Source organism: Lycium ferocissimum, chromosome 10 (assembly GCF_029784015.1).
Source record: "Lycium ferocissimum isolate CSIRO_LF1 chromosome 10, AGI_CSIRO_Lferr_CH_V1, whole genome shotgun sequence".
NCBI lineage: Eukaryota > Viridiplantae > Streptophyta > Magnoliopsida > Solanales > Solanaceae > Lycium > Lycium ferocissimum.
This window is the reverse complement of record NC_081351.1, coordinates 40474672-40612948: the sequence shown is the minus strand read 5'-3', so window position 1 is coordinate 40612948 and position 138277 is coordinate 40474672. Positions and strand designations below refer to the sequence as shown.

The 138277-nt window shown below is 34.6% G+C and overlaps 4 protein-coding genes and 1 long non-coding RNA gene across 11 annotated transcripts in view; 2 read left to right on the top strand and 3 right to left on the bottom strand.

Annotated features, from left to right (window-relative positions):
- Positions 1 to 23953: 23953 nt before the first annotated feature.
- Positions 23954 to 30655, bottom strand: LOC132033859 (uncharacterized). The gene is made up of 3 exons (XM_059423985.1): positions 30224 to 30655; positions 27131 to 27211; positions 23954 to 24400 (listed from the first exon to the last, which is right to left on the bottom strand). The coding sequence occupies exons 1-3, from the start codon at positions 30380 to 30382 to the stop codon at positions 24005 to 24007; spliced, it is 636 nt and encodes a 211-aa protein (XP_059279968.1). The 5' UTR covers positions 30383 to 30655; the 3' UTR covers positions 23954 to 24004.
- A 14313-nt stretch (positions 30656 to 44968) lies between these two features.
- LOC132033856 (UDP-rhamnose/UDP-galactose transporter 6-like) lies at positions 44969 to 75131 on the top strand. 3 transcript variants are annotated; one of them, XM_059423982.1, is made up of 6 exons: positions 44969 to 45048; positions 46235 to 46474; positions 47554 to 47738; positions 47824 to 48024; positions 48427 to 48603; positions 74715 to 75131. In XM_059423982.1, the coding sequence occupies exons 2-6, from the start codon at positions 46345 to 46347 to the stop codon at positions 75018 to 75020; spliced, it is 999 nt and encodes a 332-aa protein (XP_059279965.1). In that variant the 5' UTR covers positions 44969 to 45048; positions 46235 to 46344; the 3' UTR covers positions 75021 to 75131. The 3 variants fall into 3 exon arrangements, with proteins under 3 accessions (XP_059279965.1, XP_059279967.1, XP_059279966.1); XM_059423984.1 differs by having other exon boundaries at positions 74783 to 75107; XM_059423983.1 differs by lacking the exon at positions 44969 to 45048 and adding an exon at positions 46572 to 46687 and having other exon boundaries at positions 46336 to 46474.
- Positions 73823 to 74080, bottom strand: LOC132033858 (uncharacterized). The gene is made up of 2 exons (XR_009408886.1): positions 73922 to 74080; positions 73823 to 73865 (listed from the first exon to the last, which is right to left on the bottom strand). It is a non-coding gene; the product is annotated as an uncharacterized LOC132033858 (long non-coding RNA).
- Positions 75132 to 76253: 1122 nt separating the features above from the next.
- Positions 76254 to 110296, bottom strand: LOC132033855 (protein GIGANTEA-like). Of its 4 annotated transcripts, none has more exons than XM_059423978.1 (15): positions 110141 to 110296; positions 108346 to 108686; positions 97600 to 97671; positions 97427 to 97481; positions 97160 to 97302; positions 96780 to 97033; positions 92669 to 92724; positions 86109 to 86349; positions 85883 to 86033; positions 84132 to 84308; positions 82474 to 84006; positions 77871 to 77939; positions 77247 to 77465; positions 76960 to 77052; positions 76254 to 76855 (listed from the first exon to the last, which is right to left on the bottom strand). In XM_059423978.1, exons 2-15 carry the CDS (start codon positions 108430 to 108432, stop codon positions 76556 to 76558), a joined length of 3450 nt encoding a protein of 1149 aa, XP_059279961.1. In that variant the 5' UTR covers positions 108433 to 108686; positions 110141 to 110296; the 3' UTR covers positions 76254 to 76555. The 4 variants fall into 4 exon arrangements, with proteins under 4 accessions (XP_059279961.1, XP_059279962.1, XP_059279963.1 ...); XM_059423979.1 differs by having other exon boundaries at positions 108346 to 108601; positions 110141 to 110232; XM_059423980.1 differs by having other exon boundaries at positions 108346 to 108436; positions 110141 to 110182.
- Positions 110297 to 136237: 25941 nt separating this feature from the next.
- The window catches only part of LOC132033854 (carboxypeptidase SOL1), an 11189-nt gene continuing 9149 nt past the window's right edge, over positions 136238 to 138277 (top strand). The window contains exons 1-3 of one of the 2 annotated variants that reach the window (XM_059423977.1): positions 136238 to 136490; positions 137017 to 137107; positions 137475 to 137570. In XM_059423977.1, coding sequence (XP_059279960.1) covers positions 136391 to 136490; positions 137017 to 137107; positions 137475 to 137570 — 287 coding nt within the window. In that variant the 5' untranslated portion in view covers positions 136238 to 136390. The remainder of the gene's footprint in view (positions 136491 to 137016; positions 137108 to 137474; positions 137571 to 138277) is intronic. The other variant, XM_059423976.1, reaches the window with a different exon arrangement.

The window sequence follows — 138277 nt, the reverse complement described above, 5'->3', positions numbered from 1 at the left end:
TATAACTGTCTTCAATAATATTAACGCATTGCGGCTGATCGTTGCCCTTGTCAGAAGCGGGACAACTGGGCAAGACTTCTGGCTGTCGGGTAGGGCCGACTTTAAGGGGAGATGCGTTCTCAAGTCCAGCGCCGGCACGACCAAAGCATACAAAGGAGCCGCACCCGCGGACAAGCCTGTTCTTCCCGGAAGCCAGCTGGAGATGAGAATCAGTTTCTTGGTCCACCAACTGGTATTGGTTCCACGGTGCAACTCTCATGGGCTTCTCTTCGTTCTTCTGACCCAAGAGTAGAAGGGTCAGGCCCTTACTATATCCAGAAGCTGAAGACGAGAAGAAACCTCCTCCTTCTACTGCAAATAACATCAGTTCTGCTCATCTGGTCAACATGCAAATGATTGTGTCTAGAGCTACTTCCACCTTTAAAAAAAGCTGCAGCCCCTGCCTCACACTGCCCATAACCGCTTGTCAGATGGACAGCATATGGAATTTCACAAATATAGAAAAAAAGGAACACGAAGAACACAATTCATTTATACAAAAATAATTTCTGTAACACGTATAAGAGTCTAATACTCCTTGCTTTTCAATTTAAGTGGCACTAGTCCCGTTTTTGGGATATTTTAAAATGTTTGACGTCATTTCACTTCTATACAACTTCCATAGCCATAATGAATTCTTTTTTTTTTTTTTTTATGACCGAGAAATCCGTCTAGGGCCAACCCTTAAGACCAACTGCAACCTTCAAAACTCGGGGACAATGGACCTACCCCCCTACCCTTCTCTACTTAAAATACCAGCCTTAGATCGCATGGGGCGACGCTCGAACCTGCCCCTTGCGCTAAGCTTGGAGTAAGACTTCATATTCATTTAACTATTTTAAACTTTGAGGTGAAATTTTGACTTTTTAACCATTACTCTAATTTTTTCTTCCAGATTCACTTACACAATAGATAAGTCAAATTAACTTCTTAAGCTCCGTACTCAGTCAAATACAGTCATGTAAAATGAAACAAGGCAGTTATTATTAAATCGCCTAAGAAATTGTATGCACAAAAGACTCAAAAGACTAATATGAGTGCTCCTGGTGGCTGGTTGTACTACTATTTATTTTTATTTTTTAAGACTAATTTACTTAAATAATTGTTGCAGCCACAACTCCACACAGTAAGAATGCACAATACTAGATAACTGTCAAAAAGGATTATAGTTAAAATATTTTCAATCAAATTAATTTAATATACAATTCTTCAACATATGCTACAAAGCAGTTCAAGATATGTCAAATCGAAGTCAAACAAAGTGAACACTAAAGTCAACACTTGCATTGACACTACAGATCAAAGGCAAATAACACTCAAAAAAAAGATCAAACTAAAAAAACTAAAATTATTAACAAAAAACACGAAACTAATCTGTGCTTCAACATAAAATAAAAAAATAAAAAACTTCTAGCCGCACTTTAACAAAAAATCTCGAATGCAAAACAAATCTACACAAAATTAACAATAAAACAAGCAAAACAAACCAATCAGTCACATATTCAAAGATCTAAAAAAGCAAAGCAAACTCAACATTAACACTAGAAAATCAACTAAACAACAATTTAGAGAGACAAAAAAAAAAAAAAAAAAATCATGTAGTCGTACTTTAATAAATATCTTCAATGCAAACAATAAACTGAGCACTATTAAGAGTATAAAACTCTCAGTCACGTATAGTGAAAAGATCTAGAAACTTCTAAATCACACACAGAACAAAGCAAAGCAAAATAAACATTTAAGACTAGAAAATCAAGTAAACAAAATCCAAATCACAGATATAAATACTCACAGATCTGAGAGAAAATTCTAGGCAAAAAAACGTGTGGTTGAACAAAAAAGTCGCCGAGGAAATGAAGAGCTGAAAGAGGAAGAAATTGCCTTATGTTATGGGGATATATATATATTATTGGAGTATGCTTATTGAAGTTACTGAATAGTAGTAGTACTGGATGTATATTAGGAAATTGCACTAAAAATAAAATATACTAAAATAAAATTGTTAGTATTAGTTTTAAGTGAATAAATTAATTGGTAAAATAATAAAAATGGAGAGTTTGGGATAGTGACTCTGTGGCGCATGATAGCGATGGGCCCCTTTTTGATTGCCTCTATTTTTTTCAATTAAACAAAAAAGTTAGTATATAACAAACAATGCCTGTGGATTTATGTCTACTTACCTTCTTCATTTTTAGCTTTTAGGAAAGCGAGTGGATGAAGTGTAAACTAAAGTGGAAAGCTTTTTCAATTTTAGAACTGTTTTTGTTTTCAATATACTTCCTTATTCTTGGTGTTTAAATCACTACTTAGAAGGCGTTTGGTCATGAAAATCAAATATTGTTCACTTTATTTGGAATTTTGAAGTTAGAGTTAGAGTTAGAGTTAGAGTTGAAGATGGAGTTGTGTTTGGTTATAATTTTTACAAAGAATATTTAGTTGTTTGAATGTATTGAAAGTAAAAAAAAAAATGAAAATAAGATTTTAGGTGTTTTTCAAATTCCAAATAAAATTTCAAGTTGTATTTAAAATTTTCATGGCCAATGCTGATTTTCAAATAATGTGCAAAAAAAATAAAAAATTATCATGGCCAAACAGGCTCTTAAATTAACTCCTGTTATTTTTGTTATTGGGGTCAAATAAGCACACCAAAAAGGAGAAAAATCTTCCAGCCAAAAGGTGGTTATTGTAACTATTTGATGAGTTGCTTGTTCTAATATTTTAGTTTGTTTTAATACATTGACAACCACTTAAATTGGTCATAAATTTTATTTAGATACTCGAACTATAGATTATTCCAATTGAGCACCTGAACATATATGAAATGTGTTTCTATTAGACATTTTCGGTTTAAATTATGATAAAACTTTTGTGTGTATTCTCAAGTGTTTATTAGGTAATTAAGTTAACCACATGAAATATGTCATTTCCTTTAGTTAAACACATCAATCTCAATTAGAAATGTTTGCGGTTTTACGGCTTATTGAGCTCATTTTGGCATTAATTTAGAAAAGGGAAACGAAACTCCACTTTGGGATACAATTACTATTTTCTTTTTGAATGGAAGAGGATTTGAGAGCTCAACTGAAAATCTGGAATACGTCAAATAGGGAGTGCCAACTCTCATTAATGAGGAATTAATTTTCACATTGACCTAACTCTCAATTGAGACTGAACCTGTCCATGTTTTGGTCAAATGTAACATACCCTAAAACAATTGGTGTTCACAAAATGTATGACAAAAAATGGCATGCTTATATATTCATTCACAGAGAAACACAAACAAATAATAAATATATAAAAGTCAATTTGTTAATGCAAGTTGACGAATTTGACTAGTCCAAGATTTTGTTTTACTGCCATGAGCTCAATGCTGAAGATGTATCTAAACAAAAATCCAATTATTCTTTGTCTGAACCGTTAGTTAAGTTGACATCACTATGACTCCAAAAAAAAAAAATACTAATAATACGTAATAAAGGAATTGACGGTCGGTAAAACAAGAAAAATAGAGTGTAGGTAATCAACTAATTTATTAGTATATATATGAGATCAGCTATTAAAGTGGTATTTTATTTAAGGGTAGGGAGATAAAGAAGTATCTGATACTCATATCAATGGTTGATCAAAATTATTTAACTACGTAATTTTTAAAGCAAAGTTTAAAGGGAGAAATGAGTTTCGCCTATTAATTTACACAATTAAGGATGATGGGAAGGATCGATTCTCCAAAGTAATGAACTTAAGTTATAAATTAGTAAGAACATGTAATCAAAACAGATTACTTGTTGACTCTGAATATATAATTGTGTTTGTATATAAGCAACTTCTACTTTTCTTGAAAAATATTTAAAAACAAAGCAAAGTTTATATGCTATTTGTTTCTTACTCTTTAAATTAGTAACTTAAAACCATAGACTTTGATAAGTATTCGTATCGCATATTAGGATATCTAGAAAGTCAGCTCACTGAGAATTGACAAGGACGAAGGTTAATGGGGTGGAGTGGAAAAGTTGCCATTTCAAAGAAATTAATTTATCTGCGGATAGTATAAAATAAAAAATTAGTATTTTCATTCAAAGAGATAATCTAGTACTCAATGAAATATGTTAAGAATCATAAGGTCTCATAATCAAATTTCTATTATAGATAAAGGTATTAGGTAAATTTTTTTCACCTATCCAAGCTTTGATGGTAAAATTACCTGATATTTGTACTTGTTGAAGGTAATATATATTATTAACTTTATTTTTCTGTTATCAAATTTCACCTACAATTGATATTGTAATTCCATGTCACCTTGACATGAATCATAATGATGTAAAACTATTTCATATTGTAAGTACATATATAACAGTTAAAACTCATTTCTTTTCCTTTTATTATGAAAGGATCTTCTAAATTCTAATAATGAATCATATCTTTTCTAAACCTGTCTGGAACAACATCTTTTGCCTCTTCTTTTGTGGTTTTGCCTTTGTCAAAGTCAACTTTGTGATGCTACTGCCCCTTCTGTTAAACTGTGGCCCATTTTTCTCCTTTTCTTTTTTCCTTATAATAATAATGTGAAAAGGCTTAATACATATCCAGCTATCTAAATTTATCTTTTTTTATTTATTTTAATACCTTAACTAAATGTTATTTTTATTAAATTTCTGAACTCATTTTTAAGTGTGTCTATTAAATTCTCTAAATCTGATTTTTATTAGAAGCAAAATCAAATTATGGTAACGAAGATCAAGTAATATTTTAGACGTGTAGTAAGCTATCTTTAGGTCATGGATGTGTCGGTTTCTGTTGGTTCTACTCTTACACTACCAACTTAATTAAGAGCTTATTCTTTTTTTCCCTCACAATTGCTGCTAATCTTGCTAAAAGATGGCATAATTAAATTAGAATATATCTTAGTATGTTCTTCATTGAAAGATAGAATAGTATTAAAAGTCGGATTATTCTTTGATAAACCTTTGACTTGAGGATGAGTTCGGGGGTTGATAGGATAAAGCTTAGTTGAGTCTTGAAATGAAGGGAAAAAAAAAAGACAAGTTTAAGAGGCTGCATATGCATTAAGCCGTGAGAAAATCATCTATAGTATCATCTGATAAATTATTTTAGTAGTAAAGTGCTTAACCTAATTAATTAAAATATATAAAGTAGCAACATAGTCTGTGGTTGCCTCTCGTTTATTCTTTACTTCTCTTTTTTCATTTTCTTATTGAGTCATCTTTAATTAAAGTCCCTTTATTCCGGGCTATGACGTAATTTGTGGAGAGGTTATAAATTTCCCTTAGAATATTTTAAATTTATTTCTTACATGTAAACTAATATTTGACTTATATATAGAATTTTTTTTTTACCTTTCGCTAGTTATAGCTCTGTCCCTAGCTAGTTATTTCTCTCGACAGTTCATTCTCATATGTACAGGACCTCTTTTGTGTTTTTTAATGCGAAAAATCTTTTATAGAATCGTATCTGTTGTATTACTTTATTCTAAACAAAAGAAACAGTATGTGGCTCCAATTCCTTCTTTTCCTTTTCCATTTTTTTTTTCTTCGCTTCCATTATCAAATCTTGAAGAAAGAATAAAATTTTGTTGGAGTTCTCTTTTGTATTCATTTCCCATACATTATCACGCTAAATAATATTTGTATATATTATCATAGTTTTCGAGCATCGTGTGTTTGTCAAGCCATTCTGTAATAAAGAAACAATTTATAAAGATCGACTAAAATTGAAGAAATAAGATTTAATGTAACAGAACCATATATAGTCTTGTATGTGATAACGAAATCGATCGATTTTATAATGTCTAAAGCAACAAAAGACTGAAGGAGGAATTCTTTATGGAGTAAAAAAACTATGTCATGACTCACGAGGCTAAATTAAAAGTAACCAAAAAAAAAAAGGCTAAATTAAAAGTGATTTTTTTAAGTGAAATGTTTGCGCAGTTGTCCTTTTTAAGATAGCTATTTAGTAATTTCATTTTTTATTTAGCTTATGAATCTTTTAGACTATGATTTGAAGATCTCTTTAGGAAAAACTAAAATTTTATGAAAAACATTAGATGACGATCTAAGGTGGTAGTTCAATATTTTATTTTTAAGATTGAGTTATACATGAACAAATATTAGATCGAATCTAGATATATACTTTATCATATTTGCATGACTTTAATACATATGGACAAAATCTAAATAATGCTTAAAAAGAGACAGTTTTGTAAATAAGCTTTTTTTTTTTTTAATTACTAAAACTTAATCTTTGTGCAAGTCTATTATTTCTTCTTTGTTATTTGTGCCCGTTCTAATTTGGTCTCACTGAATGTCCTAAAAAGACATTACATATCCTTTCTTGCAGATTGCAGTACTCCAAGGGCTCTCTACTTTTTCTCTTCGTATAAAAAAGATACTGTGTATACAATTACTTTACTATTGTTAGTTCATTGAGTCGTGCTTGTATCATTGCATGCAGCCCCAAAGTAGGTCAAATTTATATATCATAATATAAAAGGATTAAGCACAAACATAAAGTTAATCCAAAACTGCACTTTGATGGAACTACCTAATTAATTAACGTCTCCATTTAGAATTGTCCCTACACTACTTGAGTCTACTGCCTATCAAAGAGTACCTCTTTATTTTTATGAGACACGATAGTATTTTTTATTTTTATTTTTATTTTCTCCGTTATTTTTAAATTTATTATTGATAGGATTGGGTGGACGAAAACTAAAGTATTTGGGGTGAAAGTCAATCTGGAAAAAATGGGGTTATTATCGTTATTAGGTCCTTTCACGTTAGAAAACTTTGTAATTAGACCCCAAGAGGAGTCTAATACACTATTGATAGTCTATATTTTTATGTTCTTACATTGGAGATCTAACTAAATAATATCTTAAATGCTTTCACTAAGTCACACAGCTCAAATTTGTCGGGAGAAGAAACATTATTTCCTTTGGCGTATTCTTTTGATTATCAAATTCTTGTTGTTTACTTCCAGCAAATACTTACAATCTTCAATTATAGCTCTAAGAGGGTGATATTACATGTGTCCTCTTATTTGATAAGTTTGACAACGAGCAGGTTTTTATTTTGTTGCAAATTTTAGCTTTTGTAATTTGATGCTGCATAATTCTATCGCATTACGTGATGGGAATAGATTTATTTAAATGTGTATCCTAACATTTATTTTTCTTGATCATCTCTTTTTTTTTTTAAATTGTTTTTTATTACATAGGGGGTAGGGGAAGGGGAAATGGAGGAAGGGGATTACGATGTGGGATTGAACCTCACCAATTGAGGTGAGAGTTCGGAGTAGGCAACAACAATGTGAAATTTCTTAGATTATCTCTAAGATCGCTTGTAAAGCACTATTAAATATATCTTATACATGCAAGACATTTGCTACTTTCATCCTAAGTCACAAAAATGCCTGTCTTACCTTGAAACTTAATTTGTAAAGGTTGATTATTGATCCAGAGTTTGGGTGACTTTTTTATTTCTATAAACACAAAAAAATCAAGTATATAGCTAGAGAATAAATTGTTATCCTTACATTACATCAACTGCTAAAACAACGAAAAACACATGAATGATCGACGAACATAGCCAATTGTTAAATTTGAAAACGTTATCTCCGAACTAACACCTCTGAAATTAAAATTAGAGAAGAAACCATGAACACTCACAAAGGTGATATAGAACTTGACGCTCATAAATGATAATACTAATATATTTGTTTGTCCAATAATTGTTATACTAGTCGATTAAATTACTTAAATTGTTGTTTATATTAAAAGAAATCGAGATTGATGGGGAGTTGTTTAATGATTCTCGAACAAATACTTGTTTTGAGTGTCCTCTGGCTAGACGGAAGAAAAGAAATTGTGCAGCCAAAAAATAAATAAGAAAAAAATTATTTATATAAAAAAAATAAAAACCCTGGATCCTAATAAGCTTGTTGGCCCACCCTATTAACAGGCACGTGTAAGACACTGCTGAATTCAGATAGTTTGGATTATAGTATCTCTAGACTGGGTTTCTTTAGATAGGTTTTATTCTTAGTTTGTGGACATCATTAATTATACTAGTTTATAGTACCTCGTAATAATTGTCGGTTGATATGTTAGATTATCTCTCTTATGTATACTCATTCCTAGTCCCAAGCAAAAATATGGAGCAAGTAAAATCTGAAAATCAATTGTATTTGTAACCAATTTTAGTAAATGTCCTAAAATCATCTCTCGTACGCTTTATGACTTAAGTGTCCACTCTACAATCTTAAAAGAAATTCTTTTAAATCCTATGACACGATTTTTGCCAGTATTAGCTAAGATGCCAGTATTTCCTATCAATTCGTTCACTGTTGTAGTTTCTAGTGTATAACAATTGATAATGCAACCACTGAAACTATTTTACTCGCTAAGTCCTAAATAATTTTAAATAGGGCTGGATGAAACTAATTTTGAAGTAGCAGAAGAGGCCTGATCAGTGTCAATGATATAACGGGTGATAACTTTTTGATTCCAAAGATATTAGTCCCATCTCAATTGTGATTGTAGATCTGGAGATCTCCATGGAGACGGATTCGGAAACCTTCCATAGACAGGTGAAAAATATAAGAGGACCTTTATCTGCTAAAGTCAATCATCAAGGAATATCGGGGGGTTGGAGGGGAGGGGGAGGAGTTGCTGAGAAAACTTGCTCACGTTGCGCTTACACCAATTGAATAAACACATGACACATGTGATTTATGTAAACAATTCTTATTATTTAACTTTAATTAATCAATGTATACTCTTCGACTTTATCATTGATCATGGTAAACTTATATAGTTTTGTGCAAACACAAAGCGTGGTGCCCGTTTGGATAATATTCAGGTGAAGTTTAAAAAAAATGATCTTTAGAAGTTAAAGTTGAAAAATAGTAGCTAGAAGTCAAAATTATGTTTGGACGTTAATTTCTCAAAAAGTTGAATTTTTTTTATTTTTTTTAGTTAAAAGGCACCCTTTTATTGATCATGAAACTGGGTACAGAGCTGAGGGAGGATCTCCCTAATCTACTTTGAGAGACTGGTATAGCAGCCGCTATCAAATTTGTATTCACAAGTGTGAAGAATTATGAAAAAGGAAAAAAAAAAAAACTATTCTAAGTCGTAAATTCTATACTTCATGGAGGATCAAACTCAATCTCAGCAGCCTTTAGGTGTTTGATTCTGAAGGATGCTAACCCCATTCTATCCAGTTGCAGTAGCCCCTTTGTTGCTCTTGGCAGGCTCCCAAAATCTGAATATACAAAATTCCCTTTGTGATTGTGACTGAATGAGGCTAATTTGTCTGCCACCTTATTTGCTTCTCTATAGCAATGTTGCACTTTGACTCTTTTTCTCAGAACCTCTTTCCTGATAGCTTCCACTTCTGTTAGCATGCTCCAAGGTGGTTTTGTTTCTCCTGATATCTTTGGTCTAAAATCATTGAGTCCAAACACGCTATTATGTTTTGTAAGTTTTCCACTTCTGCTAAGTCAAGACCATATTGGAGTGCTTTACTCTCTGCCCAGTTGTTGGTGCCCAGACCAAGGAAAATCGAGAAGGCTACAACAATTTTACCTTCATCAAGTTTCTGATGATGCCACTTGCTCCACAGTTTCCTTCCTTACAACTCCCATCTGTATTGATCTTGTAGAACTGTTGTGGTGGCTTGATCCAAGTCACTAATTTCGCAGTCTTGTGAACTATTTGTCTATCAATCACTTTGTGTAGGAACTCCCATGATGTTTGTAGTCTAATTCTGCCAAACTTTTGCTCTGTCTGTCCAACTAGCTCTTGCAAAATTGTTCTTTCTAATTGACATCTGGATGGGGTTTCTGAGCCATACTTAGCAGCACATCTGGACCGCCAGAGTTCCCATATAATCAGAATGGGAATCATTTGCACCATGAAGGAAACAACTACATTCCAAGTTTTGTGTGACCACTATTGAATTATCATTTGTTTGAGCTGCATACCATTTATCTGTACACCAAAGAGTCCAGCAAATCTACTCCATAAGGCTTTAGCAAAGTTTCCTGAGCAAAAGAGGTGTTCATTATTCTCCAGTTCTAGCATAGGAGGGGAGAAACAATGGCATTTAGCTTCAAGGTTTTTGCCAAACTTTGAGATTTTGGTATCAGTAGGCAGCCTGTCATTCAAAGCTCTCCACACCACAAATGCCTTCTTGAAAGGAACCATTTTTAAGCCATATCTTGGTCCCTAAAGTAGAGACTTCTCTTTTCTGTCTCAATTGTTGCCAGGCAGATGCTACGGAGAAGACTCCACTATTAGTAGCTGTCCATACTACCTTATCTGGTACACCTTGGCTCAAGTAAATTTGTTGTTGATTTATAATGTTCATTACCTCTCTTGGAGTTCCCTCCGCCTCGGTATTTAATAGATGTTCCCGTTCTAAATCATTTCTTGCGAGTAAGATTCGTTAATGTACGTCTTTATCCATGCCGGAGAGAGGTCCTTCGTTGTGTCAAACCAAAAGGATAACTTCCCCTCTCCTGGACTCCACATTATATGCATCTCCACTTCTTCTCTAATCTTGCAGAGTTACTTCCATCCTACTGAGTTACCTGGTTTCCATTTTGCTACAACTGGATGACAATTGTTAAAATATTTTGCCTCCATAAACTCTCTCCAGAGTGAATTTCCAGTTCTCAAATTCCACCATGTCTTTTTTGTAAAAGCTTCTTTACAAACATCTTCGAGACACGAGATTGAACCCTCGTCCTTTTATATGGGTAGCACAATGAATCCCATACACTTCGCACGTAATACTGTCATTTCCATCTGAACCTCTCCAGAAGAAAGCTTGGAAAATCTTGTCTAAATGAGTGAGTACCCCTTTTGATGGATGAATAGCTGATAAGAGATGTATAGGCATGGACTGCAACACATGCCTTATCAGTATGACCTTTCCCCCTGGTGACAAAAATTTATTCTGCCATCCTTTGGTCCTATTTGTGACCTTGTTGATAATGTCCACATAATAAGATAACCTCTTATCTCCCTATTAAGGGGCCTTTCAAATACTTTCCGGGAAACTTTTATGTTCAATTCTGCCATCTCAAGCTATCTTGTGTTTTGATCCCATCTTGGTACTCTGTTGCTAAACCATGAACAACTTTTATCTTTATTTATTTTACGCACGTGTTCATACGCTGCTGTGCTCAAAGTCTTCATAACCTTGACGATACTTTTCTTTTTCTCCACTGAAGAGATTCCATCATATCATCGGCAAAGGCCAAATGGTTGATTTGTGGTCTTGGATTGTTCATGTAAAATCCCTTGTATCCCCTTCTATTCTGTAAATTATTTAGCATTATGGATGGCAACTCTGCACTGAGGACAAATAATGATGGAGAAATTGGATCACCCTGTCTGAGTCCATTTTCTGCTTTAAAGAAACCATATCTTTGTCCATTCATAACTAGAGAATACCAATTGTTGGATATGTGTCTCTGTATTAGTCCTATCCATGCTTCTGCAAAACCCAATCTTCTCATCAATTCATATAAATAAGGCCATGCCACTCTGTCATATGCCTTGGCCATATCTAACTTCAACACCACATTATCACCTTTCTTGGGCTTGTGAATATCTCTAATAATTTCTTGAGTTAACAAGATATTTTCTGATATCATTCTTCCTTTCACAAACCCAGACTGATTTGTGGAGATGATCTTTAGCGACAATGCGGCAAGTCTAAGATTGATACCTTTGACGAATTTCTTGGACACGTTGCATAAGCCGATTGATGCGAGGTCACTCAACATTGCTATGAATTCCACCTTTGGTAGCATCACCAAGTTGGTGTGAGTGAAGAATTTTGGAATATTTGCACCTCTGAAAAAAGCTGCGGCTGCTTCATACACATCTTCACCCACTATTTCCCAGTATACTTGATAAAAAAGAGAGTTTAGTCCATCTGGACCTGGAGCACTTTCAGGATTAATTTCAAATACACTGTCTTTAATCTCCTCCATGGTAGGTAAACTTGTCAGCATGGTATTGTCTTCAGCAGTTATCTTTGGACTGATACAATTCAGAGGGGAAAGATCATCTGAAGCCTCTTTATGTCTAAAGATTTTTTGGAAATATTGGATGGCAGCTTCTGCAATATCTGTGTTTCCTTCTCTCCATACACCCTGCCATCTTGAATTCGCTGAATATTGAGTTTTTTCCTTCTTCCTTTTATCACACCATGAAAATAAGCAGTGTTTTTATCCCCATCCTCAGTAGCCGCTCGTTTTTTTTTGTCTCAAAGACAAATATCTGGCATTGAGGAATCGATTATTCGGCCCTTCTTCTTATCGACCTCAGCTTCTTTCCGGGCTATCGTTTTTCATTGCATCTTCTGTCCGCTATCTCCCGGTTTCACTTTCTTAGGCTCTTTCGGATATCCCAAAACGGCCGGACCATTCACTTAATCTTCGGGCAGTTAAGCTTTTCGCTTTTAATGCACTCACGGGTTTCTTCTACTTCTATTTCTCAAGCTTCCTTCACTATAGATATGAAATCCTTGTGTTCAACCCAAAAGTCAAGAAATTTGAAATATTTTGGCCCCATGTTGACATTTTTCTTCATAGTGATCAATAATGGAGTATGATTCGAACCGGTTCGGCTAACAAATGCCGCACTTGTAATATCTCCTATCAAATGCCGCCCATTCACCATTTATCAGCAACATGTCCAGTCTCTTCCATATTGTCTTAGGGAAACCTCTGTTATCACTCCATGTATATTTATTTCCATAGAATCCTACATCATTCAACCCACAGTCATCTATACAGGTTTGAAAGTCAAAACTTTTCTCAATCCTGTATGTTTTGCCTCCTAGTTTCTCTTCAGCTTCTAGGATCACATTAAAGTCTCCAACCACCCTCCAAGGGCCATTGATTACAGTTGCCCATCTTCTTAAATCATCCCATAACAACCTCTTAGTCTTGTAGAGCACTTGGCATACACCACTGTGAAGTGTATAGGCTTCGTACTTAACTGAATAGAGGCTCTACAAGTCACCTGTTGTTATATATCTTCAAGAATGTCAATATCCAAATCCTCTGTCCAAAACAACCAAATCTTGTTATTGCAATTGCAATAACAGTTCTGGATGCCAAGTTTTAATCTGTATCTTTGAATTTTTGTTGCTCTGACCATTAGTTCTTGTATTGCTATAAAGGGAATTTTGAACTGAGTTTGTAGTGATTTTAGTCTTACTGATGCCTTCTGGGAGCTCATGCCCCTAATGTTCCATGATAGAGTATTAATCATTGGAAACATTATGGCCTTGCTCTTTTATTCCCTTCTTGTTCTTCTTTGTAGTACTTGGTGGTGTTCCTTTCTGAGCAGCACCTGAACTAGATGTACCCCTTGGTGAGAGGTTGTTGTATTGAGCCACCTTAGATTGTACAACAGGGTACCTCTTCGTGTTCAAAATCTAAGGCTCTTTGTGCTCTCCTCACATTTTCATCATCAGACTTGAAGTCATCCTCCTCTTCATGTATCACTCCCATTTCCGTGTCTTGAGTTTCTAGGACTACCTCAGCATTCCAGTTGTGATCTTCACTATTAGTGTTGACTCTAATCCTGGGAAGAACTAGCTGCCGAGTAGGTGATTTCCCAGGTATAACTTCATGTACTTCAATAGCCATTGAAGAACTCAAACCTTTCTTGCTCTTATCTCCCTTTACTTCAACATTGCTAAGATTTAATGTAGGGAAGAATTTTGCTCTTTCCATGTCATTGCCCTCAGCCAAATCAGGTAATAGTTGCTCTGGAATCTTAGATTTAAACCTCCTCCTTTTGCCACTGGAGATTTTCTTGATCTGCTCCTCAGGGACATTGATTAATCTTTCTTCAGCATTGAAAACTTGTCCTTCTAGATATTCCGGGACATCAGTTTTCCCCTTTTTAGTTTTCTTCCCTCTCTTCTACTTTATTACCTTGTCCTTAGTCTTTTTTGATTTCTTCTTTCTCTTTCTCTTCACCTCTTTGTCCTTGGAGACTGCTTTAGCCTCCTGTTGGAACACTTCTACCCCTTCATTCCTCTGTTCTGGTTCTTGGTTTGTGGTAATTTCCATAAGAGCCTCCTCTATATTTAGGTCCTGCTCCATTGTGGCATTTTGTCGAGTAGTTGGTGGGTTGATAGACACAGCAGTTTCTTTAGCCTTGATCCCTTCCATCTCCTTTCTCCTATTGTTCTTTGTATTTTTCACCTCGACCCAGCCCTCAGCATCTCCTTCTAGTTTCTTCTCGTTTTTGCCATTCGTCAACCCTCCAACCATCTAGAAGCATCTGCTTTAGGCTGTTGTATTCTACAAATTGCGTCAGAGTGGCCTTGCATCTTGTAATAGAAGCAGTAGTCTGGTACATTTTCATATTCAATCAGTTGATTGAATACATCTAGTTCGCCAGTAGCATCGACCAGAGCTATTTCCATTTCGTTCACCCTAGGCCTTGTCAAATCAATCTCTACTCTAGCTTTAGCCGTTGTAGGTCTGGTTCTGGACAGAGTTGCCTTGTCCAGAGCAAGCAACGGCCCAAGTGGATCCAAAATCCTTTCTATTGCTGCCAAGTCGTGATAGTGCCATGGTAACTCCGGGAGGGTTACCCACACTGGGACTAGTGTTGATTCCATATCTACCTTGAATTTTCTTGTCCATCTCTGCATTCTCATTAGCTTCCCACAAATCATCATAGATCGACGATTGTAGCATCTGTTGAAATCATCCTCATCTGTGAAGTCCATAAACACATGCCTCCAATCATAAGCCCCGATTGTAACTGTGCCTCGCATCGGGCGGTTTCTTTTGTATTCATCACGGAGTTTGTCAATTTGAGGACGAGTGCGAGAGAATTTCGCTACTACAGTCATCCTACACTTTTTTGCAAGTAAAGCGTCCTCCTCTGTGGAAAAATTAACCTTTGCCTTTCCATCAACTAATTCATAAGGTTTGTGTTTCAATCTGACATGCTTCTTTCCTCCTTCTACTGCCGCTGCGAAATTGAGTTGAGACTGAGTCCCATTAATGTTCGTGAGTGGTGGGGCTAGATGCCCCGTTGGTTGATTGCCGGTGGTCGGTTGACCTGAGTGAAAAAGCGTCGTCATTGAGGAAGACTAGGTCAAAGAATGGAGGGGCGGTGTTTTTGTCGCGCGCGTGAGGCGTGTTCCATTTTTTTTTTTTTTTTTTTTTTTTGTAACGCCTTTATCATTAAAAAAAAAAATTGAATTGATTTTGTGACAGAAAAAAAATCATTATTTCACGCGAAGTAATATTCAACCAAATTTTCAACTTCATCCGTTTCAAATTAAAATTAAATAATAAACAAAATTATAAAACAAACATTGATTTATCGAATCGCATTTCATTATCTACAAATAATGTCTATTAGGACGAAATAGTATTCTAAGGAAAATAGAAAGGATAAGGGGAGTTTGAATGAGAGGTACAAATGAGATTGAGTAGGGAGTACGTTTTGAATGAGAGGTACAAATGAGATTGAGTAGGGAGTACGTATTAGAAGAATAACTGTTGGATGAAACAAATAGTGTGTGAGATTTCCCACACACAACCTCTTGTGCTTCCTTATAACTACAGTAAGTATAACCCAATAAGAGGTTGTGTGTGAGAAATATCAACAGTTAGGTTCAGAACATTTTAAATATTCAGTTGGAGGAAACTTGTACAGAGCCAAAAAGGAAGAAAGAAACAATTTTAGTTTTGCAGTCATTTTCAGGACAATTGGATTTAACCAAACAGAAAAAAGGAATAATTGTGGGAAAGACTAACACAAGCAAACTGTACCAACCGTTGAATACCAATGCTTCTTTTTTTGTTTAATATTCGATGTTTGATACCTGTTTTAAATTCGATTATTTCAAATTCACATTTAAATATTTCATTTTTTTGGGGGGTTAAAACACTCGCTAGGCGATTTCATCATCAAGAGCCAGGATTCAAACTTAAACCCGCTCAAGATGGATGACAAGTTATTAACACTCCATCATAATTTGTAATCATAGCATTTAATGTTTGATTAATCTGCAAACTTGGTAAACTGAGATAAGTAGCTCGTTATGTGATTGGATAATTTATAGGACATGGTACCTATTTATTCCTTAGCTGGCACTAGATGTAACATGTAACTAGCTAATGTGACTGGATGTACTAGGGTTTTGATGAGATTGGCGTGTAAAGTTTTCTCAGTTGCAGTATACATATTAAACTATATTTTCATAAATTTAACTTATATATGCTAATAGTATAGAATATTTTTACCACATGAGTGTAATTTACCTATTAAAACGTGTTGCCTTATTGTCTTAGTCACAAGTCCTCATTTGCTGTGGTTGCCTATTGAGTGACTTGATAATACTTTTTTTTTTCTTTCTAAAACGGTTAGTGTATGGAGTAGAAGTTCGTTAAACTATCTTTATGGATTGAGCTTATTTATGCTGAAGGATGAATAAATCTTTCCTTCCGTTCACTTTTACTTATCTATTATACTAAAAATAAATTTTCACTTTTACTTGTCTACTTTAACATATCAAGGAAAGATAAAAAAAAAATTCTTATTTTACCCTTAACATTAATTATTGATTGTCAAATAATTCTCCAAGTTCAACAAGACTACACACCAATTAATATGGGTATTATAGTAAAATACATACTTCATTTATTAATTCTTAAGGGGCGTATAAAGTTAAAAGTGGACAAATAAAAGTGAACGGAGGAGTAGTAATTAAGTGCCAAAATATACTCTTAGTTACATCGAAATACGCCAATAGCGTATGATGTTCTCTAAATGCACCTTAATGTTAGAGATCCTATGGGAAATTGAAGTCAAATATCACTTGTGCCCTCTCGAGAACTAAGCTTTTACCGAGGCTGACTTCTTGACAAGATCAATTCTCTAGCTTATAAAATGCATAATCCAAGAACCTCAATTTTTTTGAATCAATTACTCCCTCTATCTCAAATTAGTTGTCATATTTTGCTTCTCGAGAGTCAATTTAACTAATTTTTGAAGCTAATTAAACTGAATTAGATCAATGTAATATTTTACAATTAAAATTTAGATATTCAAAAAACTATATTAAAAGTACTACAAGTTATAACTTTTTTCATGTCAAGTTGATGAAAAGATATATTTTAAAATATTGGTCAAAGTTCACATAATTTGGCTCTTGAAAAGCGAAACATGACAATTAGATGGAGGAAGTAGTTTTAAGGATAAAAAGTCTTTATTTTATTTAAATAAAAAACATATAACCATCGTCCAACAACTATATGAAAAAAATTACTCCCTCGAATCTATTTTAAATATCTTTCTAGGGTGTGACACATCATTAAAAAAAATTACATTAATTGAAGTGGCTATTTAACTATATAATCCTTTCATCTTTGCTTTGGAAAAACACTCCCTCTTTAATTTAATATACTACTCTATATTCCCAAAAAATGTAAAGTAGTTGAAAGACTTTTTAGAAAGCTGTTCACACAATTTATTATGGCAAAAGTAAGTCGAAAAGAAAAAGAAAAAAAATTCTCTAAAAATTTTAAATGACACTTATTTTGAACTATTTCTAAAAGACTAAAAATGATCATTTAAAAGGACCAGAGGGAGCAATATATTTTAATTATTTTAGTTGATAAGGATGGAAGAAGTTGAAAAGAATTTTGGATCAATCAAATCATTAGTATGATTGGTGCTCCTCATTCACCCTTGGTAGGTACGTAGAATTTATCAATCACGTAGCACTTCTAGATCTCTTGTCTCTTTATCTTTTTCTTCACTTTAATTTGATAATTAAGCTAACCATCAATATCAAATTATCTATTGTGATTATTAAAAATAATTATCTCAAATTATTTTTATTTTAGAAGTTTAAAATATAATTAATTATTTTCTATCTATTTTACTTTTAATATATTATCATTAATGAAGATGACACATAAATATAGTAAACGCTTAATGGAGAAAATATATAATTTAGATATATATAAGGGTAAAACACAAAAAAAAAAAAAACGAGAGTTAATTTGAACGGAGGGAGTACCACTATTAATTTATGAATAACATGAAGTACATGGTACTGTTAACTTTTAGGAGACAATGGATATCAATTGGTCAAAAGCTACACAATGCCCTACTCTTCGTTTTGACAGCTAAATGGGGACATGTGAATTCCACCCTTTCATTATCTATACTAAAGTTGTTTTTTAAATAGAGAGTTGCTAAATTGCCACATCAATTTGATTCAAATTTGATCACATTTATATAAAAATTACTATAACCTCTATTATACAATTTTAAATTAAGATAAACATTGAGACGAAAAGATAGAAATGACATTAATTAAGAATAAATTATTAAATTTAACCTAAATAATCATATAAATTTATCCCATTTGGACTATTGTGGCCAAAATAGTGTGGCCAAAGAACCTTTTTCAAACAAGATTTTGTAAAAATAGGAAAAGCATATATATATTTCCGCGACATTAAGTTGATTTTTGTTGTTGCAAAATATACTATTTTCAAATGGCCCATCTTCAAAACCTGAAATTCATAGAAAAACTCTTTAACATGTTCTATAAAGTTTCTTGGTTGTTAATTGCGATAGATAAGACCGATCTGTTTGACTAACCAAAATTCAGCACGCATGTTAGTCAAAATCCATTTCACATAATCATCACCAATTTTGAAATGACATTTGTTTAAACTTTTATAAATAGTTGATTGAGTCCTATATCGGTGAAGTGGGTATCTTCGTCTCCTTATATGGTTTTGGACACTTCTTATTGCATGAGCTACTACCTTTTGCAATTGAGTTAGACTCAACCATTCAAGGTTCATTTCTTTATTATGGTATCAGAGTCAAGACCACCTCAATTCATTTTTCACCCGATGTTGGAGCCCCATGCATCTTATATTGTTCACGCTCCAAATGTCAGTCCTAAGCGTATGGGTGAAGTTGAGTCCCACGTCGTGAGAGTAAGTGTCTCCATCGTCCTTATATGGTTAGCCACTTTTCACCGCATGAGCTAACTTTTGGGTTGTGTTATTGAAACAAGTTCATAGTTATCGCAAAGATAATCTAAATATATCAAGTTTGTGGATAATAGAACTAAGTAGAGACGATTAATACAAGATTCATATAGTCGATCTCGCCTAACTCGGGATGGACGCATCACTGACTAAACGATCAACATTAGTTTGATTTAGCATAAGACATCTTCGAAAAAAATCATTGAGAAAATCAATTTTTTCATTATGCGTCTCATATATATACTATGAAATGTTTTAAGAAAGAAGTTAATTTACACCAACTTGTTAAAATAAGCAACATGTTGATGGGCATATATCACTTTGCACTACAGCTATCTTAGGCTCATGCTTCATGTCGCATGTCTTAGCCTATGTGTGAACACTATTGCCAACCATTAATTCTTAAAATTATCATTAGAACACCAACTCCATCCACATCCCCATCCATCAAATTCTATTATTAGTATAAGTTACATGTCTTAATATTCAACCAAATACTAAAGAATTATCTCGAACAAAAAAATCCAAAGTAAAACACTTTGTACAGAAATATATTTTCCATCCAAAGAAAGAATAAAGAGTACTGAAATCGAGATAACCTATTTGAAAATACATCCAGAAAAGAAACAAAAATACATACACATGATGCTACATATAGAGAAGCAAGAAGCGGCAAAGAGAAGTATATTCTCAAGAAGTTTTACAATATTTTTAGTTGTAAATTGTAATTATAAAAGAGGCTTCAATTACCTTTAGCAATGGAAAAACAATTGTTTGTTTGAAGTCTAAAAAGTTGGTCAAAAAAATTAAAGGTTTAGCAATTAAAAAGCCATATCTCTTTCAGCTTGTCTCCACCTACACTTTTCAAGATTGAGAATTTTGATCTTTATAAGCTACTCCCTCCGTCCAATTTTACTTGTCCATTATACTAAAAATCATTGTCCAATTTTACTTGTCCACTTTAGAAAACCAAGAGATAGCTTACCACTTTTTTTCTATTTTACCTTAGTATTAATAAGTCAAAATTTTCAATTCCTTTTTCCAATACTTTGGAATGATACTAGTCAAACTTGGCTTAATATGAAAATTTTGCTCCAAAACTAACTTTTATGGGGCATATGTCAATTGTTGAAACCCATTACTTAATAAGTTGGCAGCACATTTTTTTTATTGTAAGCTTTAATTGATTTCAATCATTGGGTAATTAGCAAAAATTAGGGGTAATATGATAAACTTTTCATTCTATTTTTGGCTCCTTAATAGGCGTGTCAAAACTGGACAGAAGGTGTAAATAGTAGCAGTGGGGCAATACAGCATGTGACAAATGTTATTCTATACTATTAAATAATTTAGGGGTCCTAGAAAATTCCACATCAAGAAGACCAAATTGGCCTAAGTCAATCAATTTTTATAGACTCATAAAAGTTCAAACAAGTTGCATGGGATTCCACCTTGTAGCACCAACTTGATTATGTGTAGGTGAATTGAATTTTTTGGTTTCCTATAAGACCCTACTTGTTTATGCAAATGCCCTAAAATAGCACCTATATAATTTGGACTGCTGGACCCCCTCTTTAATTTGCCTTTTTCTTCCTTTCTAGCTTTAGCTTTGTACCATTGTGCCGACATGTCCGTGTCAAGCCTCTTTCCTCTTAGTGATGAGAGGAAATTGAAATTTTATTGTGAATAAGAGCAACTTCACCTGAATTTGGCATGGGATAATCCTCCTCTTTCAAAAACTTGGATTATTAGTATTACAAAAAGATCATTTAAAATAAACTTCTAGGTCTAAATCGTTTGTGTTCTTTTTTATTTTTTCTGTTTTACCTTTTGATAAGTGAGGAAGAAATTTGGGTAACAACCACCGTTAGCCTTCATGTATCACTCGTTCAATTTAATCTTTAACAAGTGTTTGGTTGATGAGAGACAAGAAGGGGGTCGTACATATAACAAACGAGAAGACCATGAATTGATTGAACAGAGAATTTCAATACATTTCTTAAAACTTCTATTATACATAGAGTAAGGATAAACGAGGAGGGGACTACAAAGTGGGAAGTAAATTCCTTAAAAGTTCAAATAACCAACCAACCGAACTATTAGAATTTAGCTCGAAAATTGTAATTGTATGTTCCGCCATTGACGATCTACTAATGCTTAATTTACTAAATCGGGTAAACGAACTTGTAAACTAAAATATTTAAGTTTCAAGTTGATAGGGGGCTAACATTCAAATGTGCAAGAGGTGTTAACAGAGTTTGACAATTATAATTTCATTACATATCATAGTAGCTGATGTTGCCAACATTGTTAGACGTCGGAAAATTCTAACATATTATATTGCCTACTGTGTTGTTTGGCCAAAGAAATTTTTCTATACTAAAGCTCTAAAGTCGATACATCATAGAAGCATATAGTATACAACTTGTGTACAGTTTCCTGATTGGAGAAAATGTATTGCACTCGGTGTTCACACCGAACAAATGAATGCAACACAACATATACGAGTAAATATTTTCCTCACAGGGACTTGCTCTTCGAAAGGGCGGAGGGAGGCAGGGGAGAAAACTTGGAGACTAAGGGTGTGTTCGGTATGGAGGAAAATGTTTTCCTGTTCCTAAAAAATAAGTGAATTTCCACTTATTTTCTCCTATTCGTTTGGATAGTGAAAAATAAGTGAATTTCTTACTTATTTTTTCATGTTCGTTTGGTTGATAGAAAACGTTTTCCGAAAAATCTTTCATCCAAGCCTCACCAACTCCAACCCAACTCCATACCCCCACCCACACCCCACTCCCACCCACCCACCCCTGCCCTCTCCAAAAAAAAATTTCTTTTGATTTTTTTGTTTTGTTTTTTGCACCCCAACCCCCAACCCTCACCAACTCCAACCCAACCCCACCCCCACACCCCCTACGCCCCCACCCCCCTCAATTTTTTATTTTTTTATTTTTTGCACCCCCACCCCCAACCACTCCCATAAACCATACACTACCTCCTCCCCTCCACCGGCCCACCCCCCCCCCAAAACATTTTTTTTGAAGTTTTTAATTTTTTTTCTAAATTTTCTACACGACTACATCCCCCATCACCCCCCTCCCCCCTTGCGTGGAACCCAAACCACACCAACACCCCCCCCCCCCTCTCCCAACCCCAACATTTTTTTTGAAGTTTTTTATTGTCTTTTGCGGGTTTCTACACCCCCAGACACCCCCCAACCCCCCAAAAAAATCTTTTCACCACCCACCCCCACGCCCACTCCCCAATACCCTATCACCCCCTCCAAAAGTTTTAATTTTTAACCACGCAAACATTCAATTTTTATTTGTCAACTTTTTTTCAATTTTTTTTTTGAGGCAGGAGGGGGGTGGGGTGCAAAAAAACAAAACAAATGTCAAAAAAAAAAAATTCAAAAAAATATTTTGCGGGGGGCGAGGGTGTAGGGGGCAGTGGGGGTGGTAGGGTGGGGGTTGGGTTGGGGTGCAAAAAATCTCAACTTTTTTTTTCAAAAATTTTAATTTTTTTTGCCGCCGGAGGGGGGGGGGGGTGGGGTGCAAAAAACCAAAACGTCAAAACTTTTTTTCAAAAAAAATATTTTGGGGGGGGGGGGGGGGGGGCGGGGTAGGATGCGGGGTGGGGGGGGGGGGTTGGGGTGCAAAACAAAAAAAAAATGTCAACTTTTTTTTCAAAAGTTTTTTTTTTTCGGGGGGCGTAGGGGTGCGGGGTGGCATGGGGTGGGCGTAGGATTGGGGTGGCATGGGGGTAGGGTGCAGGGTGTCGTGGGGTTTGGGGGTGCAAAAAACCAAAAAAAATGTCAAAATTTTTTTTTCAAAAATATTAATTTTTTTTTTTTTGCCGGGGGGGTGGTTAGGGCGCATTAGTGGGGGAAGGGTAGGGTGCGGCGTGAGGTGGGGGTCCAAAAAAAAATTCAAAACTTTTTTTTTCAAAAAAATATTTTTTTTTGGGGGGGGGCGGGGGGTGGGGGGCTGGTGTGCAAGATGCAAAAAATCAAACATAATGTCAAAACTTTTTTTTTCAAAAACAAATTATTTTTGGGCGGGGGTGGGGAGGGATGGGGTGGTACGTGGGGGTGGGGTGGGTGGAGGATTGGGAGTGGTTGGGGTTTGATGGTTTGTGGAATGAACTTGTGAACTTTTTTTCCCTACTTTTATTAGGGAAGTCATTTTCCCCAATTTTGAGGAAAATGTTTTCCAAAAGAAAATATTTTCTAAAATTTTTGACCAAACGAACATGAGAAAATTGAAAAACATTTTCTTCATACCGAACACCCCCTAAATGAACCTCCAAGCGTGGAAAAGAGCGTAAGGGTCTGAGCTGATAAACTGGTTCAGAAGCTCAAAGTTTTCTGGTAATGCTCAATTTTTACTTTCGTACTAAGGGAGTTCATTTCTATTCACATTCTGACGACTTGATCAGTCGGAAAAAAGGGTCTAGGCAAAGATGACATACTATGCCAGTATGTCAATTTGACAAAATCCATATGCAGTCGAAGGTCAGGACAAATGAGCGCAATCATATATATATATATATATTTTATACCTACTAAAGAAACACTCCACAAATATCAGAAGACCGAAAAGAACTAACTAGTTCAACAGAAACAACAGTGTATTTGGCAATGTGCCCATCACATTGCATTTTACCTAAGAGCACATGTGCATGTCTACATAGTGACGATTTACGAGCCAACCCGAACGCACCTTTCAATCTCTGAATCAAACAGCCAATTCAACAATGCATTTGCTCCTTGACAGCGGCTGCAACACACGATAATCAATCAACCTGAACTTGCTGCTTGAATACCATGGCATGACAAGAAGCAGCTGCTGAAACATTCTATTTACAGACTACTTCAGTAAGTAAAATCATGACCTGGGCTATCAGAATGCATATCCATAGATGCATCAGCAGAATTACAGCTATTGGACTCCCTATTTTGGTGGTGGAGGTTCGTTTCGTTGTTTCTTGCCCCATTTGAAGGCTGAACGTTGTTTAAAAAGTAACCTCCTTGAGCAGCTTGATAATTCTGCAGGCTTTGCCTAACAGGGCTTGAAAGAGCATTTGAGAAAACATAATTCTTCGATTGCGGATCATGATCCGATCGTACGCCATGTACTGGAGCTGCTACACCAACTGAGCCTGAAGAGACTGGGAAGCCTGAATTTGCAAAATGTATTGGTTGAGAATGCTGGTTCTGCGGTGGTCTAGGCGACATTGAATGGTCCTCTCCACTATAGTCCAGTTCCGACTGATAAGATCATTAAATGCACTTTCAGAAAAGATCAGTAAATGCACTTCCAGACAAACAAAACACAGATCAAATATAAAAAGAGAAGTGGAGGATGTCTCAGATTATTATGACCAATCATTTACTGAAGATACCAACCAGAAATGGATGAAAATAGGAAACCAAAGGAAAAATGTTTTGCAGCCTCCACATAATTTTCAATCCAGTATCCGCACAATATGAAATCAGCTTCTCAGGCACAGAATACAGGAAAACTATCATCAACTGGGGTACTATTTTTCCATTATAACAAGGATCCAGAGATGCATGATCTCACGAATTACATGCAAAAAGATCATAGTAATATTATAGAAATACCATTTTTTTCAGTACCTGATAAATTTTGTTCTACATTTAAATAAGACATGCACATGCACTCTTCAAGTAAAAGTAGGCAAATAGAGAGAATTAGAAAGAAGTGTCTCAAAGTGCACGAGAAGCACGGAACACCATCACAATAAAGCTGAGAAGCCGTTTGTTCCTCTTAGAAACCAAATGATCAAAATGAACACATATTGCAGAAGAAATTAAATGAAAAGCTAAAAAAGACACTTTCAAATCTATAATCAGCAATCATCTTACCTCATAAAGCATTTCTTTGAAGTCAGTTAGTTCAATAGACTGTAACATGAAAACCACACACAGAACACATTCAAGATCATTCACAATTTTACAAAGTTCTTGATAACCCAAGTATACAAATAATTTCTTTTTATAAATAACACAAGTATACAAATAATTTCGTCTTATAAATAATACAAGTATATAAATCATAACTGAAGAAAATCAGATTTTAGGCATAAGAAGCTTAAATTATTGCTGTCGCAAATCTTCTTCAGGTCCAATTCATGCCATATCAAACACGACATGATTGTCCAGAAATCAGGAGGCTTTATCTACTACAAACTTATCAGTAGCATTGACACCATATATCCGTTCCTTGAGAAATATCAAGAAAGCTAGGATCACGTCATCCAGAAAGGACGGTATCATCCATTAATGTAAAACAATACAAACTTTTCACGTAACCACAGCGAAAGTGAAATATTCTTCATCAAGCCATCCACAGGTCATTAACCAATTTGGAGAACTGGCCTTTACGCAAACTCTATGGAGAAAGTCCGTATAAAAATAAAATAAAGTGCAAATATGCTCAGCCTGTCAAAAGGCAGGTCTGGAGTCGGTCAAACCATCTGAAGTCCTAATCCTAGATCTTAAATCTCATGTCTCCCTGAATTTCTCCAACCGGGATAGATACTACAACCTTAAACCATATTGGAAGAAGTGAGGCTGCTCTGAATAAATGTTAAGCATGAGTTTCTTCTTTTTCTTTTTCTTCTTTGTGGTGGTTGTGGTGGTGGGTGGGTGGGGGGGTGGCGGGGGAGGATGTCAAATTTGCAAGGCCTTAATTAGTTTTTGCACTAAGGTGGTGCCAAAATGAGCAGAAGAGCAGCAATTAGATAAACAAATCTACAGAGAAAGACAACTTCTAAACAAGCAAAGTAAATAAAATTATCTTGAGTCTCCTTCCATGGACTCCCCGTTGGCTCCACGTCCCTCTATCGAATCATCTCACTCCTTTCCTCCTACTCAGATTATTCTCTTCTTTTTCTACTGGGAGAGGGGGGAGGGGGCTTTGATGTATTGCATAACACCTGATGCGTGGATTGGGCCCGCACGATACAGGTACAAATGCCTAGTATTTAAGTGACGAATAGTAGAAGGGCGGGCCCATTTACCTCCAAACTGTGTCCTCGGGATTTCTCAATTATCAAGAAAAGTGTAATTTCCTTGATATAGGAAAGCACCATAATAGAAGAGGTCTTCTCAATTGAGAATGCACACTAGTACCAAACATAGTGTTGATTATCATTTTGTGGGATTTCATGACTAGGAATGTTGAATAAGATTCAGGAAAACTACATTCCTCATCAGAAAAGATCTAAAAGAGAAGAGCACAATGGGACGCTAAGCATATTATACATGCCCTACTAGCTGGTCGATAAAGGTCACAGAATTGTGCATAAAAGGGTAAGTTGGGAGGAGCTTTCCATGTGAATTGACGAATTTAGTGTTTTTACTGGAGGAATAGAAATCACTGAGATAAGGTGGGAGCACAAAACTGATGCATTTCAAGCATACGATCTCTGAAAAAGGAGGAGATAGCTTAGCAGCAACACCACAGTGAGCAATAGTTAATTAGGGTGCTTACTGATGGTGGGCAGTGAGTCACCAGATCGGTAGAAACAACACAGTGAGCAATAGTGAATTAGGGTGCTTACTGATGGTGGGCAGTGAGTCACCAGATCGGTAGAAACACCACAGTGAGCAATAGTGAATTAGGGTGCTTACTGATGTTGGGCAGTGAGTCACCAGATCTGCAGATTCTATGAACTGCGCGGTCTGTGCACCAAATGAAAGTTCAGATCATTTCTATCTCTTCTCTAAGTCATCAAGAATTTTTCTCTTATTCCCTTTGGGGCACGGCCCTTACAGAACCCTGTGTGAACATGGGATGCTTCGAGCACCCGGCAGCCTTTCTTATCCTAATAATCAGTCGCTTCATGGATCATAATGCTCCTAAACAAAGAACAAATCTTACGAGCTATTGTCTTAGCAGATAAAGAACTCCATAGCATAGACATGAACTGTAAATCAAAGAGATCAACTTAAAAGTTAAGCCAAACGTACCTGCAGGTAGTTCATCATGTCAGCAGTTGTTACTCTGGATCCTCCCTCTTGTTGCCTCAAGATCCATTGATACATTTTCTCCTATAAAGACATGTCGTATAAAGTCAAAAATAAATCTCTCAATTCGTTGGAAACTAAACCCCCACAACCTAACTAGATCATTCACTTTAAAACATAACAAAGCAAAAATGTCTAACAGCAAAAACATCGAAAAACCTTAATAAGCACAAGGCATATAAAAGTTTAGAAACAAGATGTATTTGCATGTTCCTAGCTAGATTAAAGGCACAACTACATAGTTCAGTTTGGGAAATGATTATCAGTTATCACCAAGTCCAATCGAAAATCCAAAATAAAACAGAGCTATTAATACTTTGAATCCTCATTTTCTTGATGCATACATTTGAGAACAGAGAAGACCAGAAAATGACAAAGGAAAACCTAGTACCATTTAGAGTAAGGAACAAAACAATGAATTACTTTTCCATGATCTATTATTACAGACCAAGTACATTGTTATGTGACACAAAGCTTTTGCCTACAACAACATATATCATTCTTCCACCACTGCAATTCAATTTTGTTTATCTGCTCTCTTAGTAGGCCAACTAGGGGGCAAAGATATTATATTCAACCCAAACAAATTTTCAAACTGAATTTGTTATGATTATATTTCTTTGGTTACAATCAAGTTCAGTCTCTTAAACGAACAAAAGCACAGTGCAGAGGATGGGATTGAAGAAAAATGTACTGGCTAGCACAGAGATTAGCGTTCAGGAGCTACAAGCATCGTTATTTGGAGCTTTCCCCTTTCTTCTTTCTTCTCCTAACCCTCTTTACTCTGTACCATATTTCTTTCCACACTACCCTTTCCAGGGAGCTAAAGCTTCCTTAAGCATTTTGGGGTCTTTTGGTTGGAAGTATTAAGAAAATAATCTCAAAATAAAATTTTGCACTAATATGACCGTGTTTGATTTGAGTGATTAGAACTAATGCAGTGTTTACTTGATCGCATAAGAAAAAAATAATGCCCGCACATTTGGTTGACGGTACTAAAAAAATACTTGCACTAAATTGGGCTGGAATTACATCCTCCCTCCATTCCATTTATGCGAGGTAGTTTGACTCGACACGGAATTTAAGAAAGAAAGGGAGACTTTTGAACTTTGATCAACGTACCATAACATTTGTAAGGCTATAAAAGACTTTTGAAACACGTCACAACATTTGTGTGGCTATAACAGCTTCTCATAAAGAGTAAAATGACAGTTTGAAGTTAAGTCATTTTCAAATATAAAAATGTGTCATTCTATTAAAACATACTAATAATGAAATTGTCACACAAACTGGATCAGACAGAGTTATTTATGCGAGATAATGTGAAATAAGAAAACACGTAACAAATTGAAGATTAAAATTAAAGACAAAATGCCCTTAAAGTAGGTAATCTCTACATACTAATTCATACATTATTATCCACTGCATAACAATCTCTACAACAATCCCTTCATTACTATTTCACCGCATAAACAACCCACATAACTAGCACGTGACCCAAACGACCCCTCAAGGATTTTCCAACTTTCTTCTATCATTTCCCATCACCCATTACTTAGTGCCTTCAACAAAACAGCCATTCTACCGTTGTCTTTTACCTTTCTTCTTTTCCGAAGTATCTTCTACTCTCTGCCCTTGGAAGATCTTCCAGTTTCTTCCTTTTAGAGCCCTCTCTCTTCCCGAGAATATCCCAGCTAAGGGTATCCCATGAATGTTTTTCCCTACCATACTCCTCCTCCAACCTCTCTAAGCCTCGGCTTCTTTCGGCACAACACATACCTCTATATCACCATCTACGGCTTATCAACTGTCTATCTAAAAGCTATTAATGACAATGAATACTCTCTTATGTCATGCTACCGACGAGAAAAATGACGTATAACCTTAGCATTTAGGACTTTCCCACTTCCATGCTCCTCCCCCACGTTCTTTAAAGCCTCTGCTTGTTTCTGCACAAACATACCTCTTTATGTATGTCAATCACCCACTGCTTCTTTCCTTCAAAATGTGACTAAAGGGCATTAGCTATCATCAAGAAATGAGGCTATTGGTGCAAGATTTTTACATGATAGTTGTCTATCGAGCTTATCCAGTCGACCATTCTGATACAACAATTGCAGACATCAATAAAATTCCTATAGACAACAGCGGGACGCACCGAAAACAACTAAAAAAAGAACTTAGCTCCATGATTCATACCATACACAAGCTCTCCAAGTCTTCGCAATCGTTCAACACATTTAGATCTGAATCATCCAGATACAAACCATTTCACTTCTTTTAAACACCAGAATGAAAAGAAACTGAGTCCCACTTAGGCTATTATTCCACTTGTTAATGGCATATTCAATCAACATTACTAAACTTAAATTGAAATGTACATTTCTCAACAAGTGAGGTGCCCTCGGATCTATAGTACATGGTTAAGGATGAAATGCGCGATATGCAATGGGACATATGTCCGCACTAAAACCTCAAGTCTCAAAAACACACATAAACGACAATTCCATAATATCAGCTTTTATCAAACAAGTATTTCTAAGTTTTCCTTTTGCTTAATTAATCAAATGTAAAGTAAAGGGCTACAAAAACAAACAATTAACAGAATTTAAACAAAAAAAATTCTCCACACTAAAACCTCAAGTCTCAAAAATACACAGAAAAGAAACAACAATTCCATAATATCAGCATTTATCAAACAAGTCTTCGTTACTTTTTCTTTTGCTTAATTAATCAAATGTAAACGTAAAGAGTTACAAAAACAAACAACTACTAACATATATTTAAGAATAATCAATCAATTAATCAAACAAAAATAAATAAATATAAGAAAAAAAAATCGATATATACATGTATATATAATTCTCCACACTAAAACCTCAAGTGTCAAAAATACACAGAAACATCAATCAATTCCATAACACGAATCCTTGTTAGTTCTACCTTTGCTTAACTAATCAAATATAAACATAAAGCGCTACAAAACAAACAATCAACACATATGTAAAATCAAAAAAAAAGTAAATAAATATATACCAAGCCGTGGCGTTCACCAGCCTGGAATGAAAGTTTCTGTTGATTCAATGCTTGACTATAAAGCTGTGATAGCGAATTCGCTGCGCTACAAAACGTCGAATACATGGTTCGATCCACCTCATCTAGACTCGATGCTAACGACTTCCGTTTCTTCCCCATCTAAACCCTAACAAACCGACACCGTTTCAACCTCACTCTACGTTTCCTTTTTTTTTTCTCTTCTATAACTTAACCGCTCTCGTTTCGGTCCGTTCTGATGATCGGACGGCGAGAATCGGACGGTGAGAATCGGACGGCGGAGATAGGTTAATGGAGGTGGAGGCGTGAAGGGTTGAAATTGAAAGAAACTGTAAATGGAAGCTAATGTTAATGTATAGCTTTTTTTCTTATAACAGCTTGTAAAATGTTATATGTTTGTTTGTTTGTTTGTTCCATTCTTCCACTTGTGAAAGAGAGAGGGTGCATGCTAAGTTATCTTGTTCTAGCACCTACTTTTGAAATATCCACGTGGAGGGTTATATGTATTTTCGTGCCAATTGGGCTGTCGGTGAGATGGACTTACTGCTGTTACTAAAAGCCCAATAATCAAGATACGGGATTGATTCTCTTTGGATAACGTGGTAAACATTTAGGCCGTATTTACGAAATATGGTTATAATTTTAAAATATTACGAAACATAATTATTGTATTTACGAAATATAACTATCAGCACTGATATAATGTGTGTTGATACAACTTTTTCGTAGATTTCAACTGATACAACATGCGCTGACACAACTAACCCGTTTGATACATCTGAGCGGGTATAGCTCTTCCGCCGGATACAATAATTGTTAATACGTTTCGTAATTACGCTCTGAACTATAGCTATTTATGAAATTTTCTCTTTTTATTTAAGTTGATTTGAAAGAGAAATAAATTTTCTACGTAATGAATACGTGAAACAGAGAATATTTAAGGGATGGTATTGAATGCAAAGTATATAGGCTAATTTATTGTTAGGAAGATTCTTGAAGTTTATGAAGTGTTAAACATCCTACTACCGGTATGCTTGATTTTAGATTTCGAAGTCGTACGAAATAAAGTCCAAATTTTCAGAAATTATGAGAATTTTCAACTTTCCACCTCACGGACTCATTTCATTGGGAAATCATCAAGTAGATGCCTAAAGTTTTTTATCCTTGGGCTTAATTGAATAACTGATAAACATCAAATGTTAAAAAGTAATTTCAAGTGTTAAATTGATTTTATAAATAAATAGCTATGTATTTCGATAGAAGTGCTGAAAATAATAATAAGTAATTGAAATGTATGATAAAAAACTAATCAGCTAATCTGTTTAAATGACATAAATGCTCTTAACGCTATTTGCAAAAGTTTTAACAAAAAGATGATTGAATCACCAAAATATAATTGATGTGACAGTGATGTGGAGGATTATTCACATATTATTAGGGTTTGTCCAAAGTCTAAATCAATTTAAATATGGCAAAATTTCTTCTCACAAAATGAGCTTGATGTTATGATTGCTAAACCAATGCTTTAATAGATTGATGATATTATCAATTTTGGCTGACAATCGTTGTGGCAGGTCACGCTTATATTTTCAATAATGTGCATGCATGGAAAGAGCGTAAAAGAAATTTGATTGAAAAATAACTATCTACCTGCTGAAATTATATACAATCATATTACACCTTTTGCTCAAGAAATTATTAATGTATTTCCTAGTCCAAGTACTACAGCTAAACATGTTAAACTAATAGCGCGATCCCTTCCTTGTACAGGAAAGATAAAATTGAACACTAATGATAGTGTTAATATGTAATCTTGTGATGTTGATTTTGGAGGACTCTTTAGAGATGCTCGAGTAGTGGGTGGGATACTCGAGGTAAAATGAAACCTACTTGGCCAAGGAAGCAAGGGCCATGTGTCACAAACCAAATGGATTATGAAGTTGTAGAAGTGGAACATATTGCTTACTGGTTCTCAAGCTTATCATGAAAAAGGACATACAACATCCTCCACTTAGACATATTATTGAAGATTGTATATATTTGTTGTGGGCTGACAAGGCCACGATTAGACATGTCTGGAGGGAGGCAAACCAGTGTGCTGATTTTCTAGCAAATGAAAGTCATAATCAAGAAGAGGCTTTGATACTCCGAAGTCATGCATTTAAAGACATAGAGTTTGTTCTCCTAGCGATAAACCGGGTTGTTTATGAACGTTTTTAATATTTAAATTAAGTTTGTCTTTCCATTGTACCAAAATAAAAATAAAGGGAAGCAATATTTTTCTTAACTGTTAAAGCAAATCTGGAAAACCTTGCTTGTCCATACATGACAATGTATTGAAGAATAAACACAAAATTTTGTTATTCAGCATAGAATTTATTTCGTTTACACTCATTTTTTTCTTTGATGTATTTATCAAAATAATACAGTATGAAAAATGTATTTCTAATCTCTTAAATTAATTACTCACTCGTTATTGTATTACCAAACAACAAATTCCTCAAGTAAAAAATTAGGCAAACAAAAACGAAATATAGGCATTGTATGACTACTCGAATCAGTAAATGGCATAAAGCAGTCCAACATCTTCTTGTTGGCACTCAATAGCTCATATTACCTATGAGAATCAACATCCTATCTCCACTCTTTTTTTTTTTTTTTTTTCTCATCTGATGTCCGGCATCCGTATTTGGGGTCCGATTAAATTTGGATTTCTGCTGGGTAGTTCCACATTTGGGGGCAAAGTACTCCCTAACAATGGTGACTCCATACCCAAGGGGCTCGAACTCGAAACCTCTTAGTTAAGGATGGAGTAGTACCAATCACTACACCACAACCTCTCGGGGGTCGTTTGATACACGGTATTAACTGGGATATCCCAGCACTAGCTGCAGGATTAATTTTGTATCATATTTTTTAGATGGTATAAATGTATACCTTGTACCAAATAAAGTAGGGAAAAGACATGTTTTAACCCCTGAACTTGGCACGAAAACTCACTTTAGCAACTAAACTTAACTTCTATTTATTTACCCCCTTTAACAACTTACGTTTCAATTGTTTTCCACCCCAAATGCTGACGTGGCAAAAAAAAATTAAAAAAATAATAAAGAGAGTGAAAAACAAAAAAGTAGCCCGCTCATATATATATATATATATATATATATATATATATAAATAAAATAAACATTATACAATTAAAAAAATAAAATAAAAATAAAACCATCACCATCTTCTTCACAATCCCCCTCCCACTCCACAACTCCACCCAACATCTTCTTCCCACTCCCGGCCCTCCCCCACCACAGCCCCCGCCCCCCCAGCTGTTTTCTTCCCACTCCAGCCCCGCCCCCGCCACAGCCCCAGTGTTGCTTTTTCTCTTTTTTAAACCCCCCCCCCGGTCCTCTTCCCATCACCACCCACCACCACCACGAAATTTTTTTCTTTAGTGAAGGGGTCAGGTGCAATTTCTTTAGTGAAGTTGTTATTCCAAGCTTACTTAGAAGTACATAAAAGATAATAATAATTCATTGAATGGAAATTATAAAAATTTCATGAACTGCTCTGACTCTTAGAATTAAGCACATCATTAGCTAATTCCAACAGAAGAGGAATATTAGCCGCCATGTTGTGCTTCTCCTTCCGATTATGTTTTAGTTATCTTTTAGCTTGTGAGTAGAATATGTTTCACCATTTTTTGGTTTTTGATTTTGATTTTCTTTCAAAAAATAAAGTTACGGAAGAAATGGGTTTGCTAATAATGGTGGTGGAAGAAATGGTTTGCTAGAAATAGTGATGGTTGTGGATGTGGGTATTTTGATTTTCTTTCAAAATAAAGCTATGGTAGAAATGGGTTTATTAATAATGGTGGTGGAAGAAATGGGTTTGCTAGAATAATGGTGGTTGTGGATGGGTTAAAGATGGTGGTGGTGATTTTTTTTCTTTAAGGAATTTGATGAAATTGGTGGTGAGATGATGGTGATGATTTTTTTTTTTAAAGACGGAGTTCGTCCCGATTTTTGCGGCGGCGGCGTCGGCCCCGGCGGCGGAGAGGCGGCCGGCGGCATGGTGGCTGATAAAAGTTGGGTGAGGATGAGGAGAAAGAAGAAAGAGAAAGAAAAAAATAATAAAAGAAAAACAAAAAATGATGTGTTGGTAATTTTGACATGGTAATGATGTATGACGTGGCAATGATGTGGCATTGACGTGACAAAGCGTTATTGATGGCTGTGTAATACACCTCCCATTGTGAGAGTGGTATTTTTTTAGGGTGGAAAACAATTGAAACGTAAGTTGTTAAGGGGGTAAATAAATAGAAGTTAAGTTTAGTTGCTAAAGTGAGTTTTCGTGCCAAGTTCAGGGGTTAAAACATGTCTTTTCTCAATAAAGTATGAAGTGCATTCCAAACTTAAAGATGGAATATTCCATCTTATCCCACCTTAATACTCCATCATCCAATATCCATCGTATGACATCGTCTTCTTTCTCTATTTATTTAAAAATGTGTCTCCCACCTCTCATATCTTTTGTTGTTGGAAGACCACATACAAATCACACAAAACCAGTCCTTCCAACTAGGTAAAAAACGATTGAAAATTAGTCTGAATTTTTCGATCCTGTGCAATTTTGATTGAGTAATGTTGGGTTTTGTCGAAAATATCTAAAGGGGCGTGGATGCCAATTTTTGAGGTGTTTTGAGATGATTTGAGGCAAGTTAGAGATTATTTTTTAGATTGAAAATCGAGGTTGAAAAAAACTTCATCTTCGTATATCTATATATATATATATATATATATATATATTCTATGCATATTCTTGTATATCATTTATCTCAATATATATCCATGAAAATACGCGTTTGGTATTACTTTGATGCACATAATACACACACGTGATATGCAAGGGGATATGATGTTTTTCAAGCTGGTTTCCAATTTTGGGTTTTCAATTTTAAAACTTTACTGATCTCTTTTTTATGTTATATATATATATATATATATTTAAAGTGCTGTCATGTAAATATAAAATTATGTTTCCGTAATTAAGTTATTTTAATCCGTCTTCCACTTTCAAATTTTACACGAAATTTGATGTGTAATGTATTGCTATAATTTGTTGGAGTGAACAATAAAAGTTTTGGGTACTAAATACTAATCAACTAATGCCTCGAGCCTAACGTCCCGCCTTTTAAAGCATTGCGCCCACTGCTCATACCTAGAGTCTAGAGGTTTCTATGATATGATTGACTCGATTTTGTGTAAAAGGAAATTAAATTAATTAGTGATTTCTAAATATTTTTAAAAAATTATTATTAATTTAGTAGTATAATTTTATTGGTTTAAGTTGATTTCGTTTTCTTGGGTTTATTTATTTTTGTGTTTATTACATAACTAGAAATATCAAGAAATAAGAATAAATTAGCATCGGAATAGTTTAGTAGGCCTCAGTACTTGTCCATTTTGTCATCCTAGTGTTTGTATTCACTATTTGCCAACTGAACCCTTATATCCTTTGAAATACAATTGGGGGCATCAGTGAGATGGACTTACTGGTGTTACTAAAAGCCCAATAATCAAGATACGGGATTCTCTTTGGATAACGTGACAAACATTTAGACCGTATTTACGAAATATAATTATAATTTTAAAATATTACTAAACATAATTATCGTATTTACGAAATACATTCTCATTGATTAGTTGATTGTCTTCCGATACAACGGATTTCAACCGATAAATCGCCGACACAACTAACCCGTTTGATTACTCTTTGATACAATAATTGTTAATACGTTTCGTAATTACAACTATTTATGAAATTTTCTCTTTTTATTTAAGTTGATTTGAAAGAGAAACAAATTTTCTACGTAATGAATACGTGAAATAGAGAATATTTAAGGGATGGTATTGAATGGAAAGTATATAGACTAATTTATTGTTAGGAAGATTCTTGAAGTTTATGAAGTGTTAAACATCCTACTACTGGTATGCTTGATTTTAGATTTCGAAGTCGTACGAAATAAAGTCCAAATTTTCAGAAATTATGAGAATTTTCAACTTTCACTAGCCTCATGGACTCATGGTGGCTGGGGAAATCATCAAGTAGATGCCTAAAGTTTTTTATCCTTGGGCTTAATTGAATAACTGATAAACATCAAATGTTAAAGAGTAATTTCAAGTGTTAAACTGATTTTATAAACAAATAACTCTGTGTTTGGATAGAAATGTTGAAAATAATAGTGATCAACAAATCTGTTTAAATGACAGAAATGCTCTTAACGCTATTTACAAAAGTTTTAACAAAAAGATGATTGAATCACCAAAATATAATCGATGTGATAGTGATGTGGAGGATTATTCACATATTATTAGGGTTTGTCCAAAGTCTAAATCAATGACTGCTAAACCAATGCTTTAATAGATTGATGATATTATCAATTTTGGCTGACAATCGTTGTGGCAGGTCACATCTATATTTTCAATAATGTGCATGCATGGAAAGGGTGTAAAAGAAATTTGATTGAAAATAACTATCTACCTGCTAAAACTATATACAATCATATTACACCTTTTGCTCGAGAAATTATTAATGTATTTCCTAGTCCAAGGACTACATCTAAACATTTTAAACTAATAGCGCGATCCCTTTCTTGTACAGGAAAGATAAAATTGAACACTGATGAAAGTGTCAATCTGTAATCTTGTGATGTTGATTTTGGATGACTCTTTAGAGATGCTCAAGGGAAGTGACTGCTGGGATACTCGAGTAAAATGAAACCTACTTCAAGCGTCAAGCAAGGGCCACGTGTCACAAACCAAATGGATTATGAAGTTGTAGAAGTGGAAACATATTGCTTACCGGTTCTCAAGCTTATCATGAAAAATTTAAGGACGTACAACATCCTCCACTTAGACATATTATTGAAGATTGTAGATATTTGTTGCGGGCTGACAAGGTCAATATTAGACATGTCTGGAGGGAGGCAAACCAGCGTGCTGATTTTCTAGCAAATGAAAGTCATAATCAAGAAGAGGCTTTGATACTCCGAAGTCATGCATTTAAAGACATGGAGTTTGTTCTCCTAGTGGATATAAACCGTGTTGTTTATGAACGTTTTTAATATTTAAATTAAGTTTGTCTTTCCATTGTACCAAAAGAAAAATAAAGGGAAGCACTATTTTTCTTAACTGTTAAAGCAAATCTTGAAAACTCTGCTTGTCCATAATTAAGTTATTTTAATCCGTCTTCCACTTTCAAATTTTACACTCCGTCTTCCACTTTCAAATTTTACACGAAATTTGATGTGTAATTTATTTCTATAATTTGTTGGAGTGAAAAATAAAAGTTTTGGGTACTAATCAACTAATTCCTCGAGCCTAACACCCTGCCTTTTAAAGCATTGTGCCCACTGCTCATACCTGGAGTCTTAGAGGTTTCTATGATATGATTGACTCGATTTTGTGTAAAAGGAAATTAAATTAATTAGTGATTTCTAAATATTTTTAAAAAATTATTATTAATTTAGTCTAATTTTGTTGGTTTAAGCTGTTTTCGTTTTCTTGGGTTTATTTATTTTTGTGTTTATTACATAACTAGAATTATCGAGAAATAAGAATAAATTAGCATCGGAATAGTTTAGTAGGCCTCAGTACTTGTCCATTTTGTCATCCTAGTGTTTGTATTTTTGCCCTCGATTTCTAGCAGCCGCCATCTTACTCCCTCACGGCCTGAAACACCATTGCAGCAGCCATGAAAAGCAGCCTTTCTTCGTCGTCCTTTTCGCAGTTTTGATAGTTCTTGAAGCAATTTTCCATTGAGATCATGATGATCCTCCCTCTGTTTCATAATAAGTTATTTTTTTTAGCTCAAACACACTTTAAGAAATTGCTCACTTTTAAAAAATTAGGAGTGTTTTTATTAACTTACTTAATCAAATTATCAAATTATGATAACATAAATAAATGCCTAAAAAAAGAAAAAATATTTAATGAAAATTAATTATTTAAATAAGCACAATTTTAAAAGAAAGTATTCTTAAAATCTTAAAGCACCATTTATTTAAAAAAAAAATTACAAAACCTAAAAAATAACTTATTATTTATGTCACGCCATTTCATGGATAACTCTAATGCAAATTTGTTACAACCAAATTAAATGAGACCCATCATGAATCTTAACCAATTTGAAGAAAACCTACGGATCGAAGACCAAAAATACATCGTCGCAAAAACTCATTTGTTCTATGGGAACCCATTTCAACCAATCTCCTGAGTATAAGTATATAGTCTGTGTGACCACCGAAAATGCCATGTTGTTTCTTTACCACTTTCTTTTAATTTTAGTCTAAATATGTGTGTATAAACAATAGGCTGTGATTATTTATTTACTAGGGAATTCGAGTTACATAAAAGGAGTTTTATGTATTTTCCAAAATCTGTTCAATAAGATTGTAATTAGCAACGATATGTCGATATGTTTAAAGGAAAGAATGGAAGGAGAAGAAAAAATTGGAGGGGAAGAAGCAGGCAAATGGGGGACGACGGTGAAATGGAGGTGGAAGAAGGCTCTTTTAGCCCTTTTTTATTTTCTTTTTCTAACTTTATATTTGGTCTTTACTTTTTATTCTTATTTTTATTTTTAATCAAAATTATTGTGCTCACTCTCTTTATGCGCATGTATTATTAGGGGTGGGTGTTCGGTTCATCGGTTCAGTTTTATCAAATTTCGGTTTGGTTATTTTGATTTCGATTTTTTGAAGGTGGACACTGAACATGGAGCTAAACTGGTTCGGTTCGGTTCTTTCGATTTTGGTTTATTGAAGTTCGATTCGGTTAGGTTTCGATTTTTTCAATTCGATTTTTTTGATATAATGTTAGAAGCGATTCCATTTATACTAATTCATATTCTCAAAAGCAATTAAATATAAAACTGATAAATTGAAATCAAAATCAAACAAACAGGATACTAGGGGTGCGTATCGGCTGGTTTGGTTCGGGTTTGAAAGTTATCGGTTAAACTTATCGATTATCGGTTTGTAGACATATTAAACCGTTAAAGAATCATTAGGATATCGATTCTTGGGTTATTGGTTAATCGGTTTTGATCGTTATCGGTTATATTGGTTTAACCGTAAGATATCACACGGAATTTTTTTTCTCCAAAGCAATCAAAAACGAAAAGAGACAAAATCATCTCAAAAGAAAGTGTACGTTAATTAGCTATAAAAATGTACCATTCAAAGAAATCGTAGCTTTGCTCCATCAAATCGATAAAGCCTACTGGTAAGCAAGTGTTAACAACGCGGGGATGGATTTTGATCAATTGGAGCCGTACCAAAAAGATTACTTCTATTCCTTTTCTAGAGTGTTTATGACTAGAACTTCGAGACTAAATCTTAGTCCTTAGACCATTGCAAGCAAAGCACCTACATGCAACTTCAATTGTAATTATACAATATCCAAGTTCTCTTTTAGGTAACATAAATCATCCACAAAGTTAAATGCAAAATAGAATAGCGCAAAACACTTTTTAGACTACCGGTAAGCTTGTTCCAATTTGATATCTAGGCCACTTCAAATTTGTACCTATTGAATACTTTTTTGACAATCATCCAAAAGTATAGAATGTGTGTGCTACACTCGTGGATTCCGAATTAAAAGCATTTGGCTCAAAATATTATTAAAAAATTAATTAAGAAGAAAAAGAAAAACTATTTAGAATATATTGAATTAATTAAAAAATATAATTTAACAATAACAAAAAATAAAAAACATATTCTTGAAGAAAGCCCCTACCCACCCACGTTCAACCTTCTTCAACCTTCAACCTACATTCCCCGCCGTCCCATTAGCCACCCCTACGTTCAATCTTCTTCTCCTCCCATTAGCCACCACCCACTCCACCTTCTTTCCCTCCACCTGTCATTAGCTTTAGATTCACCTGAAATATTAACAAATCCATATGAACGTCGCCGGAAAAATTGAAATATTGCCGAAAATTTTCTAGAAATTCATATCTGATTTCTTCTCTTGAAGAACTTCTGTTCTTTTGTTTTGATCCTTTCAACTTTGATGATCTATTATTATTAGATTACATAGATATATTAACATATTCGGACAGAACCAACGTGGGCATAAAAATGGAGTTTCATCGGAAATATTTTTGACACCCAAATTCAAAGTTTCTTATTCAATTTTAGTGGGAGACATCAACGGCATTAGACTGAGTTAAAAAGTGTGATTGGTGTGTTTTACAGCAACTAAATGGCAGCCATTGGTGGTGGATGATGGCTTGAAAAAATGGAGAAGATGAGCCAAAAAAAAAAGCCATTGGTGGTGAATGATGGCTGGTGGCTGGGTGAAAAAATGGAGAAGATGAGCCAAAAAAAAAAAGCCATTGGTGGTGAATGATGGCTGGTGGCTGGGTGAAAAAATGGAGAAGATGAGCCAAAAAAAAAAGCCATTGGTGGTGGATGATGGCTGGGCGAAAAAATGGAGAAGATGAGCCAAAAAAAAAAAAGCCCATTGGTGGTGGATGATGGCTGGGTGAAAAAATGGAGAAGATGAGCCAAAAAAAAAAAGCCACTGGTGGTGGATGACGGCTGGGTGAAAAAATGGAGAAGCTGAGCCAAAAAAAATATTTATTAAAAATAATAATCTTCACGCGCCTATTTTTGTGTATATTACACACACATTGCCACATCAGCAAAAAGTATTTAATAGGTACAAATTTGAAGTGGCTTAGGTATCAAATTGGAACAAGATTAGGTTTAGGTAGCCATGAGAAAAATGTGGTAAAGTTTGGGGGACTATCTATGATTTTGCCAAGTTAAATCGAAAAGCATATCTAGCTATAATAGGCATAGTAATTATATATGGAAGGGTTATATGGAACGCTGGACAGTGGACTCCACAAATTATATACAAATTATATATGAAAGGTTATATATGGAAGGGTATAATTGTAATTAAATAAATGGTTATCGGGTTATCGGTTCACCCGTTAACAAAAGTGGTGAACTGACCGATACTCCGATAACTAGAGAACCCCTACCCACCCAACCATTAATCCGGATTCTAATAATCGGTTCGGGTTATTGGTTTAAATTTTTGACTTATAGGATACACAAAATATAACCATTATAGGATTACTATGTGTTATATACATATAGTAAGAATAACTAAAAAAATACATAAAGGACATACATTAATCCTAAAGACACATCCTAATCACCTTCCTTTGTTAAGGATATTTGATTGTGAAAAATTAATTAAAAAAGAGATTGTTACAATTGAGTTTTTTTGGGCTTAAATTTAATGGGCCTGGACTATTTTAATTTTTTTAGGTAATGCATTAAATTTCGGTGGGCATTCGATTTTATTCGATTTTATCAAAAAAATATTTCGGTTTCGATTTTTTGAAGGTGGACACCGAAAACCGAACCAAACTAGTTCGGTTTGGTTCGGTTCTTTCGGTTTTAGTTTCTTGAAGTTCGGTTTGATTTTTTGATTTTCGGTATTTACGTCCAGCCCTATGTATTATACGCATTTTGTCCAACTCAACCCTTAGGAGCCGTTTGGGCATGGTTTGAAACTATGAGATGAAATCATGATTTGAAATCATCTTTGGACATGCAATTTAGATTACTTAAGTTATATTTTTTCTTACAGACATAAAAATCCCACAAGTTGTGAAAACTATTAAAATATTCTCAATTATTATACAATCTGACCAAATGAGCAAGTCATAGTTCATAACAAAATTAATATATTTCCTTTCTAAAAATGAAACATCAATTGATTTTAGTTAAAAGAAAATTTAATATGAATAGTAATGTAACTACTCTTTAATATAATCCTCACACATGATAGACATAAATAGAGGTTAGTAAATGGTTGGTGTGAGTAATTTTTAAAAAATATCTACCAATTTATGGGTCTTTTTTACAAAATTTAAACTTAACTTATAAGTTTTTTTTTTTACAAAATTTAAACTTATGGATCAAGTTTTATATTTAAAAAATTTGAAACTATAGTTTGAAATTCCAAATTATGCCTGTTTAGATGATTTTAAATTTTAAATTATGAGATGAAGTGTATATCCAAATGCTAATTTCATCTAATGATTTCAAATCGCATGTGCAAACGGCTACTTAATTTGCCACATTTGCTCAGTCAACAACGGTCAAAAGGGTTTAAAATATTTAATTTATGGTCAAATAGAAGTGTCCGGATGAAACTTGCAAATATCGGGATGATAAAAATGATTAAGTATAGAAGCCTACTAAGCTATCCCACCTAAATTAAAACTATTCATATACGTCAGTCATCATGAAACATGTACAGACTAATTAATTTAGCTTTTGACTTTCTAGTGTCACAGGGTGTATAGTAAATACTTATAGTTTTAATTTAGTCCGACATTTAAAAAAAGTGAAAGCTTTTAAAACCTTGTGGTTCAAAATAAGTTTTGAATATTTATGTGGCTTATAAATCATTTCATAAAGTGAATTTGTTTATAAATTAGGAAAAAGATCATTTATTTTGATACGGTTTAAAAAGAAATAGGTTCACATAAATTGAAATAGAGGTAGTACCTATAAGATTTAACGAAAAAATTAGTATTTAATAAAATTGGACGAGTAACGTGGAAAAATTCAATCACTTACTATACTTGATTGAGGTGAGCACGCGATATAAAAAGTGAAATAAAAAGAATTCTGAGCTATCTTGGTTGATGGTAAAGAAGTTGTTCTTCCAATTAAGTTAAGATAAAAACTAGAAAAAGGAAACTAAATCCCAATTTATATATCATCAATTCTGCTCTCTACTCGCCGCTCAATTTTATTCCAATACAAAAAGTTTATCGAGATTTCTTCAAAGATGCAAGTACAAATATTCTTAACTTACGCCAAGAGCGAATATAATAATGTATAGCAATGATAGATTTGATGAATTTAAAACAAACCTAAAATGTATTTGAATTTCTTAAAAATATCACACACATGTATCTGTGATATATTCCAATACTTAAATATCGTTTGTTTAACTGAAGACGGTCAGGTGCAGGGTGATCAGCGTACGGGCTCGAATTCCGACAACTTTCTACTTCTGGTAAGTCCATCTTTGCACTTGTGGGACTACTCTATTTCAGTTCCATAAAGACTTTGTATTATTTTGGCAATGGGTATGGCATCATAACGACATTTTTACTTATGTCTAGTTTATGTTTAATGTACTTTGATCGTCAGGGGTTACTTTATTTCTCTCATATTGTTATTAGGTTAATGAATTGAGTTACGTGAATATGATTTAGGGTATTTATTATGTTATAATGCTCGGTGCAAGTTGATAGGTGTTGTGTGCCGGCCACATCGTAATCTATTCTGGGGCTTGACAAACTTAGTATGTGTATGTGATTGTGATTTAGTTTGGATTTTCTCTAGCTAATATCAAACTCAAAATTATTTAAAGGACTATTTTATTTTAATCAAAATTACCCAAATTTACAGTTGAATCTCTAACCTGAATAATTTATTTATTTATTAGTAGTAAAAAATAAAAAAAAATATTTTGTAAGTCATATAACCAACACTACTTATGTGAGAATACTTTATTACTTGACAAGTGGACACTTGCTTGTTTTAAGCATAAACAAAAAAGGCAATATTAATTTTTTCCTTTTTTTCCTTAATTAAAATGCTTAGCTAGAAAAGAAAAAGAAAACTTAAAATATCTTCAAAATTGACAATTAGAGAATAGTAACAATATATATTGATCATTTTATATTATTTTATGTTATTATTATATAATATGTAATAATCCAATTTCTGTTATATTAATGGAGGAATGAACTTCTCTAAATAATTAGTGTTAAAATTCCAAAACTTTGTCTTAAGTGCTATTGGTCTTCCTCCTTTTTGCTAAAAGAAAACTGAATAGAGTTATAATTAAGGACACATGATCATGAACCAGCTGCACTTATGTATAAACATATAAATAGATTTGACTGTACAATGATTTTTAATGGGGAAAAGGTGATATAATCTCGTTATGCGATCAAAAATACCCTGACATTAGTATAGTTGTTAAAAATACCTCCTAATTTTAACAGAGGTACATCGTGGCCGGGCGAAGGAAATTTTTGGGTTCAAACTATACACGTGCTATTTTCTAATTGGATGATATTTTTGATTAATTATATTTAATTATTATTTCTTAATATACCTTTTTCATTTCAGATTCTTATTCTTTTTTCCTTCTCTCTTTCTTGCTTCTCTTCTTCCCAGGTCAAGCTCCCCTATTTTCCCCCTCCTTTTAAAATTCTTTATAAAGAGATTTGTTGATTGACTTGATATTAAAAGGAATGAAGAAAGAATGGAGTACGTTAAGGTCGAATTTTGGGTGGTTGGAAAATGTTCTCCGACACCATTTTTTCCAGCTACTGTAGAACAGATTTTTTCAGCTCATAAAAGGAACAAGTCCAACTAAAAAAGAACCAATAGATCTGAAGTATCCAACAACAATCATTAAAACCCAAGTGAAATGTCTAGCAAACTACATCAACATTTCCAATCAATTACCAAAGCTTCACTGTGTAGCAACTGCCGATAAAATTCAAGCCCAAAATTTCAATTTCAAGAATCACCAATCTCTTCTTTTTCTCTTTTGTTGCCTTTTACGATGGTTTGTTGGTTATGATTTATGAAAGAGGAAGAAATGGGTTGTTTCAGTATAGCAATTCTTGATTCTTTTTTACTGCAAAGAAGGACACACAAGATTGTTCCTTTACTCGTTACTTGTCAACTGGTACGTTGTCAATTATCCTAATCGTCTATTTTTGTTTCATGTTAACAACAATTGGAGTACGTTTGTTATTGGAAATAATCTTCTTGGTCGGTTGATTCCATTAGTATAATTTGTTTGATTTGTTACAATTTTGATTGATTGATTGTGATCTGAATGCGGGGGTGCTTTTATTTAGATCTAAAAATGGAATGGTGTAGTTGGTTTAATTTGAGGGTAATTCTCTTGTTGTCTGCACTGTGATCTAGTGAACTACTAGTGAAAAGTGTTGGATTTTCACTATGGTATGGTGTTAGGAGAATCGTAGGAATCTGAGTGTGATTCGTACAATTCAAGGCCAAAACAGGAGCTTAACAGAGAAAGCTCGAGCTACTTAGCTATGGTGTGTGGTTGAGAGAAAAAGATGAGATAGAAACTGTAAAGTGTATATTTCAATAGATGATCTTTGTAGAAATGATTACAATGTATATATGCACTACAATTCAATCAAGATGCATAACTGTTGCCACTAATTGACAGCTAACCTTCCTAACTAACTTTCTAATCAACTGATGATGTGGCCTTTTCCTAACTAACTAACTAACTTTGTGAATGAAAGGTTAATCAACTAACTGTGTGACTTAAGTGCTAACTTTTTATATCATATGGATGAAGATTTTGAGTTAAAATAGCAAGTTTGGAATTTTACTACTAGTGGTAGTCCCGTTTTAATGGTTGCTTTAGCTTTTTTTTTCATGCTTATTAAGAAAACAATAAGCATAAGGTATAGTTTACTAAGTTACTCCTGTATAATATGGTATGGTAGACTGATTTTTTCTTCTTAAATGTTGTGCATGCTTCTTTAATGTTAAGGGTGTAGTTGGAAATAATTTTCAACTTCCGTTTTTAATTCCTGAAGTGACAATTATCTTGGGACAATTTTTTGAGGTAAAACGACATTTAAAATGGGACGGAGTGAGTAGTTGATACTGCTTTTGGACTGCTAAAAAGTGAATCTTGATTTGTGGAAAGTAGTCTTTGTGTTGGGGTTTTATTGAATACTTGCTCTTTTAAAAATTAAAATTAGACTGTCCAGCACTAAATTGGTATCAAGAACTTCTCTTCCTACCTGCATATTTTGGCCAGAGTTTGAAATTCTTATGTTTGCCTGATTTATTCTGATTTTTAATGTCATTTCTATGTATTTTAGGTGGAAAAGCCAAAAAAAGTCCAAGTTTTGATGTGGGAGCGTAAACGCCCCTTTATGCTGCTCGGGGGATAAAAACTTGTTCCTCATAGTATAGAAATAAAAAAAGGGAGATGGCTCCTGCAAGCAAGGCTGAAAAGAAGGCTGCAGTTGATGCAGCTGCGTGGATGTTCAATGTGGTTACTTCAGTTGGAATTATTATTGTCAACAAGGCCTTAATGGCCAACTACGGCTTTAGCTTTGGTAAGTTTCTCTATGGAATTCTGTTACTTTGTCGGGTAGCATTCTCATCGTGTTAAAGTTAAATACACATCTATCTTGTGTTTTCGTTTTTTGACAGAAGAATCTGATACGACGGAATATATCATGTATAAACAACTCTGACCTTCAGAGATTTATGGCAGATGCCATTTGGAATGCACAGCTATCTGTCCTTATCATCAGCAGTTTTTAGTTGTTGACACCTAGACTTTCACTTTTATGATTACTCATAGTTATTTATTTATTTTCTTGTTGCAACTGTATAATCATGAGAATCAGCGCATTAACCCGAATGAAACAATAGCATTTCCGGGAAAACAATGGATTCTACAAGCCTTAGTATTAAGAGGGAAGCAAACGCGAAAATATAATTATTTGGATGTTGGTAATATCGTGATTCCTTGATCAGCAAAAATGAACGGTTAGGGGAAGGAAACTATAGAACTCAGAATTTGCGCAAAGTGGCAACCACATCTTTTTTCTTTTGAAGGGTCAAGATTAAAAAAGACAAGTAGAGGTGTGTATTATCTCATTAAAAAGATCTCTCCTCTTCATCAGTCTGTACTCTTCTATTTTTTGTTCATTTTTGGTGCAAACAAAGATGTTCTTTTTGCTTTTGTTTTTTCACCCATAAAAAAAATTGTTCTTTTGCACCCACAAGGATGTAGAAACGGGACAGACTGATTGAGCCTGATGGCCTCTGAAGAATCTATCCAAGCTTCATCCAGATTTTTGAATTGCTTCTTTACAACAAATTGTCCCCCACGCACCCCCCCCCCCCCTCCCCAAACCACCTCAGACACACACAAAAAAAATAAAATATAATAATAATAAAGAGGAAGGTACAGACTGCCAAGAGGGGAAAAGGCTAGATTAAGTTGAGTTTATATATGAGAGAGAAGAGATCCTAACACAAATCTGAAAAGGAAGTTGCTAGTTGCTACATAACGCACATGTAAAAAGCTCTAAACTGTTTTTGCTGTTTCTGTTATTTTCCTTTTTCTTATCTGTAGTTTTGGTATGTGGTTGTTCTAACCTTTGATTATAAACTATCCTTGCAGCGACTACATTAACTGGGTTGCATTTCGCCACAACTACTTTGATGGCGGTTGTACTAAAGTGGCTCGGGTACATCCAAGCTTCTCATCTACCCCTTGCAGATCTTCTAAAATTTATACTGTTTGCAAATTTTTCTATTGTTGGGATGAATGTCAGTTTAATGTGGAATTCAGTGGGATTCTACCAGGTAATTCTATGCTCACCAACTTGATGTTGCACTTATTATTATTCAATTGATGACTTCAGATATTAACCTCCTTTGTGACTATCAGATTGCAAAATTGACTATGATCCCTGTGTCCTGCTTACTTGAAGTCTTTTTCGACAAGATTCGTTATTCAAGGAACACAAAGCTCAGCATTGCTGTGGTTCTCTTAGGTGTTGCTGTCTGCACAGTTACCGATGTGAGTGTTAATGCCAAAGGGTTCATTGCTGCCTTTATAGCTGTTTGGAGCACTGCTTTGCAACAGTACGTAAGTTGCCTTCGCAATGAAATTTATATGCCATATTGAGAAGCTTGATTGAATCGTCTGTATACATTCACCGAATAAATGCACCATTCTCACTTCTGTACGAGCAAGCGCGAGCAACTTTCTACTAAGTAGCTTTGTTCTTTATAGAGATAATTACAGTCCAATGCCTTTCGATGATCTAATTTACAAAATAGCCAACAAGTGTATAGGTTTTGTATATTTAAGTATAAACATACATGTAATATACATATTGTATCCATAAATATACATAATCAAAGTATATGTTTTGTATATTTTGGCTAGCGCCCGTAATTAATTTAGGCCGATGGGCCAAAAATGAAAAAAATCCTTCTTTATATTACTCAACATCTGTCTCTTATAAGGTAATCATTAAGACTATAGTTTTCTTTGTGTGCAGTATGTCATTACCTTCAAAGGAAATACTCGCTAACTTCTTTCAATCTGCTGGGACATACTGCACCAGCCCAGGCTGCAACTCTGCTGTTATTAGGCCCGTTTTTGGATTATTGGTTGACGAACAAGAGGATCGACCAGTTTAGCTACAATCTCCCATCTTTGGTTGGTACTCTATTATCTCTTACCAAGTTAGTGGTTCTTGAAAGTTGTCAGTGAAAATTGGTTGTTTCTTTCTTTTAGCCAATAATGTGTTGGAAAGCTTGATAAGTTCTTAGTCATTTATTATATCTATAGACTATACATGGATATAAGATTATACACCTATAAAGTTTGATGAATAATGATTAGGGCCTCATTTGTTTTCATTAAGATTAAGACGTCTGAATATAAAGATGTGCATTAAGATTTAGATGTCTGAATCAGAATACACATCCGAATATTAAGATGTTGGATTAAGATTTGAATACTAATTAATTAAAACTGTTTATTTTTTAAACACATGAATGTATAAAATTTGTCTTTATTTAGAAATTAATACTCCCTCCGTCCCAATTTATGTGGTATAGTTTGACTAGGCACAAAGTTTAAGAAAGAACGGAAGACTTTTGAAACTTTTGATCTAAAACAAGCCATAGATATTTGTGTGGCTGTAAGTCATTTCATTAAGGGTAAAAAAAGAAAGTTTTAAGTTAAAGTATTTCTAAATATAGAAATGTATCATTCTTTTTGGGACAGAGGGGGTAAATATAAATTTCAATAAAATACTAAGTTAATCTAAATACTATATATCAAAATATTTTTAAAAAATTATATGGTGGTTAATAGCTAGTGGCGGTGGTTGTGGATGTCGATTGTGATGATTTTGGCTAATGGTGGGGTGTGGGTAGTAGCTAGTGGTGATGGTGGTTGGCAGTAGAGGTTGACGGTGGTAGTTGGTGGTGGCGGTTGATAATTATGGTGGATGATAGTGATAGCTAATGGTGGTGGTGAATAATGTGGTTGTTGGCGATATGTAACGTGGTGACTGCCGATGGTGACTGTCTGTGGTGATTGGTGGTTGTTGTGGTAATGGTGGAGGGTGGTGGTACGTAGTTGATAATGGTGGGCGTCAATGACGATAGTTGTTAATGGTGGGCGATGGAGGTAGTGGTGAATAGATGGAATTGGTGAACAACCATTTTCGTAGAAATCTTTTAATAGACATCTTAATGATATTAAGACTTTGTTACAAATCTTAATCATTCATATCTATTCAGACTCATTAAGTGGTTGAAACATAAAAAAAACACTTAATGATTAAGATCTGAATGATTAAGATTCAGACCTAAAAAACAAACAAACTTAATGACTGAGATCTAAATTATTAAGATTAAAACCTCATTTGTTTGCACTTATGAAGACCTTGACCTTAATCATTATTCATTCAGAACTCAGTCATTAAGTCTTGTTTGTTTTTAGGTCTCAATGTTAGTCATTAAGTGCATTCATTTTATAATTTTAAAGCCACTTAATGGGTCGGAAATAGATCTAAATGCTTAAGATATATAACAAAGTCTTAATATCATTAAGATGTCTATTCAAATGTTTCTACAAAGATCACTTGCAGTTCATCACTACTCCATCAATTTTCACCGCTACAGCCGGCACCGCCCACCATTAGCAACTCCCACCACCACCATCAGCCATAACTATCACCACCGCCAACCACGTAAGTCAGCTGTCACCATTTACGATCATCACTAATGACATTTGCCACAACCTCATCCACCACTATATGTCACCGTCATCATTCACTACCACCATTAGCTATCACTATAGTCCACCACAATTATTAATTTTCACTACTAACTATCACTGTCAACAATCACCGTTAATTACTACTGTCAGTCACCATCACCACTAGCTCCTACCCAAAACCACCAATATCACCCAACACAATACTCAATCGACACCCAAGCCACAACCACCATTGCTAGCTATCATCACCTCCAACTGTCCTATAATTTTTTAAAAATATTTCATTGATATAGTATCAATTTAGTATTTTATTTAAATTATATATATATATATATTTTCCCAGGTGTAGGCCTTTAAAATGTCCAAAGATTATACAAGACGAAATGTTGGCCATGTCCGGGGTGGGGTTAAAGAAGAGAGTTATTAAGAACAAAGGTTAAGAGAAAGAGATGAACACAGTAACAAGAATCCTGACTGGACTGAGTCCAGATTAAAAAAAAAGAAAAAAAAGGGAGATAAAACAGAAACTTAGATATCTATTTTTATAATTTCTCTCTGTCCTATATTTTCTAACATGTCTATTTCTATCTAAATAAGGCTTTCTTGCTGATGATTTTCTAAGATAATATTTCTTTTTATTATAACTTCTATTGTATTGTGGTCAATACCTACTATATTTTTTCTTTTTATAATTGTCCTTATCGTAGCTTTGAGTTGTGTATACTATATATCTACGCACACCTGATATAGTATCAATGGGTTTTGCTAACTTACAACATGAAGGTTGTAGGATAGCAATGCACTCATTTTTTGTTTCACAAAGATACCCTTACCACCTCATTAGAATATGGACTTTTAGGGGAGTTTTGGTCTTTCACCTAAATCCTTCCCTTGTGTCATTTCTCCATTTTTTTTTTTGCTGATAATTCTCCTCTTCTTCCCCTTCTTTCTTGTTCACGTAAAATCAAGGGGAAAACAGTTCGAATTGATAAAATTGAATCAACTGATTCGATTGAAAAATATTCTAGCCAAATTTTGATCGAAATCGATTATAACGTGAGACAAATTCTGATCAGATTCAAAACTAAACTGGGTTTGGGAATTTTTGTAATTGCTCCTTGTTAAAAAAGTGCAAGTGAAAAGCTTAACTTTAAGCCACGGGAGTTTAGAAGATTTAAATCTCTTTATCTCGAATTGAACAGGTAATCTCAAATCTCAATTTCCACCAGCTAACTATTTCTTCTATATTCCACTCAATTTGACTACTAGGAAGACATTATATTTTTGGGTTGTTCTAGTTTAAAGCATTCGAGATGAAGAGATCTAAATTCCCATGAACGAGGAAGAAGTGGAGAAGAGGAGCAAAGGGAGAAGAAGGAGAATCACATGGAGTGAAATTAGAGGATTTGGATGAAAGACCAAAACACCCCTAAAAGTCCATATTTTAATGAGGTGGCAAGGTATTTTTGTGATAAAAAAATGGGTACATTGCTATCTTATAAACTTCACGTTATAGGTTAGCAAAACCCTATATATATAAAAATAAAACTAAAAAATAAAAAATTATATATAGAAAAGGGAGAAAACATAAAAACTTAGTAATGTAAATATTATGCATGATAAAGGGTATTTAAGGAGTGAGGGAGTACTGAGTAGGATTGCTAAACATTCTGATTAACACAAAAATTATTTAAATGTTTTCTCATTGTCATATTATTAGTATCAGAGCCTAAGGATCTTTGGACCACACTTTTTATGAAACAACATAGTTTTATCAAATATATAAGTTTTCATTATCTTATTGCACATCTTACCTTAGAAAAAAATCAAAAGTACTAGAATTCTCAGAGCAATACTTGTAAAATATTTAAATAATTTAGAGACAAACCATCAGTTAGAACTAGCGACTGATATAGAAGCTCTAGACTTTAAAAACTATCTTGTTTGGGAGATACAAGGTTCAACAGACGAGATAAAGAGAGGAGAAGATTATATAAAACTCATAAAGAAAAAGTCAAATATATTCCATTAGGATAATACATGCCAGCAAAAAATTCCTATCAAAAGTAACAGACGAAATAAATAGGTTATATCCAGAATAAGTTAGACTAAATAACACTAAAAACAATCCACAAAGGCTAGAAGAACTGATAAATACAATATCAAGACTTGAATATATACTATTAGGATACATAAAATCTAGAAAATTCTCAAATAAACAGATAACAACTCGTTTTAAACCATACTAAAGTAAACATCTATTTATGAAAAACACCCAGTGACTAAACAAATAGCTATTAATTATTACTATTTAAATAGAGATGTAGAAAGAAGAAGAGAATTAAAGAAAATAGAAAAAGCTCTAAAAGCAATTTTAGAAATAATTACACAAGAATCATTATCAATAGAGTTTTACAAAGTAATATATACGAAGATACAATATCTGCCATAAATTGGGAATTGAAAGGAATAAAGGACGATATAGAAAGAATAGAACATAGAATAAAATTTGAAAGAGAAATAAAGTGGGGATATCATTAGGATAGTATATAAATCAGGCATAATTGATAAATTAAAAAGTATAGAATATTTAGACTTAAGAATATATCCAGAAAAGAAATATGTAATATTAAAAGAAAATACAGTTATAAAGTGTAACTTTAGTAGGGGAGAACATATACTACACAGTGAAGATAAACAGTACAACACTTTAATAAGTTTAATAATAAATTTTAGTGAAATATCTCAGGAAAATACTAAGAATATAATAAGAACATTAGACATAATAGAATCTTCGCAAAAAAAGCAAAGAAAATATTTGGAAAAATTAGAACAAAATTTTGACTTTCTAAAGTCACAAGAACTAGAAATAACACGGAACGAAAAAGAAAAAGAATTAAAGTGAAAAATTCTCTCTCTAAAACTTCTTTCGTTCTCTCTCTCAGCCATGACCTAGGCTTACGTTAGGCTAACGTGCGCCCCTGTGGAATCCATGGCCAAGGGGGGCAAAAGAGGACGAGGAAGACCTCAGAAAGAAGCAATCGAAACGCTAGGGAGTTCGATTGGAGCTCGTATTACGGTGGCTAGTGGAAATAACCTGACTGGACAAGGAAAATTAACGCCCATTCAATTGGGTCTGGGGAATGTAATTGAAACTGGATCCTCTTCTTCCCAACCTACAAAGGTAGCTAAGCAACTGGATCTGAGCGAGAAACAGCCTAATTCTCAAGTGGGTGCAGCAATAGTGACAGAATCACCTGGCCAAGCCAAAGGAACAGCAACGGGTGTAGATGCCCAATATGTCAATGCACTCGCAGAGCAGGTGGCGCCCAATTTGGTGGAGATGGGTCATGAACACAACAAAGGAAATAATGGGTCTACCGTGGAAGAACCTAGAGGAGCAGGGACCCAACCAAATAGAGCATGGAACAACCTGTTTCAGAAGAACCGAGCTGCCTCTCAGGGTATGAATCTAGACTACTACCCTCCCCAAATGGTAGATGGCAACGTGGTTGTGGAATTAGAGCAACTAGAGGTAGAACCAGAGGAACTGAAGTGGAAGTGTGCACTCATAGCATATGTTGTAGGGAACTGCCCTGGGTATAATGTTATGAGAAGATACATAACTATGAATTGGGCTGATGTTGCAGAACCTGACATATACTACCATGATGAGGGATATTATGTAGTTAAATTCCAAAACATGGAAGATATGCAGGATATTCTATATGGAGGGCCTTACACAATCAACAACAGACCAATCATCCTAAAGCCTTGGACGCCCGTGTTTGATCTAAGCAGAGAATTCCTCACAGAAATACCACTGTGGGTCGCGTTTCCCAAATTACCTATGAATTGTTGGGGTTGTGCATCTCTTGGAAGAATTGCAAGTGCAATTGGAAAGCCTCTCTATGCAGATGAATGCACCACTAAGCAACTTAGAATATCGTATGCAAGGATCCTAATTGAGGTAAATGTCACCAAAGAGTTGCCGGAAAAAATCATTGTGAAGGATCCTAAAGGAAATCAGTTTCTACAAGATGTGCAATTTGAATGGAAACCTGACTATTGCCATAAATGCCACACTGTTGGGCATTGCTGCAAAGAGCCTCCTAAACCTGTAGAACCTGAGCCAAGGCCAAGAAGAAGGAGGAACACTAGGAATGTCAACCAAGAATGGCACTATAAAGGACCTATTCCGGGACTGCTAACAGAGAGAGTAGACCAGCAACAAGGCCCAAGCATCCCTCCTGCTAGTCGGGTGAATCCCCCTATAGCTTCTGCCATACCGAATCAGCAGGCCAGCACACCTGCTAGTCCCAAGCGAGTAGTTCCTACTCAAACTAGATCTCCTGAGTCCCAGTCTAGTTCCAGCATGCCAGCTGAAGCAGTGAACCTCGAGCTTGATCTATCGAATTTTCCTATGCTGTCTACCACTGCAAATAAGAAGATTGGGGATGCTGGGCAAAAGAGGAACAAAGAAAAGGCTAATTCTCCTCCTGATAAAGGAGGGACCATTCCAACTATATAATGACCTGGTTATTTTGGAATGTGAGAGGCATCAATAAAAGGTATAAACAAAAGGAATTGAGGAACTATGTGAAAAACAAAAAAATAAAATTGGCTGGGCTGATAGAAACTAGAGTGAAGCAACACAATGCAAATAAAGTTTGTTACAACATCTTTCCTGCATCATAACTATCTAAGTGCTAGCAATGGGAGGATATGGCTAGTCTGGGATCCTGCTTACTTTGATGTAACTGTGCTAAGAGAGGAAGACCAAATATTACATTGCTCGATAAGAGAACAAACAGGCTGCTATAAGTGGCTAGTAACGGTGGTGTATGGTTTCAACACTCTAGGCTTGAGAAGTACTCTATGGCAATACCTAAATAATATAGCTCAGGGAGTTGTTGAGCCATGGATGGTTTGTGGGGACTTTAATGCACTTCTATACCCCACTGATAGATGGCAAGGCAATCAAGTCACGACTAATGAGATACAAGAATTTGCTGATTGCATCCAGTCCACAGCACTATCTGAGCTGGCGTGGAAAGGTGAAAAATACACTTGGTCTAACAAACAGTTTGGACAGGATAGAATTTGCACAAAAATTGACCGAAGCTTTGGCAACCATGCCTGGATGATGGCATGGGGTCATTTAGTGGTTGAGTATGAGCTGCCCCATTTCTCTGATCACTCCCCTATGCTATTGACATTGCAGGATAATCAATGGAAAGGGAAAACTCCTTTCAAGTTTTTCAACATATGGGCTGACCACCCTAATTTTCTGAGCATTGTCAAGAACAGGTGGGACTGCCAACAGGATAGATATGCTATGACGAACATTTGGCTGAAACTTAAGGCCTTGAAGGTGGATTTTAGGGCTCTAAATAATGCGGAATTCAAATATATCACTCAGAAGATTGGCAATGCAAGAGAGGAGTTGGTCGAGATACAACAGAAACTGTTCAGTCAATACACTGATAGCTTACTTGAACAAGAAAAAAAAACACTACTAGACTTGGAAAAATGGTCGATGATAGAGGAGAATGCACTTCGGCAGAAGTCCAGAGCCAAATGGATTCAACTGGGAGATGGGAATAATAAATACTTCTCCTCAGTCATAAAGGAAAGAACCCACCAAAAAATGATCCAAGAAATCACCTCCCTTAATGGGCTCAAACTCACTGATCCTCAGGATATCGCTGAAGAGATAGTTAACTTCTACAAAAGTCTGATGGGTTCGGCTGCTAAATCCCTGCCAGCAGTTAACAAGACTATCATGAGCAATGGGCCCACGCTGACCCAACAGCAGATGCGTGTACTGAGTGCAGATGTAACTGAACAAGAGATTTATGCTGGATTAATGGCAATTGGAGACGATAAAGCCCCAGGTGTTGATGGATATAACGCAGTCTTCTTTAAGAAATCCTGGGCTGTAATCAAGAAAGAAGTGGTGGATGCAATTATGGACTTCTTTGATCATGGGAAGATGTATAAGGCAGTGAACTGCACGGCTATTACCCTTGTTCCTAAAACAGCGAATCCTGCCACAATTAAGGAATATAGGCCGATAGCCTGCTGCACTGTATTGTATAAAATCATTGCAAAGGTTCTTGCAGCTAGAATGCAGGTCGTTATTGCTAGTATCATCAGTGAGTCACAAGCAGGGTTTGTCCCTGGAAGGAAAATCTCAGACAACATTATACTTGCCCATGAACTAGTAAGAGCCTATTCTAGAAAGCACATCTCACCTAGATGTATGATCAAGATTGACTTGCAAAAAGCCTACGACTCCGTGGAATGGATTTATTTGCAACAAGTTATGGAGGAGCTGAAATTCCCAAGCAGATATGTAAGATGGATTATGGAGTGCATACACACAATTAGCTACTCTGTTATTATAAATGGGGAACCTACCCTACCTTTTCCAGCAGCTAAAGGCCTACGACAAGGGGATCCTCTCTCCCCATTTTTGTTTGCCATAGCCATGGAATATCTGAGCAGAGGCTTGGCTACATTGCATACCAATCAAGCATATCAGTTCCATCCTAAGTGTAAAAAATTGGGGATTACTCATTTGAGTTTTGCCGACGACTTGCTTCTATTTGCTAGAGGTGATCTCTTATCCATTGAGGCTATGCAACAGATCTTCTCACAATTCTCTCTTGCCTCTGGACTACAAGCTAACCTCAACAAAAGCTCCATTTATATAGGAGGAGTCAAACCAGCACTCAAAGAGCAGATCTTACAACAGAGCGGGTCTAGCAAGGGAGACTTACCGTTCAAGTACCTTGGCATCCCTTTGGCCACAAAGAAGTTGACTATACTACAATGGCAGCCTCTTATAGACAAAATCATAGCAAAAATATCATCTTGGACCTCTAAAAAGCTCTCTTATGCTGGCAGAATCCAGCTGGTCCAAACTGTCTTGTTCGGCATTCAATCATATTGGGCGCAAATGTTCATTTTTCCTACTAAAGTGGTCAAGGCTATTGAAGCATATTGTAGGAGTTATGTTTGGTCAGGTGGTAATGTGATCACTAAAAAGGCTCTGGTGGCTTGGGAAAGAATATGCAGTCCAAAATCCTGCGGAGGCCTAAATATCACTAACCTACAACTATGGAATAGAGCAGCAATTGCTAAACACTGTTGGGACATAGCTAATAAACAGGACAAGCTGTGGATTAAATGGATTCACCAATTCTACATAAAGGCACGCTCCTTTTATGACAGTCCAGTGCCAAAGCAGGCTAGCTGGATGGTGCGGAAGAACTAGAAATAGATAGAAAAATTCAGTTTTTAAATAGTAAATCTAATCTAGAAAAACTACCTACAAAGAACGAAATAGAAAAATTAATTAGAACTATTACAGAGAAACCTAAAGAATTAGAAAAAATAAAGACAACTCAATTAGTAGCAAAGATAACAGAACAAGTAGAAGTATTGACCAGTGATATTAGCGAATTAAAGGAGACAGTAGAAACATTAAAAGAAATCTCTATTTCATGAACGATGTAGATCCAGTATGTGATAAAGAGCCCATTTGGATTGGCTTATAAGTTGGTCAAACCAGCTTATAAGCTATTTTTAACTTATTTGAGTGTTTGGTATAATAGAAAATAGCTTAAATTAAGTTAAAAAGTGCTTAAAATAAGCCAAAATCAAGAAGTTGCTCAATCCTAACTTTTTTTTTTTGGTTTAAAAGCCATTTTGGTTTGACTAACAACTTTACCCTTTTATCTCTTATATTTTCTGTTAATTCCAATACTACCCTTACTTCTAAAAATCCGTTAAGCACTTTTATCCAAACACGTAACTGTTTAGTTATAAAATTACTTTCAGCACTTAAAAAGTACTTTAAGCACTTATACTTAAAAGCCACTTTTTTACAGCTAATCCAAACCGGCTCAAAGTTTTAAAAGTAACAACTAAATTTCAGCCTAATCCAGAAGGATTTACAGATTATGTTCCTCAACGTAAATTAGATCAAATAATAATAAAACAAAATAACACTATAATTGCATTACTCCTAGAAATTAATAGAAAGTTAGAGGAAATTATTAAAGATAAAGAAGTAAAAACTAATATAGAAAGTCCAAAAAATAAAGAAGTAGAAGATTTGATAGAACAATTAAAAAGGGTAGAAATAACACCTCAAAAAGAAAGGCTTAAACTAGTTAGGAAACCTCAAAGGTGGACCTTTTTTCCTCGAAGGTCAAGAACAATAAGCGAAGAAAGACCTAGAGTAAGTTTTTCAGACAATAGAATAGGTAATAATATAATAGCATGAATTTTAACCAGAAAAAGACAAGAACAAAATCAACAATTAGACGAAGTAATAGACATAGACAAAGATATACAGATTTTTCAGCAAAATCAACTAAGATTACTTAACCCAAAGACATTATATGATGTAGGACATTTCTCAAGTACTGCACAATTATATAGGCATTACAGAGAAAGAACAATTATCAGCCGTGGGAAGTAATGTTACAACAATAAATTTAATTAATCCTGAATCAGTAAGACAAATAAAAAATTCTAAAAAGAGTTTAATGCATATGAGATTAATAGTAGTAGGATTAAAAGGACTCACTAGAAAGAACTTAGGAACCAAAGTATTGGTTGTAATCTATGATGATAGATGGTCAGATTTAAAGAAATCTATAACAGGGCTAACAAAAGTAGATATGACATATAATGGTGGAATATTTTATATAAGTCCAGACTTTATGATAAATTTAATAAAATTTGGAAAAAATATTAAAATAGGAATACAGACTAAAAGATATGAAGAAATGAATAATGGAAATAATTTATTAATGTGTGTAAGATTCATAGGAAAAATGGCAACTAGTAGTAACACTAAATTTAAAATCAAAGTAGATGATGTAGTATAATTAATGGGAAATAGAGGAATAAAATTAATAAAAATAAACCGTGAAGAATATGCGGGACTAGAATGGAATTAGAAGATTTCAATTAGAAAAAGATACTAAAATCAGAATCTCATTTAATATATATTAATTCTAAGGGAGAACCTTCAATAAGATTCACAGATTATAATTACACCACTCAGAGAGAACTAGACGATGAAACAGAAAGTACATTAGATAATACTCAATTTATGAACATTGAAATAACACAAAAAGACTTTAAAGTAGATATAGCCTTAGAAAAAGCAAGAGAAACCATTAAAAAAAATATAAAAATACGACATTCAAGTGTAAAGGATGTAAATTAGGAAGATTAACGTTAAGAGAGACAGAAGAGCATTTTAAAAAATGTGAACTAAGAACAGACAATTGGGGATACAGAGCAGAGAGTATTTCACAAAAGAAATTAGAAAGTCTTGATAAAATCCCAGGAGAAATCCAAGATAGTGATGAAGAAATAGAACTAGATTCAATAATAAGCCAAAAGGAATTAATAGAATCAACTAGTTCTAGCCCATTTCAGAGAACGACCCAACAAAATACGGTAGACACTAGTACAACAAATATACCTAGAAGAAGAATATATAGAATAGGTAAAGAAATAATAACAGAAAATATAAAATCGGCAGGAAAAAGGATACCAATAGAAGAACCCATTAGATTACGAGAAGGAGGTAATGAAGGCAAAATACTAAATATAGCAGCTCATGATCCACAAATGTGGAACTCAGTGATAGACCTTTGGAAAGGAATAGTAGTAGCAGACTATATAAAAACATGTCGAGATACAGACGCAGAAACTATGTATAAGTATATGAAAACTTTCTTAGGAGCTATGGAAGCTTACAAGTCTGAATTCTCACAAGAATTTCAATCTTTAGTAGCTATGGGACCGAACCCTTATAATTTTACAAATAAAATACATAGTTTAATAACAGGAGAAGACCCAAATAGTGGACTAATCATATTACAAAGAAATGCATTAATAAAACTATAACAATTAAGTATAAGTAGTTGGTTTCATATCAAGAAATTTCTCAATGACTATTTTTATTATTGCAGTATTAGCGGAAATGCTTTGATCAAGAATAGGGAAACAAGTTATTTAACAAATTACCAGGAGCTCTAGGTAGAGAAATAAAAGATAGATGGTACAAAGAGGAGTAATACAAAATCCAAATGCAAAATGGTCTATAGGACACAAAATACAACACATAATGGAAATACTATAAGAAAAATGTACACATATACAGATACAGAAACAATTAAAACAAAATAAAAGGAGTTTTGCAAAAATATAGTATACACAGCTCAAAGCTATGATAAAAATAATTATAAAAATAAAAAACATAGAAAGTATAAACCACAATATAATAAAGGTTATAATAGAAAGAAATATTATCTTAGAAAATTATCAGCTAGAAAGCCTAATTTGGACAGAAATAGACATGTTAGAAAATATAGAACAGAGAGAAATTATAAAAATAATTAGAATGTTTTACTTGTAGAAGTATAGAACATCTAGCAAATACTTGTAAAAAAAGAATCAATAATAAAACAAGAAATTCACAGTTAATAAAAGATTTTCAAGAAATGCTAATAGAAAAAAGCCCAAATAGATTCATCAGATTCAGACGAAGAAGAATTAGTAAATGAGATAGGATTAGAATATTTGGATTTAGAAGAAATACAAGTAAGTACATTAGTAATTATATCTGAAGCATGTAGTCATGAATTTGAAAGAAATAAGGGATTAGATAGCAACTAGTGTTTTATATGTAAATGGTACCCTAGTAAAGATAAAAGAGCTAAGTGCAAAATATGTTATTTAGAAGGATGTATTATGTGTATGGAAAAACAATTCAAACAAAAGTAAATAGAGAAGATAAAGAGATAGGTAACCCTACAATCAATTTGAGAGTAATGACATTAGAGACAAGGATGAATGAGTTAGAAAGAAGAATACAAAAATTAGAAAGAGAAAAACCAAAAATAGAGGAACATGAAGGAAATAAAACCGAACCAATACAAAATGAAGAAGAAGAATTAATGAGTATAGAAGACTACGATGCATTAGTATATAATGAAGATAAAATATTAAGTACAATAAAAATACTTGCAAAAATTAAAATAGAGGACTATGAAATCGAAACACTGGCATTAGTAGCTTCAGGATGTAAAAAGTGTATAATAAATAAAAGGATAGTTCCACCAAATTTAATTAAAACTTTAGTAAACCAGTTGCAGCAAATGCAAATGGATGGAACACACAATATATATAGACATTATGTGGATAGATCACAAATTAGCTTTATAAATACATGCTCAAGATTCTATAAACCTAGCTTCAAGAAAGATAAAATATGGGTAAGAGACTTAAATATAAATGTAGATTTTGTTTTAGGATTAAGTTTCATGTTACATAATAATGACAGTTGTTTGCTCACTAGAGATGGGATAATTTTCTTTATAAACATTACTCATACACTGGTACAAACAACAAAAATTGAGACCAAAACAAGAAATATAGAGATCCAGACTGCAGACCATAAAAACCTGCAAAAGAAATAAGATAAGTGTTGTAAAGATTGAAAAGATAACAATACATGTTGTAAAACAAAAGTAGAATCCAAAAATTTGTTCTTAGAAGACAATGAGGACAGAGTTATATTAGAAAAAGATTATACTCTATTAGATGTAGAAACAGAATTATATAAGTTTAAAACGGGAATAGAAAAAGTAGGAATAATAAAAAATCAAAGAGATTTAGACAACATAATAAAAATCTTTGGATGAAATAGAAATAATAGGAGAAAAACCTCTAAAACATTGGGAAAATAATAAGATTGTATGCAAATTAGACATAATAAACCTAGAATACATAATAAAAACAGCCTCAATAGAATCCACAAATCAAGATTTATGGATTAAAGAATTAGTGAATTTGGGGATAATAAGGAGATCTACCTCTAAATATACTTCAACAGCTTTTATGGTAAGAAATCTTAGCGAAATAATAAGAGGAAAATCTAGAATAGTAATAAATTGTAAAAGACTTAATGATAATACTAAAACAGACGGATATAAACTACTTGATAAAACAGAATTGATAAATAGAATGCAAGGAAAGAAAATATTTAGCAAATTTGATTGTAAATCAGGATATTGACAAGTAAAAATGCATGAAGAAAGTATAGAATGGACGACGTTTACTTGCCTTGAAGGACATATTGAATGGTTAGTGATGCCATTTGGATTAAAGACAACTCCACCTATTTTCCAAAGAAAAATTGATAGTATATTCGGAGAATATAAAAGATTTGTTTTAGTATATGTAAACGATATATTAGTATTTAGTAGAGATATTAAAGAACATCTAGGACATTTACAGACATTTTTTAGATTATTTGTAGATAACGGAATAATAATCAATAAAAAAAAAGATGGAATTATGTAAAAATTATAAAAGTTCCTAGGAGTAGTCTTAGGGGATGGAAAAATTAAATACAACCTCATATAGCTAAAAAAGCTTTAGAAATGCCGGACAAACTAGATAATATTAATGAATTACAAAAGCTTTTAGGAATAGTAAATTATACAAGAAATTTTATAAAAGACTTAGGCAAAATAGCATGACCTTTATATTCTAAGACAGGTTCTACAGGACAAAAACATTTCAATACAGAAGATATTAAATTCATTCAAAAAATTAAAGAAAAAATAAAAAATATTCCTGATTTAAATGTCATTAGAAATAGACTATTTAATTATAGAAACAGATGGAAGTTTCGAAGGATGGGGAGCAGTTTTAAAAGCTAAACCCAATAAATATAGTAATAAAAGTGAAGAAAAAATAAGTGCTTACCAAAGTGGTAAGTATAAAGAAAAAGGAAATATGAGCAGTATAGACGCAGAAATATTAGATGTAATCTACGGATTAAATAGTTTCACACTGTATATTTTAAACAAACCTGAAATATTAATTAGAACTGATTGCGACGACATAGTTAAGTTTCACCAAAAAATAAATGAAAAGAATAGTAGTAAAAGGAGATGATTAAATTTCATTGATACTATATCAATCTATAACCTAACATTTGAACATATTAAAGACAAAGATAATAATTTAGCGGACCAGTTAAGTACGTTAAAAATTACTGTCAACTAATAGGCATGTTCTATATTTATAGCATGAGACCAACGGTCCCCAAGCCTGCAGACAAGGGAAGAGGTGTCCAAGCCTCACCGTCAGACACATATACTCAGACAATGTTAGGTAATCTTCGATTCAGACCACAAGCCTCATTAGATGAAACTACTATAGACAGAATATGGTTTGGAAACATAATTTAATATTTTCCCGCCTCAAATATGTCATTTAGAGTCTTAGCAGAATGTATAATAGATAGACAATAAAGATGTTTGGTAAATAATTTATAGATAGCATACAATAAAAAAGACATTAAATACTTTATAGCAGCCTTAAATGCGCTATGTCAATACTTTACAGACAAAAGTCAAGAAAAAAGATTTAAAAATTGCGTGGTAATACACGGTAAGACAAATGGCATTTTTCAAATTTGGTTAAGTTATAGATTTAATAAAAGATCCAGAAAAACCTCTTTTTAAGCGTTTTAATGATTTTACAGAAGCATTAGATTATGCTAGGGGTATATTAGGACGAAATTATTATATTTCTCCAGCACTTAGATAGAATCCGGAAAAAACTCCTCAATACCACATCCAGAAAGAGACAGATAAAATAATCTTTTGTGATCATTGCTTATCAATGACTGAGGCGTTCAAAAGGCTAAATCAGACGAACGAGATTTTGATACAAGAGAAGGCAAAACTTGTACAACAGGTAAAAATATTAGAACACAGACTCCAGGTTGTAAAGTTTGAATTAGCCCAATCACAGACGCATAGTTGTTTTCAACAAACCCAGAAGGATGGTACTTCATAACAACAGAGTTTTTTATCTCAAGATAAAATGGATGAGAAGGGTGTACATTCCCCAATGAATGCAATGAAATTCACTGTATCGGATAAAGGTACAGCTTGTCCAGTTCAAACGGTAGCCGGTAAAGACTAATCAAATCCGTTGATGGCTGTCAATTTTCCAAAACGTAAAGATGAAGGTTCATCAACCCAGACTAGACGACGACTACCCAGAACATTTGTACAAGGAGAAGTATTAAGAGGGAAAAGTATAATTTCCTTGAGAAGTATTAAGAACATTTATGTATATTATTAAGTTTTCCTTTATTTGCAAGTTCATGTTTTTATGAATTTTCCTTTACTTGTAAATTCATGTTTCTATCTTTCAAATGGATTCATTACTCTTAGTATATGGTTTGTCTCTTAACATCTTAATAGCATCGATGGATTAACCTGTAATTTCCGAGGTATTGAGGTCTTGAAAGTGTCTAAATTATAAAGGGACAAAATGTTGGCTATGTCCGGGGTGTGGTTAAAGTAGTAGTTATTAAGAACAAAACTTAAGAGAGAGATGAACAGAGTAAGAAAAATCAGAAATATATATATATATATACACACACACACACACTTCTTAGAAATTATACTTTTCCTTCTTAATACTTCTCCTTGTACAAATGTTCTGGGTAGTCCTCGTCTAGTCTAGGTTGATGAACCTTCATCTTCACTTTTTGGCAAAGTGACAGCGATCAACGGATTTGATTAGTCTTTACCTGCTACCATTTGAACCGGACTAGCTGTACCTTTATCCGATACAGTGGATTTCATTGCATTCATTGGGGAATGCACACCCTTCTCATTTATTTTATCTTGAGATGGAAAATTTTGTTGTGAATTATCATCCTTCTGGGTTTGTTCAAAACAACTTTGCGTCTGTGCTTCGGCTGATTCAAACTTTACGGCCCGGAGTCTGTGTTCTAATATTTTTACTTGTTCTACAAATCTTGCCTTCTCTGTATCAAAATCTTGTTCTTCTGATTTAGCCTTTTGAACGCCTCGGTCATTGATGAGTAATGATCACAAAGATTATTTTGTCTAGATCTTTCTGGATGTTGTATTGAGGGTTTTTTTTTCGGGTTTTGTCCGAGTCTTTGGAGAAATATAATAATTTGGTCGTAATATACCCCTAGCATAATTTAATGCTTCTGTAAAATCATTAAAACATTTAAAAAGAGGTTTTTCTAGAACTTCTTTTATTGAATCTATAACTTCTACCCAAGTTTGAAAAATGCCATTTGTCTTACCGAGTATTACCACGCAATATTTAAATATTTTTTCTTGACTTTTGTCTGTAAAGTATTGACATAGCGCATTTAAGGCTGCTATAAAGTATTTAGTGTCTTTTTTATTGTATGCTATCCATAAATTATCTACCAAACATCTTTGTTGTCTATCTATTATACATACATATTTGAAGGCGGGAAAAATATTAAATTATGTTTACCAAACCATATTCTGTCTATAGTAGTTTCATCTAATGAGGCTTATGGTCTGAATCAAAGATTACCTAACATTGTCTGAGTATATGTGTCTGACGGTGAGGCTTGAACACCTTTTCCCTTGTCTGCAGGCTTGGGGGTTGTTGGTCTTATGCTGTAAATATAGGACATGTCTATTAGTCATTTTTTTGCACGGATTGCCCTTCTTTTGGGGTGGTCTTTAAATTTTCCCCCTCAAATTGGTGGTCTTTAAGTTTTGCCTTTCGCTTGAAAAGGTGGCCGAAAATATTGAGGTTCTGGGTTCGAACCTCCGCTCAGGCATAAAAATAATTTCGCAAGGTAAGGCTTTGAGAAAAGTCTGCCTTATGTGGCATAAGTTGCCTTAAGACAAAACTAAAGTTATACCGGATTCGGCATATGTTGCCTTAAGGCATAACTAAAAGTTTGCCTTATAAGGTAACTTATGTTGCCTTAAGACAACTTATGCTGTTTCCGGTATAACTAAAAGTCTGCTTTAAGGCATAAAAGTTATGCCGGATCCATCATAACTTTAGTTATGTCTTAAGATAATTTATTCAGTCTCCGGCATAACTAAAAGTCTGCCTTGCCTTAAGGCATAAAAGTTATGCCGGATCCGGCATAACTTTAGTTCTGCCTTAAGGCGCTTATGCCGGATCCGGCATAACTTTCCCTAAGCCTTGCCTTGCGAAATTATTTTTTATTTTTATGCCGGAGTCGGGGTTCGAACCCAGAACCTTAGGGTTTCTATGCGAAGGGCAAAAATTAAAGACTAGCAATTTGAGGGGCAAAAATTAAAGACCACCCTGAACGAGGGGCATTCCTGCGAATTGCCCTCTATTAGTTGACAGTAATTTTTAACCTACTTAACTAGTCCGCTAAATTATTATCTTTGCTTTTAATATGTTCAAATGTTAGGTTATAGATTGATATGATATCAATGAAATTTAATGTTCCATATTATGTTCTTAGTATTTTCCTGAGATTTTTCACTAAAATTTATTATTAAATCTATTAAATTGTTGTACAGTTTATCTCCACTGTGTAATATATGTTCTCCACTACTAAAGTTACACTTTATAACTGTATTTTCTTTGAATATTCTTATATTTCTTTTCTGGATATATTCTTAAATCTAAATATTCTAGATTTTTTTAATTTATCAATTGTGCCTGAATTATATACTATCCTAATGGTATCCACACTTTATTTTCTCTTTTAAATTTTATTCTATGTTCGATTCTTTCTATATCGTCCTTTATTCCTTTCAATTCCCAATTTATGGCAGATATTGTATTTTTGTTTATATTACTTTGTAAGACTATTGATAATGATTCTTGTGTAATTACTTCTAAAATTGCTTTTAGAGCTTTTTTTTATTTTCTTTAATTCTCTTCTTTTTGTATCTCTATTTTAAATACCAATAGTTAATAGCTATTTGTTTAGTGACTGGGTGTTGTTTCATAAATAGATGTTTACTTTAGTATGATTTAAAACGAGTTGTTATATGTTTCTTTGAGAATTTTCTAGATTTTATGTATCCTAATAGTCTATATTCTAGTCTTGATATTTTATTTATTAGTTCTTTTAGCCTTTGTGGATTGTTTTTAGTGTTATTTAGTCTAATATATTCAGGATATAATCTATTTTTTTCGTCATTTACTTTTTGATAGGAATCTTTTGTTAGCATGTATTATCCTAATGGAATATATTTGACTTTTTGCTTTATGAGTTTTATATAATCTTCTTTTCGTTTTATCTCATCTGTTGAACCATTTATCTCCCAAATAAGATAGTTTTTAATGTCTAGAGCTTCTATATCAGTCTCTAGTTCTAACTGATGGTTTGACTCTAAATTATTTAAATATTCTACAAGTGTTGCTATGAGATTTCTAATACTTTTGATTTTTTCTAAGGTAAGATGTGCAATAAGATAATGAAAACTTATATATTTGGTAACTATGTTATTTCATAAAAAGTATGGTCCAATGATCTTTAGGCTATGATACCAATAATATGACAATGAGAAAAAATTTAAATAATTTTTGTGTTAATCAGAATGTTTAGCAATCCTACTCAGTACTCCCTCACTCCTTAAATACCCTTTATCATGCATTAATCTTTACATTACTAAGTTTTTATGTTTCTCCCTTAAAATTATATATATATATATATATATATATATATATATATATATATATATATTTTTTTTTTTTTTCCCTTACTCTGTTCATCTTTTTCTCTTAACCTTTGTTCTTAATAACTACTTCTTTAACCACACCCCGGACATGATCAACATTTTGTTCCTTTATAATTTGGACACTTTCAAGGCTTCAATGCCTAGGAATTTACAGGTTAATCTATCGATGTTATTAAGAAGTTAAGAGACTCACCATATACTAAGAGTAATGAATCCATTTTAAAGATAGAAACATGAATTTACAAGTAAAGAAAAACTCATAAAAGCATGAATTTGCAAATAAAGGAAAACTTAATAATATACCTAAATGGGGGAGTAGTACAAAAACATAGGTTGAAATATAAAGACTTACATGACGAAACAACGGAGGGAGGTTTCCCTTTTAGGAAAACCCCAAAAAGACTTCTTAGACTCGGATACTTATTCTTAAAACTTTTTCTTTTTCACAAAGGGGTTTATATTACAAGGTTGGGAATTTGGAAGGTAGTTTTTGACATTGGTGATGAAAAGGAAGGGAATATGGTTTTTTATTTCTATTGATTTCTTCTTGATGATCTTTTCTTTCTTCATGAGAGGGCTTTATTTATAGACCCTTGTGGACTTCAACTTCTGATTTCATTATGCTTGAAGAATCTTTTTGACTTCAGCCCGGTATACTTTGGGCACCATCGTCACATGAAGTTTTTAGAAAATGCCTTCCTTTTTTGCATTATTGTCTTTGCTAGTCCTGTAGTTTTTTTAATAAAGTTACTTTATAGTCTTTGTCACTTTCTCCGCTACTATTTTCATAATTGTCTGCTTTGTATTTTTCTTCTTGGCTATCATGATTTGTATCTGCTACTTTTCTTCACGTGTCAAGATTGTGTAAGGCCACTGAGTCGAAACTCATTCCTGAATCATCATTTGGGTCTTGAGCATCTTGGAAATATTAGCATTTTGTAAATCCTCGTCTTCGTCTGAACTATGTCCTAGAGATATCACTGGACTGAGATTTTTCATTATATGTTTGTCTTGATTTTCTTTTTCTTGAAAGAATTTCTCTAATGCCTGTTTGACTATTTCTTCAATCTTTTCATTTTTTTCTTCTTAGAAATATTTTCCTTCTTAATACTTCTCCTTGTACAAATGTTCTGGGTAGTCGTCGTCTAGTGTGGGTTGATGAACCTTCATCTTCACTTTTTGGCAAAGTGATAGCCATCAACGGATTTGATGAGTCTTTACCGGCTACCATTTGAACCGGACTAGCTGTACCTTTATCCGATATAGTGGATTTCATTGCATTCATTGGGGAATGCACACCCTTCTCATCCATTTTATCTTGAGATGGAAAACTCTGCTGTTGTGAATTATCATCCTTTTGGGTTTGTTGAAAACAACTCTGTGTTTGTGATTGGGCTGATTCAAACTTTACGGCCTGGAGTCTGTGTCCTAGTATTTTTCCCTGTTCTACAAATCTTGCATTTTCTTGTATCAAAATCTCGTTCATGAGCAATGGTCACAAAAGATTATTCTGTCTGTATCTTTCTGGATATTGTATTGAGGGGTTTTTTTTAGAATTTTGTCTGAGTCTTTGGAGAAATATAATAATTTGGTCCTAATATACCCCTAGCATAATCTATTTTGTAAAATCATTAAAACCTTTATATATATTTTAACTATATAGAAGCATGGGTTTGGACCCATGCTTCATCGTCCGTTCTCCAATTAAAATAAAATAAAATGTGGGCCTCATACTAAACACCAACATATATTAAAAAAAAAAAAAAAAAAAAGTGGAACTCACCATCTCCAAACTTGTGGACCCCATATTAACAAAATCAAGTAATATAAAAAAAAAAAGTGAATCTCATATTAAAAAACCAAACAATGTGAAAAAAAAAAGTGCATTCCATATTAAAAAATCAAACAATATTCATGTAATTTTCAAAGTATCTCATTAAATCAATAATGATGGATTCATTGCATACGTGTATCAACCCATTCGTGGGAGCAAATGAAATTATTAGTGTACAATGAACATACTTAAAATACTTATATTTTAAAATAAGATGGAATTTAATTACTTTTTCATTTTTTCCTTACTCTAATAAATGTGAAAAGATATTAAGGTCATAAAAGAAAAAATAATATTAAATGGAGATCAAATAATTAATAAGGTAAATTAGTGAAATTATAATTCTAATTGACGTTTCCTTAAAAAATCGTGCGAAAGACAACATGACAAGTAAAATGAGTTAAACCAAAAATATTTACCAAATATTAAAAAATAGTAGTTCTTCATTTAAATAGAAAATCAAATTTCTACTTTGTTTCATTTTAAACAAGTAAAATTAATATAATAATTTGAATTAGAATTATCAAAATCAAAATTTGATAAAAAATAATAGGTATTGTTTAGGCCCAATCTACATACATTAACAATAGAATATTTTACACCTTTAAATTAATCGAATTAAAATTCAAAGTATCAACCGATGCTTAATATAATATTGCTATTGTTTTATCTCAAATCAAAATTTGATAAAGAAAATAGTTTCCTTTTAAATAAGTCATTAACAATAGAATATTTTAAAAAGTATTAATAAATTATTGCCAACTTTGTATTCGTAGCAAACACTAATATAATAAAGTTTTGGATACGGAATGCAAACTACAATATTACATTAATCGTGTTTTGAATATAATATATATATATATATATATATATATATATATATATATATGTGTGTGTGTGTGTGTATTACTATATAGAAGAGTCGGTTTATAAGCAAGATCGTCGTCCGTCCTTTGGTCTCACTTTTTTATTTAAGGGCAAAAAAATCCTTTGTGGTCCCACCCATTTTTTTATTTAAGGGCAAAAAAAAATGACATTTTATACTTTATATTACCAACTCTTTTAAAAAGTAGATAGAAATACTTTATTATATTTCTATTTTTCTACTATATAGAAACATCGGTTTACCCATGCTTCGTCGTCAGTCACTCTTAAAAAAAAAAAAGGTGGACCCCATACTAAAAACGCCAAGCAATATTAAAAAAAAAGGGAAAAAAAGTGGACCTCACCCTCTCCAAACTCATGAAAAAAAAGTGGATCCAACCCTCTCCAAACTCATGAAAAAAAAAAGTGGACCCCATATTAAAAAAACAAGCAATGTCAAAAAAAAAAAAAAAAATCGTGCACCCCATATATTAAAAAATCAAACAATATTCATGTAATTCTCAAAGTATCCCCATCAAGTCAATAATAGTGGATTCATTGCCACATGCGTATTAACTCATTAGTGGGAGCAAATGAAATTATCAACAGACAACAAAAAATATGGACCCCATATTATTACTTTTCTTCAAAAGGTTAAGTAGGCAAATACATACAATTTTCTTTCTTTTCTTATATTAGCCTGAGATCTAATTTAGATATTTAATTGCTGTATTTACTATAATATCCAAAAAAAAAAAAGTGCACCCCATATTAAAAAATCAAACAATATTAGTGTAATTTCTAAAGTATCCCATTAAGTCAATAATGATAGATTTATTGCCATATGCGTATCAACCCATTAGTGGGAGCAAATGAAATTATTGTACAATAAAAAACATAGACCCCATATTATTGCTTTTCTTCAAAACGTTAAGTAGCTAAACCATACAATTTTTTTTAATTTTTATATTAGCCTGATATCTAATCTAGATATTGAACTGTTGTATTTGCTATTCAGCCATGTCATTTATTTGTTACGTTTACTAAAATAAATATACTTAAAATATTTATATTTTAAAATAAGATAGAATTTAATTATTTTTTCATTTTTATTCTTACTCTAATAAATGTGAAAAGAGATTAATATCAAATGGAGATCAAATAATGAATAAGGTAAATTAGTCAAATTATAATTCTAATTCACGTTTCCTTAAAAAACTATGCAAAAGACAACATGACAAGTAAAATGAGCTAAACCGAGAATATTTACCAAAAATTAAAAAAATAGCATTTCTTTGTTTAAATAGAAAATTAATTTCTACTTTGTTTCGTTTTAAACATGTAAAATTAATTTAATAATTTGAATTAGAATTATCCAAATCAAAATTTGATAAAAAATAATAAGTATTTTACACCTATAAATTAATTGGATTAAAATTGAAAGTATTAACTGATGCTTAAATATTGCTATTATTTTATCTCAAAGAGAGGAAAATAGTTTTCTCTTAAACAAGTCTTCTCTTTTAAAAAGTATTAATAAATTTTTGTCGACTTTGTATTCGTAGCAAACACGAATATAATAAAGTTTTAGATACGGAGCACAAACTACAATGTTATATTAATAGTGATTTGAACATAGTGTGTATATATATATATATATATATATATATATATATCTCCATAAAAACAGTACAAACTTATGTATGTTTATTATCAATATACAATATATATATATATATATATATATATATTGTATAGTGTGTATATATATATATATACATATAAAATGTTGAAGAAACAAAAGTCTTATTTATTTAGTATGAATATCTTAATATTCAGATTGAGACATCTAAATCTTAATGCACATTTTAATATTTAGATGTGCATTTAGATTCAAACGTCTTAATCTTAATGAAAACAAATATGACCTAAGACCTTCATTAAGTGCAAACAAATTAGGCCTAGGTCTAAGGGGTGTGAATGTTTGATACTAGGTGGCTTCCAACTGTTCCCTGCGCCTTGATAAAGCCAAAATTTCATGTAAAACACTTGTATAGCTGGTTTAAACTATTCGGATTTATTGTTGTCCTACATAGGTTAGGCTTCGTGAGGGGCCATAAAGGTTTTGGGCTACTCCACCCATTGCCTTAATGTTTTAAGTTGAATCCTCATATTCTTTTAACATGGTATCAGATCCAATCTTTGGTAAGTCATATCTCATTCTTGAAAGTTGCTCTAAAGTTCTTGTGCCAAAATCAAATTACATGTTTTAGAAGTTACTAACTCATATGGTTGTTGCACATAGGTTGGATAAAGGCTTCCTAAAGGGTTTGCAAAGTTTTTAGGCTATTCCCTCTCTTGCTTTAAGATTTTGGTTTGGATACTCTGATTCTTTCGCATAAACATATACTCCCTCTGTTTCAATTTGTTTGAACCTATTTCCTTTTTAGTCCGTACCAAAATGAATGACCTCTTTCCTAATTTGGAAACAAATTCACTTTATGAATGATTTGACCACACAAATTTTCAAGGCTTATTTTGAACCACAAGTTTCAAAAGTCTTTCCTCTTTCTTAAATGTCGTGCCCAGTCAAATAGGTTTATATAAATTAAAACGGAGGGAGTATAAGAATGACAATTGTTCATACCTAATTTTGTTTGTGAGTAGTTTTCTTTCAATTATTTATGATTTGTAATTGTCCTATGAATTCAATTTTTTCATGGAGACTAGGATTTCTTGATGGTCACATCATTTGATGGTTTCGTAGGTATATATGCCTCCAAAGTCTAATATGCATTTCTTCAAAACACCTAGAACTTCGCTTGCTATTTTTTAAAATACCATTTGTGATATCTTTCCACATGATATATGCTTCAAGTCTCTAAGTTTGTTCTTCCTTCTTCAGTAGCTTGTCCTTAAATACTACTCCCTCCGTTTCTTTTTTACATGTCTTATTTTGATTAGGCACAAAATTTAAGGAAGTACAAAAGACTTTTGAATCTTGTGATCTTAAATTAAAAATGTCTGTGTACCAAAAATGTCCTTCAAATGTTGTGATGTTAAACATGTCCTGTCTTATAAGGGAGTGTCATTAAGGATAAAGAGTTACTCCCTCTATCCCAATTTATTTGCCCCATTTTAGGCACCGAGTTTATGAAAGAAAGGAAGTCTTTTGAAATTTGTGATCCAAAATAAGCTTTAGATATTTGTGTGGTTGTAAATCATCTCATAAAGTTAAATTGTTTCTAAATATGAAAAAGTGATATTCTTTTTGGGACAGGGTAAAAAGAAAAAGTGTGCTGCATAAATTGGGACAGAGGGAGTACTAAGTATAAAAGTGTCATTTAAATAGATTAAAAGGAAAGTAAGACCATATAAATTGAAGAAGGTACCTCTCAGCATCCAGTTATCCACCAAATTTTTTGGTTGTAGTCTCTCCTTGAGGTACCTCTCAGTATCCAGTTATCCACCAAATTTTTTGGTTGTAGTCTCTCCTTTATTGCCTCACGTCTTCATTTCGTATTGAAGTCTGCACTAGGCTATGATGGGTAAGCAGCTACTCCCTCCGTCCCATTTTATATGAGGGTGTTTGATTGGGCATGAAGTTTAAGAAATAAAGAAAGATTTTTAAAATTTATGGTTTAAAACAAACCATAAAAGTTTGTGTGGCTAGAAATCATTTCGTTAAGGGTAAAAAGGTAAATTTAAAGTTGTATTGTTACTAAATATAAAAAGATGTCATTCTTTTTTCGACTGACTAAAAAGAAAAAGTGTCACATAAATTGGGACGGAGGGAGTACCACTTTTCGTGTAACCTTAAGTCTTTCCATGTGAATAATCTCTTTTAAGGATGAGGTCTGTTTGACAATGTTTACCTCTATCAAGTGTTCTCCTTTTAAAGTTAGATATTAGGTAAAGCACAATAATAAGTTAAGGCACACTCTAAAATAATCTTTTCTGTTCTTGGAACCGCAAGCATATTCGCCATGTATTTGGTCAAAATTGTCACTATCTTTACAATGCAGAATCTCCTTGAATAAGAATCTGATGGTCATGCGGGATCGCTTGGACCAAAAGTTATCCATATCTTCCCAGAATCAGTTTTATTGTAAAAAGTCTTCCCTAACATGTCAGCGTATTAGCTGGTCAGTTTTGTGATGAGTGCACTTTCAGGCTAGGAATCGGGACATTCAGTTTTTAGAATCGTGGCCTTTACAGTTGTTTGCTGTTTGTTTTTGCAGCTGTTCATAATTCTTGCATGCAGTATAGCCGTAGGCACCAATCTCAGCCAGTTCATCTGCATTGGCAGATTCACTGCTGTCTCATTCCAAGTGCTTGGCCATATGAAAACGATCCTTGTTTTGATACTGGGATTCATGTTCTTCGGAAAGGAGGGTCTAAACATACAAGTGGTAGTTGGCATGATTATCGCGGTTGCTGGAATGATATGGTACAGCAATGCATCAACAAAACCTGGTGGGAAAGAACGTCGTAGCCATTCAATTAAGCATGGATCGGATTCTACCCAACTTGATGACAAAGTGTAAGAATTTTGACAAACTTAAAAAGCTGAACAGAAGAGACATAGAAAATACCGGGATTTTTAGTCGGCTGACACTAGATGCGCCTCCCAAATCCAGCCAGTTAGATTATTCTTAGTTTAATACTCCAATTTTTTTTATTCTTGCTGATAGTATAGCTCCCTTGGAAGGGATTGAAACTTCAGAGTAGCGCCTAGTTTCCCCTCATTCTTCCTTTGTGCTGAGATCATAATTTATAGTGATAATTTTTGTTTTTTTCCTGTGCATTTCCCCTGTCCAGTAGTTATCTATTGCTTAGCAAATATCTACGTGTAATTCAGTATTTTCAAATGATGCCTGTGGTAACTTGTATCACATTTAGAGGAATTTCTTCATGCTTTACTTCTTGTAAACTGTTGTTTTGTGCGCTGTATGCTTGATTGGTGGAACTAAATTCAAATTTTAGAGATTAGCCCACAGAACGCAGTATTTAGAATCTTAAGTCCAACTCGCGACTTCTAATCAATTTAATCATACAGGCATCCAACAAAGAGGTGATTAAAACTTGATCTTACTCAAACTAATCTGGTGCGCAGATTGAATATTTGATTAAAGCTATCCAATTCGCGACTTCTAATCAATTTAATCATGCAGGGCACGGTTGGATTAACCAATGATTAAGCTCAAAAAGTGCAGCAACTTGTGATTGTTTTATTTTTCTAGCCTTGGGGGCTTCATGTGATAACGTTGAACCATAAATCTATACTAAAAGTCACAACCTCTTGCAACCACAATCGGAAAGGCAAAAAGCTTTTGGTGAGGCAGAAATCGGCTTTTTTTTGCACTTATCGGATTGGATTCCCAGGGCACCACACAAAGTGTACTTTTTAGTTGGTTGGCAGAGGAAAAGAATCCGGACAGCTAAGAATTTGAGGGGAAAACAGGAGGATTACTTATATTAGCTATTGTTTCATGTGTAAATAAGATTTCGAGATGATTCAAGTTGCAATACGCGATGCAGTATTATGTAAATTTGAGAAGTAGCCTCTCATTCCTAGTTTGTTTTATTGCACCCATAAGGTTCCGCATTGAATTAATGATTTGAGTGTCATTTGTAGATAGTTACGTTACTTCCTGGTATATTGCTTTTGCTATTATTTATAGAGACGAAAGCGGAGAAGGTTGGAAAGAAAAAAAACCATCAACTTGCTTAATAAACTGGCAAATAAATCAAACATGCTTAACACGATAGAGCCACCCTTTTGTTGATCACACTGAATATTCAACTGTTATAGATCCTATTTTCACAAACATGTTCATATTCAGGTGTACATCAAACATAAACTGAACCAAGTAAAAAAATACAACCAGAGAAGGACTACCTATATATCCATGATCATGGATGTGCCAAAGGACACTAATCTCATTTCCTGACTGTAACTAATGCTCATTCCCCTTTCTCTATCCTCATGCCCATAGATAGTCACTTTCTAATCTTGTGAATTTCATGTGGCAAATCGTGGGAAGAAAACTAATATACCGCCCCATTATATTAAGTTAGATCAAATGGATATAGTACAGCCTAATTCCTTAGCAGCCATATCAAGAAATTGTGTACACATTCCATTTTCAATTCGGCTGTCAGCTTCCCACGTCAAACACTTTTCAATATCCCTTTGCCAGTTAATCGTGCCAATGTTTAAGTACTTATAAGCAGGACCATGAACACCATTTATATCTGCTCGTTTAGCTCTAGTTTTTATTGAACCAGCATGCATAATGGTACGAAGAACAGATGTGCTGAGAGCACGTACAAGAGCACTTGGATGAGAAATACAACGAACTGTGGCCGGTAAGCGGCACTGCAATGTATTAACAAGAAGCATATATCATCTTAAATAAAAGTGATAAAAAAAGAAAAAATTCCCTGCAAACAAATCATTTTACTTAGGTAAAGAGATATTACCTTCAACAAGTTCGACAGGCCATCAACGATTGCTGACCCAGATTCTCCCCACTCAAGCACTGGTTGTACAGCTCTAGCTGTCACTTCCAGGAGCTGCTCAGACAATGTTCAGTTGCAAACAAGCAATTTTATTAGAATTGAAAAAGAAATAGAATAAGATGATCAATCAATTGCCCTTCAGACACATCATATTAATAGGAACTCCAGAGCATATAGAAAGTTCTAGCTTGCTGCAAAGATTTACTTCAATGAGAAATGGGAAATACTTCAACTGAAGTTGTTATTACCTCCAGCTGTGGTAAGGTGCATGCTTCTCCGTCTACAAGCATCCCATCCGTGGCCCGTAAAAGGAGGTCTGGTGCGCTAGCAAGAATTACCAAAGATTCTGGTGTATCATGATTCCTCATTACTTCTGCGATCAATTTCACAATTCGTTGGTTTATCCTCCACATCTTCTTACCAAGATCATCATCTTTGGCAATCCATGGTTGCAATTCCTTGTCCGCCTAACAAGTAAAAGAAGCAAGGAAAGTGACTAAAAATATATGGTGATGAAGACCCAAATGAATAGGTGCAAAGTTACAAGATGATTAAAGATGGAAGTTAAAAAAAAAAAAAATCACAAGGCAGCCAAGTACCCCTTGCCACATAAGCATCTAAAATGTATATCTTTTATAAATATGCGGCCACAAATTATTATGGCCAAAAATTCAATAGTTGAAAGCATGTACATCTTTGAAAGCATTGTGGATCCAACTAACAGAAATTGAGCTTAAAATCATCTGCTAGAAAAAAAGTTCATATTCTCTCTCTTTTTTCTAGAGAAATAGTGAAGAATGTGATGTATCTTTCAAGGAAAAAAAAGGTACATATTCATGCCATTCAAGTTAAATAAAAAGCGAAATCTGGACCTGAAGAACAATGGCTGTTGCAGCTTTTGCAGGCAATGCTGATACAACGTTGCATAGTGCGTCAACAACCTGTAAAACATGTAAAAGCTAATAAGCATCTTATATTTCAAAAGGTAGTATTGCAAAAGCTGCTTTTTGGTTGTGAAGAAATGGATCTTGGGCCTAACTCAACCCCAAAAGCTAGCTCATAAGGGGAGGATTGCCCAAAGACAGTATAAGGAGATCACAACCTATTTCTTCAATAGGACTTAGTACACCCCTCCTATGCACAGGACTTGAAAAATAGAGCATGGATAACAAAACACGGGGGCCCAATATGTGAGAAACACAATAATAGGGACCAATGATTTGGAAACCTCAAAAGCTAGCTCATGAGGGGAGGATTTTCCAAGACCATATAAAGAGACCACAACTCATTTCATCAACCACTGTGGGACTTAACTCCGGTAAAAGCTAATAAGTATCTTATGTTTTCTATGGTAATCATGCAAAAGCTTATCTTATGCTTTTTAAGGTACTATTGCAAAAGCTGCATGTTGTCTCAGTTGATTACTCATATTTTTCTAGCAATCATAACGCAACTGATAGTAACCATACCCATTAATTATATCTATTTTAACATTTGCTTGAAGTTGTATTTTACTTACGGGATATTTTCAAAAATATACAGCTTTTGAAAATATTTACGCCACGTAGCCCAATATACAATATTATACAACATTAGACATGGGGGAAAGCATTATACATAAAGCAACCTTGTATAAAGTGTATAATAGTGTACAAAAGGTGTTTATACACAAATATGTTGAAAATCAGGTGTTTATACACAAAGTATGGGCTATGTGGCATAAATATTTTCAAAAATAGACATAGAGCGTAATTTTCCCGAAATACATCTCAAACAACTTTTTCAATCTTTCATCACTATTTCAAATAATGATGAAGTATTTGCACAATTGCACATACTGATCCAAACTTCAACTTGCAAATAATGACTTCGAATATTTGCAAGTGAGTTATGGCCAAACATTAGTATCTTTACATGGTTCAAACAGCATAACAAGGGAATCAAACCCATGTATTTCAAGTGAAATAATGGTATTCAAAATGCTGTGAGACATTGAAATATTGGTTTGACTAATTCAAGTGAAATGATTTTTACTCACAAAATTTCTACTCTTTTTTCAAATGAAGTTGATGTCCAAACACAACTTCTCCCAAATATTCTGTTTCAAGATCAACTTCAATTACTCTATTTTTCAACTTCATCCAAATATTGACCAAGCACCTATTCAATAGGTTTCAAATTGAGTAATTATAAAGTTTCAAAAGGGAAAAGCTAGCTTTTGGGGCTGAGTTAGGCCCAAGATCATTTCTTAACAACCACTATTCCGTCCACTCCCAATATCAACTGCCAGTCTACCACTAACCATCACTCTCCGCCACAATTGGCCGTCACCACCAATAGCCACAATTTACGATCATCCCACCAACCACCATTACCACACAACCATCAATCACTACAAAACCACCATCAGCCACAACTATATATCAGCTACGTTCTGCTATCAATCATCACCACCATCATTAGCTTGCAATATCATCCACCATAATTATCAATCACCACAATTAACCACAACTATCAGCCCCCATTACCACTTGCTAGTATGTACCCACAACTACCATCGCCACCAGCAACCACCACAATTTTTCTAAAAATAATTTGTTAATATTATATAAGATTAATTAGTATTTTATATCTATTATTTTTAAATAAAACAAGTTTTATATTTAGATGTTAAAATAAACAAAGAGTCTCAATTATTTAGTATTGAAATCTTAATTTTTAGATCTATATTCAGCTTTAAATGTCTTTAACCTTAATTCACGTCTTAATGTTCAGAACATTCAGATTCAAACGACTTAATTTTATAAAAACAAATGAGGCCTAAGAGGCCTATGGATTAAATATGGAATTTGTATACTACACATCACATCAAACATAACCAAACTCTATTGGCTTCATTAGATCCTCGAGGTATACTCGCATAATTTTCTCTGCAAACTTAAGATTGTTAAGAAGGGAAGTTCAGCCTTAAGGATAGAGACAACATTAGATGTCTTGAAACCATTGTTCTTTCCTTGAGTATATTCGGCACTTCATATTTTTGTTCTTACTACTTTTCCCTACACTAGAGGTGGAGTTCGTGCTCTACTATTCTCCATCTTCCTTATAAGTAAAATATTTTATTAAAAAAAAAGTACCAAGTTGGTACTGAAAAAAGTACAGGACTAGCAGCAAACTCTTTAATCCATACTAGATATTATCTCCTAGCAAGTAAAAAAAAGTCCAAATACTTCTCCATCCTATCTATATCACTGCTATCACACCAAAAGTACAGATTTTTAATGCATTTGTTTTGTACTCTAGCAATCTGTAACTTCTTCCCATCAAAGCATGCCTTGTTTCTTTCCAGCCATAAGGTCCACACTATGCAATTGGGAATAGTTCTCCGTATTGGCTTTAAACTCTTTTTAACCTCCTGAGATTGCCACACTTCCAACAAGCTACTAATTTTCTCTGGTAACACCAAAGATATGCCCATTATGCTAAAGAAAAGTTCCCAACATTGCCTTGAAAATCTGCAATGCAAGAAAAGATGTTCAACTGTTTCCTCCTCTGAATTGCAGAAATAGCATCTACTACACAATGAAAAACCTCCCCTTTGTAACTTGTGCTGTGTTTGGCAAGCATCCCTAGCTGCTAACCAACCAAGAAAGCTGCTTTCATAGGTGCTTTGGTTTTCCAAATCATCTTCCATGGCCAGTTAGGAATTCCTTGATTGCAACAACATTTTGTTGCAGTTATTGCTGAGAATACCTTATCCCTGCTGTTGACCCAAACTAGCCTGTCTGCTCTGTCTTGTTCTATTGAGCATGAGTTCAATTGTTGAAGTAGTTGGCAAAAACTGTCTCCCAGTCATTTAGATTTCTTCTTAAGGTAACACTCCATCCAGTTGCTGAATTAAATTCTACAATTTAAACCTCTTTATTCGAGGCACAGTTGAACAAGTCTGGAAACATGCTCTTGAAGCTCTCATTTCCACACCAAGTGCCCATCCAAAATTTAATCCTCCTACCATTTCCCACTTCCAATCTAGTGAACTGTAGAAATTCATCCCACCAACCACTAATCATCTTCCAGATTCCCCCGCAGCTTTTCAATTGTGAAGGATTTTGTTTCCACCCTACCTTTGCACCATATATAGCATCCAAAACTTGCTGCCAAATCTCATCACTTTCCTTACTATATCTCCAGATCCATTTAAAAAGTAAACTCTTATTATGCCTTTTTAGATTCCTTACACCCAGTCCACCATCCTTCTTCTCTTTAATAACCATTTGCCACTTGATCAGATGAGTCTTTTTTCTGTTTGAGTTTCCATCCCACAGAAAGTCTCTCCTTACAGAGTCTAATTTCCTTTCAACTAGTATAGGCATACTAATTTCATCCATCTTCCTTAACATGATCTTTTCCTATGATTGATAACTATGGAAAAGAAAGGAAGGAAAACTACGAGGGAAAAATAGGCATAAAAAATTGGTCGGCCAAGTAAGTTATCTCTCTACCCGTTCTTCTTCCTTTTGTCAAACCATGACAGTGGAGAGTGCAAATTGAAAGATTTATCCTGTTTTATACACTCTGGTGATAAACAACAAATGCTTGGTTGCTGACTGATTTGTAGATGCTGGATGGGATATACCTTTCAGAAGGTATTTAATGATTGGGAGATTGATGAAATACGTGAACTATTGAATCTATTTAAGGCAGTTACTCTGGATGATAGCAAAAGGGGTAAGCAGATCTGTTTGGTAAATAAAAGTGGGGAGTTTTATAGTGAAAAACTGCGATAATATGATGTCGAAGCAGGCTGGAAACTGGGAGACTGATTAGCCCTGGAAAGTCATATGGAAAACAAAAGCCTCTCTCCCAGGGTTGCATTTTTGGATGGATAGCTGCAAAAATGCTTGCATAGCACACGACACCAGATAGAAGAGAAGAATTTCAGTGTGCAGCAGGTATATGTTTTGTGAAAACAACTAATTACCTAATACTACACTGTGATTGGACCTGGCAGATTTGGACTTCATTTTTGTGTGTTTGTGGGGTGATGCCAAAATTGTTCTAATTTTCAGCCAACAGAATAGAGTATTAGCAAATAGAATCTCTACCTATCACGAAAGCTCTATGCGGAAGGGGGTCAGGGGGAGGAAAAGAATGTCATTCAAAAACACGTGAAGAAGGAAAGTCAAAACATATTTTCCGAACTTTCAAGGTTACTGATCTCCTTAAATTTCAAGCGGTTACCTATACTCTAAAAGTCACACGGTCTTCAAATCTTTTCTTTTTATGCCAAAACTATGGACCAAACAACAATTTGAAACTTACAAGTTAGAATGATCATGGGATGGTCAAGTTCAAAAACGCCATATAACTAGCTCTAGCATTGCAGTCACCATATTATATGCTTTCAGGTATACATTATTTTATTTCAAATTAAACACTATATAATCTAATATCATGAAGTAAGCTGGTGGATACCTGTCTCCATCCCTGCTGAGCGGAAGTGCTTTCTGCACTTGGTTGTGTTTCAGGTGATGCAATTAACTTGTGCCACAGCAACGAGACAACAGAAAAACATATTTCTTGTTTCTCTGCGAGTACCGACTTTATAAGATCTTCTGCATTGCAATTGAATCCTATATGCCTGTCCATTGTCAGAAAGTTGGCCAAATCTGAGGCATCTAAAGGAAAACTTGTGATACCTTTACCACTGCTGCACTGTGCAACCTCGCTTGAGTGTAAAACTCTCTCACTCATAGTTAAAGTTTTACAATCAGTTGAGTGTTTGCACTCAAGCAACGATGACTGTCCTGCAATTGCGCAGGTGCAATTGCTATATTTATTATGTTTTCTCCCATTCAAGCACAAGCTTCTTTTCTTAAGAACAGGTGCAGGTATTAGGTGTGCTTCCAATGGTTCGGCCTTATTGACAATTGATGCAACAACTTTGCTATGAATATCAATGAGGTTATACAGTGAAGATGCTCTGGAGTGAATTTCACTATCCCACTTACACCTTATTAAGACCGAAAGAGCATGCATGCAAGCCTTGGAGCGTCTAAACAGATCAGAAATATGAGCAGCTACCATAGCTGCAGCAACTATCTCATTTGAGCTGTAGCTCCATGAAGTTCCAATAGATGATGGTTTCAAAGAGAAAAGAGCCTCCAGAATTGCCAATATCCTACGAGTGTGACAGACAGCAGAATTAATCCCATTTTTTAACTCAATAGACGAATCATTTGCATGCTTTGCAGCACCCAGGATGGTTTTTGGATCCGAGTAATTACTCCCTCTTGAAAGCAAAGGGAAGAGTTGAAGTTCACATGAAAGAGCACAGACAGCAGCAAGAACATAAGAATCAAACGCTGAAACGGGTCCTTGTTTTTTCACTTTCTTGGTTCTTTTTTCTTTCTGCTTTCCATTGGTTTCCAGTGAGTCTGAACCTGTTTCACTAGGTTGGTGAGAATCTTCACCTACAGGCCTTCTGCTCCCATTTACTTTTGCATCGTGACTGACACATACAGTTAAGACTACAAAAAGAAGACGAGAAGCAAGCTCTACAGAAGCACATGACTCCAAGAACAATGAATGAACCATTGTTCGCAATTCTGCCACAGCAAGGTTTTTGGAGGCAGAGCCAAAGATGTATCTGGTTTTTCTAATTTCCTCTCTGGAGAACTCAGATGGGAACGTTCTCTGGAGAATTGCTTCCACTGTGGCCACAAATATTTTCATGAGACAAGTTTCGGATGGACTCCCACAAGGAAGATACTCAAGAACTTTAAGTAGTGGTATATACAGGTTCCATGATAAAATAGGTGGTTGCAGGGGGGTGGCAACTATAATTTCAGGAAGATCAACAGCTGATGAACTTAAAGGAATTAAGCCATAAGCAGCTTCCCATATGGTGCATATTCTCCATTCAACCTCAGGCCCATGTGCACAAAGCATTGATGCAATCCCTTGCGCAGTGGCTTCAACTGTGGCTTCTACTGCAGGCACTTCTCTCTGAAGAACATTTCATGATTGGTAGTCACTATCAAAAACAACTACTTGATAAATTTGGAAGAGTTCTGCAGAAAGTCCAGATTTACCACAAACATGACATTCAATTTTCAAACCAATGGATATACCTGTTCGTGTTGAACTTCAATTCCTTCAACTTGCCTTAATGGAGGAAAGAGCAGAGCAGGTTGTGAAAGTACTCGAAAAAGTAAAGCAGCTGCAGCATCTGCAGCAATGCCTGCTCTCATGGACATGACAATTCCAATTGCACGCAAGAAATGCAAATGCATCCAATTCCTAGGAAGCTTCAGCAATACATCGAAGGTTAGAAATTCTACATGTAAATCGGAAACAACTAATATTAAGACACGACAAATTCAATTAGTGGAGTATTAAATCAGGTATACTAGGATTTGATATGGTAGCCTTCCATACTTAACGATATAATTTTTGATGGCGCATACAAGAGTTAATAATTTCTCCAAAGGACTTCATAGAAAGCTGAGAACAAAACTGATAAATGGCAATGTGCAAGAAGGCCAGCGATTACAAATTGGCTTTATTGAAGGTAGGCAAGATTAATTCAGTTTGTGAAATTGAAATGAAAGCAAAATAGAGATCAATTCTCATCAGATGAGCAAGTTCCTTGTGATTTATATGATGCATCTAAAGAGTGTAGGCATAGTATGCAATGACTCGGGGAAAAGGAAGCATGGAAACAATATAATATAATATCTACAATTCATGGTACACCCCACGTTATGGATGCAGGATTAATTGATGTGATATAATTTTATCACAAAAATGGAGTCTGTTGATACACCTAGGAGGCTAAGACCATCCTACATGGCAAGTACCTTAAGAAATTATGGTAGAAGAATAGACTATCATATGATGGATATAAGGCCACAATATAATATATCTTATCCTCCAGGTTCAACATTCAAATCTCAAATTGTTCATTTTTTTTTTTATTTTAAAAAAAAAAAAAAAAAAAAATACAATGAATCCTCATTCATTGGGTTATTCTTTGGATACTGAGATCATCCACAAGTGAAAGACTGTTAAAGGTAGCTATTATATTAGTCTACAAGAAGAGCCTGATGTCAGGAAGTCATCAGATCTTCCGAACCTTTGGAGCCGAACCACAAATTTAAATTTCCTGAAATTCCAATTTTACAAAGATGACCTATTAGCTGAAGCTGATATTAATCTAGATATGGCAGGTATTCATATCTGACTTAGGGCTTTACTGAGCCTTCGGAATCTTCAGGAAGAACCTTAATAACTAGCATCTAGCCCTTGAAACATGAATATGAAGCCTCATCGCTATAGATTCTAGAAAGTAGGGAAAGGAAGAGGGAGTGAGGCAAACAACAAAAGGAAGGAAATAAAAAAGTGTGAAAAAAGTTATTTATTTCATCTGACATGCTTGAAAATGGAGTCTGTATAGAAACTATTATTAGACTTTGTTATAGATGTTAATCATACCCATTAAGTGATTATAAAAATAAGAAAAAAATAAAAAACGCACTTAATGGTTAAGATATGAATAATTAAGATGCAGACCAAAAAAGGAGACTTATTGACTGAGATCTGAATGATTAAGATTAAGACATTCATTAAGTACAAACAAATGAGGCCTAAATCGGAATCATAGCATACTAGTTGTGGACGGGCTTGTATGCATTGACAGGCTTTTATGTAATTCATACTGTAAAGAATTCAATTTTGTGCCCAACAGATTGAGACAGTTCAAAAGTACCAGCATACAGTTGTATATAGAACCCCCCAAAGGAAAAGCTGGGAAAATGATAAAGATGGAACCCCTCTACAAGAACTTGTTCAAACTACTTCGGTTAAAAAATTTATAACTTACCCGCAAGCCAGAAGCATAATCTTCAGCTGCTCGAAGAAGTTCCACTAGCTGAACAGCAGCATCAAGTGCATCTGGAGCCCAGGATGGTGGAGCTTCTAGAAGTCCAAGAAGAAGTCTCTGGGTGGCACTTGGAGTAGCAATTGCATAGTATCTAATCCAGAAGCAGATGTTAAAGATCACTTTCCTCTGTCAAAAGTTCTAAAAGTAAGCTAACTAATGCTCTTACCGATGAAACAATCGTGCATATGGCTCAAGTGCTGGTAGCCCTGCAACAAGATGCTCATCCATAGGTGTTGTAGGAGGTGGAAGCAGAAGAGCAGGGACGGCAGCTGCAGTCAAGGTAGCAGTCTCATAACGAGCAACTTCTTCATCACAAACACTTAAAATAACACCAGCACCATTGGCAACTGCCCACCTCGGAGTTGAAGGGATTAACTGAGGATGCTTTCCAGAGCCACGAGAAGAAGCTAAGATAAAATGCTGAGTCAATAAAGTACACCACAATTCTAAAGTATGAATATTCTCTCAAAATAGTAGCTCATACTTCCACACAAAAATAAATTTATTGGTGTAATAGGAGGGATACAACAAAAGAAGAAAATGAAAAGAAAGAATGCAGAAGCATCAAACATATAAAACAATTCATACAACTTCCAATGCAAACTTTCAAATATGTAGAGAGCTTAGATTTTCCACCTAGAAATTGGTAGGCCTTTTCTCTCTATGAGGTACCTAAAATTTTGTCACAAGGAGAAAGGAATCCAGCATGGCTTTCAATAAATTGGACGGAGATAAAGTTGTTCTACATGCCCCGTTATTCAAGTGAACTGTTTTAGATTAGCTAAAATGCAAACAGTAACACTCAAGTTTTATACAGTGTTGCATGTGTAAGTTTCCCACATTGGACAAATGTAAATATAAAAAATGTAAAGTGTGACTATTAAAGGATTCACTCATAAGACATTTCTGTCATGCATTTCAGTTCTCTCATATTTCTCAAATAGTATCCGAACAAATCCGGAATCAGGTTCCACACCCTATTTTTTCTTGTATCTCGTATTTTTCAGAGTACTTGTTTTGTTCATCACCCGATCCCTGGACGATATAAAATAGCCCCTAGAGCTTTCAAGTGTGTGTTTCTTGATTACTCTTGGGTTCAAAAGGGTTATTGTTGCTACTCACTCGACCTCTGTCAATGCATTAAGTTAGCCAATTTCACCTTATTTGAAACTCAACCTATTCACACAGTTTTCTTCTAGCCATCTTAAAACTCTATGTTCTTAATTCTTATCCGCACAATTTCCGCTTCAGGAACCTATCGGCGCCTCTACTGCATCTTCTCCATAGGGTCACTGCTCTTCTTACCATTGCAACCAACATTTGACATCAGGTCAGGATGATTTACACTGTCCACCGAGCGCTTTCCTTGTTGTGGAACTGCTTCTTACAAAGTCCTCTGATGACTGTTTGATATGGTATTTGTTTTTCTCGTAATCATCATCTACTTTTTTGACTTGTCTTTATTATCATCATGTTTTGTTCTTGTGTTGTCCGTCTTATGTCTTTGTTCCAAAGTCCATAGGTAAAGCTCTTTCTATTGGAGTTGGCAACATGTTATGACTGAGAAAATAACTTCTTTACAATTTAGTACTGCTTGAATGCTGGTTCGCTTGCCTCCCGTAAATTTCAATGTTGGTTATTCGTGGAGTACACAATGAATGATGATCCAGACGATCAGGTTGACCAGTATAAGGCTCGTTTGGTTGCTAAAGGTTATCCACAAACATTTTGACTTGACTACGGTGATAAATTCTCCCTCTTGGCTAAGATTGCTTCCATCCTCATCATATCAAGAATATATTTCTTCATAGGGGTAAATATATTTCTTCACATGGTTCTTGAGGATGAAGTATACAAGAAGATGTTGCTAAGGGGAAAACTAATGGTTTTTCATGCCGGTTTTGGATAGATCTTTTATGGTCTAAATCAGTCTCCTCAGCACGGATTGTCTAGTTCTGCATAGCTGTTGAAAAATGTGACATGATCAACAATAAGGCATATCATTTTGCATTTAATTCACGTTATACTCCAGTCTAAATATTTATCACTATTAGTGATCTAATGTTGAAGTTACAATAGTATAGACAGTGATCAAGATGGTACTGCTAACTTGAAATGATATTACGTTCCAAGCTGGGGACCTAGGTATGATGGAGCACTTCTTAGGTATTGAGGCTGCTCAATCCATCAGAAATTGACATGAGCATAGACATTCTCCTCACATTCTTAAGGAGAAAACCATGAATGATTTTAAACCTATATATATTCTTACGGATCCAAGTGTTAACTTTCTACCAGGTTAGAAGAAGCTTCTTACTGATCTGGAGAAATATAAGAGGTTAGTTGGCAAGTAGATGCTCTCACAAGTGACCAAGCCTGATATTACCTTCCAAATGAATTTTGTGAGTCAATTTTAGGATTCGCAGTGTGATTCTTTTATAAGGTAAAATAATTATATTGGTAATGGGAAGAGAACTCCTGTATACAAGTGATATATCAAAAAGTAGAGGATACAAAAGAATACAATTATCTAGGAAAGAAACCCAATCTTTTATAAAAATTTGGAATCTCATGGGTACACCAAAAAGAAAAAAGGGACAAGAGGCTATTTCTCAAATACACAAAGTCATTTTCTATCCTTCAAAAGCTATCCTGAAGTTTCGCAATGTGAAGATCGTTGGGATGCAATGGTTTGTCCTTCATTATAGAAATATGCTTTAGGAAAAGGAATACTCTATAAGGCTCAAAGATACAAATTGGGTTGGGTCACATTCTAATAGATGCTTTGCTTCTGGATATTTTGTTCTAGTTAGAGGCAGTTGATGGTCATAATAACCAAAATGTGCTTGCAAGATCTTATATAGAAGCAGAATATCATGACATGACAATGACAACTTGCGAACTCTTACAAAAATGTTGTATCACTAACCTAATACTGAATAAAAAATGATTGGCTATTATTTGACCTTGTAAATTTAAAAATATATTTAGTTAAATATTATTGTGAAGCTCTTTTATTACAATGCTTTAAAGATCAACCAAACGGCACAAGCATGGTGCATATGATAAACAAATTTCTATCTTAAATAACCTGTACTAACCAGGGGCGAACCTAGTGCATTAGTTATGGGTTTGTCCGAACGTGGTTCAAGACCATGTATATATGTTAGAACTGAATTAGTTAAAAATAGAATTTGAACCCAGTAAATCAAATGGGTTGTGGTAGAATTCCGAACTCGGACCCATAAAGTTCAATCCTGGATCCGCCTTTAGTACAAACACAGTATGTATTATAGTACCAAGCAAAAGCAATATGTTAAAAGAACAACATATAGCAGTGTAGAACAACAAATTTTTCATAATTGATATGATTGAGTAGTTCAAACTCAATGCTCTCAGCTAAATTATTAGCATGGGCAAACAAAATGTGGTATTTTTACCATGAACTTCACAAATATAAATATCCCGGTAATTCAGAAATTTCATAAATGCAGTCCAAAATATAAAATTATAAAACTTATGTATGTTTTAAAAGGCGTGGGCGTGAGGCGTCTTACTTAACACGGGGCGAGGCGTAAGCCCCATGGACTTTAATTTTAGCATTTTATAAATAAATAAATAAATAAATAAATAACAAAAAATAAATTACATTATATTATAGAAAATTAAAAAAAAATTGTAAAATTAGTGGGAAAATATAAATATCTATACAAACATTGCATATGCACAAAGATTACAAAAGATTTTATTATTACTTAAAAAGTAAAAGACATAAAGATACATTGAACCTATACCATGTCTATGATGGAAACTTAGAGTTGTAAAAATGATACATTAGTTCCTGATAATTCAAAAAATAGAAATGAAAATAATAAAAGTTATTGTGTGATGACGTAAAACTAGAAAATAAATCCTCATTATAATACAAACAAAATCTTTTTTTAATAGTGTCTCCAGAATAATATCTAAACTAGAGTGGTACTAAAAGAAATTCTAAAATAAAAAACTAACAAAAGAACAACTTAAAGAAAGCAAAAACAAAAAAGACTCGGAGAAAAAGAAGCAAAAGAAGGAAGCTGCAAGCACAAAAGTAGAGCAATCGGTCAGGGATAAAACTCTTGCACTGTAATTTGACTTTTGAATTCTTTTTAGTTTGAGAATTTTATGAATTAAATTTTGAGTATTTAGTATTAAAAGTGATATATTAAGCAATTTTAGCTCCAATTAGGATAAGTTCTCTGAGCTTACGCCTCAAAAAATATAAGCCCAGAAAGTTGTAACATATGCCTAAGCAAACGCCCAGAAGTTGGGACTTACGACCCACGATCCTTGTGTCCGCCAGTACACCTCAGTGCATTTTTAGTGTGCTGTGCCCCAGGGCTCGCCTAGGAAATGCCTTTTGAAACACTAATCATCACTACCAAATTAAATCCTGCGAAGCTTACATTGAAGAAATCTGAATATTTGATTAATGGATTGAAACGAGTCTTTCTAGTATTATATTGATTCTTAATTCTTTGAGATTTACAATTTTCTTCCTTTTACTCTACTGGACGGGATCCTAACCCCATATGCATAGTTTTTTTCTTTGAAAATGAAAAAAATTGGTATTAATACAATTCAAAACAAAACAAATCCCGGGACTTAATAAATTGTAAAAAATAAAGCCACTGCCTAATGATGAAGGAAAAGGGTATTTCATGCCTGTCAAAAGTCAAGAAAGGGCACAAACCCCAGAAGACATCTTAGTTTACACTAGAGGTGGCAAATGGACCGTTTGGGCTGAAGTAGCGTGGCTCAAGATGGGCTGAACCAATAGATGGGCCAATGCCCAACCCTGGCCAAACCTTGTTTAGCCTAAGATGGGCTAAATGATGGTCATAACCCAACCCACCCAGCTTAATCCACTTTTTTAAACATTTTGAGAAACTAAAAGAATCGAAAATTTTCTCTCGCTCATGCTTTTCCAAATACATGGTGTTCTGAAAATCAAATCTAAATACTTTTTGGATAAAAAAAATAAAAAAATAAAAAACTCAAGCGTATGCTTTCACTCAAAATAATAAAGATACTGTAAATATTTCCTCATAAGTTATCCCAATACATAAATTCTATTCGGAGTTAAAAAAAAAAATAAAGATTATTTAAAAAAATAATAAAAATTAAAAAACAAAAAATTATTAATTTAAAAAAAAAAGGTTAATCACGTTTTGCAGCTGTTACACTTTTGAATGGGAGGCAGTTGATGGGTCAGTTTGGGTTCATTTGATGGGTCACTTTGGGCTGATGATTTATGATGGGTTAACTTGGGCTTAGCCCAAATCAGCCCATCTTCAAAATCACTCTAGCCCAAACCCATTAAAATTTAGCCGGGTTAGATCGGTTTGGGCTAATTTTGTCACCCTATTTTACACTCTTAAAAACAAGAACCCATCTTCAAAATCACTCTAGCCCAAACCCATTAAAACTTGGCCGGGTTAGATGGGTTTGGGCTAATTTTGTCACCCCAGTTTACACTCTTAAAAACAAGAACAAAAATGGGTCAAAACGACCTAACCTATTGGATTTTGTCTTAAAATTACCCACCGTCCCCTAAAAACCCATCATTATTTTCTAGCTTAAAACTACCCCCTAAAACTAACGGTTGACTTGTTGGTTTAGTGGGGCTTTATAAAAATACACGTGGCACTTCTCTATTGGTCAGGGGTTTATTAAAATTCGGGAAGGTTGGGTTTATGGGGTGGGTTGGATCTTATTTCTTTTTTTGGCTCCACATAACCAACAGAGAAGTGCCACATGTATTTCTATGAAGTCCTAACAAGCCAACAAGTCAGCCGCTAGTTCTAGGGGTAGTTTTAAGCTAGAAAAAATGGTGGGGTTTTTAGGGTACAATAGGGTAGGAGGATAATTTTAAGCTATGTTGCTCAGACTCTCCAAAAATGCAACCGAACCCGTGTCGGATCCTTCCAAAATGTACGACTTTTGGAGTATCCGACACGCACCCATTGGCATTTTCGAAGAGTCCAAGTAACATAGATTTTAAGACAAAACCAATAGGTTAGGGGTAGTTTTGACCCTTTTCCAAAACAACAATGAAGTTTTCACATAATTCTAATACAAGAGCCCCAAAAGAGTAGGGAGATGATTTGTCATCTCCAAACCCAATATTGTAAGCAATTGAGGGAACTGGAGTGAACTACTCTCGAAAATCCTACCCCTTATGCATGGTTCAAAAATACTCACAGGAAAAAAGTTATAGTTACTTTATACAATTCAAATAAGTAAGATTTATATAAGTAATCTTACTCGATTTAAAATTCCTAAATATTAGGAGTTCCTACATAGTTCAAACAAGGAAGAATTTAATAACTAAAACTTTAGTTAATTTCAATGTCCTATATGTAAGAATGTAATTAAATGACAATTTTGTCAGCGTGAAATCTATTTTTAAAGGATAAAAAGGCGATCAATATTTTGCATTGGGATTTCGTGTTTTTTATAGTATAGACTAGGCTAGGACAATAGATGTGGTAACTAAAAGGATGTCAGCAAACTATCCTCAGGTTTTATTAGTAAGGTCTGAGAAGACTTTTAGCCTACAATAGACACATTCATTCAAACAAATTATCAGTAAGAATTTCAAGCTAGCTATTTAGAACTGAAAACTGAATGTGCAGTTCTTGAACCATAAAACAGACAGAAATCCAAGAAATGAAGTTCACATACCAGTTGATGGTGGCTTTAGTTCTCCAGCAGCATACTTTCCCATGACACCACCACACCTACATATGCATGAATCATTTTGCTACATCAATAGCATGATAATGTAGTTCAAACTTCCTATTATCATCGATCTCTAGCTGTCTATGAAATAGTCTAAGAACATCATTTAATGAGAAAACATTCAGGTCAATAAAAGACATAAAGTTCTTTAACTAGAGAAGCACCAAAAACAGATTAAACAAAGTAAGCATCGGGACAAGGGATAAAAGAAATAGATGGACCAAACCGCAGAAGCGAGCCTTGAGTTTGTGGTGCTACATATATGTACTATCCATGAAAAGCTTTTTCAGTATGGGCACAAGCATAAAATAGAGTTGTGTTTCAGTGTGACAGGCACAGCGATAAATGAAAGTTTTAGTGAAAGTTATTCAAAAACAAGAAAGCTTGAGAAAGCATGTCATGTGGGACTTTGGAGATAATCCCCATGCACTAGTATAGACAAATAAATAGACCAACCTTGGGAAAGTCTCTTGATTAAAGGGCAGAAAGAGAAGCTCTACCTTCTCTGTGGAAGAGTTATTACAGATGTTTTTCAAATAAATACTGGTCTGAAACTTCGATTGTCTATAGGAAAGATGGAAATATTTTCAAGAATTGAAGACAGAATTCTGCTGAACAAGAAGACCAGTTGCAGATAGGACAGTGCAAATAGTAGTTGCAACTTTCTGAGTAGATTCGGGAACGGTGGTTAAAGATATAAGAGGATACTATAGCAGCCTAACTACGCCAACTGTCAGTGCATTACAGTACCTGAGTTATTGCTGTACTACTGTAGACTGCCGCACTGTATATAATTACTATAGCATGTTGAGTTACTGTAACAGAATTACTTTATTTATGGCTTCACCAACAATGGCCAGCTCTGACTCTTGAAGGAGACTGCTGCCACATGAAATCAGGTAACTAAATATTGTTTTCGGGAATGGACAAAAATTACCTTTAAACTATTGCAAATAGAGCAACTTTACCCTCTGTTATCTTTTGGAATCAGAAATGTCCTCGCCGTTATTTTATTGGCTCACAATTGCCTCCTCACTAATAGACTTCCAGCTTGGACAAACAGCTTAAGAAATACTTAAATTTTTTGCTGAAATGGATGCTCATTTGTCCAGATTTCGCAAATTTAATTTTCGTTTTTCTTTCTCTTCTCTCTCTCTTCTTTTTAATTCTTTCTTCTAATTCATTCTTCCTGGTTTCCTACTTCTCTTCCTGTAAGAGAATCCAAGCTAGAAATGACTTCCAAATTAAGTATCAATTCAAAATTTCCATTCATTAAACTAATTTAACAGCAAAAAAGAAAGTGTACAGATCAATATCAATTGAGGGAGTCAGTAATGGCGGCTTACCGTCTATTGTTCACAAATGGGTCGTGATCATTCAATGGTGCTTGGGTTGTTTACATGGCAAAGGAGAAATCTTTTGCAACTGGGTTGTTGATTTTTCTTCAAATTTTAAGAAAATTCAGGCTCTTTTTTCTAGTGGGTTTGGGTCAGTTAATGGTGTTAAGCTACTTTACGTTGCAATGGAAAAAAATTTTGCGACTGTGAGATTGATTTTTGTCAAAAATAGGCTATTTTCATGTGGGTCTTTTTTTGCTCAAGTAAAAGATTTCATTGATACTAACAAGACCAACTTGGCCATATACAAGTGCTATACCAAAAAGAGGAGAAACCTACAAAATCTATACAAACAGGAACTACGTGGGTGCACCAAAAGAAAATAAGGGGTCGGAGGCTACTCCTCAATTTAGCAAAGCTCATCTCCACCCCTTCAAAAGCTCTCCTATTTCTCTCTGTCCAAATGACCCACATTAACGCAAGAGGAGTAACATTCCAAGCCTTGCGCCTTCTTCTCCTAGCTCCACTCTTCCAGCTAAACATCAACTCCTTCACGGAACTTCATGTGGGTCTTAATCAACAAACACCAATGAAAAACCCACCGGTGGCAGAACCCGCATAAGTCAACAAACTTGTTTCAACTACACCACTACCTTCTCTCTTCCTTTCACGACCAAGAAACCTCCATGGCCACCACTACACTTGGTGAACTTAATCTTTATTCTCTCATCAATTTCTCCGTCGGCTAACCAATTTTCACTAAAATGGTGAACTTAATCTCAGCCATGAAATTTTTGTGATGATTCTGGACTTCGAATTTTAAAAAAAAAAAAAAAAAAAAAAAGGGAGGCGAATATGTTTTTGTTGATGAACTTGGGATGTTTTCCGATGGTTCTTTTTACGGGCAAGGGTGGGTTGTTTTGAATGAGTTTCCAGTGAGTATTTTTCATAGGTGGATGAGGAGCAAGTTTTTTCACCCCTTTATTTTAGATGGGTCTTGGGTTATAAAATGGGTTAATGGGTAATGAAACAAGTTAATGGTTCTTTCATCCATGTCAATTGCTCAGTTGGACAACCGTTATATCTGAGGGCAAGTCTGGCCCATTTTTTAGAAGGCCAGGACATCTTTTATGCCAAAAGATAATGAGGGTAAAAGTGCTATATTTTCGATAGTTTAAGGGTGTAATTTTGGCCCTTTTTTCTTTTTTGATGAAACACAACTACAACTCTACAAGATATTTTTTTGAAATTGGTAACTGTATCTATATTTCATCCTGATCAAAACAGTACATAGGTTGTACTGAACCATATTTACAAAAGTATTCCTACTTTCTGAGATCCTACTCCTACATTGAATCTAATACATCAATGATGGAGACTGTATCATTGGAATAGACCTGATTACACCAGAAACATAATAACATAATACAATTCAGCTTGATTTTCTGCATACTATTTTCTACATTTTCAAAACACCTAGAGTTTCTGCATATTATTTTCTACTCTACAAGATATTCTTGGTTTCATTAAAAGATGTTGAGAGGACGAGACACATAATATCACATCTAGGAACTGGTAAATCTAGAGTTCAATAGTAGAACATGAAAAACCCATCTCAAACAACCATTCTCTTATTTTAATCATCTGTGTGTACTATTTTGTACCTTTTGTTGAATGTAGTCATTTTCTTTGTATGACGGTAGTTTCTGGGCTGCGCGGTGAATGTGGTCATTTTAAATCTTGTCTAATCTTATATGAGCGCACATCTATCTTAGCATCCACATCTCTGCAGCATTCATCTTGGAGATATGTTGGACTTTGAAGGACCGATATTCACTCTTATACAACATCACAACCAGCCTAGACACCTTACCTTGCCTTTCCCTTTGGTGAGTGTCATTCTATCACATAACGCTCCAATAGTAGTAGTCCATTTCAACCATGCTATTGTGATTCTATGTGTCACTTCTTCATTATCTACCATTCTCCTGGACATCATGCCTACATATCTTAATTGTTTGCATTTAGGCACCGCAATCCCATCAAATCTCACCTCAATTCACTCTTCTTATGTTGGCTAAACTTTTTTGCTTTTATAATAGTGGTGTCCGGGTCAGCTTACGCTCACTTCGACTAATTCCACGGGGTACTTGCTACCTCCCAGCAGCATGTGTACCGAGTAAATTTATCCCTCAAGACTTGGACAGATGAGAAGAAATCACCTGGTGTTTCTTCCTCCGTTAGGATTTCAACCTAAGACCTCATAATTCTCAATCCACTTCATTGACCACTAGGCCACACCCTTGAGTGACTTATGCTGACTAAACTTGCAGTGTGCATAGTTAGTCTTCTTCTAGTATTCTACTTATCCTAGAACTCTTACTCTAGAGTGCTGCTCTATAGTTCAAGCTTTTGATTGACAATCTCGCTAGTTTCGTCAATTTGTGCAATATCATATGCAAAAGCATACACCACGAGATGTCATCCTATATAATGTTTGTTAGCTCATTAATAACTTGGGTAACCAAGTAGGGGCTCAATGCCTTCACAAAAAGCTTCTAGAGAAAGTGCCAGCAAGCATGCAATACTAGAAATAACAAGAGTAGAAAAGTTATATGAGTTAATGACTAGTAATGACTAGTCCTTCATCTTGATGAAATTTAAATATAATGAAAAAGTCAAGGATAGGCGACCATGTAGACATACTGCACACTTACCAACGGAAGTAATCACTTCTAATACCTAGAGGTGCGGCGAGCAGTATATCAGTAATCCATGGAGACAATGGCCTCAGCGTTTTCCTCTCATGATGCACTGAAGGCATAGTAGGTTCGCTATCAGCAGTTTTACTTGTTGAAGCATGGATTCCTCCGCTGCCCTGTTGCACAACTTTGTAAATCGGGCGGTTGTAATGTGTCAAAATTCGTAGAATCTCTCCACATGCAAGAGCCCACTGTTCTGAATATTCCTTCTGCATTTAAGAGCAAAGAATTAGTATGAAAGACTCCTATTTTGCAAGAACTAGAATGTTTGCTAGAAAGACCATTGTATTCACATGGCTCAATAATTCAAATTCATAGTTCAAGATTCTGAATACCTCACTGCTTGGGCAAACCAATGATATGAAAGAAGCAAAAGGTGGACAACTTTTATCATAGTCCAATGTGCCATCGATGATGCATGAAATAATTGGAAGAATTACAGCATGCCCATGCTCTGGGTGGTGAAGAACAAAAGTTGCTGGAAATCAGAAGCAATTAATCAAAAGGCAGATAAAACCAATCAAACTCACAAATACATGGGAGCAATAATCTTAATGCTGAACTTAAATCGTGGTTATCATCTGGATTAAGGATTATGATACCTAAAACATCATCAAAAAGTCTGTTTTCCTTGCATGGATACCGGTTCCGTATCAACTGCCGAGATAATACACATTATATTAGTTTTCCGGAATATTGAAAATATTCAACTAGGTAGAGAAAATTATGAAGAAAGAGTGTTGTTGGGAGGATAGTTTCTGATGTAACTACATACCTCAGCTATATCTTCAGGAAATTGTTCTGATGTGAACTGACCAAAGTACTCAACATAGGCAGTAATTTGAGCCTGCAAAGAGAATGAAGAAGGTTGTTATGACTGAAGATACAAATATCATATCAGAAGATAGAAAACAAAAGGAAAAACAAATATTCTTCTTTAGACATTTAAATGTTCAAGAAGATAATGCAATAACCACATCTATTACCTATTCAAATCTAAACAAAAAAAATAAAAATGCAAGGTCATAATGCAATGAGAAGGAGAGATACAATTCTCTCAGGTATTTATCGTCAAAGTTAACAGTAGTTTAATCCCCTGGCTTTACACACTTCAGGAGGAAGAAGCTCTCAGGTGATGGCCCTTTTTCCATCTGCCATCTCTCAGCAAGCGTGTATCTTTCTCTTTTGGTCTCACCTTTATTGGTCAGGCAGTGTGCATATTTATATATTGGTCTATTTTTCTTTCATGTAATTCCTGGCAGATATTAAACAGCAAAGACACCCTGAAAAGCAACTAGTTAGCTGTTACTTGTCTGCTCCAAGTGCATTGCAGACAATACTAATCCTATTTGAAAGTGCACCCAGGGGCGGAGCCAGACATAGCCAAGGGGGTTCTTCGGCAAAAAATTACACTGTTTATACATGGTTAAAATTATCTTTTATGTATATTTAGTACATGCTGAACCCCCTTCGACTTCTTCGTGAGTTCACTTATATAAATTTTGAACCCCCTCAGCAAAAATCCTGGTTCCGCCACTGAGTGCACCCCTTTATACCAACTAAGAAGTAGGGGTTGTAGTTCCACTCACTCTTAGACACAAAACAGTAACATCACCGACTTGCTAGACATACCATAAGAATTAATAATCAAATGGAAGACTGATAAACAAGCTTTCAAGCACTGCAACAATATCTGGAGTATATACTGAATACACCACGTATAAGTTTGTTAATGGCATTATCGGGCTTCCTTAGCCATACCATCCTAGGCTTCAGTTAGTAAGATCTAATAAATGAGATGATGGAAAGCAATCAAGACATAACGTAAAAGAGAGTAAGAGAAAGTTAAATCTCAGTATTAGATATTTCCAGAAACTAAAAGATAATCACAAAATACTGAAGCGTGCACCTTACATTGCATGCTTCATGTCCTATACTCCTATCTATTTAGTATCAAATCAGACTTTCTCCTTATGATCATATGTGGAACTACCTACTTCAATGTGCTCTCCTTCTATTGGTATAAAAAAAAATGATGTCTACACCCTTTCCATAACTTGTGAATGGTGAGTAAACAATAAAGTACAAAGAACTAGACCACCCCATTGACACCTAAATGCGGCAGTTAGTAACGAATATATGGTCTTAGAATTTGCATATGTTCAGCAGATCTGAATTTGCATATGTTCAGCAGATCTGAGTTCTTTGGTTACTTAATAGACTTTTTATAGCGGGATACTCAGTAAAGATGATAGTGAAGATGATGTTGTGGCCATGATTAAGTAAATAAAAATATGCTCTCTTTAACAGTTTAAGTTTTTGGATGAGATGGTGACACACTTCATCATGGTGTCAGAGCAGGCAGAGGTCTAGGTCCTTAGTTCGAGTCTCACCGCAACCTGTCATCTAAAAGCATTTTTTCGTGCTTGGCTCATCAAAAAGAATCAAGCCTCGCACATGAGTGGACGTGTCAAAGACATAATTAAGTAAATAAGGTGTACTCTCTTTACCAGCTTAGCTTTTAGATGAGAAGGTTATAGACTTTAACAATGAACAAGTAATAGGTTTTAGCAAACAGATCCCCTTAAATAGACAGAGAGTTATTATTCAGAGTGCAATAGAATCCCAAGGCCACAAACATTTGATTAGAGGCCTTCATAGAACAGAAAAGGTAAAGAAGAACTGAAATGCTCCACTTGCCAAACGTCTCAGGCTGTGCTAGTGAATATTCGAGCAGCTGAGGAGCTTGTCTAATAGTAATAAATTTATTATTCACAAAATCAGCAGTAAGGTCGAAATATAGAAAAGGATATTTTTATCGATAAGGTAATGAATTTCATTAACAGAGAGGCCGAGACATGCCCGTTTACAAGAAGTATACCAAAAAAATAGAAAACCTTAAAAAAGGACATGATTTTCTACAGAAGTTATGATGGATTACTCCTACTTTTAAATGCATATGGGGTCAATGAAGTCCAAGAAAGTTTCAAATTTATGCACATTGTGAAAGGAAAAAAAGGGAGCTGTAGACTTTATGCTTTATACTGTGTACAGCATCAAATCTTCCTCAAAAGATGCATAATTCATTTCCCTCCAAACAGTGCAAAGGATGCAGAAAGGAACTGTCTGCCAGATTGACTTCCGTGACATCTTTATCCTCCATCCAGCTTTTTAAAGTACAACAACAAACCCAGTATAGTCCCACCACGTGGGGTCTGGGGAGGGTAGAGTGTACGCAGACCTAACCTCCACCTTGAAAGGTAGGGCGGCTGTTTCCGATCCAGCTTTTTAAAGTAATTTGGTATAACCCATTGCACACTGGCTCCAGAACGAGCACTACACTGACAGCTAAATGAGCAGAAAAACAAGTGTTTAAGGGTTTCCATATAGCTTTTGCACTGTGAATATCTCGTGCAAATGTTAAAACTCTTTTTTATGTAGGTTAACTTGTGTATGACATGCCTTGTAAGTAGTAGTCCAAGTAAAGCAAGCAACTTTTAAAGGTGCTCTGATTCTCTAGATTATTTTCAACATCTCGCTTCCTCTGTTCTGTACGTAGCACAATTTCACAGAAAACTTACAAGCTGGCCAAAGAACTAGGATACCATCTCAACTTCCAAATCTTGTAGGTCTTTTCTGTGAAATAGAAGAGAAAACGAGAGGAACTCGGCTTGATTATTCCCTCGAGCTATTAGGGTTTAAATAACTATGTTAACATATCCTAAAAGAAAAAAGGAAATCAATACCTAATTACAATAGGAGTAAACTAGCTATCAACTATATTTACATATGTTCTAAGATATTCACAAGGATCTAACACTCCCCCTCAAGTTGGTGCATACAAATTATATATACCAAGCTTGTTATATATTAACTTGTTCTAGGACCGGCTAGGAGCTTGGTGAATATGTATGCAAGCTGATCATTTGACCGGAAAAGAACTTTGTGACGATGTCTCCAGAGAGAAGGACAAGATGATAATCAAACTATATGTGTTTGGTCCTCTCGTGAAACATCGGATACGATGCAATGTGAAGTGCAGCTTCATTATCGCACACAAGTTCTATTTCTTTAACCTCTCCAAATTTCAACTCCATTAGTAGTTGATAGTAGTTGATTGATCCATATGAGTTCACATGTCGCTATTGCCATAGCCCTATCTTCTGCTTCTGTTTTAGATCTAGCAACCACAGTTTGTTTTTTACTTTTCCAAGTCACCAAATTTCCCCCAATTAGAACACAATATCCAGAAGTCGAACGTCTGTTAGAGGGTGACCTTGCATAGTCTGCATCTGAATATCCAACATTTTCTTGTCAAAGAGAGATGACAGTCCAACAAATTTGTAAATCTCATGAGGGTGTTATTCACTCGGATCTAAGATTCAAAAGCAACCTTCATGATTGGGAGATGGAAGAGTATGACAATTTGATAGAGTTTTGGTACGGGCTAGACACACCAAACAACCTGGCGAATGTTAGGTATGGCGAGAGAGCAGAGATGGCCTATTCACTGTTAGCTCTAATTATAAAAGGTAGCGAGTGAGAGAGGAATGTTCTTTCCCCCATGGCTCCATTTGGATCCCTAGAGCACCGAGGACGGTTCGTTTCTTTGTATGTTTGGTGGCATATGGTGTAATCTTAATAGTGGAGAACCTGAAAAAGAAGAGAATCACCTATGTTGGTGTTTCATGTGTAAAAGTGTAGACCATCTTCTTTTGCATTGTAAGGTGGCGTCGGTTATGAAGGGCGGCCCTCTTGTTTGAGATGCAATGGGTCATGCTAGGTACAGTGAAGGAGGCTTCGCAAAGTTGGACTCATAGAGGGGGAAGAAAAGCCCGAGGGCTTGGAGCGATGCCCCCTTAGCAATCATGTGGGCCATTTGGAAAGAGAAGAATAAAAGGGCATTTGAAGGGTGGAGCTTGATTATGTAAAAATGCATAGTGTTTTGTCTCTAGTCTCTTTTTGGTGTAGGTTCTCTTAATTTGGTATACGGCTTGTATACGGGGTTTTCCCCAATTGTTAATAAAATTATTCACATTATCAAAAAAAACTGACTTACAACACTAACTCGAAAGGCAATGTCGGGTCAAGTCACAATGAAATAATTCAACTTTCCTAGTTCCTACCCGCCTCCTTTTTATTATTTTTTAATCAAGTAAAGTTCCTACCAGCCTTCTGTATCTTCCAAAATCACTAGGCCTCATTTGTTTTCAGTAAGATTAAGACGTCTGAATCTGAATGCACATCTAGATGATTAAGATGTTGTCTCTAGATCTGAACACTAAATGATTAAGACTGTTTGTTTTTCAGCATCTGAATGTGCATACTTTATTTATTTAAACATAATAAATATACAATTCAAATAAAAAAGTAACTAAATATTAGAAAATAAATACAAATTAATAAAATAAAATTATTATTTAATAAAAAAATGAAACATTTACGTTTGATAGTAATGATGGAGATGTTTATAGTGGCAGTGGGGTTTTTGAGGGGTGGGGTGGGGTGGTTGGTATGTGGGGGCGGGAGGGGTTGTGAGGTGGTGGCGCGCGCGGGCGGTGGTGCAACTAGTCTGGAGTAGGATGGGGATGGGTGGTCGCGCGTAAAGTAGGTGGATGGTGGGGGTTGGGTAGTTTGTGGGGTGTGGTGGGTAGATGGGGGTGGGGGTAGGATTGGGGGTGGATAGTGGGGGGTTGGGGTGGGTAGTGGTGGAGTGGGATATTGGTGGGTGGGTGGGGTGATGTTGGTGGTGAGTGAAGGGGTAGGGGTGGGTGGTCGGGTGGGTAGTGAAGGGTGGTGGGAGTAGGGAGTGGAGCCGGTGGTAAAAATTATCCATACAAAAACCTCTTAATGATATTAAGACTTTGTTCAAGATCTTAATGATTAAGACCTATTCAGACCAAATAAGTGCTTAGATCTTAATGTAAACAAATGCTAATGGCCTAAGGTCTGAACCATACAGATTCAGACCTCCATTAAGTGCAAACAAATGAGGCCTAAGAGGCTCCCCCTAGCCTGCTGTGAGACATGTGTTATGGACCGACAACCACATAAAACAGTTAACTTTGTAAGGGGCTTTAGGGCTTCCAAAATTGCTTCTATGGCCAATTGGAAAAGCCTTCCCCCAACCCCACACACTTTCCTGTTGAGAAGCATTCTCAACTTGTTCATTGAGAGACACCATTTCCAAATTTTTCAAGAGGAGAGCAAATTTTGGAACTTCCCAAGAAAAATAGTTTCTTCTGAATCAGATGCCGCAAGTGTTGCCAAGTTAGCATTGTTAGACAAATACCCTACAATATTAATGAAACAATAAATATCATGATACTTAACCTTAAGGGGTGAACTCTCCAACCAAGTATCCTGCCAAAATCTTATTTTCATGCCATTGCCTAACTTGATTTTTGTATTGGCTTCAAAGGTGGGCCATAAGCTGCAAGGGGAGAGCACAGAACCAGTGAATAAGCATTTTGATTCCCATATTTTCTAGAAATTACCCTCCTCCATAAACATGTCTTCCTTTCTGTACCTCCATAGCCACTTCATAAGCAAACTATATTTTTGTATCCGTAGATTTCTAATGCCAATCCCACCCCTTATTTTCTCCATAACTACCTTATCTCACTTCACAAAATGAATAGGCCTCCTATCTTTGTTCCCCTCCCATTAAAAGTTTCTACTGATTATATCTAGCTTCTTTCTCACACTTACAGGCATAGGAAATAGAGACATGACATAAATGAGTAGCGAGTCAAGGGCATTATTAATGAGAATCAGTCTACCTACCAATGATAGAATTGTCTTTTTCAAGTAGCAAGCCTCATATCGCTCCTCTCCTCAATTTTTTGTCACACTTGTTTTCATTTGTATCTCGCTCCTAAAGGCATACCCAGATAATAGATAACTCCCAAATTTAACATCCCAGAACCTCCCTTAACCTATCAATATCTTGAACCTCACTGACAGCATACATAGGACTTTTTCTCAGATTTATCTTAAGTCCCGACACTGCTTCAAGCAATAGTAAGATAGCTCTTAAGTATCTCATTTGTGATTCTTCAGCTCCAAAAAACACACGAGTGTCGTCTTCATAAAGAAGGTGAGAATTTTCAACCCCACTATTCCTTAAGTGCCTGGCCGGAATCCTCTGATCCATCCTAGAGACATAGATTTGCGAAGCATTGAACTTAAACCCTCCATTGCCAAGATAAAGAGAAAGGGAGATAAGGGATCCCCTTGTCTTAAACCCCTAAGGTCGTGAAGAAGCCTTTTGGTGACCCATTGATGATGACCGAGAATCTGACAAAAGAATGCAGCTTTCGGTCAAACCAGTCCTCTTAGCCCGAAACCCCATATCTCTAAGCAGCCTGAGAAGATAACGTAAGGTCAATTTACATGATCAAAAGCCTTCTTGATGTCAAGTTTGTATAAACCCCTACTCCTTCCTGTCTTCTTCTATTGTCAAGACACTCTGCGATTTGTCTCGCTTTAATGAAAGTCATCTAAGAGTCCGCAACTAATGTGTTCATCGCCCTCTTTAGTCTCTTGGCTAGCATCTTGGAAATGATTTTATAGAAGCTCCCCACTAAGCTAATTGGCCTGAAATTCTTTCATATCCAAAGCACCAACCTTTATAGGGATGAGGGCAATGAAAAAAGCATTAAAGCTTTTTTCAAAGTTTCCTGTCTGAGAGAAGTAGTTTTTGCCAACATTTCATTTTTTTGCCACTGCCCAACAGTGTTTATAGAATGCCATGTTGAACCCATCTAGACCCGGGGCCTTTTCCACTTCACAACTTCTAATAGTTTCTTCCACTTCAACTACAGAAAAAGGCCTTTGTAGCTATTCTGCATCCTCAATTGATAATCTGGGACAGTCTGATTTAAAAATTGGCCTCAATTCCTAATTTTCTTTGTACAAGTTGGTATAGAAATTGATAATTTCCCCTTTTGTTCTTTCTTGATCCTCAATCTGTTCACCATTCATTGGCCTCCATACCTTATTTTCAGCATCTCCTTTGCACATAAATATTCTTCCCAGCATATGTAGTTGGGTTTCAACATTCGGTGGAGTGGGAAATATGGACATTAAATATGTGAGGATAGTAAAAATACCCTTATTTTCAGCATCTCCTTTGCACATAAATATTCTTCCCAGCATATGTAGTTGGGTTTCAACATTCGGTGGAGTGGGAAATATGGACATTAAATATGTGAGGATAGTAAAAATACTATCTACCAACACCAATCTATATTAGAAAGAATGTTAGGGCCCGTTTGGCCATAAGAATTATTCACTTTTTTCCGGAAATTTTTTTCACTTTTTCCCGGAATCAGTGTTTGGCCATAAGAATTCCAAATACAACTTGAAGTTGTATTCCGGAATTTGAAAAACAAGAAAAACTTGTTTTTCAAAATTTTCACTTTTTTCACAACCAAAACAACTACTTTCAACCAAAAAATACAATTTCAAAAACTATGGCCAAACACAACTCTAATTCCAACTCCAAAATTCCAAAAAAAAAAGTGAATTTTTTTTTGGTTTCTATGGCCAAACGCCTACTTAGTCTCGCATGGACAGATAATGTTTCTACGAAGTCGCCACCTTTATTCAAACGTTTGAATCGATTTTATATCGACTAACCTACTTGAATTTTCTTATGTTTTTCTTAGTTTTCACTATAAAATGATCAGTCAATATCACACTTCTTATCTTTTTATAGGTTTTGGACTTTTTCAAAAACGGAAAAAGAATGAAAATCAAGCAAGAAGTGTGAAAAAAGAGAAGAGCTCAGCACAGCTGTACTGGTGATTTCAATAACTACGTCAGAAAAATAAAAGGAACACATCTAGAGATTTAGCCAAACCAATCTCGTTGCAGCTGCACCAGTATTTACACAGGAAATGGACAGAAAGCCAATGCAGATACACTGGGAATGGTAACATATGTGCCGGAAGTCAATCACAGAAGAGGTTTTGAAGCCGGGATTGAAAGGTCTCCTTACTTTGATGAGATTCTCGGGAGACTTATCCAACGAGCAAAGCGAATGTATTAGGCACTTTTGAAGAGCCATATTTTAAAGAGAAAATAAAGGAGAGACTTCGCACTAGAACAATAAAGGAAGACGAAGAACATTCAACCTTGTTTTTATATAGTTCTTTGTCCCACTCATCATTCCTTTGAATTTTTATTTATTTTTTTATTTTTATTTTTTTTGAAACTGGTAACTGTAATATCATTCCTTTGGATTTTAACGATGAACATTTGTATTCTGTTGGTGCTTTTGTTTCTTGCATGAAATAAACACTGTTAATTACGGTTGGATGGATCCAAAACCTGTTTAACGTGATATTTTTATTTTGAATGATTGCAGTTCCGCTTGTCAAGATTTTGATATTGTTATCAATCACTATGTTCAATAATTGCAGTATTATGACTTTTCTAGTTGATTTCAGGATTTCCATTTTATTAAATTTTGTTCTTTATCCTCAGGTTTTGCCTTCTACTGCACGAGCTATGCTAGACATGGAATCGTTTAATCCTGAAATGGAGTAGACGTCCTAACTGAGAAAGAAAAATGCAAGAATATGTGGTGCAATGGTGGACAATCAATCTGATGAAATTGGACAAAATTCAAATCCGAAAATACATATAGTGCAATGCATCATTTGGTCTTCAGTCAGTGACAAAATAACTGTAGGTCAAGTCACCCAAACTCCTAATTCAGAAAGGGAGCTTGTGTTAGAGAGGTTGATTATGCTTCATCTTCCAAAAGCATGTTGTTCTAAGTGAGGATAATGTTTGCTATCACCGCTTCCTGTTTTAATTTCTTAGTGAAATACTTGTCCACAAGATTCCACTATAGTGGATCAACCGATTCTTGTCTCTATCTCTTCACAACAAGGAGTTTACTATACGTATGGCCTCCTTTAGCCTTGTCTAAAACGTTGGCTCCATGGTCCAAAGTGATCTCTATTTTTTCTCCCTCTCTGTAACTTTTAATATCTTCTGGGGATATCCATTCTCCTTAAGTAACACCAAGATGTGTCAAACTATGTGCATAGTCATTACTTTAACAATCACAAATATGCAGAGTTGTCAAAGGCAAGAAGCGTAGAAAAGGCGCCATGGTTTGCCAAGTCTTTTTCGCGCAAAATGCAATTGAAGTATGCTAGTGAAGAAGAGCGCAAATGAGGAAAAAAACAAATCTATTATTCATTTATTCTCTATATGTGTGTCTGTGTGTGTATGCGTACGTATATATGCGTCTGTGTATATGTGTATGTGTGAGTGTGTATAACACATGAAAAATAACTATATATGCAAGCAAAAAATTTAAAGGACAAAAGTCCAAAGAAAAGCCATATGCTATATATGAATAATCGTTGTCAATAAATTACTTTTTTATTAGAAAAATGGGGGAGTAATTCAATAAATTAAAGAGAACCCGTTAAAATTCTGATATACAAGTAAAGATACAACTTTAAATTTCTAATTCAAACTTACGAACTAATAATCTTAACTAGATTTCTGATTTCCTATTCCTAATTACTAATATATTCATCCATAACTTTCCTTAACAATATATGTCGCTTTACCGGCTATTATTTATTGTTAAAGGCCGGCCCCTTCAAGAAAGAACCTATGGAAGCAGCGATCCACCTTAGTGACTAGATAGAATGGCATGTAAGCAAGGTGAAGCGCTCAACCTGTGCTGCAGGTAGCTTCACGACTTGAGTGCATCTTAAGTGCACCTTAAATAACACTACAAATAGGCAAAATATTTCAGGCGAATCCAATTGGAGTACTAGACATAATTAAAACTAGAAAACAAAGCCGTACTTGAAACATTCAAGTCAAACTACACCTATTTCAATTTGGTTATCAATTTGCCTCTTAAAAAACGGAAACTAAAAAGCAAGGTTAACTAGCAAAAACCAACCGAACCGAATGAACGGCGACATGAAGAGGAATCTATTTAGATTTTTTAAATTCAAAGTCATTAAGCATGCAAAAAAGAATTACTAGCTACTAAACTGTGTGATTCTTGACATTGCTTCACTACTATATTGCATGAGTAGGTCCCTTGTAACTTTGGGATAGAGTAGCCTTTCTTTCTATGTAGTGCAAAAGCAATAGCACCTTTTATTACCCCTCCAGCTCAGGCATTGATGTTTGGGCTGAGAAATCCTCTTGCCATTCTACCTAATCATTATATTTTCTTTTCTTAAAACTGAACAAACAAATATTGTGGTTAAGCAACTCAAACTAAACATAGATGACAAAGTTTTTTCAATGCTCCCTCTATGATTCTCTTTTCATTGTTTTTAATTATGTTCAAGAGGGTGCATCTCTCCCCGCATTACATAGTGCAGTTACATTTGTCCGCATCAAAAAGGAAAAAAAAAAAAAATAGCACGATCAAAAGAACGGGCCTCCAAAAGTATGATAAAATGTACTTAAAGCCAACCTAAGCAATGAAAAATAATAATAATTTGTAACGTTAAGAAAATGAACACACCTTCCGTTGCTGTGAATCTTGAGGGGGAGGCCAAAATAATGAGGAGAATTGAAGGCCATCGATCCACCTCTCGCATGTAGCGGCCATATAACTGTTGTCAATCCAAGAATTTTATCGATATGAGAGGATGCTTACAAGTAAGGCCATCAAATACCACTACTAGGATCCACAGATTGTAATTCAACATCTAGGATCCTAGCAAAGGATGGTCCAGAACTTCTAACGAGCAAAACCACCTCAGAGCTTCAAGGTATCACTGAAATAATATGCAGGTTACGGGAATGTAAATTTCCCTAATTAAATTATAAGCAGATACTAACTACGAGGTACGACTATTCATCCTGCAAAACAAAAAACAATGTTACTCAAATAAGTATCTTCCAAGAGCTAAAATAGAAGGTTTATTAGATCGATTAAACCAATCACAAAAGTTGTGTTTGAAAGAACTCTTGGAGGATTGCCATAAGAAACCAACAGGGAAAACAAATGTTTCATAAAATTAAATATTTCTTTCAATGACGGCATCCTTGCTGACACAACGAAATATAAAACCAAAACTCTATGAAAAGTAAAACATCAGAGAAAAGTGATTATAGTAATTTACTTCACAGACCATTAAATTGGCACAAACAAAAATCATATGACCTGTCAAAGAATTTATAAGGAAAAATTAATTCTCAAGCTCAACAAAAGAATTACGCAACAACTACACATCAATTCCAAGCTAATTGGGTTGGTTTCATGAATCCTCAATATCATAAATATATTCTGTTGGGGTCCATAATATTTCAATACTCTGTACTTACGGATTATCTAACACTAGGGGGTTCTCTGACATAGGGCAGAGCAACCAGTGTAGCTACACGCTTTGGCTTAAACCCTGTATTTGCGATATAAGTTTATTTAATGTGTATAAATAATATATATCCATAAACCAGTAAGCAAAATCGATTGTGATTCTGAACCCATCAACTAAAAATCCTGACTCCGACTCTGCTCTAATATACGCTAGTGGTTATATTTTTAATATACTAACTCCCGTTTGGCCATAGATTTTCAAAAATAATTTGGAAACATTGTTTGTTCGTGAAAATTTATCTTCAAAAAATTTTCAAGTTATCTGGCCCAAACCGGTTTTTGGGTGAAACTTCACTTCCACTCACAAAATTTCAAACTTTTTTCAAGTAAAATGCATGTCCAAACACAACATCAAGTTCCAAAAATTATTTTTCAATACAACTTCAAAAACTCATTTTTTTTCAAGTTTCAATTAAATCTATGGCCAAACGCTAGCTAAGATTTTTCTAGTAAGCACTACTCTGTAACAAAGAATTATATATTCTAAAAATAAAAGTAAAATCAGCCAGTATGAAAATCAATATAGGAAAATATTAGCAAGTAAATAAGATAGGCATAGAGAGGTATGATGAATAAAATGGACTGAATCTATTTAACTATAACAGCAAATATTCAATTCAAAAATAAGTGAATCATGAATAACATATACAATTTAAGATAAAGCCACATTACTTTGCTTGTTTTCTAATAACTGAAATAACAAAAAAAAGTTAAGAGCTTTCAATACTCCTTTATCAAATTTCACACTTTCTAACCAATTCAATTATGAACTGAGGCAAAAGCAAGAAAGTATAAACTAATCAAGAACAGCATATATCTGTAGAGATATTAAATAAATCCCATAGAAGAAAACAGAGCTGCAAATATAAATAATTGTAGAAAACAGAGAGGAAAAAAAAATAAGAGTTAGAGCAGAAAATTAAAGAGAAAATAATACCTGAAAATTTGAAGGAAGATTGTTTTTAGAGAGGTGGAGGAGAAAGTATAGAGAGAAGAAATGAATGTGAAGAGAGAGGAAGATACAGAAGAGATCTTTAGCTGAGCTCTCCCTCTCCCTCTTCCTTCTGATTTGCATACGTGGCATTTGATATTTTTCTCTGGACCTTAGTGCCCATGTGTCTTGTCGTGTGATTCAACCCCATCATGACATCTATGTATGATGTATCTCGTGAGTTATGACAAATGAATATGGGAGGCCAAAATCATACATGGACCTCTGAACTTAAATAATTAAAAAAATGGTGCCGTTTTTTGTCGGAGATTTATTTAAATAGATTTTGAAGCGGCGGCGGTGGTGGGGGCGGCGGAGGCAGCAGCGACAGTGGTGGCGGTGAAGTGGGCTATCGAAGAGAATGGGTTGGGTTTTTCAATTTTTTTTAATTATATAAATAGATTTTAAATAGAGTTTTTGTTAAAATTAATTTTTAATGATTAAAAATTTTAGAAAAGAAAAAAACTGCAACTCACGCTCGCTTAAAGCCGAAGTGAATTCACGCGTGTGCCCGAAATTTGGCACGAGGGGTTCAAATGACACATTTTATCTTATGTTCGAGGTCTGATGTCAACGTTTGTTAAGGTCTAATGAAAAATCGTGACGAGGATTCGCAGTCCATCTATGACTTTGGCCTATATGGGCTGAAGTCATCGACAGACCTTCGAATTTATCCGTGAAATCCATTTAGACATCTCAATTGAGCTCATACCACCTGAATCCTCCAAAACTACTTTTATTGTGCCACTTAAACACAATTTATTGAGGTGGCATGGTGCGTGCATTACACTTGCACTTGAGTACGTGAAACAATCTCAAATATTAATTTTTTTTTCAGCTTGGAAATATATAACTATAAATAAAATAAACTAAGAAAGAAACAAATTAAGTTAAAAAAACAATTCTACACCACCCTTCTCTCATCCACCCACCTACCCCTTTCCCCTTTCTTCTTCTTCTTCTTCTCTCCCACCACCACCCAGTCGTCGTCCTCCCACCCCCCAGCCTTTCTTTTCCTTCTTAACAATTGAGATTAGTTAATAAACAACGAGCATAATATGTAGATTAATTTAGTGACTGTCATAATGTTAGTAAAAGTTAATCGACAGAACGAATCATTCCGACATTAACGGCGAAAAGAGAGAGATGACACCCATATCGTATATCAATTTACAATTCCATCTATATTATTCCCTCCTCGTTTTAAATAAGGTTAGTCGGTTTCTATTTTAGTTTGAGTTTAAGTGGAGCGATATTGAGATGTAGGTGGTGGTGTTTGCTGCTTGGAGGTGGTCGGAATGTGGACGGATAGCTATAGCTGAAAGGAAAGGAGATCTGAATGTCGATGTCACTGACTAGACCTCTTACGGTGTCATTGATGTTGCGATGGAAAGAAAAATGAGGGGAAGAAGGAATAGCTCTAACGAAGCTTCTGTGGTGGCGCAATGAGAGAACTCCTTGAAAGCAAAAATGGAGGGCGACAATGGTGAGCAAATGAAGAGAAGAAAACCTCCGGTTCACGGAGCTAAAAGCTCCTCACCGAGAGAAAGGTGGGGGGTTGCGGGAGAAAGAGATTTTCTTTCTTTTTTACTTTTCTTTTATTTGTTTAGTTAAAGTCCACGTGTCATCGTATTATTTGTCATGTTGGCGTGCGAATTACACACACCTTTATTGTTTGGCTGCATGTTAGCTTTGAGTCCAAGTGGCACAGTAAAAGTGGTTTTGGAGGGTTCAGATAGTACGAAGCTCAGTCAGGGGTCTAAATGAATTTCATGGACAAGTTCGATGGTATGTCGATGACTTTAGTAGCCAATATACATGCAAGCATGCCACTTTATTTCCATTTTTCTTGGCTTAATACATAGGTAGCCCCTTTAACTTGGCAGAAAATTTCATTTAGACACTCGAACGGTGGCTCATTCCGATTGAACACCTGACACATGATAGAGTGTTCTAATTAGACACATTCGGTTCAAATTTTGAGAAATATTTGTGTGTGCTCTCACAAGTCTATTAGGTAGTTAAGTTAACCACATAAAATATTTCATCTCCTTAACATGTAAAATCCCAGGCGATTTGTAATTGAGGTTGATACATATAATTAAAGGAGATGACATATTCTATGTGGCTAACTTAACAGCCTAACAAACGCTTGAGAACACATACTTTTTTTTTCTTCAAAATTTGAATCGAAAATGTTTAATTGAAACACTTTATCATGTGTTCAGGTGCTCAATTAGAACAAGCTGTAGTTCGAGCATCTAAATGAAATTTATTGGCAAGTTTAGAGGAATGATCTATGTATTAAGCATTTTTTCTTCTTTTTACTGAATATTGCCTAAATTGGATTTAAGTTATATACATTGACAATGTCAATTTAATTTAATTACTTATTATAATAGGTTACTTATCATTTACTACTTAAGAATATCAATAAATGACATTAAATGAAGTTACTTGCAATGTAATTACCATCTAAGTGGCATGATTTTGAGAAACTGTTTGTATATCATCAGTGTAAAAACTAAAAATATAATCGAATTTAGAATAAGAAAATCAAAATTTTAAAGTAAGTGTGAAATCTAACACTTAGGGGTTGTTTGGTAGCTGGTTAGAGTTATGCATGTATTAGAAATGCATGGATTAGTTATAAGAGAGTGTTTATTATTTATGCATGGATTAGTTATATGCAGGGTTAAGTTATTCATGCGTTAGTTATTTCATCTTCTATCCTGATTAAAATAATACATAGATCCTCTTACAACTCCTACATGTATTGCTTATACGGGTTTCTAAATCTCAAAACAAACACCGTATTAATTTTATAGTACATAAATAACTTACGTCCTTACTAGCTGCCAAACATGGTATTACTTATGGAGAATTTAGTACATGCATAACTCACCTCCAAACCAGCTAACAAACGATCCCTTATTTTATAAGATTAAGGATAGGAGTATGTGCGTGTACCCATGTTAATGAGCACAGAGTATAAAAAAAAAATCACATATTTATTATAAAAATGGTTGAGTTATAAAATATGAATTAAAGAAAAATGTATAAATTTTATAAAATGATGAATATTAATCACATTTAGACAAATGAATCACTATATTTTGTATCTAGTGCAAGTATTTACTTTATCGCATGCAGACCAAAAACTCATATTTTACTAGTTATCTTTGTTGTTCAACTCATATAGAGAATTGTATGCTTTAGTAGTAACTTATATAGGAAAAGAATTTTAAAAAATTATTTCATGTGTTTCTTAAATCTTGTCCCGTTAGTAATTTGTAGGTCATTTATACAACTTATTGAGTATTGTGACAGAAATTAAATCGCACGACGGAAGCAAATTAGTCAAATGTTGGTCACGTGTCCCAAGTTTAAGATCGTCATGACATCTAATCACTCACTTGATTTTTCTCATTTTGTGAATCTCAAGGGAAAATGAATTGGTTTTCCTCTAATGTTTGTTCTACCCTGGTGTTAGGTGTACATCAAAATACAAGCAAAATAAGGAAAGAAAAACAATTATTTTTTCTCTTTCTTGTTGCTATTTCCCCACCTTCTTTCTTTCCCTACTTCCTCGTCCTAGTTCATAAACAAGGGACAAAAATTCTCTGTCGTTTAAGTACTGAAAATGGTCTCCACATGCTGAATAGAAAAAACAAAATGGGTTGGTGATCGAATAAAAAAGTGTTACTCCATCCGTTTCATAACAAATGATATTTTTAACTTATGCAGACTCTTAAGAAAGTGTTCACTTCTAGAAAATTAAGAGTAGTTTTACTAATTTATCTCTAATCAAATGGCTAGGAAAAAAAAAACTACTTAATTATTCTTGATGAGGTAAGGATAATTTTGAATGAATAAGATCAATTCTTTTTGAAATCTGAAAGCATTGCTTATTTTGAAACAAAATAAAAAACATAAAAATACTATTTATTTAGAAACGGAGGGGGCATTCATTCGATGGAATCGTCCTAGATATTTTTTGGGACCATTGAAGCTGTGAACCTTTGACTAATAAAGAAAATGATTGAGGAGGCCTAAGCGGGGCCTAAGCATGCTTTAACTTAATACTAATAATAGAGGTAACATAATAATAATTCAAATAAACAAGGGAAGAACATTGCCAAAAGGACAACTGTTAATCCTGTTTGCTTTGACAGACAATTTTTTTATATATATAATAATATATGGGGTTGGAGCATTTTGGATTTTATGATTCATAAGAACGAAAGGGCAAGTTTGGCAAGTTCAACAAATTTGTTTTCTATATGGAAATTAGTTAAATCACAGTTTAAACTGGAATAGTTTTTAAATTGTGGATAAGATGTGTTGGAGAGTAGGAAAGACACAATCAATGTAAAATGTCACTTATGAGATTTTTTTTTCCTTACTTTCATTAGGGAAGTCATTTCTTATTTTTAAGGAATCTATTTTTCTAAAGAATATGTTATCCAAAAATTTTGATGACCCAAACACGAGAAAAATAAAATTTTCCTCCATACAAAGTACAGCCTAAAATAATTACATTTTCACGGAGAAACCGATCCCAAATAGAAAGAAACCGTAGGTGGTAATTCATTCATTTATAAAAAGTTATACATACGTTTCTTTTTGTCTAGAATCATGGAATTTCTTCAAGTGGTTTAAGTTGATATATGCTTTTCTAATATGATACTCCTAGCATGGAGGTGATTAATTCACTAATACATATGCTAGTCATTATCATATTTTTTAGTTGAGGTTAAAATTCCGTTTATTTCCATAAATGTTTCATTTAATATTAGTCCCTCTACTCGGTTAAGATATATATATATATATATATATATATATATATATATATATATATATATATATATATATATATAACATTTATTTTTGTTATAGAAATATAGTAAAGCTTCTGAATTTAATTTAATCCCAAAAATTAATTTATGATGTGAAAATTGTTTGAAATCAGATCAGGAGATCGATCTCACATCCAAGGGCGGATTTAAGTGGAGGTGAGGGTGTTCCTCGGTAAAAAGTTACAGTGTATAATAGATTTTATGTGTTTATATACATATATTTACTTTTGAACACCCTGAACATATGCTAAAGGTTAGCTCAAGTGGTCCAGGGTGTTCAAAATTGTAGCATCCGATTTCCATCAACAACATTAATTTTTATATTTAGCTTTTTTTTTTTTTTTTATCCCCTGAGTAAAAATTCTGGATCTGCCACTGCTCACACCCTACAATCAACGTGAGACAATTCTTAATATTTGTCATGTGCGTAAAAGTGACAAACTAAAATGTTTCATTCAACTCAATAACATGGACGGAGTCAATAACTAATTGATATCCATGATTCCCCTAAAGAAACAAATTCAGGGATTTAATTAAGGTATTAAGATAAACAAAAGATCAACAATTGAAAAGTCGTACGATCCAAAATAAAACTTGCAAGAGAAATAAAATCTAAATCCACCATGGTAAGAAAGTGAGATTGTCACAAATCACAATCAACAATAAAACGTGCTTATCCCACTCTCAACTTGCTTGCTTTCTGATACAACCTGCCTTGGCTGAGTGTGTTCACTAAAATATTCCATTTTGGGGGTATATTAGAGAGATCAACAAGTGTTGTTTAAATTATTTATTAATTTTCGACTAAATTAAACTAATTTCAATGAATCTTTAGTTTGCTAGTTAATAGTTATCATTCATTTTTGCTATTGCGTACTGTCTAGTTAATTTGCCTTGTCAAGTTTTGAACGGGTCATGTTTAAAACATGCAAATGTGCCAGTTAGGATTCAGTGTTGGAAGAATTACTTAAATTACTTGAAGATCGACTAAACATTTTTATTTGTTAGCAAACTCATTCTAAATAATTAAAAAGCAAAGAAAAGAAAAGGAACCAATTCCGGCCATTATGGATAAAAAAGAGGAGAAAATAGAGTTGTCTGCCGACAAGGCATGTATATATAATGACTAAAAGAAAAATCCAAGTAAACTATCAAAAGATTATTAGGATGGGTGTCATTTCATCACCCTTAATAAGAGTGCTTCTTCCATAAAAGTGTTCTTCAAGGCGCAAATTTAAATTAATCAGACCAATAGGTTTTGAATAATGAACTGAGTATATTATAAGAAAAAAAATCAAGTTAGAAGTGCAGGGATCCTAATAAAAAAAATAAGGATAACCAAGAATTGTTTTTTCCAAAGAATTGGATATGGGTTAAACGAGATGAAAGACTAACCTCCCAACCAATATGTTTCTTCTCTTAAAAAAATAATCTCATCATTTCTTTTTTAAAAGAATTGATTTCGGGTTAAAGTGGGATAAAATTCTGATTTCGGGTTAGTTTCTAGACCGACTAATTAACATAATTGGTTTTTGATTTGACATTATATCTAAGTAGACTTTTTTAAAGCATATTAGTCCCCTCTATTCATTTTACTTGACAATATTAAAATTTAAAAAGTCAAACAACCTTTTGTTTGACTATGATATTTTCAAATAATTAGTATAATTTTCAATTATAAAAAATCATGATACTATATAGTATTTTTTTATGATATTTTCAAATAATTAGTATAATTTTCAATTATAAAAAATCATGATACTATATAGTATTTTTTTTTTTTTGGTAAATATTACTATATAGTATCTCATTAATAAATTTTAGTTCAAAGTGAATAAAATTGATATTTAAATTTATACCGATAATTAGAAATTTAGTTTGACCTTCAATTTCAAATATTTTCATTTTCTTAACAAATAAGTACAAAGAGGCAGTATTATTTCTATCCCAATTAATGTAGCACTTTTTTTAGTCCATCCTAAAAAAATCATCTTTTTATATTTAAAATTAAATAAGTACTCCCTCCATCCCATATTAGTTGTCATGTTTCCTTTTTTAAGCGACAATTATATCAACTTTGACTAACTAAGTTGTATGTTTTCATCAAATTGACATGAGAAAAGTTACAACATGTAGTAATTTTTGAATATCTAAATATGAATTGTAAAATATTTGAGTTGATCTAATCAAATTTAGCTTCAAAATTTAATCAAATTGACATTTGAGAAGCGAAACATGATTAAGAACGGAGGGAGTATAACTTTAAAATTCTTATTTTATCTATTATCATACAAATATCCAAAACTTATTTTAGATCATAAATTTTAAAAGTCATTTTTCCCTTAAATTTCGTATAAATCAAACAATATCACATAAATTGAGCGATCGAGCCAATATTACTTTTGGTACTCAAACTTAAATTTGATCTTGCAATTGTTTTTCTAAACCACCCTTTCAGAGCATTGTGGCCAAGAAATGGATACACACACATTAAAAAATAAAAAATAAATATAAAAAAAAAAAAAGACGAGTGAGGTAAACAAAATTCAAAGGCAACGGGCAGAACAAATAGCTGCCCGAGGCATTTCAAATAGACGAAGATGCGAACAAGTGTAGAGATTCAGTGGCTGACAATAATTTCGCGGGCAGAAAAACTAACGGGCAGGGGACATAAATATCTTGTTATAAGATATTTTGAACAAGAGCCTCATATTGGACGAACCCACTGTTCACTTGTATCCAATGGCTAACGAGCAATTGATTTTTATTTAAATTCATTTTGATTTTATATTTTGTTTCTCAAATCTGATCTTAATTGTACACGTGGCTCAGTCGCATGTGAGATTTAAATCTTCTTCTTCTCTGTCCCTTAGATCTACAATAATATATTCATTCCTCTAGTTGCCCATAACTTCAATCTTTCACATGGGACCCATTAAAGACATGGACATCATGGAACATTCATGTCATGCATACTTTTGCACAGCACGTTTAGACTTCTGATTGGTCGAGGAGCCATTTGTTAATTTAACAGGTATCTTTTTGTTTCAAAATTAAGATAGTCAATTATTGAGATTTGAGATGTAAAATATTGAGGTTGCATTGTAAAACAAAAACACGATTAACAAGAATTCTCAGTTTTAACGTGGTTATGACTGAAATTGAGAAAGCTAAAAATAAAAAAAGCCTTCGTCTGGAAGATGTTTCGTTTTGTTACGTTTAGCGTGGGTAAGTATTTCCAACAAGGAGAACATATATAGGAAAAATATTGAGGGAAATTGACTAAGTATTTTCAATAAGGAGAACAGGAAAAATATTGAGGGAAATTGACATGAATAAACGCTGCTTATTCGGAAAAAAAAAAATAGCCGGCAAATATATAATATAAATTATGCATATTGCCTAACGAATATAAATATTTTTTAACGTAAAAGATCACTTAAGTTAACCAAGTGACATAGTAAAATTACCTACTTTCCTTTTATTACAATAAAAATTCACTTAATTATTGCAACCAAAGACTGACTTAGCATTGTTTTTAATTTTAATGATTTACTTTATATGCCTGAGGATAAAACTCACTTTAACTTAGGTAGCCACAAAAATAAAAGTATTTTGGAAGCTTGAATTATATTACACCATTTTATAAAGATTTATGTATATTGGGTTAGTACAGGTTGCATTCAAGCCACTTACATTAAGAGGCTTACCTGGAAGCTTTATAGCAGCTTTAAGAGATGGTAAGAACCAAAACTGGAAAAATCTCTCATAGGGATGGTTCAAACCAGTTTAGAATATGGTCCTGTATATTTTAATGCCTATCCTAATTGTTGTCTTTCATTTAGACGACGTCTCTTAATCATCTGATTTAATTTAATCTCATTGCATAGGGATAAACCTTCTTGAATACAAGTAGAGTACCTATCAACTTGCCATAAGTGAATTCATCATAATTGATCTTTGGTTTCTCCTTTTCTAAGACTTTCCTAACTCTTTCTGCAAAAAGGCTAGGTAACCCGTCCATAAATTTGGACTTTCAATGAGTGTTATTACACTCAGGTAATTCCATGACCCTACTAAGGAATACATCCTTATACCACCTGAATGAGGTAACGGTTTTACACCTCAAATTCTGGAGCATAATTCTAATATTTTCACTATTATCAAATCATCTTCCCGATAATATAGCCAAAGAAGTTGTTCTGATATAAGAAGTTTAAGAGAAAAGGTAACAGATAGTTTTATTTCATCAAACGCTAAATCAAATTAATTATTATGTTATCATACGAAAAGTCACACGACAAGACTACCTAAAAGCTAATAGATGAAAAGGAGAAGTTCCAACTTAGCTTAAATTCCATAATTAGGAGTAGATTCTTAAGAATCTGCCATAGAACAATCTAGAACGGTATAATTATGGAAAAGACAAGGATCATTATAATTTATATGTAATGTATAATTGTCCACAAATTCTTATGGTAACTCTTTTTTCCTAAAAAAATCATGTCCGTCGTTCCAGCTTACTTTCGGCACGGTTATTTAACGATAATCACATTTTTATTTCGTTTTTTGGTTATGTTTCTATAAACTTTTTCGAATATTAGTTAATCAGGATTTGTAGCAATTTTTACACATGTCAAATTATATTTTGTTAGATAAATGTAATATCAATGTATTATTTGTTAACTCTACTCGATGGTTTGCCATTCTTTTCGAGACATAGAAAATACTTCCTCTGTTTTACTTTACATGGCTTATTTTGACTGGGCATAAATTTAAAAAAGAAATAAAGATATTTGAGAGTGTGATCTTAAATATTTCATAAAAAATTATGACTATAAAATGGATCGATTGCTTCTGTAACATTCTACAAATTTGTTTTCAATTTTATATTTTTTTTATAAGAAAATTTATTTTTATACCAGAGATATGAAGATAACATATAAGAGATTTTGAAGTCTTTTTCTTCTATTCAAATTATAATGAACTGTGTTCACCAATTTCCTCTTATAAAAGCATGTCTTTAAGGGTAAACAAGATATTAAATTTAAATTATTTATAAATATAAAAAAATGTAATAACTTTTAAATAGTGTAAAAATTAGTATCACATAAAATGTCACCGGGAGAATGTCAATCATTTCTTAGTTTAACTACAACAAATATCAAGGAGGTGGGGGAACTTAGAAGCACCATTAAAATAATCAAAATGTCAATGGAACAATCTGGAAAGGAATGGAACAATGAAGTGAAAGGTCCCATAATGAAGTGAAACTTCTCCTACGCACTCAAATAAAATAGAGGAAAAGTTATAGAAGACGGTGCCAACTGATAAAGATGTGATTAAATTAATTAAAGCCTTAACACCTTGATAATTAACTACTGTATTATTCGTACGAAAGTCTCAACTGGAATACCGTGGCTTCGTAGTACCCGTCCACGTGGTACCCAAATAGAAGCTTGTCTCTATCATGGTCTCTACTTTCTACTCTCCATAGAACCATTCAAAGTCAAGTAGCTAGTTTTGGAAGGTTGGAAGACAAAGAGGTAGGTATTGTTTGGTATTTTGTGATCATTAGAATGGATATTCTTGCTACAGTATCATAAATGGATCTTTTATGTCTTTTTTTCATTTATAAATTTGTAATATGCACATTTTAACGATAATTGCCAGTAGAACATGGTTGGAATTGTACAAGAAAAGCATTTTGCTAGCAGAAGATGGTCAGTTTTAGAAGAAAAAATAGTAGCGAATGATGGAGCAATCTGTAAATTTATAAAAGAGTTATGATAAGTCTATAGGAGTAACACTATTTTATGTGACTTTAGGTTTATTTACTATATCCTGCTATGAGATTTTGTAGTGGTTGGGATTATGTATACATGGCAACATACAGTTTGACACGTGTCGAAACAGTATTAGGACACGTAGCGGAGGAAGATGAAACGTTTCCAGCTACAACATTTAATACAAGTAAGAAGCCCCGTGTTATATCCCGCATTTTTGTATATTGGAATAATCCGGATTAACTATGATAAGTTAGGGACAAAACCATTCCGGGATACAAGTCGAGACCTTTTGACCTTTGATTTTGTTTTGAGACATAAGTTGTTCATGAAATTGTTTGCATGGAACAATTAGGAAAATTTGGGACCAAAAATGGAATTAGTGGAAGTTGAAAATCATGCAATTTTGGCTTGCCTTGGCCGTGTAGAGTGGGAGTTGGCCCACACAATTTGTGGACAATTTTAATTGGTCCAACACTTGTGTGGGCCATGGACACTTGGATGAATCATCTTAGAGCTTAAAAGATGACTTCTAAGTCATCTAACCTCATTTCCAACACTTAGAAAAAAATAGAAGTTGAAGAACCATCAACCATGGCTCTCGGCCAAGAGAGAAAAAAATCAACTTCAATTCAAGCCATCCCAAAATTATTTCTTTGATGTAAACCCACTAATTTGAGGTCCCTAAGTAGCGTGAAAGTGTTGTTCGGGTCATCCAATCGTTCGTTGTGCCAATTGCAAACCCTAGCCTAGTGTGGAGTTGAAAGAAGAAAGGTAAGAATTGATTATGTTTTATGTGTTATAAAGGTTGTATGCATGTTGTAGTATGTTAAAATGGATGAAAATCATGAAATATGGCATGTTGGAGTGAAGGTTGTGTGTGTAGTGCATAGCCGTGTGAGGTGTGTGTGTGTTGTGTGGTATTGAAGCAATGAATTGATCTTAGTTAGCATGTTGTGATCATTGTAGGGTGAAGAATGAATGAGAATCATCAATATGTATATATGTTGTGTTGGTGAAAATGGGTCATGGAATATGACAAAGAACGCATTAATGTCGCTTAGTGTTTTAGTGGTTGTCGTAATGAATTCTATGTTGGAAATGAGCTTTTAATGACTCAAGATTGATGTTGTAAATGTATGGGCTGAATTGAAGGTTATTATGCGTTTGATGTAATTTGTGTATTTATGATAATGATATCGTTATAGTATGGATTATTGATGCAAATCATGATTCGGAAGTTAGAAATGGGTTATAGTTGTGTTCTCGGGTTGGAGACAGTTTTCGGGTAAATTGGATCCATTGTTGGATTGTTGGAAATATTGTATAAATTGTTTAAGATGTCCTTGAATGTTGTTGATATGGATTCGGATGAGTATTTGAATGTGTAAGCGCTAATGTTGGCTTGAACGTAAGCCGTTGAATCAAATATATTGAAAGTTGTTGAATGATGAAAAAAGGGGCTTATTAATGTTATATTACCTTTCGGATTGATTATTGATGTTGCTAGGTTGGTTGTTGTTGTTGTTGTTGTTGATTTTGGCCGAGTTAAATTCTCGGGGTGGCCTATTTACGGGGGAAATGTCGCCCAAATTTCGTAGAATTAAGGGCTAAATTGGAATTAAATGCCCAAATGTCTCTAGCTAATGTTTGGCATATTATGACTTGTTTGTAGACCTTGGGCAGCTTGTAGACGTAGGTTGGATTTATCTTGAGTTCGAGCTAGCGTTGTGTGCGTACGAGGTATGTAAAGCCCAATCCTTTCTTCTTTTGGCATGCCTTAGCTTTGTAGGTTATGACACGAGCTTCGAGGAAATTCGATTCTCGCAATCCGAGCATGTTTATGACTCTTATTCGTTCCTTGGAATTCGTATGTTAATATGATGAAATATTGGCTCTTATGTCTTTGAAATATTTGATTTTCAACCTTTGCATAAAAAGTTTGGCTTTTAAAGAGTTCCGTAACTACGAACGCCCGTATCTTTCACAGAAAGGCTCGGATTGCCTCGATATGCTCGTAGGAGATTGTATGATGTATGATAAGTATGTTTTTCATAGGCGGGCCCGACTCGGGTCAACACCGTCCGTGGGCCCCGCGACTCTTCTTTTTGTAATTACGAAGACTTGTGACAAAATATGATATGACTAATATCCGATTTTAAGTATGGTCATTTTACTTATCATTTGAGTCTATGATAATGATTTTATGCATATGGTTACTCACGACTCCGTTCGTGCATTACGTTATATCTTTCGCCGAGTCCGGGCAGTTACGTTGTCGTGCGCACTTTGTTATACTCCGGTGTTATCTTTGTGTTATGGTTCGCGAGCCCCTCGCTTGAGGGCCGGGTTCCGCTTATATTTGGTGTTATCTTGTGTATGGCGTTATGCGTCGTGTATGATATGTGACGGGGATACGGAGATTTGAAACCTTCGGTGTTATCTTGTGTTATGGCGCCATCGACGGGGCGGGCGACCATATTTCCGTGCCCTATGCATGATTTATATTTTGAAAGTGACTTTTTAATATTTTGAAAATGCATTTACTTTCTCGTACCTCTTTTTTGATTACGACTCGCATTTGTATACTACATTTTACGCTTTGCATACTCGATACATATTTCGTGCGACCCCTTTCTTCGGGGTCGCGTTTCATGCCCGAGTACGAATACGCACGGTTGGTGATCCACCGGTTTAGGACACCCTCTTCTGCTGTTTGGAGTGCTCCCCTATTCCGAGCCTCGCATTTTGGTATATATTCGTTCGTTGCATTTGTATATATTTGTTCAGGGGTACGGCGGGGCCCTGTCCCGTCATATGATTCCGTTTGTCGTTTAGAGGTACGTGGACATGTATGTGGGTTATGCCCATTCTGTACAGTTGTGTTTGTATGTTATATGTTCTGGGCGATCCCATTCGCCGTGGCGGCCTCGTCGGCTTGCGTTTGTATATGTTTTGGGCCGTTGCGCCATTTGATAGCCTTGTCGGCTTCTGATGTATATATATGGCTGTGTTTGAGATATGTTTGCGACAGTTTGATATATAATCTGAGACAGCGTTTGATATTTGTGTCTGTATAAGCCATCTGTTTGCGACTCGGATTTATGAATGTGTTTGGGTGCCCAATTCGGGCACTAGTCACGGCCTACGGGGTTGGGTCGTGACACCCCGGTTGTATCCAGAGTCAAATTACAAGGGAAAACCACAGCGGGTAATTAATAGTGGAATAACGTTACAAGACCGGACCTGATCTGAAGCAGACATTACGATTTAGAATTAAAGGCAATATTCATTGCTCATTATTAGGATTTAAGGTGCATGTATTTGTACTACAAAAGGAGCTTAACAGCCCAAAAGAAGGATCATCGAATAACATCGATTGCACACTATTCTTACAAGCATTACTATTCACTTTTTTTTTAAACTGCTCTTTTGCTCCGGATTCGTATACTTGTTCTTAGAAAGTTTAGGGGCTTTACAGTTCCACCGGTGCAAACCTATCAAAGGATTTGCTTTCATGATCATTCAAGCCTAGGCTCAATTGCTTTATATTTAATTTCTTTTAGTCAATTAATTCATCTATTATCATTTGAATTGGCTTATTTTCACTACTTATAACAAAATCAAATCACGTATCCTTTAAACCACTAAACAAATTTAACTGTTCTATTTTTAGGGTAAACAGTTTGACGCTCACCGTGGGGCTAAGGATAAAAGTGATATTGTTTTGTTGCTCTAACTATCAAATTTACAATAATTTACAATTCTTAAATTTTTTGTCACCAGATAATTCTTGAAAGATTGCCAACAATGGGAACCAAGTTGATGGAGTCTCGAACAACTCGAGCACTCATAAAAGGGGTCAAACGAGTGGCGAAGATCGGACCGGAACGAGCAAGTTCCAATCTCACCACGAGGATCCAACCATCTTTGGAGAAGACTTCATTCCAAATGATGATCATGAAGAAGAAGTGGTTGCAAAAGCGGATCCAGAGATAGTGAAAATATTAGAGATATTAGAAAAGCAACAGAAAGCCATTACTGACTTACAAACAGAAAGAGGCAGCAATATTGGAGGTAATCCACCCAATACGGAGGTGCAGCTAGGAGATGACGAGTTGCTCAGAGAATTCGTAATCCGATTTCAAAAGGAGCATATGTTGCTTCCAGTTGTTCCAGACGAATGTGCAGTAGAGGCATTCGCTAAAGGGTTAAAACTAATGAGTTCGAGTGCATCATTAAAGTTGAAATAAAACCTATTGGAATTTCCTGCCACAACATGGGCAGACGTTTATAATAGATATGAGTCAAAAATCCAAGTGGAAGATGATCGGTTGGGATCGGTCGATTGGGTCTATTGGCGAGTCGAATTATGGTAGCCAAGAAGGAGCTCGGAGTCAGACTCCATGTTTGGAAAGGACAGGTATCAACCGTATGAAAACCAAAAAAGGCCTCGGTCCCTGTCAGAACAGAGTCAGGAAAATCAATATGAAAGGCCAGTTCCCGATAGGAAGAATGATTTTGGTCAAAGCAGACGAGGGTTACAACCTAAGGCGGCTCTAGTAGATTCGGTTACAAGTAAAATTGAAAACCCAAGGCCATCATAATACAATTTTAACATTGATTTGGTGGAATTGATTGTGGTTATAAACAAGATAGATGGTTCGAAGTGGCTCAAACCGATGAGAACAGATCCGGGCCAGAGGGATATGAATTTGTTTTGCGATTTTCATGGAACTCATGGTCATAGAACGGCTGATTGCCGGCACCTCAGGGACGAGGTTGCTAGGTTATTAAAGGATAGTTATTTAAGAGAATTCTTGAGTGATAGAGCTAAAGATAACTATGAAAAGCGCAAGGATTCAGTTAATCATGAACCTCAGGTTGAGCCCCGTCGTGTTAACATGATAGTTGATGATTGCAGGGCAACTTCAGAGGAAACGGAAGAGTGTCAAAGTGACGTTTTCAGCCAACAAGTACATCTGGGCACTGGGTTAGCCCCAGAACTCAGGATCAAAGTCATTGAACTTCTTAGGAAGCATGTTGATTGCTTCGATTGGACGCGTCCGGGCAAAGCAAGGATTTTATTCTTTGGAGGTGATTTCAAACAGAGGGAAAGAAGCAGCAGAAGCTCTTGAACAAAAGGAGTCAGAATGGGTGGAGATGGGAGACAAGAGTATAAGGCAAATTTCTCCTCGCCCTATTTATATTTTGTTTAATGCATTAATAAATAATATTGTGGTCTCGGGAATAGCGGTGATTCCAAGGAGCGCAGTTAACATTATTCAATGAGGAGTCATCTAACAGTTGATTGAAATTGGAGAAATTGGGTTTTCCGGTGATGAAGCCATCAAGTTAGTCCGGTACAGAGTTATGGAACTGTCGGTGGTTACCAGATGGAGTAAAGCAAGGGCAAGGTTTCGAGTGGTAGATAGAGATATGGATTTTAAAGTTGTGTTGGGGAAACCCTGGATTCAAAATGCAAATGTTGTAATTTCAGCCCCCCTTAAAAGGCTGGAGTTCCAAACGATGGAAGCGGCGGAGTATGTCCCGGCCAAAAAATTTAGTGAGTGGAGCTAGTAAAGAGAAAAAAAGAAAAAGAAAAAAAGGCATGAAGCAATAAGGAAGTTCGGAGAAACAGACAAAAGAAGAAGTTTGAAGAGTGGCTTATTAAACCACAGGGAAGTGTTAAAATCTTTGAAACATGCAAGAATAAACAGTTCAAATTAATGGAGCAATTATTTGTCTCAAAAAAAGTTTTTTATTTTTGCAGGATTGAAGGAGAGGAATCAGAATGAATTTCCAGTACAAGGAGAATCCGGAGCTAAAGATTAGAATCGCTCGGAAAAATTAAACAACACGAGCTGCACTCTTTTTTCCTTCGACCGGTTTTTGTCCCTATATACAGAGAAAAGAGTTTTTCTGGCAACGTATTTAATGAGGCAGCAACAAACGTGTTACTTTAAAGGAAGATTGCAAGAAAAGTGTTCCCTGAAATTTAAGTTGGAACAGTAATAAAAATTTTGAATTCTGAAATTGTAAAGACTGGGCACAGTGGTCCAGATTCCAAGTGAATCAATCAAATTTGTTCGATTATAATAAACTAGTTCCTCAAAAGCTTAACTTACAGCTGTAGGAGAATTGTATTGTTAAATAGACTCTTTGGATCAAAGTGATGATTGAATGATGATTCACGTTCAAATCTTACACAAAATTATAAATTTGCTCTCAAGCAAATAATGCCCAAATGAATTGGAGACGTCTAATTCATCAGCATAATTATAAAGCCTTATTTAAAAAAAGAAAAAGAAAAAAAAGAGGTCAGATGAATTGTTCTCGACCCAAAGAATGTAATGGGGTGATAATTAAACCCACAAACATAAGGGTACATAAAACCTGATTAAACTAAATCTGGACATATTAAACTCCAATAAATTAGGGTCCAAAGAATCAAAATCCAAATGGGCCGAATTTATAGTCAATTGAAGTAAAATTCAGTAAACATGGAAAAAGTTTAGTATGAGTAATGCTATTTATACCGGGATTTAAGATTGGTCCGAGGTTCAGTCAAAAGGTTAGTACAAGAGCTCAAATTGTGATAGCATGACAACACAAAGAAATAGATGTTTTCAGAGGCAACCTATTTGGGTAAGTGTTTAGATGCTCGCAAAAAGTTTTATTAAGGCAAAGAAGCATGCTACATCTTTAAAGTAACGAGAGTTTGTTTTCACACTGGGGACTGCGAAGAAAAGTATTGTTTCTTATTAAAGTTTTTATAAAATATTTCGTAACAAACAGGAGACAGTATCTGAGGAATTTTTTGTGATTCCTGGAGAAACCCAGACAACATTCTTTATGTTTTTAATTTCAACATCGTTCGCGGTCTTAGTTTTTTACATTAGAATGTTAGAGTTATTTCTGGAATAATGCATAAAAGATTATAAATAGAATATGCAAAAAGTCATATAGAAATTTAAACTAAGAGTGATCTTGCTGAGTATGGAAAAATTTCAAGGCAAATACAAAGGAAGGTTAACTTCCAATAGAATTCCTATTCAAAAGTGCCTGGTACAAGAGAAAAGTTCCTCATACACAGTCAAGGTAAAATCAAAACCTACGGGTTACTTGTAATCTGAATTCGGCATGGATTTGGTAAAAGAAAAACCTATGGGTTACTTCTACTCTGAATTAGACATGGATTTGATAAAATAAAGCTTACGGGTTATTCTCCGAATCTAACATGATTGTGTTGAGGCTTCAGATTAGTTTCCTCTTCAAACCTCTCTGGAACCTTCTGCGAGGACAAGCAAGAACAATTTAACGAGGTCATCAGTAGACATATCATGAAGAACATCAAGAAACTGAACTTCTTGAATGTTCTCTTCTTTGGTTGTTGTCCAGTGACCACACCTAAGTTTTCCGTTGAGAAGCCTGAAGGGCAAAGAAGATCACAGTTAAAGGTATGGTGTTTCAAGAAAGCGATGAGGATGTATGTCTTAAAGGACGGATAACAAGAAAAAGCGTTATGTTATAAAAGTATACAACGACAGGTTGTTGAAAACAATTCTATCATATTGCAATTCAAAACCAGTTAAAAATCTCTGTGCAATTACTATTCAAGATGTGGCAAGGAAATAGTAAAAACCAGTAAGTATTTGAAGCAAGTGAATAGGAAATTAAAAACAAGCAAAAGAAAGTAAAGAGCAAATACGGAATCTAATTGTCCGAAGTTGTTTCAACGGCAGGCAGTGATCCAGAATCTTCACTCTCTGGCTCATTCATCTCAGGATCCTGGATATCCTCGAGAGCCATCTCCGTAGCTTCCAAATCAATTTCTGCTTTAAGGAGCGACGTGGAAAGATCAAAATTAGGAGCACTCACCTCTTCAAGTGTATTTCTCCTAGTCTCCAGAATAACCAACTCACGTCGGATCAGTAATTTCTGACATCGGACCCTAAAACGGTCACCGAAAACCTCCAAGCTGAGAATCTGACCCCAGATATTATTCAAATCATTCTCAAGCCGAGAAGCTTTGTTTAGAATTCCTACATAAGAGGAAGTCAGAATTTGAAGAGAATTTTTTCGATCTCGTAGCGAGTTGGCCCCATCCTCCAAACGCATTCTCAATGAAGCTTTGAGAGAATTTGAGTCCTGCACCTCAGCCTGAAACCTCTCCACTTCTGCTTAAAGGCGATCATTATCCTCTTGAAGTTTGACTTCCCGGCAGTAAGGAGCAAGGGAACGTGCAAGCTCAGAAGTGGAAGTGGCAGTAACGTGACCCTGAAAACACGATTGTTATTAAGGTTATCCAGAGAAACAGGGGACTGGTGGAAAATTCATAAGAGATGATGAAGTAAGCACCTGGAGGAACAGATTGGCAAGGTGAGTAAGGGAGGTTCCAGATTGGCGATCGGAGGCTTAGGACGCAGAGACGAACCCGAGGTTTTGACTTCAACCAGAGGAATATAGCTTATTTGCGATAGCTTGCAGACTAGAAGAGTTGGAATTTTTTTGCCCTGGTTGGAGGGAGGAATCTTAGTTTCGCCCGACGCTTTGCTAGAATCATCAGGCAATGGATTCGGGACACCGTAAGCCCAAGCCTGCTCGTCGTCATCATCAATTAAAACTACTCCGGGAGTAGCCTTCTATTGAACTTTACACCAAGTCTCCATGAGCACGTTACGGCTGCGCACCCTGGAGCAAATTCCTACCGAAGAGATGGATGCATCTTTTGTTTTGCGCTTTCGGCTGGAAGAAACAGCCTTGACGATGTTGGAAAGAACGGATTTCTGAGTATGGACCATCTGGGGGGTAATCCTCCATACCAGAAGGCCTATATAGAGACAACAAAAAGCATTATCAAAATTAAAAATGACGTAATAAGAAATCTTTAAGATCGTGAGGAGAAAGCCTTACCATGGTTCTTCCCTCTTCACTATATGGATGGCATGCCCCTCTAGGATCGAGTGAGGTCAGGAGAAGCACTCAGTAGTGCTACTACCCACTCAAAGATCCCGACCAAGAGCTCAGGTTTGACGGGGACTGCTGAAGGAATAAAATATAACCTACGAGAGAAACGTAAGGAAAAAAACAAATAAGGCTTGTTGAAAAACTTACGGGTTGGATTCCATGCCTTCGGAAACGGTTCAGGTTCGAACCAGTGGAGATGACTGGTCCTGATCTTAATAAAAGGTGCATCCAGCCACTATTATAATCATCCTCAGGATTAACAAGGCAACATTTTCCTTAGGGATAAAAATGAACTAACCCTCCTTAGAAAACCCTAGGGGCGTAAAGATGCATTAAGTGGTCAAGAGTGAACGGAACATTGGCCTGATCGGCTAGAAGTTGGATGTAGTAAACAAGATGCCAGATTTTAAGAGCGACTTGGCCGATACACACTCGATATCGACGGCAGAAATCTTTGATTATTTGAGGAAGAGGAAGCCTTAAACCTATCGCGAAGGGATAGGTGAAAGTCATGGAAAAAACCCTCCGACTGGTGGTTCATCCTGGCATTAGGATCGACAACATCAATGTCAACCTGAGAAGTGAAGTTACAGTCAGTATGAACTTTGGGGATAGTCTCGGCGGTGATAAATGACTCAACCCCTTCAACAAATTGGTGGTGGCTAATAATGCCAAAATCATCGTAGTATCTGAAACCCATGGGTAGGATGTCTGCAGCATGGGATTGTAAATTTTTTGACTGGTGGGAGAAATTGGAGCCTTTCCAGAACGACGCCTAGGAGATGGAGTATCGTTATGAGAAGCGTGGTTAGGCGATGAAGAAGGAGTTGACATTGTTAGGATTTTGCGGAGAAGAAAGAGTTGCAAAAGCAAAAGTTTTGTTTGTCTAAAAGGAAAGGAAAATAGTTTGGGATTGATTTCTTGCCTTATTTATAATTCGAATGGGGGAGATGAAGCATTTGGTATTTGAAAGGTCACAATTTCCAAAAAGGTTGTAGCTTTATGTCAATCGTTTAGATTGAAGAGTCACCGCATTTCCAGTAGTCGCATTGATTACGAATTTGACGGTTGCTTTTTTGAATGAATCAATGGGGCGATTTGTTTTCCCGCCATTAAATAGTAGCAAGACTGGAATGATTTCAAATTCACTCCCCGGTATTCATTCATCTTACCGGAGAGTGGGGGGGACTACCTGTATACATGGAAAAATACAGGTTGACACGTGTCGAAACAATATTGGGACACGTGGCGAAGGAAGATGAAACGTTTTCAGTTACAGTATTTAATACGAGTAAGAAGCCCCGGTTGTATCCGGAGTCGAATTACAAGGGAAAGCCACAGCGGGTAATTAATAACGGAATAACGTTACAAGATCGGACCGGATCTGAAGCAAACATTACGATTTAGGATTAAAGGCAATATTCATTGCTCATTATTATTCATTATAATGATTTAATTACTAGTTAGAAGGTCCATGTATTCGTACTATAAAAGGAGCTTAAAAACCCAAAAGAAGGAACATCGAATAACACTGATTGCACACTATTCTTACAAGCTTTACTATTCACATTTATTCTTTTAAATTGCTATTTTGCTCCGAATTTGTATACTTGTTCTTAGAAAGTTTAAGGGCTTTACAGTTCCACCGGTGCAAACCTATCAAAGGATATGCTTTCCGGATCATTCAACCAAGGCTCAATTGCCTTATATTTAATTTCTTTTAGTCAATTAATTCATCTATTATCATTTAATTAGCTTATTTTCACTGCTTATAACAAAATCAAATCATGTATCCTTTAAACCACTAAATAAATTTAATTGTTCTCTTTTTAGGGTAAACAAATTCATAGCAAGGATATGGCCGATTTTCTTTAATTGTTCAATATCCCAATCTTTGCATGGGATTTAATTAATTTTTAAATTAGCATCAATGCTGGTTAACGCCCCAAATCACATCGAGAACTATAGTAACTTTATGGAGTAAATGGGTCCATTAAGTTTTAATTAGAATCTTATAACGTATTATAATAATATATGCCGAAAATTAGGAAACTATAAATTCCAATTACTAGCAGTAAATTGTTGAAGTTGCAACTTGCAACAAAGTGTTTGCATTTGAAAAGCAAAAATTTCATCGGCCCCCAAATTTTGGTCGCCCCATTTAAGTAATATCCTGCTGAAGTTTTATTTTGCACCGGTACCCGCTTTTGGGTTTAAAATGGTGTAAAAAAGCACCTTTGTCCACTTTGCTTTTTGAAGCTGATACCATTGTTTTAAACGAGTAAATTTATCTCGGCAAGTACTAAATTCATCTCATTGCTAACAAGTAGTGAATCTTCTGCAATAAATTCGATATGATTTGTATAATTTTATAAATCTCACACATAACACGAGCTTAGTAGACACCAATTTTCAATAGATTGCTCTTCGATCATCCATTTGTTTCCACATATAAACTAAGCAGTCTTTAAGTAGTATTTCTCAATCAGTACTATAATTCTGATTTGTGAGTGCTAAATCTCTGAGCCAAGAAAAAAGGAATGCTAAATTTACATCCAAAAAATTGATGCTCTTCAAACTGAAAAGGTAAAAGCTACGCAAAAACTTTGGACAGAAGGAGTCTAGCACAGCAAAATCAAATTTTAAGTTCTTTGACTATACTTACTTCACCTTTGTATTTATCTTCAACCCCAGCATCGGACTTGCTGAAACTACTGAGATCTGTCTCAAAGTAATTGACCAATATACTAAATACTTCACAAAAACGGAAAAGAGTACCATAGACAAGAGTCAGCGTGTAATAAATATGGTTCAAAAATCCCACATCGTTTACGGAGCAGCTTTTGTTTTGCTTTTTGATAGCTTTGTTTGTTCCCTAACCGCATCAAGATTGCAAGACGACGTGAATGGGTTAAGGTCCACTCATTGAGTGGGTCAAAGCCCAGGAAAGTCCCCGGGCCATTGCCACAGAGATGTGGGTTCGGTAACGAATTAGCTTCACTGGGCTTAAGGAATTTCTGCCCCGTTAAACGGGCTGGGCTGAGACGAGGTGGAGCCTTAATGGATTCCTGCCCCAGTGAGCGATATTTGGCCAATTGTGACAGTGATTCACGCGGCCCAGTCTCAACTGGGTTAAACTGAACGGGGCTTATGATCTTGCAGTCTTCAACCTTTTTTAGTAACCCCATCATATCATTTAATACCTAACGCTTAGCAATTCTTCTTCTTCTTCTTATTATTATTATTATATTATTATTATTATGCTTTAAGAGGAGGTTTTTAGCTTGTTTTAATTTTTAAAGCGTTGGAACAGAGAGATTGGTCATGATAATTTTTCACCTAAACCCTTGTTTTAATCCACTTTTAATACATTCAAATAATAAAATATTCTTTGCAAAAATTATAACCAAACAACTCATATCAAATTCCAAATAAAGTTAAAAAAAAAATTGGTTTTCATGGCCAAACACCTGCTAAGTAGCTATGCATGGATTAAAATACTAAATTAATAGAAATCTTTATTTTATTTAAAAAGTAAACAAATATTTTAAATTATACATTATATACTAGTAATATGTAATATATCAAACTAACTATTCAATTCTCCCTCGGGTCTAAAATAATTGAGATTTTAGCCTCTAAAAATTGGTCCAAAATAATTGAGGTTTCACAAAATCAAGAGAGTATTTAGTTTCTCTTTCCTAATTTGCCCTTGATACATTCTCATATCCCTATAATAATTATGTCTACCTAAAAAGAAAAGAAAATCATTTCAAAACATCTCTTACTTTGTAGGAGTTGATGAATATCTAAATTCATATAGCCAAGCTTAAAACCTCAATTATTTTGGACTGGAGGGAGTAAGAAATAATCTAATATAATATCTATATTACTAATTCATACATTACTAATCTTTATTATATTATTAATTTCTGCATAACTTTATATCTACCTAGTGTAATGACAATAAAAATAGGATAAAGATAAAATCAAACAAGAGGTTAATGATAATAACCTAATCTAGCTGACGACAAAGATAAGATCTTTTTTCTAAGAAGATAATAACCCAATCTGATAAGATAAATACTAAAATCTTCTACTAAATCCTTTAGGATCTATATCAAAATGTAGGTATGGTAGAAAATTATATTTTACTCAATTTTCCTCAACAATTATCAATACTAGAGACACTCCAACATTTTTGCGTATAAACAATTACCATATTCTTAACAAAAAGTATGCCGCTGGCTAACCTAATATCAAGTCCCAATACTTTCTCCTTTTGATTACTTAACAAAATTAAAAATAATGTCATCCGTGCTTTCCTAAAGTGATAAAGTTAACATGTCTAATTCTACCTATCTCAGGTTCCAATGCGTACTTGCATTCACTTTTTCCTTTTCGTTGGTAGATTTGACTTACGCTTTGGCTAACCTTAACGTGTAATATGCCTCAATAACTTTAGCGATGCTAGTCGCCCTATAAAAATAAATGTGGTCACACTTCTAAAGGCTGATATTTATTTATTTATTTATTTTTAAAAAGAAGCCTCTGCTTACATTGAATGTCTTGAACTGTATATCTGAAATTGTTATATTTAAAGAGTTTGACATTTGAATAGTTCACTTCGGTTTATCTCCATTATGAATATATGGAGTCACATGGCTATGACGTATACGCGTATTCTACACTCATACACCACACGATGTCAGGTCCGAAAGGCAAAAGCTAGCCACGAGCAGTACGATTTATGTGCGAATTAAAATCCCACTTCTTCTCTATTTTGGTGAGCCCGTTTTGAGATTGTAGGTCACATGTTGTAATTATAGTACGGGTTAATCCGGTAATTCTATTTATTCATTTGTTGTGTTACATAGCTCCATAAATAGACATGTGCTTAGAAATTTTAGAAATGACTTCAAAGACTATCACTGCCGCATTGAATAAGGGTGAGAAACTGACTGGTGACATCGTAAAACTCAATACATCCTTGAGGAGCAGGATGTTTTGGAGACTCAACAGTGTAATGGTTGAGCCGTCTAGTGGAAATACAAGCAACATTAATTTTGTAATTAATATTATTCACATTGGTCCAATCATTTAATATTAATGCTAATTAATTGAATTGTGGTACACGAGCACGAAGTGAGTATCACTGCAATTAATTAGTTTGCTCGGTGCAAGTTGGCAAGCATCGATTGCGCTGCCACATCTCATCCCATTTTGAGACGCAACAATATTTTATTTTTACTTTATAACTACTTGATGGTGTTGAATATATTTGAATGATTAAGATCTATAAAAAAATGTTGCCCATCCAATTTATTTATGCGGAAATGACATATCACTGCTACTTCATCCGTTTTCACCGCTACTTGACGCCTACTATTATCATCAAGTACAACCACCAATACCCATCACCCTTTCCCACAACTACCACCACCACCAACCATCACTACAACTAGTCATCATTACCACAATAGTCATAATCACTACCAATTACAACCACCACTATATATCGCCAACTACATTCTATTGTCAGTCATGATCATCATCATTACCAGAATGACCATCAATAGCTCCTAATCACCATCATCGGTAGCTGCTATATATCACCAATTAACACTATCAGTCACCACTACCACCATTAATTATTACTATCATGCACCACAATTATCAATTGCTACCATCAACCACCACTAGTGTTGACCCACTGCTGTTAGCCACTATGCCACTAGCTACGATATACTCACAACCACTTCCATTATCCAACATCACTATAAACCATCATCCGCAATCGGCGCCCTCAACCACCACCGTTCGGCTATGAGCACTACCAACCACCATGTAGTTTTCCATTTTTTTGTTAATATAATATAAGCTTAATTAGTGTTTTATATGAATGTTATATATACTAATTTTAAAATCAAGACACGTTTTACATATACAAGTACTGAGATATAGTTTGACTAAGCGGAGGTTAAGAAAAAAAAAAGACTTTTGAAACTTGTAAACTAAAACAAATCATAGATATTTATGTGACTGTAAATCATTTGATTAAAGGTAAAGGAGAAATTTTAAGTTAAAGTATTTTTAAATATAGAAATCTATCATTCTTTTTGGGACAAACTAAAAAGAAAAGTGTATCGCTTAAATTGGAACAGAGTGAGTAGTATTCATAGCTTAACATTTAGATTTGCTTTCAAATTCAAACATATTAACCTTAATATATATGTTAATATTCGAATATACGTTCAGATAAGGACGTCTTCATTTTGATAAACCCAAAAGAGACCTTATTCTCTTGTTTAAAATATATATTAAAAAAAAAAAAAAAGGGAAGAAGAAGAAGAGAGTCTTTGATCATCACGTGCTATACACATGCACTTTCCCCTTCCCTTTCGGCAACCGCAACAAAGCATTGAGCGGTCCCAAGAAGCAATTAAAAGAAGCAACAAAAGTAAAATTCATCAGGAGTATACAAAACAAAACAAAACAAAACAAATACTATGTTGATTTGTCTTTTGTTTCTTAAAGAATCATACAACTAACTTTAACTCTCATCAGATTCAACTCAGAATATGAATCTCTTCTTCTTCTTTCTCTTTTCTCTTCTTTTTTCTTCTCTGTTTAATCTCTCTTTTGCAAGAGGTGGCTTTCGCAGCTCCATAAATGTTTCAGGTTTCTTTCTATTTTTACTTCATCATCTATTTTTAGAAAAAAATTGAATCTTTAGCTCTTTAAATGTTTTTTTCTTGTCAACTTTAAGGTTAGAACTGATGGGTATTGATTAGTATTATAGTAGGTGTAATTGTTTCATTAATTAAAAAAGATTGTAACTTGTAATGATTTGTCTTTTCTGACATGGCATTGAATGCTGAATCTATGTCTTATGTGATTTTGTTTTTAAGTGATGTGATAAGGGTATTATTATTTACGTTAAAGATCGAGTCTTTAGCTCTTTAAATGTGTTTTTATTTGTTAATTTGAAGCTTACAAATGATGGTATTGATTATTATTTCAAATTAAGAAGTATGGTAGGTGTAATTGCTTCATTAATTAATAATTGTTTTCTAATGTGGCTTTGAATGCTGAATCTATGTCTATGTGATTTTGTTTTGAAGTGATGTGAACAGGGGATAATTATTTATGTTAAAGATTGAATCTTTGTTTAATTAAATGCTGTTTTTTTTCTTACCAATTATAGGTGTTGTGAATGGTAGCTTTGCAGCTTCAGCTAGACATTTGTTTGCAGATATCAATGTTCCTTTCTCTGAAGAACAGCACTTGAAAAGACTGTACGTCTAAACTTGCTTTTTTATCAGGAATATTTTTTAAGTTTATTCTTGTACTCCCTCCGTCCCGAAATACTTGTCATGTTCCGCACCTCGAGAGTCAAAGTGTATGAACTTTGACCAGTGTTTTAAGATGTATTTTTCACCATACTGATATGAGAAGAAATGCAATTTGTAGTACTTTTCGTATATTTTTCAAAATTTTAAAACATTATGTTAATCTAATCTAACTTAGCTCCGAAGATTAGTCAAATTGACTTTCGGGAAACAAAATGTGACAAGTATTTTGGATGGAGGGAGTATGTTTTGGTCAATGTCGTGAGACACCAAGGAATATCTGAACATTCTTTTCCAATTTTTGTACTTGCAGTGAAGAATTGGCAAAAGATTATATGTCAAATTCTGAGCTTGAGAATGCCATCATGTCATTGAATCGTAGGTGCAGTAAGATATCCAGAGTGTACAGGTAACTTCGGGTCACCAAGAATGTATAGCTTCTATTTATTTTATGTTCCTTTTTAAAACATTTGGAGCTTCTTATCCTGCCTTTGACTGTGTGTTATTTTAACAATCTTCTCTGAAATGTGGCATTATTCCAATGTAAATGTAATGCTCATATTGTTGGATGAACAAGCTAATGCCTTCATTATTCTGAATGATCTGTAGCACTCTAGAAGGTGAAGTTGGTTTTGCGTTGATAGGTAGACGATTTTTGAGTTTTTCCTTTAGGCTATGTTATTGGATATGCATTTACCATACCATGTCAAACAGATGTGACATAGGTACGGCCGTATGAGGTATTTCATGTGGATTCTTTGAAGTACTCTAAGAAATAGGAAAAGATCAAGCATCCAAGGGCGTGACCTAGTGGTCAATGAAGTAGGAGAAGAACCATGAGGTCTCAGGTTTAAATCCCAGCGGTGACAAAAAACACTAGGTGATTTCTTCCAATTTGCATAAGCCTTGGTGCGCGAACTTACGCCGGTGTGCTGCTGGAGGTAGCAGGTGCCCGGTGGAATAGTCGAGGTGCGTGCAAACTGGCCCCAGACCACTGTCATCAAAAAAAGAAAAAGAGTTAGCAAAAAGTTCACCTATGAGAGTAAAGTACTACTTTTTCATGTCTAACTTGCATGTGCTCCACAAACAAGAGAAAAGAATACAAAACTACTCATG

Coding starts and splice junctions, on each gene's coding strand:
- LOC132033859 (XM_059423985.1), bottom strand. CDS start 30,382: ATGGGGAAGAAACGGAAGTCGTTAGCATCGAGTCTAGATGAGGTGGAT. Junction 27,212..30,223: donor CTGGTGAACGCCACGGCTTG/GTATATATTTAT, acceptor ATGTCTTTATAG/GAGAAAATGTATCAATGGAT. Junction 24,401..27,130: donor ACATGATGAACTACCTGCAG/GTACGTTTGGCT, acceptor TGATCTTATCAG/TCGGAACTGGACTATAGTGG.
- LOC132033856 (XM_059423982.1), top strand. CDS start 46,345: ATGGCTCCTGCAAGCAAGGCTGAAAAGAAGGCTGCAGTTGATGCAGCT. Junction 48,025..48,426: donor GCACTGCTTTGCAACAGTAC/GTAAGTTGCCTT, acceptor TTAAGACTATAG/TTTTCTTTGTGTGCAGTATG. Junction 48,604..74,714: donor GCTACAATCTCCCATCTTTG/GTTGGTACTCTA, acceptor TTGTTTTTGCAG/CTGTTCATAATTCTTGCATG.
- LOC132033855 (XM_059423978.1), bottom strand. CDS start 108,432: ATGGCCGCTACATGCGAGAGGTGGATCGATGGCCTTCAATTCTCCTCA. Junction 92,725..96,779: donor AGAAGTGATTACTTCCGTTG/GTAAGTGTGCAG, acceptor ATGCATATGTAG/GTGTGGTGGTGTCATGGGAA. Junction 86,034..86,108: donor TATGCACGATTGTTTCATCG/GTAAGAGCATTA, acceptor CTTCTGGATTAG/ATACTATGCAATTGCTACTC.